This window comes from Antechinus flavipes, chromosome 3 (assembly GCF_016432865.1).
Source record: "Antechinus flavipes isolate AdamAnt ecotype Samford, QLD, Australia chromosome 3, AdamAnt_v2, whole genome shotgun sequence".
Classification (NCBI taxonomy): Eukaryota; Metazoa; Chordata; class Mammalia; order Dasyuromorphia; family Dasyuridae; genus Antechinus; species Antechinus flavipes.
The window spans coordinates 576,718,370-576,862,548 of NC_067400.1; the positions used below are offsets into that span (position 1 = coordinate 576,718,370).

The 144,179-nt window shown below is 41.9% G+C and overlaps 3 protein-coding genes across 8 annotated transcripts in view; all 3 read right to left on the reverse strand.

Annotated features, from left to right (window-relative positions):
- SYTL1 (synaptotagmin like 1) overlaps positions 1-5,432 on the reverse strand; it is a 12,382-nt gene extending 6,950 nt beyond the window's left edge. For 2 of the 4 annotated variants that reach the window (XM_051988082.1, XM_051988080.1), the window contains exons 1-3: positions 5,322-5,432; positions 2,411-2,660; positions 1-98 (exon numbers count right to left, since the gene is read on the reverse strand). The exon at positions 1-98 is cut by the window's left edge and continues 51 nt beyond it. In XM_051988082.1, the coding sequence (XP_051844042.1) occupies positions 1-98; positions 2,411-2,538 (226 nt within the window). In that variant the 5' untranslated portion in view covers positions 2,539-2,660; positions 5,322-5,432. Of the gene's footprint in view, positions 99-2,410; positions 2,661-5,321 lie in introns of those variants that run through there. The other 2 variants (XM_051988081.1, XM_051988083.1) reach the window with 2 other exon arrangements.
- Positions 5,433-9,993: 4,561 nt separating this feature from the next.
- On the reverse strand, positions 9,994-21,122 carry TMEM222 (transmembrane protein 222). Its single transcript, XM_051988084.1, has 6 exons — positions 20,307-21,122; positions 16,966-17,050; positions 13,792-13,823; positions 12,818-12,914; positions 12,607-12,737; positions 9,994-11,225 (listed from the first exon to the last, which is right to left on the reverse strand). Exons 1-6 carry the CDS (start codon positions 20,507-20,509, stop codon positions 11,138-11,140), a joined length of 636 nt encoding a protein of 211 aa, XP_051844044.1. The 5' UTR covers positions 20,510-21,122; the 3' UTR covers positions 9,994-11,137.
- Positions 21,123-32,608: 11,486 nt separating this feature from the next.
- Positions 32,609-98,986, reverse strand: WDTC1 (WD and tetratricopeptide repeats 1). 3 transcript variants are annotated; one of them, XM_051988088.1, is made up of 17 exons: positions 98,311-98,624; positions 95,135-95,197; positions 89,363-89,510; positions 82,887-82,970; positions 60,561-60,607; positions 59,614-59,725; positions 57,649-57,836; positions 54,517-54,699; positions 53,353-53,447; positions 48,324-48,439; positions 46,820-46,895; positions 46,369-46,465; positions 43,897-44,070; positions 37,718-37,953; positions 36,570-36,735; positions 35,481-35,673; positions 32,609-34,575 (listed from the first exon to the last, which is right to left on the reverse strand). In XM_051988088.1, exons 3-17 carry the CDS (start codon positions 89,468-89,470, stop codon positions 34,378-34,380), a joined length of 2,073 nt encoding a protein of 690 aa, XP_051844048.1. In that variant the 5' UTR covers positions 89,471-89,510; positions 95,135-95,197; positions 98,311-98,624; the 3' UTR covers positions 32,609-34,377. The 3 variants fall into 3 exon arrangements, with proteins under 3 accessions (XP_051844048.1, XP_051844049.1, XP_051844045.1); XM_051988089.1 differs by lacking the exons at positions 95,135-95,197; positions 98,311-98,624 and adding an exon at positions 98,905-98,986; XM_051988085.1 differs by lacking the exon at positions 95,135-95,197.
- Between the last annotated feature and the right edge of the window lie 45,193 nt (positions 98,987-144,179).

Consider the following 144,179-nt stretch of genomic DNA (forward strand, 5'->3'; position numbering starts at 1 on the left):
GGCGGGCATGGCGGTGCCGCTGGGAGCGGGCATCTCTGAACCAGTCTCCTGTCAGGATCTTTAGCTGCCCAGGGTCCACCAGTGATGCTCGAAGCTTGCTGAGGAGATGGCAATGTGAGCATTGATTGATGCTGTCCCTGATAAATTCTTGGCAACTCTCCCTTAATCAGCTGTAATCCCCCATGCCCTTCGCCCTCAGCCTGCTCTCCCCTTTCCCAAGCCTTCTCTCCTCAGTCACACTCATTAGAGTCTTACAGAATTATAGACCCTAAGAGTCCTCTACAACCCATATCCAGTGAGGGATCGTCCTATCTCTGCCTGACGACCTCCAGTAATGGAAGATCTCCTCCTGCCAAGGCAGCACCTTGGATAGCTCCCAGGGCAGCTTCCATGGGCCTCTCTGCAGCTTGTGTTTCTTCTCCCCTCTGGACTTCAATGGGACAAGCTCAGCCCCTCTTCTAAAGACCCGCAGGAGACTGGGAAAGTGGCTAGAGAGCTGGCTGCAGGAAATCCTGGCTTGGGAGCCGGGGAAATTGCTTGTACCTCTCAGAGTTATCTAAGACTCACGGGGGCCCCAAATATCCCTCTTCTCCTACTCACTCATCAGACCCATCTTCCTAAAGCTCAAGTCTGACTGTGTCACCTCCCTATATAATACACTCCAGTGGCTCCCTGTTGCCTCCGGTATCAGATAAAACATCACAGAAAGTTCTCCGCATGATAACAACCAGTGGCACTATGTGCCACTGTGCTAAGTGCTAAGTTATGCTCTCATTGGTTCTCACAACACCCGGGTGGGTAAATGCTGTTATTATCCCCATTTTATGGCCTTTAAAACCCTTACTAAGCTAATCCCCTCCTACCTTTCCAGTGTTCTTACACTTACTCCCCGACATGGACTCTGAGATCTGGGAACCCCAGTCCCCTGCCTGGTCCTGGCCTGAGGTATTCCAGCTGCCAACTCCCTGAGACCCTCGTGCCTGGAACTCTCTCCCTTCGCATCTTTGCCTCCCTGACTTCCTTCAAGCCTCACCTTGTAAAAGAAGAAAGCTGCCTCCCCTTAAAGTTACTGCCTTCCCTTTATCACACCTGTACTGGAGTACACTTACAGCGATCTCATTTAGACTGGAACTCACTATTTGTGCCTTTCACTATTTCCCCCAGTGCTTAGGTGGGTGTCCGGCATATAGTTGGCACTCAATAAATGCTTGTTGACTGACTTACTGTAGCAGGTAGTTCCCCTATACCAAGGAAATTCCGAATCCAGGACCTGCCCCTTATCTGCATGACTATTTATCACGTCCTCTCTTCTCTAGGTCCTTCAGTCTCCTGGATTCTCATTACCCTCTTCTGGGCAAGTTCTGTCTTGTTAAGGTTCTTCCTCAAACATAGCATCCACAATTAGATCCAATACTCCACATGTCTTCAGATCAGGGCCAAAGAAACCTTTCTGAATGCAGCATCGGATTAGCTGCCATGTCACACTGTTGTGTTTGAGGTCCACTAAGGCCCCTGGCTCTCTTTCTTTCCATAGGAACTAATCTCTGGATATATCTCCCCCATGCAATGCTTACAGAGTTGATGGTTGGAACCTGAGCAGAACTTGGTTTTTATCCATATGAAATTTTACATTATTAGGTTCGGGTCATTGTTGCTGCCCGCTGGGTCCTTTTGGTATCCTGACTCTGTCATCTGATATATTACCCATCTCTCCCAGCTTCATATCATTCACCAGTCTGACAAATTAATCAATTTAAAACTTCATCCAAGTCATTGATAAGAATGTTGAGTAGCCCTGGACAACCAAGGACAGATCCCGGAGGATATTCCTCTACAGATTTTTCTCCAAGTTGACATTAGTATACTAATGACTACTATTGTGGAATCCCAAATCCTCATAACTGAGTGATCATTGATCTCACATCTCTCCATCTTGTCCACAAGGATAACATAATGTTCTGGAATCCTTCACTGAATTCTAGATATACTCTGACCTCTGAGATGCTTTGCTACTGGATGTTTTAAGACTCTCAGATTCCATCTCTGACATTCCCTGTTTTAAGGGCTCTCCCAGCTCTGACCTCCTGGGTTCTAAGGGCCCTCTCAGCTCTGACATTCTGGGTTCTAAGGGCCCTCCCAGCTCTGACATTCTGGGTTCTAAGGGCCCTCCCAGCTCTGACATTCTGGGTTCTAAGGACTCTCCCAGCTCTGACATCTGGGTTCTAAGACTCCTCCCAGCTCTGATACTCTGTGTTCTGAGGTTTTTTTTTAGGCTCACATTCTAGGTTCTAAGTTCCTTTAACATCTTGCACTCTAAGGTTCCTTTGCAACCCTTTAATTCTCCTAAGCTACAGTTCTATTGCATCTATCTCAGGGCCCTGCCTGCTTTATTCCTTGCTTCCACCCTCACCTGATTCTTCCCTCCTCCAACTGGCGCAGACGGGCATCCCTGCTCAGGACGCTGGCGATGGCATCCTGCTCCTCCTCGGTAAGGAAGCTGAGATCCAGCAATGTGTCTGCCTCCACTTCATGCGCCATGGGATGGCAGGGCTGAGCAGCCCCCAGGACCACCGGTAGGAGAGGGATCCTTCTGACGTCCTAGGCGCCCTCGGTGACATCAGTTGGTAGCGACGTCCGGGCTGCCTGCGGACAGCTTTTCCCTAAGGAGATTGCCCCAAGATCAGTCCCCTGGGTCCAGCCCCAGCCTTGCCCACCCCCTGGCAGTACTTCTCCCTGAGAACTTGCCCTGCTGATTCCCCGCCCCCGAGTCTGTGCCTCTGCAGGAGGGGGGCTGAGAGGCTCAGTACAGAGGGTCCGTTGGGTGGCCTGAGAGCCAGAGGCCGGAACTCAGAGGACAGACTGCACGCCTGCACGCAGCATGTACAGAGACACGGATGAGCAGAGATGCCCGTCTGGGCGGGAGGGCACAAGCCCCCTCGGACAAAGGCCTGGGCCATGGAGGGAGCCCGCGAGCCCCCCATGTCAGGGCCGGCCCGCACAGAGGCCGGCGGGCAGCACGGATGCCCACCCTCCTGGCCGTGGGTTGTACACACACGCGTACAGTGGGCCCACACGTCGATTCGCTTTCCCACATCCGCTGCCCCCACCCTGGAAGGCTCTCGCCGGCCCCCCACTTCTACCCTGATCTGGCCTCTGCCTTCCTGTATGAGGCAACCTCCCCAACTTCCTCCCCACCCTTCTTCCACACCCGCTGCGTACCTTCACCCCAGCCCTGGCCCAGGGCTCAGCTCCAAGCCTGCTCCCTCTCCTCCCTCCTGGGCCCCTGGCTTGGGGTGTCTCTGGAGCCCACCTGGGGCTGGCAGGGCCCAGAGGCCACCCGTGGCGGCTCTTGGCCCGGGCAGAACATGGCCCTGAGACTTCCTTCAGAGTGGGTGGGTGGGCACCAAGGCAGCCCCCCAACCCAGAAGAAAATGTTGAGTGGGGGAGGGGGGAGAGGAGGAATGAGCCTCAGGGACAGGCAGGAGAATTGGGAGCCAAAGGGGGTCTCAGGATCCACCAAATCCTCCCAAGGCTTCCTGGCCTTCCCTTCCCTGCCCAGGGGGTTCGGGGCTGTGCTGGAGCCTGCAGGGAGGCCTTGTCCTGCGTCCTCAGCCACCCACACCCCTCCAGCCTGAATCAGCTCCCACTACAGAGGCTCTAGGGGCCCTCCCCCTTGCTGGCTCTTCTGGGGAGGGAGTCTCAGCCCCGGCTCCCTACCTCAGACCCAGCACAACTCCTGGTGGGGGCCCGGATGATGAAGCTGGGGGATCAGTAACTAAAGAAGAGGATGAAGGGAGAATTTCTTTAAAAAGAAGAAAAGAGTTTCTTTTACAAATAGGGGTAGGGGTGAGGGGTAAGGGATGATCACACGCTCCGAGGGAATGGGGTAGGAACGCTTAGGAAATTCAGACAAGCTCAGGTGCTATTTACCGTGCCCGGGGTGAGAGAGATAAACATATGGAGACATTGGGGTTGGGGCCGGAGGGAGGGAACCCCCACGGCACCAGGCAGAATGGGGAGCTCGGAAGGGCCTGTGGGCCCGGGTAGGCCTGGGCTGGGTACGTAGCGGATCGTACTGTTTGTTGTAGGACTGTCTGCTTGTTCGTGTCAGCTGTTGTTGTGTAGCTGTGTGTGTGTGTGAGTCAGTTCCGGGGGTCTTCTGTGTCTCTCCGAGATGTCCCTCCCTCCTGGGTGGGGTCCCCGGTGTGGCCCTCTGTGGAGGGGCCACTTGTGCAGAGACACGGCCATGTCTGTCCCTGTGTGTGGCCCGGCCTGGGCTGCATTGTACACCTTGGCTTGTGACACCCCCCGGCTCGGGTGGGCCAGACGGGGCTTCTTAAACGTTTTCCACTTGCGACCCCTTTGTGCTTGAGAAATTGTTAGGTGACTCCAGGCACACGGATATATTAAACAGGTGTGCAGATCAAACGCTGGCTGATAAATCATAAATCCCTCGTATTCAGTTAGAAACCCCGATGGGGTTAGAACTCACACTCTGAGAAGCTGGGGGCCAGAGCGGCAGGGGGAGCATTGGTGCCTGGCTGTACGAGTGTCTTGGGGGGATTCTGTGGCCCTAAGCCTGCCCGGCTTCTCCATCCCCAGCTCCGTCTCCTCTGGCTCAGAGAAGGTGAGATAAACAAAGCAGCCGCTCCCACCCTTCCTGCCCAGGCATTGCAGACGTATGTGTCCCGAGCAGTCCCGGGCCCCAGACGCTCTCCGGGCCCCGGCGCTCTCCCGGCCCCAGATGCTCTCCGGGCCCCAGACGCTCTCCGGGCCCCAGACGCTCTCCGGGCCCCAGACGCTCTCCGGGCCCCAGACGCTCTCCCGGCCCCCTGACGCTCTCCGGGCCCCAGATGCTCTCCAGGCCCCAGACGCTCTCCGGCCCCGGACGCTCTCCCGGCCCCAGATGCTCTCCAGGCCCCAGACGCTCTCCGGGCCCCAGGCGCTCTCCCGGCCCCAGGCGCTCTCCGGGCCCCAGGCGCTCTCCCGGCCCCAGGCGCTCTCCCGGCCCCGGACGCTCTCCGGGCCCCGGACGCTCTCCCGGCCCCGGACGCTCTCCCGGCCCCGGACGCTCTCCGGGCCCCGGACGCTCTCCCGGCCCCGGACGCTCTCCGGGCCCCGGACGCTCTCCGGCCCCGGACGCTCTCCGGGCCCCGGACGCTCTCCGGACCCCAGACCAGACGGAGCGCTCTGCTTGCTCCGGAGGAAAGGGGTAACCCAAAGTTTGTGGGCGGCCTGGGGTGGCCACGGGGAAGCGCCCACCCGTCCCCTGCCTGAGCCCAGTCCCTCGGGTGGAGGGCCCCGCGCCCTGGGGGCGTTACCTGTCGGGATCCAGGCTGGGAGCTCCGAGCTGAGGTGGCCCCAACTTCTCTGAGCCCGGCGGGCAGAGCAGCCAGATCTGTGAAAGGGAGAAGAAGCAACTGAGTTCTAAGGCTGACTCAACCTGGGGAGGAGGAAACACCTACAGAGTCTGCTGCAAAACCGGGCCTGGAGCCTGCTCCCGCCCAGCCTGGACTCCCCGAGAGCTGCCCCGCCAGGTGGGGCCCAGACCCAGACCCATGGGTCCCACGTCCAATCCTCCCTCCGACTTACTGAGGGGCTTTGAGGAAATGATTTCATTCTTCTGGGACTCCATGGCTTGGGCTGGAACCTCGTCCCGCCTGCTCCATTGATAGCACAATCAGAAACTTGTGGCTAAGTGTTCGTATCCCCTCTCTTTTTTTCCCAACAAATGCTCAAAACCTTTTATTCATTAATTTTTAATTAAAGCTTTTTATTTACAAAGCATATCATGGGTAATCTTACAGCACTGACCCTTGCCAAGCCTTGTCTCCCCTTTTAAGTGATTATTCCTAGATGTGCCCCCCAGAAATTGGAGAAGGGGACAGAACATGAAGCGAAACAACTCCTTCCTCCCCCTCCAAATTCCCTGATCACCTCCCTGAAATTGTGATTTACAGGAGAACTGAGAGGCTGGACCTCACACCAGGGCGCCCAGAGATGTTCCCACGAGATGGAGTCTCTGCTGTTAGGGGATAAGGGGTGAAGATACTGCCGGGGGAGCAGCAGACAAGAGCACTGGCTCTGGAGTTAGGAAGATTAATTTCCTGAGTTCGAATCCGGTCTCAGGCGCTTCCTGTGTCGCTTCACCTTGTTTGCTTCAGTTTCCCCATCTGTAAAATGGGCTGGAGAGGGAAATGTATCTTTCCCAAGAAAACCCCAACGGGCCACACAGAGTGGGATGGGGCTGAACAAGCGGGAGGTCACAGAAAGAACAGTAATTTGGAGCAATAGGACTTGGGGGAGGTCTAGTTACTGCCTTGCGACATTGAGAAAATCACCATTTTTATCTAGGCTCAGTTTCCTTATTTGAAAAACGAGGGAGTCAGTAAACGATCTTACAATCCATGATCTCAGCGGGCCCCCTCCTTGCAGTTCCCGCCCTCGCCACAAGAGGCCCCCGAAAGCTGCCTGGCTCCTCTGGGACCAGCTCGGAGCGGCGCTACCCCGACCCATAAGGCCTCTTATCGCAGTGGGCACAGGGTGACCTGCCCCCGCCTCCTGACGCGCTCCGTTTCCTTCTGGAGGGGCCCGACTGACGTCATTTCCCTCTCACAGGCAGTAGGAGGCAGGGAAAGGAACACAGGTGTGATGGGCTTTCCCTTCCTAGTGCTCGTTAATGCTGGAAAGACCAGTCAACTGAAGCCAAAAAAACGATCTGTCCTTTACTTTTACTGCTATTACTTGACTGCGAAATAAACATTTCCATCTGCTCCTTATTTCCTTTGTCTTGTGGATCTGAAAAACACACAGAGTCAATAGCAGCAGCTCGGTGCTTCAAGGTATTCCTATATTCAGGTCCTGCGAGCTGGAGCCGGATGGCCGTTTGTCAGGGGGAAGGGAACCTTTTTTCTGGACTTGGTTGGAATAGATGGCTTCTGACGGCCCCGCTAACCCTGAAGTTCCCGCTCCTTGCTGGGTAGCCCTGGAGATTCCAGCCGCTCCTGTTGCTCATCGCAGAGTCGGGGGCTTGGAGTGATGGCCAATTTAGCTCTGAATTGCAGAATTCCCTGGCCTCCTTTCTACATCATCTCTCCTGCAGACATCTTAGTCCCTTCCATGGGTAAAATGAGGTGGACCAGATGATCCCTAAGGAACCTTTACCTCAAGCTCTCTCCTGTTTAGGCAGCTCTCCAGACAGACAGCTTTTCACCACCAGGATAACTGTGGAGGCGATACCTAACAGTCCCTGGGGGCAGCCCCAGCCCTGAAGTCAGGAGACCTGAGTTCAAATCTGGCCTCAGACACTTAACACTTCCTGGCTGTGTGACCCTGGGCAAGTCACTTAACCCCAATTGCCTCAGAAAACAAAAAACCGCGCCTGTGTCTATTGTGCCCATGTAGTCTCCTACCCAGCTTAATATCTCACACCACTGCTCTCACTAAAGTCCTTGGATAAAGCCTAGAGATCCTGGTCAGTGGGAAGGGGCCCCTTTGCTCTTCCCTTATCCTAGCCCAGGGTAATTATCTAAGAAAAACATTTTGCTTTTCATACACACACCCCCTTCTCACCTCCTCAAAAAACCTTCCTGAAGGGGGTAAAGAGTTGATCTTTTCCTCCCATCCATTCAGCCAGTCCAACTCTTAGATTCCCATGGATGCGGCCCACTTGTCCCTGGGTTACACCCTCTGCCTCCGCTCTCCACCCAGACTCTATCCAAACCCATCCATGACCTCAATACTGGCTATCCTTGTTTCCAATCTCCTTCTCACCCAGCTTGCGAGCAAATGGATATCACCTTCTTGACCTCTGCTCCTTCCATTTCCTGATGCAGAATGTTGGGGTTAGAAGGGACTTTGGAGGCTTCCAGGTTGATGTATATCTGAGCAGGAATTATAACAGCAAATGGCCCTTACACCTCCCCTTGAAGACCTCCAGTGATGGAGAGGCTTTTTGGACAGCTCTGTGAGAAGGGAAAGATGGGTGGTGGGATGTATAGGGTGTCCAGTCTGGGCTCGGGAAAACTCATCTTCTTGAATTCAAATTCAGCCTCAGTCACTTCCTAGCTATGTAACCCTGCAAAAGTCACTTAACCCTGTTTGCCTCAGTTTCCACATCTATCAAATTAACTGGAGAAGGAAATGGCAAACCACTCCTGGATCTCTGCCAAGAAAACCCCAAATGGACTCATGAAGAGTCAGACTGAACAAACACAAAAGTATTTTTTTTCCCTGAGGCAATTGGAATTAAGTGACTTGTCTAGGGTCACACAGCTAGGAAGGTCAGATTTGAACTCAGGTCCTGGTATTTGAACATATTTGAACTTCAGGCTGGTGCTCTATCCACCGCACCACTTAGCTGCTCCCACAAAATCATTCTTAAGAAACTCCCCCACCCCACAGTGAACTCTCATTTATTTCCCTTTAACTTTTCCTCTAGTTCTCCTCCCAGAACATAAATCAGAATAAATCTGATCCTTCTCCCCGGAACAACCACCCTCCAAATATTTTACAGCAGGGATCACATCCCTCAGGACACCATGTCTTCTCCAGGATAAACATCCCAGGGGCCGCTGATCAATTGTCTCCTGGGCTTGTCCACCAGTACTGCTGCCCTCCTTCCAACATGCTTAACCGTGCTAATGCCGCACTCTCCATCTGTGGGGCACTATTCCTCCCTCATCTGGACTATTTCAACAGCTTCCTCACCATTTCTGCTAGAGCTCACCTCCTTCAATCCCTCTGTACACAAGGCAGGAGTAATTAATCCTCCTTAAACACAGGGCTGGTTAATCACTTCCTGGTTGATGGCAGCCTATTACTATAAATTAACCGTAACATTTTTAGGGACAAAGGGACCCGGACCACTACCATACACATCCCTCACCCCACCCCCACCCCTCAACCACTCCAGCATTAGTTTCTGTTCAAATCATTCCAGGGACGGGGAGCTTCCTGCCTTGTAAGGCAGCTGGCTCATGGATTCTTAGAACTTATTACTGGAGGAGACCGCAAAGGTCACCTGGTGCAATCCCTCCATTTTCCGGATGAGGGAACTGTGTCGGTGAGAAATGAAGTAATTGACTCAAGGTCAGTCAGGTATATTTTCAAGTGAATTGACAATTTAAATAGAGTTGAGCTCATCGCTAGCTCTAACCTGCTTTTCTGGCCTCTGGCTCCAGCCAAACTAGCTCCGACATGTCCTTGAGTAGTCCGCCCCACATGCTCCTGCCTCCCCCATTTTGCTCTCCCTGGGATCCCGGATGTCCTCCCCTTCACCTTTACTGGCCTAGATCACAGCCTCCATCCAGCCATAAGACCCAGCTAAGGTATCTACTCCCCTCCTCCTGAACCGTGACAGCTATCTTCAAAGATTCAAAGGGGTGTCATACCCAAGAGTAAGCTTGGGGGCTCCTAACAAGGAAGGAGAGGGGCTGAGCCGTCTTTGCCACAGTACAGGGAGCTCCCTCCCTCCCAGCCCCGGCAGCCCCTTCCAAGTTGTCGGGGCCACTGGGAGGTGACAGGACTAGGCCTGGGTCTCACAGTCCAGTTCTTCCAGCTCTCTCAAAGCCCCGTCTGGCTCGGGGCTCAACAAGACCAATCTAAGTGGGGAGGCCTGAATTCAGGAGGTAACGAACTCCCTGGTGTGGGAGGTCAGAGGACCCCTGGGCAGAGATGTTAGAGAGAAGATTCAGTCGTCGACCCGGGAACACAAGCCGCAGGCCTTTACCAGGAGCCAAGGCTCCTTCCTTCCTCAGACTGTACTTCAGCTCCCAGTCAGGGCTGGGCTAAGAGCATATATCATCGGGGTATTTTGGGGGGAACATCCTATTTTTAAGAACGAGTGCAAGGTGCCCCAGGAGTCCTTTGCAAGCCTCACCCATCCAGGCCTCTGGCTCATCTAGGAGAGGAGGGCTCAGGCTCCTGAGGAACCTTGGAGAGACCCAGGGGTCGTGGGCTTGGGAGCAAGGAAGGGCAAAAGACTGGGCAGACTGGAGTCAAGGCTCTTTATTGGCCCTGCCTGGCGAGCCCCCTTTCCTTCCAAGGGTCAGGGACACAGCAGGCTAGATCTGCTTGGCAGGGGACTGGAGGGGCCAGGCCCCAATCACATAACATAAAAAAGGGGGGACTAGAGGTGCCCCAGGAAGTGCCCCCGGAGCACCCCTTCGAGAGGCGAGGCTCAGGGCTGGTCAGTGTGGCACTGGGCGTAGTGATCCATATCCCTTTGGAGTTCCCACTGTGGTTCAGTCCTCCCGCCCTCACACCGGGGTTACTGGAAGAACTATAAGCCTGCACAAGTGGGGCTTCCTGCTTGGGCCAGGAATTGCTGACACGTCTCCCTCCATAGTAGAGCAGACAGGGGAGAAATAGGGGCAGCCGACCATCTTCTGCCCTAAACTAGAGGACAAGGCCCTGAGCAAGGGGAGGGACCTGAGCGGGGCCCATGCCTCTGAGGAGGGGTGAAGGCCGGACATCTGCTGCCCCCCTTCTGGGCGATTGTAGCAGTTATTAGCCCAACCCTCCCAATTCATTACCTATTCCAGGCAGAGAAGGGAACCAGAGATTAGCCTGGGGGAGACCAGGGCACCTCATTCCCCAAGACAGGCCCTGACCCACTGCCTTTGCTGGGGCATCTTGGCTAACACTGGGCCTCCGCTAGGCTAGAGTGACTCAATCTGTGCCAGACCCTCTGTCCCTCCCCAGACAGGGATGAGAAGGAAAGGCCTGGGGAGCCTGGGATGGGAGCCGAGGCGGGCTGGGCCAGGCTACAGGGCTCAGTGGGAAGGGGAGGGAAGGATTCTGGCCTCGGGAGGAGAGCCAGCCCCCTTCCCTGACAGACCCCACAAGGTGAGGACCACAGCTGCTCCACCCAGGGGTAGGGAGAAGATGAAGGGCCTGGGCTGAAACAGGACTAGGAGGCCCTGGGCCTTCCAGGGTCAGCATCTGTCTCGAGTTTTGGCTGTTAAGGACCCTGGCTCCAGGCTCAGGGGCAGCTCTGCTACTTTTGGGAGGGAGGAGTATCTGCGTGCGTCTCGGCCCTGCGTCGCTCGGGACAGCGGGGCAGGGAGTGTGCGCCAGGCCCGGCCTCCTTCCGGCCGGGGCCTCCGGACTCCCGCCACAGCTGGAGGTGCAGCCATCACCGCAGGTTGAAGACGAAGGCAGTGGTGACGATGATGCCCAAGAGGAGGACGAAGGGGAGCCAGGTCTTCACAAACGCCCCAACGCTGTGGGAGAGATGGGGAAGGGAACAAGAATGAGTGAGCAGGGTGGGGCCAGGCCCCCATCTTGGGCTCCTGCCAAGCCCCCTCAGCCTGCGATGAAGGCCGACTGCAGTGCAGGGTGTCGACAAACGAGACTCCCTGAGCCCCCACTCACTCACGACTGTCCCGCGCTAGCCTGGCCGGAGTCTGCGGACTGCCCTGGGCTCTAGCTTCCCCAGGCAGGGCCGGTGTGCCAGCAGAGCGGGCTGGGGTGCGGGTAGGGCCCAGGTTCTGGCCCTAGGATGAGCTGGGGAGAAGCGGCGGCCCTCAGTGGGCCTTCAGCCTCCTGCTGTCGTGATGGGGGCTCTGAGAAGGGTCTCCAACAAAGGCACCGGGAAGCAGACAGCCCAGGAGTGGGGAGCGGCAAGGGCGTGGGCATGTGTGACTGCGTGTTCAGGGGCTGGCTGGGCCGGGCTCTGGAGGGAGGGCCGTGTCTTAGATTTCCCTAGTAGCGGGAACAAGGCTAGGCTTGCCCAGGCCGACATTCATGGGGAGCCCCACCTTCTCCAGCCCAGATCCCAATGCCAGGGGGCAGGGACGGCCATCAGAGACATCATCCAGGAGTGGATCTGGCCTCTGCCAGCCTCCCACCTTCTGGGGCAGTTCCGGGAGCCACGTGAGTCCAGTCTCTGCCCTCTGGCCTGGGCCTGACTCCGGACAAGGTCCTTGCTCTCCCTGACCCTCCCTGGGCCAGAGAGCACTTTCCCTGGCGGTGAGGTGCCATACAAGCGGGGGCTCTCGCCGTCAGGACTGCCTCTGTGCAGCCATCCCCCATGCTCCCTGGCTGCTCCTGCTCAGCTCTCTAAGGCCCCCTCGGAGCTCCAGGCTCGCAGACAGCCAAATAAGCCCCTCTGGGCTGCCTCCGGAGGGGCTGCATCTCGGGAGCACTTCTGGGGGCCTGGAAATCCTGGGGCTAACTGCTCTCTTGTCCAGTCAGGCCCAGACTAGGGAGGGCGGGAGCAGGGTTCACACCCAGCTCCTGGAACTGCCCCAGGAGGTGGGAGGCTGGCAGAGGCCAGATCCACTCCTGGATGAGGGGCCTGATGGTCTCTGAGGGAGCTCGGGGGCCGTCCCTGGCCTCCGAGCTAGGACAGCACCCCCTGGTGTCGGCACCGGAGACAGCACCTGTCCCCTGACAGCCCAGAGAAGGCGACTGCCCTAGTTTTCTTGACAAGGACCCAGAGAGGAAGTGATTTCCCGAGGTCATTCAGCCAATCTCAATAACACTAATGGCTCCCCACAGCTCCCTGCAGCGAACCCAAGCTGAGGGCAGAAGCCGCCGCAGAGGCTCCCCCCTCTGTGACCCCCCTCTCCCCAGGGGGCGGGGGCAGAGGCCTGGTCTCACCTCACATACTTCCCGTAGATCAGGCAGAAGAAGCAGACTTTGACCATGTTCCAGTGGGAGCTGTTGTTGTAGCGCATCAGGTTCAGGGCCAGGGCCACGTGGGAGTGACAATTGTCACAGCAGAGGTTGTGCTGCAGGAAGGAGGGGCACAGGCGTCAGGGCGGCCCTGGAGACGTGGGGAGCCCGGCCGCCCCCACTCCCGCCCACCTACCATGCGATGTTTATATTCCTCCGATGCCTCATGGACCGCCGTGTCCCAGGCGTTGGGCCGGCCGGCGTGCACTTTGGAGGGGTCCAGCTTCCAGTACCTGCGGGGAGAAGGACCCATGGGGCGCCAGCGTCTCCGAGGCTGCCCAGGCAGTCAGTCACCCTGCCCAGCTCAAGGCTGGCACCTGCCAGCGGGTTTCCGATAGAGTGGAATCCCTGCCTTCACCTGCCCCTCCCAAGGCCAGTATGAATCAGGGCAGACCCAAAGCCATGATCTTGGCCTGAAGGAGAGAGATGGTGGCCTAGGGCCCCTGCCCACCCTTTATGACTAGGGCTGGGCGGGGGACGCATCCTGCTCTCTCCTGAGGAGCCCCAGAACCTCTATTCTAAGTCCGTAGTTCATCCCAATAAGCTTTCAAAGCAAAGACAGCTTTACTTGGGGGCAGTAAGCCACCCTGGGCCCTGGCAGCAGGGAAAGGACAAGCTATGGCTTCCACCGTCAGGAATAGGGCCCTATCTGTGACTAGGATGCATTTGCACTGAATCAACCACAAAGGAGATCAGCAATGGAGACACGAAGCCGCAAACACAAATCCCCAGGGGCCCTGAAGCTGCTCTGGCCCCCTCTGGGCAGCTCCTCTCTGCCGTGGGTCCCAGGCTCCCCCAGGAGCCCGGAGAGCGAAGCCCCCTCGGCCCGCTGGCCTCTTGTACCACTTCTAGCCCTTCCTCTGTGTAGTCCCTTCCTCTCAGACTTAAAGCCAAGGGAAGAAACAGCGCCTCCTCTGATGAATAAGGGAGGTGAAGGTTGTCTCAGGGACCAAACTCCAGGCCTCTAGCATGGCGGCGAGGGGGGCCCGCAAGTCGCTGCCGCTGAGACTGCCCCGCTCTGGGAAGGAGGCGCACTCTGGGCCCACTTCCCTGCTGGGGCATGTGGGGCTTGCCCAGCTTCCAAACGCCCAGCCGTTTTTAATAACTTACTTCACAGGCTTTCCAAAGGCCATATTGTCTTCCTGTGGGGAGAGAAGAGAAAATCCTGTGTTTAAATGTCACATACGGCCAAGAGGGAACAAACAACAGCTCCCGTTCTGGCCTGTGGATCAGGAAGGGAGACAGCCCAGCCCCAGTGCTGCAGGGCTAGGTCAGGGCCTAAGGGGAAGGGAAGAAATCCCCGAGGACAAATGGGGCAGGCCCGTGGGCACTGAATGCACCATAGTTCCCTAAGTCACCTACTGTCACTGGCTGGAGAAAGAGTATAAAGACAGGAGGGGCGGCCTAGGCCTCCTAACTTGGAGAACAGAGCTGAGGGGAGGAGGGGAAGGCGGCCCACTATCCCCTCCTCCAAGGAAAGGAGAAGGGGGCTGGGGTCCTGGGGACGAGGAGGCTAGAGTGGAGAATGCCTGCAAGGAGCAGCAGCTAGAGGAACTCCTCTGTAATGCACGGCAGAAGACTCAAGGACAGAAGCCCTCTTGGTCTCTGGGAGAAGCCCTCTTGAGGTCTAATTTTTCTTCCTGTGGCCTTGTCTTTGTTGGCGGCCAAAATCCTTCCAAAATTCAAAGATGGACGTTAGTGGGAGAGAAATTCCAGCTCAAAAAGGAGAACACCTTTCTGACAGTGGAATGTTCTGTCCTGCAAAGTGGTGAGCCTCCATTCCTGGAAGCGTCTGGGTAGACACAGATGGACACCTGCTGGGTGGCCTGTGGAGGAAGTTTTTTGCAAAATGCACAAAGTACTAAATAAATCTGAGATCTCTTCTAGGTCTAAGGAGGGGAAGGGGGGAATCCTGTCATTCTGGTCAGTGACTGCAGGCTAGATCTCTGGGGAGAGCGAGGTGGGGCTCATGAAATAGTAAAAATGAAAGCATTTTTAAGAGTGCTAAAGAAGCAAGGAAGAGACCAGTATCTGTGTCCCCAAGAGAAAAAAAAGGGCGTCTGTGTCAAAGGGACCAGTTACTAGAGATGCAAAGATGTACTGAGAGGAGTTCCTACCATCACATGTAGCCACAGACACCACTACTCTATGGCAGAGCCATTGCTGAGGAAGGAGGAGGACAAGGCTCTTTCCCAGGCTACTCCCACGCCCATTCCCTCACCACTGCCCGACTGAAGTTCCCTGGCTTCTAGGACCAAGGGCCAATGCATATGATGCCATCTGATCTTCATAATTAACTAAACCCATGCTAGTAAGTGTGCCTCCTCCTGGTGAGAGATAAGACCATCACCCTCAGGAGCCCTGAGACTCCTGTTCTTTTGGAGACACACTAGTCTTCTTCTCATACCTGCATCAAAAGGGTGATTCTCTAAGTTCCCTACTATTGGAATCTTAGTCTTCTTCTCATACCTGCATCTAAAGGGTGATTCTCTAAGTTCCCTACTATTGGAATCTTTACAAACTGTTAAGTCATTAGAGTTGAAAGAGACAATAATTATCTAATTTAGCATGGTTCAGTATCACTGATCTGATCTTACAAGAAGATGTTTTGGGCCAGAACCTGAAACAAGGTACTAAGTAGAACTAATTGATACAATGCTTGTGTTCACACCTTTACTCATTGGAGTTCACACGTTTGGGAGATTTCAGGGTTTAGTATGAGATATTCGAATTCACACCTCCCTTGAAGTTCTTAGGGCCAGAGAGCACTAGGGGAGAAAACTTATAATCCCATTCTCTGATATATAAGAAGAAAGCAGAGGCCCAGTTAAGAGAGTTCAGCTGAATTTAGATTGAGAGGGGAACGTCAAATGAGTTCAGCCAGAAGCCCTCTCTGAGTGAGGAGTTTTACTTCGGAACATTGCAAGGGGTCGGAGAGGAGCCAGGGGCTGGGAGATCGAGAGCCAGAAGCCCTCTCTCAGAGGCAAGACAGATTCAACTTGGTGCTGGTTGGAGGCTGAAGAAAGCAGAGGCAGAAGCAAAGGACAAAGCTGCAAGAGCTCTTAGAATCAAGCAGAGAGAAGAAAATCACTATACCCTACGATACCCACCACTCCATGATCTTATCACCTCCATTTTTCAGTGAGATATGAGGGAGTGATTACATAGAACTCTAAATTTGCAAGTGGGGAAGGGCAGGGAGAGATCATTATGTGGTCCAGATACACTTAACATTTTTCTCCACACCTTCATTTAATATTTGGAATCAAATGTCTTGTAAGTGATTTTTCATGCTTTCCTATCCTGCCTTTGCAATCTCTGCTGTGAAGGGAGCCCTAAGGGGATGGAAATGACTGCTCAGAGAAAAGTGGGTCCAGAGAAGAGAAAGAGGAAGAGCTGCTTGTTGGAATCCTTACAAACTGCTAACTAATTAGAGTTGATCTAATCTTACAAGAAGATTTTGGCCAGAACCTGAAACAAGGTACTAAGTAGAACTAATTAGTACAATGCTTGTGTTTACACCTTTGTGTTCACACCTCCCTTAAAGCTCTTTGGGCCAGAGAGCACTATGGGAGAAAACCCATAATCCCATTCTCTCAGAAGATTCACATATAAGGCCAATGAAGAGAGAGCTATTCCAGAATATATTTTCCACTTGGCTGGCTGGTTGCAGAAGAGAGTTCAGCTGGACTACCAGATTCATCTTCATCTCACACCACTGTAGTTGGTGGCTGGGCTCCTGCACTTCCCCCACTGAGACCAAGCTGGTCTGAAAGACTCACCAGAAAGCTAGCCGAGCCCCAAGTGAAGGAGACAAGAGATTCATTCCATCTCTGTGCTGGCTCTGGAGACTGACAAAGAGGCAAGAGCTCTTGGAACCAAGCAGAGAGATAGGCCTCTAAGCTAACCGGGCTATATTGGAGATAATAAAAGATCTGAACTTTTATCACCTGGCTGCGTTTTGAGAAGAAGAAGCTCACCACATTTTGGCGCCCGAACAGGGACTGACAAAATCCTGATTCCAGGGAAGGCACCCAGAGAAAACTTTTATAATATTTTATAGAAGAACAAGAACCCAACATTTGAACTCCAACAGCTGCTGAAATGACCACTGACCACCCTGACTCCCTGGACGACACCCTTGGGACAAGAGGTGCTGGTACTAGGATCAAAATAATGGAGGGCAAAGAAACAGGGCTTGCTAATTGCAGGTTCATCTTTGTGACATGATGCAAGCACAGAGATCAGCTGATTTAGAAGTGGATGGAGGTCTGGGGAACTCACCGAGACATAGTAGGGGCCTGCGAAGTCCCGAATGATGCCCGTGGAAGTACAGATGCCCATGTGGCCAATGATGGGGAAAACCCACCTGCAAGACAAAAGTGCAGTTTAATTCAACAGACATTCATTAAGGGTCCATGGGGTACAGGACATGGTGTTGGGACAAGAGATACAAGGTCAAAAGCATATGATCTTCCAAGAGCCTAAGCTCTGTGCAGGGGTGGGGAGATGCAGTGTGTCTACAGAGAGCAACATACAAGGTATAGTGAGGGGAAGAGTGGACCAGCCACAAAAGGGAGTTAGGGAAAGCTTGGAGCAAGATGTGGTGCTTGTGCTGGGCCTGAAAGGGCCGGAGGAAGATCACGGATCCGGTTCTTTAAAGATTTCTTAGCTTATCTCTCCTCTCCACTATCAGAACAAGGAGGGACACAAGGTATGGGAAAGAGCAATTAATTCAACACAGGGCCATACAGATTCCAGTCCAGGCCCCACCTAACTGTGGGATCTTAGAAGTCCCTTCCCCCAAGAGTCTGTTTTCTTATCTGTAAAATGAGGGCACTACTTGTGCTCTCTAACTCACCAGCCTCTAGGGAGGAAACATCCCTGATGTGCCTCCCGTGGGCCAGGTCTTGTGCCAAGTGCTAGGGACAGAAAGGCAAAGGGAACAGTCCCTGCCCTAAAGGGGAAGGCAACTTGCGTATCCATACATATATGGAGAAGATATATGGGGAAGGAAGCTGGAGATCAGGAAGGCTCCCAGGAGAAGGCGAAGGGGAGGAGATGAATTCCAGAGCTGGGGCAGCCAGCGTAAAGGCACAGAGACAAGAAAGCGGCGCCCTGTGGCCACGGTGTGGGAGGCTGCGCCATGTGGGGCAAGATAAGCAGAGCAGAGCGCGATGGTTGTTCCCACAGGGGATGCAGGCGGCAAGGCGGAGGAAGGGCCGCGTGGCAGAGAACTCCCAGGGGGAGCGCTGGCCCCGTGACACGAGGACACGCGCAGCTCTCGCTCCAGGACTTTACAGTCCACTGCAGACGTGGGAGACCTGGCCCAGGACCCCGGGCTGGCGTGCCCTCAGCAGAGAAGGCGCGCTCGAGGAGCCCGGCAGGAGCAGCCCAGGCCACAACACGCAGAGTTGGAGGCTTCATCCCGAGCGCTCCCAGCTCCTGCGCCACATCAGCCGCTCGCTCTAACACAGGGATGTTGTTTGGTCCTCTTCCAGAACCAACCAACAGGCCGCTAGGGGGCGCCCCAGTGCACAGAGAGCTGGGTCCTCTTCAGTACAAATCCAGCTTCAGACCCTTCCCAGCTGGGCGACCCTGGGCCAGTCACTTTACCCTGTGTGCCTCAGTTTCCTCGTCTGTAACAATGAGCTGGAGCAGGAAGTATTTCTGCCAAGAAAACCCCAAATGGGGATCACAGAGCCTGGGACAGGACGAGACAAGTGAACACCAAAGAGATGATGCAGGTGTCGGCTTCAGAAGGGGCTGAGAAGGGCCTGGGGGTGGGGGATCAGACAGGAGGTGACTGCAATGATCCAGAAGAGAGGTCTGAGGCTGGGGGGGCCGGGGTGAGAGGTGATGCAGAGACAGTGCAGGGGAGTAGATGAGCTGGGGCTGGAGCCCAGCGAAGTGAGGGGCTTGTGTCCTTGAGAGCACTGGCAAGGGCTGGTGGGAGCAGAGGTGGGCTGCTCTGAACATGCGGGAATATGCTGAGATGTCCAAGGGCCACTCCATCCAGGAGGCTGTTCACGGTGGGGGCCCAAAGCCCCAGAGAGCAGATTCGATAGTGATCTGGAAGTCATTGGTCACTGAGGCCATGGGAGCATGACTGTGGGCTTTAAAGCCCTCTGACCCTGAGTTATTACTCCCGTGGCGTTTTCCTTACATCATTCCCTTGCCCAAACACCTCCCAAGGCTTCCCTCTTCCTGCATTCAGGAAGGCCCAAACACTCTGTACCTTGCGGGCCTCAGGTCCCCTTCCAGGCTGCTCCTCTGGCCAGACTGGTCAATGCGTGGTTCCCACCTATCCACCTTTGTCAAGGTGACATTCCCAGAGAGCCATCCCACCCCTAGCATCCATGCCCTGCCACGTGGGGGGAATCTCTGGCTTAGGAGGAACCTTAGAGACAGGTCAGACCATGGACCTCTTTAGGATGCTGAGGATCCCTGGCCATGTCATCGCCCCAGGGCCAGCTTATTCCACTCTCGGTTCCTTAGGCAGGAAGCATAGGCCTGCCTCAGGCTGGGGAGCTGGAAAGGTCCTAAAGATTTCAAAACCTCCTCCTGCTCTGGGAAGCAAGGAGACTGGAGCTGGGGCTGCTGTGGAGATCGGGACAGAGGTCCCCAAAGAGCTGCGGATGCCCACAAGACTTCTCCTCCTGGGGAGGGTGGCGAGGGCAGAGGCGCCTTCCTGTGTCCAGGCTGGGATTCTCCCCAAAGGCCTCAAGGCAGGTTAGTCCTAAATGGGGATGGGGCCGCAGAGGGGAGGCCCCACAGAGTGCCAGGGCAGAGGAAAGGAAGGAACACTCCGAAGGCGGGGCACGTTGGACAGGAACAGGAGCCCAAGAGCCAGGTGGGGCGGCCCCGGGAGCCAGGGTGGTCCTTCAACCCCCTCCTCCCCCCAACGCCATTTCGCAGGGAACCCAGTGCGCCGGACATCGCACCCCCATTTCAGTTAGGAGACCTTTCCAAAGTCACCCAGCCCCTAAGTGTCACAAGCCCCACTCCAGCTCTTTCTCCAGTCCAATTTCCACCTAGGAGGGCGGCCTCAGACAAGGGCGGGGCCCAGAAGGCCCAGGACTGCCCCTCCTTCAAGGACTATGGGGGGGCGGAGCCACAGATGCTTGGAGACTCCTGGGGTCAGAGCTAGGCCTGGGGACCCGAGAAGGGCGGGGCTGCTGGTGAGCAGCCCGGGGGAAGAGGAGGCAGGACTGAAGCTCGGAGGGCGGGTGAAGGGGTGGGAGCAGCTTTCACTAATGGCTGAGGGAGGCAAAGGGCGGAGCTCTGAGAACGGGTGGGGCGGGGGGACGGAGCCGGGCTCGCGGACAGCTCAGAGGGCGGGGCCAGCTTCGCACCAGAGAGCTGGCAGGGGCGGAGCTGTTACGTTGGGGGCGGGGAACGGGCGCACGAGCTTCAGGAAGGCAAAGCTTTCACTCAGGGCTAAAGGCTGGCGGAGGCGGAGCTGGAGAACTGGAAAGGGCGGGGCCGGGCTCGTGAGGCGCTCGGGGACTAACAGCGGGGCCGGGTTAGTGACGGGGGCGGGACCGACAGCTCTCACTCCAGACTTCGGAGGCTGAGCCGGAATATAGCTGGGGGCGGGGAGGCAGGATCTGAGGGTTACTCACGTGAGCAAGGGAATGGGCGTCCACACCACGCAGTAGGGGAAGCGACTCCGCTCCACGTCCATGCCTACGACCCCGCTGCTGCCGCCAGCGCCGCTTCCACGGAACTGCTTCATCGCCGCTTCGTCGGCCGCCTCCACTTCCGCCATCCCCTGAGGGGGCATTGGTGGCAGCAGGGAGCATCCTTCCGCTTCCGCCTCTGCCATGGCTCTTGCTACCTCCGGCCGCCGGGAGCCGCTCTGCTCTGCGTCACTTCCTGGAGATGATGTTCCCTTCTTCACCGTCCCCCCCTTCCCCCGGAACAGGAGCCTCGCCTCTTGGGGCCTATGCCAGCCCTCCTCTTCCCTCGTGCGGTATCCACCGAGGATCCTGCAAAGGAGAACTAACGTGGAGCCCACGACAGCGAGGCAGGGCAGCCAAGAGAACAAGCTCCGCTCTCCACGCCCAACCAAGGAACTCCCGTGGCTCCCTGTCGCTTCTGGGGTGAAATAAACCTCCTCTTAGGCGGCCAGTCTTGCTTAGGCCCGGATCCGGGCCTGCGTGCCTCTGATACCTCGTCATTTCCTTCCTCCTACCCCGAGGCAGCGCAGTGGTTAGAGTGCCGGGCCTCAAGGCCGGAAGACCTGAGCTTGAACTGCAGACGCTTTCCCCACCTTCCCCGGGCTGGGGGCAAGACCAAGGGAGAACGCTGCCCATCCTGCCCCCTCAGGTTCCTCTCGGTGTAGGCCTCGTGCCAACCTTGTTTCCTTCCCGGCAAGGACCCTGGGTTGGTTTGTTTAATAAATGTTTACTGACTGACTCTCTGGCTGCCCAGAAAGCCTTCTCTCCTTTGCCTTTTGGAACTCCTTTCGCAATCGGCCATCCAGCGTTACTACTAATTAGGTGCCGGCCCTGGGCGTGCAAAAGCAAGAATGAAAGGGTCCTTGCCCCTTCGGAGCTTACATTCTCGAAAGGGAGACAATCAGAACATAGATAAGTGTAAGAAGAGAACTGTGAGACGAGGAAGGTGGAGAAAATCACCCAACTGTTCTGGGTCCTCACTGCTTCGAAGCAACCCTACCAAACCTCCCTCTCTCCACTGCGGCTCTTGTAAACTTCGTCATTCCTCACACTCATTCCTCCTACCTCCAACACTGAGAATTTTGCCTCCTATTTTACAGAAAATATTCAGGCCATTTGCTGTAAACTCCCTCATCCTCATCTGTCACTCAGGTGCCTTCTGACTCTCTCCTCCCTCACCCAGGCTCACATAAAGTGGCTTTACTGTAAATTTTAGTAGCTACTGAATTTTATCAGGTAGGGAAATGATATGGTCAGATCTAAGCTTAAGAATAAATTCTTTAGAACTTGTGGAAGATGGACTGAAGTAAGGAGGGATTTGAGACAAAAAGACCAAGTAGGAGGCCCTTGAAATCATTTAAATGACCTTGAGCTAAGGGAGTAGTTATGGGAATAGAGTGGAAAGCTAATTCCCAAATCCTAGACCAAGAGATCTTTCTGAATTGCTCCTTACCCTCAATTCTTCATTTCTCCTCAGCCCACAAGTTCAAAATCATTAAAAAAAAATGACATTTTCCATCCAAAGTTTATTAGAATTGCCTTGAATCACCAAATTACTGAGATGAGCTAAGTCTATCGTAGTTGATCAATCCACAATCTTGCTGTTACTATGCACAATATTCTCCTGGTTCTGTTCATTTAATTTAGTATCAATTCATGTAAGTCTTTCCAGGCTTTTCTGAAAGCATCCTCATTTCTTATAGAACAATAATATTCCATTACATTCATATACCTAAATTTGTTCAGCATTTCCCAATGGGATCTACTTAAAAAGTCATTTTCCAATTCTTTGCCATCACAAAAAGAGCTGCCACAAACATTTTTGCACAGTGGTGCCTTTTCCCTTTCTTATGATCTCTTTGGGATACAGACACAGTAATGGCACTGCTGGGTCAAAGGTATGCAGAGTTTGATAGTCCTTTGAGCATAGTTCCAAATTTCTCTCCAGAATGGTTGGATCCATTCACAACTCCACCAACAATGCATCAGGGTCTCAATTTTCCCACATCCCCTCCAACATTAGTCCTTGTCTTTTCCTGTCATCTTAGCCAATCTGAGAGATGTGTAGTGTTATCTCAGAGTTTGTCTTAATTTGTGCAAAACCTTTTTAATTTAATGTATTTAAAACATCTCATTTTATACTTCATAATGTTCTCTATTTCTTGTTTGGTCATAAATTCCTCCCTTCTCCAAAGATCTGATAAGTAAACTATCCCTTGCTCTCCTAATTTGCTTATAGTATCTTCCTGTATGTCTAAGTCATGTACCCATTTTGACTTTATCTTGGTATAGGGGATCATTTTTCATTTACTTTTTAAATTATTAGCTGTATATATACTGTATTTCTAACCCCAGCTTCCCCTCCCCCTATATTGTAAGCCACAGTATGGTGCCTTATACATAAGCCACTTAATATTCATTGAATTGAATTTTTTTCCTTTTGGAAGCAATCAAGGTTAATTGTCAAGTATCAAATAGCTAGTGAGTGTCTTAAGGCCAAGATATAAACTCATGTTCTACTCACTCCACCTAATTGCTTCCATTGAATTAGATCTAAACTGCATTTAAGAGAGGCCTAAAATCCAAAATGAGGAAGCCCTAGAGAAACCATATTCTGAATACTGTTCAGTTTTGAACATTCCATTTTGGAAAGGATAATGAGAAGGGAAAAACAAGCATTTATTAAGCACCTATTATGTGCCAGGCACTGAGCTGAGTGCTTTTCACAGATATTATCTCATTTGATCAGCATGATGATCCTGGGAGGTAAATGTTATCTTCCTTTTCACAGATGAGGAAACTGAGGCAAGAAATCAAAACCGTGTCCAGGGTTTCACAGCTAGTCTGAGGCCAGGCCCAAATCTCTATCTACTGCACCACCTTGCTGGTGACTAGGAAGACTAGGAAGATAAAAGGCTTACAGTTCATGTCATATGAAAAAAATTGGAAGGAACTAGGACTTTTTAGCCTGGAGAAGATAGGACTTCAGGGAAGAAACAGTGAACAGAATTAGAAATCAAAGATTAGATATGATGAGTAGGCATATTGCTGAGATGAAGATTTAGGCTCGATATCAGGAATATTTTTCTAGTAATTAAAGGTTATCCATGGCAGAATAGTCTGCTTGGAGGTGAGACAGGGAAAAAGGAGGGAGGAATATTTTCCTTCTCACTAAAGATTACTTTCCATTTACAGGATATGTATCTTATATGTATATAGTGATTTGTCTTCTTCATTAGATGGTGAGGGCAACTAAATAGTGCAGGGTGTAGAGCACCTAGGTTCGAGAATCTGGCCTCAGACATTTCCTAGCTTGTGATCCTGGACAAGTCACTTCACTCTGCCTCAGTTTCCTCATTTGTAAAATGAGCTGGAGAAGGAAATGCAAACAGTTCCAGTATCCTTACCAACAAGAAAAATGATTATATCTTTTCTTTTATTAATAAACAATTATTAAGATTAAGGTTTTCTTTATTTCCTCATTCAGAAACCAATCTCGGTAGGTTTTTCAGCCAGCCCTGAAGGACATAAAGGAGATTGCCCAAACTCTCTGGACACATGCAATCTTGGGTGGGACCCCATCCAACTAGAAAATCTTATGAATAACATCCAGTAGAGCTCCAAAGAGATCTTGTACTTAGGAAATAAGCTCCTGTCCTTGGAACCTTTCATTAGTATTCAGGATGACCCAGCTTATGAAGGAGAAAATCAATCAGAGTAGCATGGGTAGAGATGGATTCTTTCCTCCAGATTGCTGAAGGCAGCTGTCTCTCAATGAGGTCACATTCTCAACAGGAGGAGCGGAAGACTTTTTGCAGAGCTCTTCATTAATATGTCCATCCCCTCATTGTCAGCCAATCAGAGTTGATTTCCATCCTCAGGTACATTCCCTTTCCCAAAGGCTTGTTAAGCATTCAGTGTTACAAGAGAAACTGATTTAGACTTGTGATGCAAAGAGCCAATCCCGTCCAAAAGAGATCTATGGAGACTGAATGTGGATCACAACATAGTATTTTCACATTTGTTGTTGTTTGCTTATTTTTAATCTGATTTTTCTTGCACAGCATGATATATGTAGAAATATATTTAGAAAAATTTCACAGGTGTAACCTATATTGGATTACTTGCTGTCTAGGGGAGGGAAGAGGAGAGAAGGGGGAAAATATGGAACACAAGGTTTTTCTAAAGTGAATGTTAAAAACTATCTTTGCATGTATTTGAAAAAGCTATCATTTTAAAAAGAGAAAAGTGATTACCATAATTTTATTAATTATTTGCTAGCTATAATTAATAAATTGATATTATCCAGAAACTAGGTCGCTCAGACTTTTCATATGGCACACTAAGAAAATGCCAAAAGGAGTCACAAAGAGTGGGACCCTTTGCCATGATATGTAACCTTTTTCCCTAGAGGCAATGGGGTTGAGGGACTTGCCCAGGGTCACACAGCTAGTCATTGTCTGAGACTGGATTTAAACTGAGGTTCTTCTGATTCCAGGACTGGTGTTCTATGCATTGTACCATCTAGCTGCCCCCTCCCCCACTCTCCCACCCTTTCTGATGTATAGAAAAATCCCCTTGCAATCCTCCAGGCAAAGGTATCCAAACTCCCAGACTGTTAGTGGGGTTAATTGTCTCTGCAATCACTGGCAATGCTCATTTCTATGGATCCTATCCTTAAAGGCAAGCCCAAGAGGATTTTAACTTTGGTGCTGTTCTTTCTTAGCCTTTTAATTAGACCATATCCAAAGCAATCCCAATAGACTTTGGACAGAAAATGCCATCTGCAGCCAGAAAAAGAATTAAGGAGACTAAATGTAAATCAACACATGCGATGTTCACTTCTTTTTTCTTTTCTTCTTCTTCTTTTTTTTTTTTTATCTCTCCCATGGTTTTTCCCTTTTGCTCTGATTTTTCTCTCCCAGCGTGATTCATAAAGTAATGGGTATTAAAAGTAAATAAGTTTACTAGGAAAAAATTGATTAGATCATACTATTTTCCAGAAAAACCTAAATTTGGAGGGGAATTTGTGGATTATCCCATTGGGATCAGGGCTAGTAAAGACAATCAGATCATGTATTCAGATGAAGAAACGAGATCCTTGTCTCATAGGGAGAGAAATAGATTCACAGAGGGAGAAGAGTAGTAGAAATAAGTTAGGCTTGGGAAAATGCAGGAGGCCCTCCAAAAAAGTTTGAAGTTACCTAGAACGTGTTTCTTTCCTTTCCACCATTCTCTAAGGAATAAGTTACATGATGTTGTATATTAAACAACAATATATCTCACTGCTACTGACTTAATTCAAGGCCTCTTCACTTCTTACCTGACCTATTTCAGTAGCTTCCCTGCCTTAAGTGTTTCTCTTCCCTAATACATCCTCCACACAGCTGCCGGTTATTTTCCTTAGAGTGCAGGTCTGACTCTCAATAAACTCTAATGGTTCTCTATTAATACAATAGTATATGTTTACAATTTGTAAATTAATAAATATGCATATGTAGTGGGTATGCTCTAATATGTTTTCCCAAAGTCAGGCACCTTCATTTTCCTCAAAGTTTCAAAGAACCATAAGTGGATGGGGCTTTTCTTTTCTCTACTATCATTGATTTGGGGTCTACATTGCCTATATTCCCCCTTGTTAGGGAGACCATAAGTTAGGATCCCAGTTCCATTTAACCACTTAACACCAATTGGCTTTTACAAAAAAGCCTTTTTTTTTTTTTTTTTTTTTACAAAAAACTATTCAAAGCAAGAATAAGCATACAAATATTTTCCCTAATACCTCTAGAGTATATTCTTCTCTAGTCTATACCATTTTGGTCTTTGGAGGAATAGGCTCAAAACTTAGTTCAGTTTATCCAAAGTATTGGGTCTTATCAAGGTCACATTCAGAGCCATTTTAACTGAGTGAGGCCTTCTGTAGGGCTGGAATCCCAAGTATTAATCTTGGAAAGATGCCTTTTGTTCCTTGAAGCAATTATACTGTACTAGCTGCAATACTCAACCTAAAATCTCCAGGCTTTATAGGGGTGGGGAACCTTTTTTTTTTTTTCCTGCCAAGGGTCTTTTAGATATTTATCACATCATTTGCAGACTATACAAAATTATATAGAACTCAAGCAATGGGAGGTTGTTGGCTCTAGTTTTCAGCTCATCATCGCCTACAGTCGCCTTAGCTATATATAATCTTTTAATAAATTTTATGTAATACATATACATGTTTTAATATAGATTTTAAATATTAAATTAAATATATAACATTAAATATATCAACTACATGTTATATAAATAATATATCCACATATTAATATATAGAGAACATATATTTATATAAATATATTCCTGATCTATATTGTGAGGATGGGGGCGCTCCATTCTTTTTACTTAGAACAGAGAAAGAACAAAAGGACAAGGTCTGAGGTTTTCAGGGGCTATGGACTTGGGGAAGGCCCTCAGATCTTTGTCTTGACTACATGGTCTTTCACTGGATGCAGAGGCAGAGAGAGCCCCTGAGCTCCCCGAATATGAATGAAACAAAAAGCATGCCATGAAATTTCATCCTTCACCATATAGTGAGTCTGCTGGAACCAGCTCCAGACCATCTGCACATGCTCCCGTCTTTCCAAGGCATTTCCCATTATGCTTCTGGAAGCCATCTCCACCACTGAGGAGTCTATACATGCTCCAGACCTCTATTAAAAATGCATATTAGGGGTTTGTGCTCAAACCTTTTTTTTTGATAGAGGTGTATGATCCCCCCCAAAATATGGAGACTACTTTCCTTCACTTGACCCTGCCCTTCCCTAAAGCTATTATATATTCTACAATCAGTTGTGACATAGAGCAAAGAGCACTGAATTTGAAACCATAGCAACTGAGTTCAAAGCCTATCTCTGCCCTTTATTGCAGATGTGGACTTGGGTAAGTCATTAAAAACAACAGCAACATTACCACCCTCTCTTTGCCTCAGTTTCCTGAAATGTAAAATGTAAGATGGGATATCTTTAATACGAATTTATGTAATCTATATATAATTATTATATAAGATTATATAATATGTAATCTATATATAATCTTTTAATAAAATAATAAAATCTACCTCCCAGTGTTGCTACAAGGATCAAGTGAAATAACATATGGTGCTTATCACTACGTCTGAAATATTAATGCTATTATATAAATATATACATATATATATATGCTCATTCCCTTCTCTTCTTTTCCTAGTCACTTAATAGTGACTAAGGGGAAACATTCTCTCAACTATTTTCAAGTATTACTTTGAGGTGATACCAGCAGGGAAAATATTTCTCTCCTCTTTTCTCCATCAGCAGCAATGATAGCTACTAACATGATGATGAGAATGTGCTTGCCTAACTAATTGCCTGTTTTTCATTTGTATTTTTTCTCTGAGAGCACATCTGCAAACAGTAACCAGCCATCCTGAGAATGGGAGATTTGGGGCTTTGGTGACCACCAAGAGGTGAAGAAATCCTGATCAGGTATTGACTGCCCAATGGGAGATGATCAAGGACAGCCTTTATCTGCCTGGCCCAAAGATCTAGATGTTGGGAATTGCTTAGACAGGGCAGGTGTGAGGTGAAGGTTGAAGGTGAAGTCTGTCCAGCAGCTTTATATTTTGGGGAGGTCACAATGATCTGGCGTGGAAACACACTAAAACTTTCTAGTTCAACTGAAAATACTTAGAATACTTCCTTCAAGTGTTTTCCCTTTAGGAAAATAAAACAGAGACTTTCCATTTACTTCTGATAACCAAGTTTAGCTCTCATCTTATTTAGATCCTTCCCACACCCTAAGGGATTGATCTTTGATCAACCCAAGACTTCTCTTATGTAGAAAGATTATATTTGTTCTAAAGAGGTCCTTTTAATCCTTAAAGAGAATGATCAATGGAAGTAAATTATTGTTCTGGAATATTAACTCAAAATTAATATGTAATCAATCTTTTAATAAATTTTATGTAGTATATATACATACTTTAAATATTAAATTATAATTAAATATCAAGATAATGAATAAAATTAAATATATTATAGGTTTTTTTAAAGTATTTTTTCTTGTGCAAGATTCCTATGAATAGGAATACTCCAATTGTCTTGGGGTAGAGATATGTTCAAGCACATGTGGAGATAGGAGGTAGGGTTAGAAAGAAAACTATGTGAGTTTGTATAATTTCTCTCTAGGCTAGAAATGCTTGGATTTTGAATAAATGCTAAGGTAAATAAAATTGTCTCTGATGTTCTTGTGCCTAAAAAATGTAGTAATATTTTTTTTGTTATTGAATTATTTTAAAATATTAATGCCCACTTAATATCCTTTTGTGTTTTGAGGCATATATGTGTGGTTATAGAGAAAACAGCTGGCCTGTGATATCTATTTTATACAGAGTGCAATTTTTTTTTTAGAATTTTCTGTCAGCCCACTCTTGGGAAGACTCTTGAAATGAGCTACACCACAGCTTTTTTTGGTAAAGTTTTCCCTGGAGCTCCAGTGTCGAAGCAATATATAAAAGAGAATTGGAGAAAAGTCTCATTTTTCAGAATACTGTATAGTCTCCTCAGAGAGATTTGTAACGACTCAAGGCTTGACCATCCACACAAGGAAGACCAAGTGGATATAAACTATCTACTACCCGGATTCAGACATTAGTATCTACATCTAGGATAGGCGATACAGGTTACGAGTTAAGCCCTGGGTTGAATAGGAGAGAGAGCTGGATACATTTGGGGAGTTGCAAAGCTTTTTAATACCAACATTGTATCATTGCTCTATAGCAATGGAAACATGGAATAACACTCTTTGAGGAATTCAAAACTACTACTCTGAGGGTCATGAAGAGGTATGGTGGCTGTGACTGCAATTTATAACCATGGAGAACTGGAGTTAATTATATGACAGGAAAAGTTGCCCCAAGATTGAGACCACAGTTCCATTTGAGCTGAATAATTCCAAGGATGGACAAGGAAACCAATGGCTCTCTCGGGTAGGATTTGATTCACATGAAGTTAGTATCTTGGCAGAATCAGGGAAACATCAATCATGGGCAACATTCATGGCAACTAAAATTGAACTTGCATCAATGATGTTTCCAGACAATTCTGGAGATTATAATGTCACTGTATATGACATGATTCCTAAATTGTGAAGATTTACCCGGTACAACTTTGCAGAGTTGCATGAAGTTAGGGCAGGGGCCCCCAAAGATTCTGCCCCGTCTCATACTAAGGTTGAAGTCAACAATTAAGGTAATCTTCTGAGGCATTTAGCCAATTGTCACAGGTTAACATTTTTCACCATCTCATTTGCAAAATGAAATTTTTGGGTTTAGCCGCTTCTAAGCTCTATCAGGTGAGATAGCCTCTTTAATTTACAGAATCAAAGGTGTGAACCAGGTCTTCAAGCCAGACGATATACATGTATTACAATTGGCTGAATTAGGCACCCTGGGTATGGTGCTATGTGTATCAGAAAAGGAGATTTGGGCAACTGGTTCTTTGGAAACTCTTTGCCAGATCCTTGCACTTACACAGATTGAGCCCCAGGAGGATTGCGACACTCCTTCCACAGACCATGTCACCAGGAACAAGACAAATTAGAAGTGTTAAGGAAAAGGCATTTCAGGGATGAAGATCTCTGTGACAGAGTTTGGCAAGAAGTGCAGCATTACCTGGCCCAGTAAACAGCCGTGTACACCTTAGGGGAACTTTGTGGGGGGGAGGGGGTTTAGGGAGTAAGATTCATCCAATCAAGAGCTGCTACTCTTTTGACTTGCTTTTGAGCCCACTTTTTGCCAGGACTCTGTATATAGTTATGGGAAAGCATGTCAGATTTTTTGGAGGGAAGGTTTCATTCCAACTGTTCCCTAGAGGTTTAATAAGCTAGTTAACTTTGTCTAATTGATTTCAATTGGATAACCAATAGGGAGCCTATCAGCAGGAGGTCACGAACATGAGAAACTTGTGTCCTGTAGGAAGCAGGGGTCAGACATCCTGAGGATCCAGGCTTCTAGTTCAAGGTGTTGGAAAAGTCCTAGAAGGGTTCTATACCCTGAACATCCTGCTTCTGGCCTTTATCCTTTTTGCACAGGTGAGCTCCAACTCCCTACTTACAGATCTCATGGACTCCTTAAAAGCATAACCTGTCATCTCCTTACCTCCCCAGATATTAGCATTTTTCCTCCTTTAAAGTTAGTTTGTGTTAACATTTATGCTGTCTTTATAGTAAACCACTTAAGGGTAGGGGCTTTAAATTTTTGTACGTGTATCCTTTGCACATATTAGGTGCCTAATGTTTACTATATATTTGTTTAATGAGTAACATTTATGTAGCAGGTTAAGGTTTACAAAATGTTCCCCCCATTTCAAGATGGATTGTGTATTTCTATAGATAAGCTGGGCTGTGTTGGCCCAAGGTTAGAGCAGCCAGTGCTTCACTTAAGGCCTGGCCTATGATACAAGGGCAGAGGCACTACTATTGGCAGCAGGGAGCTCCTGGTGCTCCAATGAACTTCTCCCATCCCCACCTACTTCTCATCTATAGGAGCAGCAGGAACTTTAGCTTCATGTACCCTTCCTGCTGGATGGGACCTGAGAGCTCATCTCACCAACCTCTCATTTGAGGAGATGAGGATGGAGGTCACCCAGAAAGCGAGCAGCAAAACCAAGAGTCGAACTCAGATCTTTTGATGCCAGTGCTCTTTATATTCCACACTAAAGGGCTCCTTGGCAGTGGGACAGGTCAGGAGCAGCAGGCTAGCTATGACCAGAAGGACTCTATACTTCTGGGGCTCAATCAGGCAACGTATCCTCTATTTTGTTTGAACTAGATGCTGTGTTTATTTAGTGACATATATGCTAGTGTCTCCTATTAAAACACTCTGGAGGGTTTTGTCTTTTTATTATACCCAGCAGTATCTAGCACACTTTAGGTACTTAATGCAAACCTCATATTGGACTGAAGGCAGCTGAATAACGGACGTCATCTGAGGGGGGGGGGGAACAGGCTGCCCAATCTAGGGACACTGGTCCTAGTACCCCCAGGACAAAAAATTAACTCCCCAGCTTGTCATCTAAGGCCTTAAGAATTAGAAGCTCTGGGCCACTGCAAAGGTGCCAGGGCAGAATCTTAAAACCCCACTGAAGTGCTGATTTCTATTTTTGGTTGCAGCTGCAGCTGCTCACCTTTAGAGAGGAAGTAGTCAAGCTAAAACAAGTTCCACGTTGTCCTTAGTGCTAGGGCAGCACTGTTTTGGCGCAGCACTGTCCCCTGCCCCAAAGTGCCAGGCTCTGAAATATTATATGTCCATCAAGGCTAGTACCCAGGCCATAGAAGTGATCGCATAGCTCATAGCCGCTCCCCTAGCACAAGAGCAACATCTACCTGACAACGTATAGAAATAAGTCTTGTGAATCTTAAAGCCCCGTTTCAGCTATGCATTCGTCAATAGGATCAGTGCAGCGCCAGGAGCCCGAGGACTAGGGTCTGGCTGTGCCACTCATCATGGGGCACTAGTGCTGGCCCAGCCTCCACCAGAAGCGCGAGCTCTCCACTGGGAAGTCTCTAGACTTGAATCACACGGCACAATGCAGCAAAAGGACTGGCCTGGCAGTTGGGGAACCAGAACTCTGCTCTTGCCTTGGCCAGATTCACTGGCTGCTCTTGGGACAATTTCTTCCACTGCAAAAAGTGTCAAGTGAATTCTCGGCCCCCTCCGGCTCTGGAGTTCTATGTTCTAAGGACATCCCAAGCCGGCCTCCTCTCCTTTTTCTTGGATAGGTAGAAAACGTCCCATGCGCAGGCCCTAGAATCATAGTTCTCTCCACTTTCTATGTGGCCTGGGGCTGGACAAGGCCTCAGACTCCCATTGTGAGCACTCTACTCCTTTGAGCGGCTGTGGGCATCTCTGGAAGGAGCATGGCTGTGGGTGTGGGGCCATTCGCCTAATGCCAACCAGGCTCCCTCCAGCCCTGCCCACCTCCAGCACTCCTGTCAGTCTCTGAAATATGACAGATGTGGATAAGGCTGGTACAGAACTGGAGGTGTCCTCTGCCAAGTGCAAACCCCGTGGGCACTCGTGTATGGGGAGCCGAGCAGGGCGAGGGGGTGCGGTTTGGCCCTTAGTAGGGCCCGGATGGACAACCGCTGGTGTCAGCAGGTTCACGGCAAGCCCGTGGGGGACCAGAGTCAGCCCCCCCCTCCCCTTCCACAAATTCCACATCCACACCTAGAACAAAATGTTTTTAATCAATTGCATCATCACCCTCACTCTGCTGGGGGTGGGGAGGGAGGGGGGGGCAGAGGAACAAAAATATTCTGCTCCTGCCCAAGTGGACAGTAAGGCTTTTGTGTTTCTTCCACACTGTGGGGGAAGGGGCCCTGGGCTGGAGCAGAGTGAGTGTGGTCTTAAGAGGCAGGAAAGCTAAGGGGCTATGCCAGGCCTTCCCTCCCCTCCCAGGGGGTCCTGCTTGCCCCCCTCTCACTCTCTGGGCTAGAGAAGTGAGGGAACACAGAGGGGAGAGGGAGTCCCAGCAGCAGCTGTCTCCTTCACCAATAAATATACTTCATTACCAAGCGAGGGCAGGATGGAGGGAAGAGAGGGATGGTGAGGGAAAGTTGGGGAAAAGCCATCCCTGCCTTGCCGGGAGTGAAGCAGCAGAAAGATGCCCCGAGACCTTCAGTGTCCGTCTTCCCTCCCCCAATTTTGCTTTTAAAACAATGAAATGGATTTTAAAATGATACCCAGCCTGGATACCCAGCAGAGGCAGGGAAGTGCTCAGAGGTGCCCCCCTTCTGACTGGAAGGTGGGGAGAATGGCATCTACCTTTCCCAAGTGTCCTTGGCTTGGAGGGGGGAGGGCAGGACCTGAGGAGCAAGGAGCAGGGTGGGGTGAGGGGGGAGTCTGGGCCAGGTGGCCCTCTACAGGTAGAGAAGAATGTGGGGGAGGGTGAATGAGCCCCTGCCTCCACCAGCAGGTGCAGATGTCCATACAGGGTGAGGGGCCCCTACAGAGCAGGAGACAAAAAAGCTGTCCCGTCCTTGGTGTCCAGAGGCTCAGCACAAGAGGGAACATAAAATGGACAGAATAGGGGAGGGGAGAGCTCCCCGGCCGGGGCGGGTGGTACCAAGGAGCCCTCATTATCTCGGCCTTGACGCTGGAAGAGACGGGGCGGTGGCGGGGCGGAGGCTCCGGGACAGAGGTCACAGTGAGTCCAAGCAGAGTTGGAGAGGGGGCATTAGCGTAGTGAAAGGCTATTCTCTGCCAGGGCCAGTGGCTCTAGGCCCCAACCACTTTCCCAGGAAGATCAAGGGAATGAGTTATTTGAGGCTGCTGAGAGGGTGGAGGGCCGGGACACCCGGGAAGGCCACGGAGCCCCCTCCTACTAGGCTGGGCCGGCCTCTGCAGTCTAGCCGGGCTGGGGGTGGGGGATCTGCTTTCCCTCCATCTGCTCGCACACTTCGGGACCCTCCCTCCAGGAAAGAAGTGGCAGGAACATCAAGTGGACGCCAGGCTCTGTAAAGGCCTCGACCTGACCACCCCAGAGGACGGGGAGGCAGGCCAGTTCTCTAGAGACTCGGGACAGGTGCTCAGCACAGCCAAGGGCACCTGCAAACCGAGATTCCTCCTTCCCCCCGTGATCCCCTCTGTAGTCACCGAGGGGCTCCAGGAACGGGGGCTCTGTTCTTGCCCTCACACACGCCTAAGCCCCTTTCCCAGCAGCCTGATTCCAGAGGACTTGCAGTTAGGGGCAGGAGGAGGGAGACTGCTGGGAGAAGCTTCTGCTCTGGATCTGGGGCCATCACCCCCGAGAGTCTGGAAGCCAAGGAGTTGTACCGTCCCCCGCCCGCCACCCCCAAACAAACAAACAAAACGGGGGAGGGGGTCTGGAGGGGAATAAAAAAACCCAAAAACAAAAAGAAAAACCAAAACTAAACCCCTCCTCCTCCTCTTCCTCCTCTCCTCGTCTGTGAGGAGACAGGAGGCCTGGGCTGAGCCTTAGCTGGGCCGGCACTGGACCTGCCCCTCCGAGCTGTCCTCGTCATCAGAAGCCCCGGCGCCTCCACTGCTCAGGCCAGTGATCCGATAGCCCATGTTGAGCAGCATCACCTCCAGCGGGTCGGCATTCATGCGGCGCTGATTGGCCTGAGAAGCTCCCTCCATGTCCTCCACCACTCGGCCGGTGAGGTCTTCACTCTGAGAGGCGAGGAAGGACAGAAAGGGGAGAACATGAGTCGAGAGGGAAGCAAGTTCCCCTGTCCCCCAACTGGGAGAATTATGTCCCAAGTAAGCTGAGTCCTGAAGGCAAAGGCCTGAGCTGAGACTCGCTGCCATGACAATGGGCTCTCCTGCTGCCATGCTGCCATTTTTAATCTCAAAGACTCAGCACGAATCATCCTGACTGCCTCATGGAGCCTGCTGGGTTTCCCCATTGAAGTGGGAGCAAATTCTTTTTGCTTTCTGAGAAGAGGGGAAGAAATGGAGGGGGCAGGCTAAAAAGGACACTCCAATGGGTAAGGGTCCCCCACAAAGAATCCAAACACCAGCCTTCTTCAGGGCTAGAGTCAATCCCACACTTTTTCCTTGGCTTCCCAGGTGTGTGACTGTGCAGAAGAACATCTTTCTCACATTCCAGTTCCCCATCTTTAAAATGGGGATAACACCATTATAATGCTAGAGTTGTACTGGAAAGGAATAGGAACTCTGAGGCTTTCCTCCCCCTCTAATCTTCCTGGCTCTCTCCTCCCGGTCTTCCTTCAGCCCTCCTTTTAAGGGACCCTTCCCCCTGTATCTGTGTCAGCCTCCTGGGCTGGAGGCTCTCCCAGGAAAGGGTATATGTCTTGGTTTCCTTGCTGATCTCCAAGGATTAGGCAGTGGGAGCACCACCCACTGCAGGCCTTGATTCAAGGACCCTAATTCCACTGAGGAGACGGCAAAAACGGGGATAAGAAGCCATCAGCTGTGATTCAGGCCATAGTGCTTTACGGTTTGTCAAAGGTTTCCCTTCAGAGCTCAGAGAGGCGGATGGCCGAGAATGCTTAGCACGGCACAGGGCCGGGAGCTGGTCCCCAAACACCCTTTCCACTCCCGCCGTCTCTCACCTCGGGCCGAGGATTCCAGAGCCTCACGACGGGGTCGATGCCGCTGGTGGCCAGGAAGCAGTAGCTGGGATGGGGCTGCAGGCAGTTGACAATGGACTCATCCCCCTGCAGCACGCGCACCAGGTTGGTGGTCTCTTTCTCCCAGATGAAGAAGGAGCCATCGTCTGAGCCACTGACGATGTATTGTGCATTGCTGCGGAGGGAAAGGAGGAGGTGGTTCGTTTTGGGGGGAGTCACAGCCAGCATTCACAACACATCCCACTCCTCTCTCCCCCAACCTAGTCCCTTCAATTCCAGAAGCTGTGGGGACCTGGACTGGAGGAGCAGAGAAGAGGGTACTCTAAGTAGTAGAGGAAAGAGCCGGAGAAGAAAAAGATACTTGAGCCCCAGAGTCTCCCCTTATTCTCCAGCACTATTTTGGTAATGAGTACTAAGGCTAGCCCATTTTGTGTAGCTGAGTGCCCCGAGTACTGCTGGCCCCATTTTGCTGACCCAGAGATGGAAGAGCATGAAGCCATATCCCTTAATTCCAATTCCCTCTCTGCTGAAGTGCTCCCCTCCACCAGCAACGCTCTCTCCCTCTCCCCACCTCTGTATCTATGCCTGAAATGTCCTCCCTGTACTTTACCTGATGAATTCTTACCCATTTTAAAAAAGCCAATTCAAATGCCGCCTCCTCCCAAAAAAGGTCGGCATGGCCAAATGCAAAAGGCTTCACTAATGTTCAAGGATTACACAACGAGGCTTCCCTGTCTCTGCGCTTGACCAGAACTTACTGTGCCCCTGGGAGCACCGCACAATAGGATCTCATGGGACAGCTGTTCGTGGGTCTTCCCTCCCTACTAGACTGAAGCTCCACCAGCCCCGAGCACAGGATTCCTGCCCAGGAGCAGCTATTAGTAAATGAGACCATCTCGCTACAGGGAGGCTCTTCTCCTCCCTACCATGGGCCCCACTCGGATCTGCCCAGCTGCCAGGCCCTAGGAATGCTCCCTGGTGCTCCTTCAGGGGAAGGAAATAGCCCAGTGCATTGGAGGCTTCTGCTCTCCTGTCGCCTGCTCAGAGTGGAAGAAACCGTGACTCACAGACCTGCCGAAGAAGTTTGCTTCCTTGATGTCGGTGGTGGTGTTGCAGTGCCCACAGTACCGGAACTGGTAGTCGTAGCTGCGCTCCCGGAGCACCATCTCGTCCTCTGAGATGGAGTCCTTCCGGCTGGTGCTCCTCAGGCGTACGGGGCCGCCTCCCTTCTTCTCCTCTGCGGGCAGAAGGGGCCAGAGCCAGTGAGCAGCCTATTCCCACCCCTCTGCCTTGAGCCTGGGTGTTCTGGACAAGACTGGGACTCAGTGCCGGGACAGAGCTCAACAAGAGCGGGCACAGAGGAACATTTCTGGATGGGGCGGACACAGGGGACAAGAGCTGGCTGACAGCAGGCCTGACTCACTGGAGACAGTCACAGGGATGACAGTAGGGAGAAGCCTCTTTTCTAGAGGCTGCCAGGATCAGGGCTTGGATGTTCAAAAGTCACTATCAATACTCTTGTCAGACTCAGAGATCATTTGTATTTTCCAGGGATGAGAGAAAGGACGAAAAGCACTGAACAAGTATATTTTTCTAGATCAATCAAAGAATGTCTAACACCCAGATATCTCCAGCCCCAAGACTTTAGGCAAGGCTGGTCTGACCAAAGAATGTAAGCAACCTGAGAAGTGGTCAAAGTTTTTATTTTATCTTTATATCCTTAGTGCCTTATACATGCTAGACACTTGTCACTCCAAACGGAACTGCCACTTGTATTTTACAGATCAGACAAGTTCCAGGAGAGACCAAACACTTTGCTAAGATCACGCAGAAAGTGGGCCAAGGCTCCCTCCTCCACAGCAACACAGGTACCAGCATAGAACAAGATGTGTAGTGGGGGACTCACATACAAGATCTGTGCTTGCAGCTGAGGACTGTGTGATCTTGGCAACATTTGGGATCCCTCCTGTAGGGCTTAGGCCTCAAGGCCCAACCTGACTCTACCCTCATTTGGTTTCCATGGGGGCAGCTGTGTTTGGGGATACCTGGCTCAGACCAGGAAGAGGAGTGGGGGCTGGCGGAGCCAGGAAGCAACCCAACCTGGAGCTCATCATACCTCACTGGGTTTAGTTCGGAACCTGGTCAGGAAAGGGAGACCCAGACCCTTGTCCCTCAGCACCAGCCCCCTGCTCTGGCCTTTGGTCGGCCAGCTCACTCACCACTATCACTCTTGGAGAAGAGAGCAGCCGTGATGTCTCGGCCTAGAGCGTCACAGGCACTGCTGTGGGCCTGCTCTGGGAACTTCCCTTTGAAGTCATCCAAACACTCCAGGGCCTCAGCCACGTACTTGAGCTCGAAGAGGCAACGGGCTAGGCGGAAATGGGCCTTCAAGTGGCATGGGTTCAGGGAGATGGCTCGGAGGCAATCCCTTAGGGCATCGTAGTGGTCCCCATCCCTGAGGAGACAGGAGAGCACAAGCAGTTGAAAGGAGGCAGGGGAAAGAACAGAGCCCCCTGGCAGTGATCCCCCTACAGTCATCTTTTCTTCCCCCTCCCTGCCCTGGACCACCTCTTCCCAATGTTATTTACGGTCCCCACTGAAACATGACAGCTCTTAGGCTCTCATAAGATCTCAGGAGGCACAAGCCACCGTTCCTCCAAAAGCTCCACAGCACCAAAGCAAGCCAAGAGATGCAGACTTGGGCGGTGGCTCTGGGGCTAATCTGTGTGATCCCGAACAACTCATTTAGCCCCTCCAGGTCTTAGTTCCCTCCTCTGTAAAATGAAAGAGATAGCTCACCAAGAGCGCAGTGTAACAGAACATCCTGCTGGAAGAGAGCCCTGTTTGAACTCTGGCTCAGACACTGGCTGGGTAACCATGGGCCAATCACTCCTGAGACTAAAATTTCTCCCCTGAAGGACTCTCTCTCCTTGGGTGACTGGGAGGATCAAATGAGAGGACTCAAGCCTGGGGTTTTGCACAAATCAGCTATCACTGACTGCTCTCTAAAGAGCCCAAAGGCTGCTTTCCTTGGCTAATCTAAGGTTCTCTATTCCCGTTTTCCTCTCCAGTGAGTGAACAGAGGGCAGTAGAAGGAGTGCCTGGCTTAGAGACAGAAAAGACTCATCCTCCCAAGTTCAAATTCTGCCTCAGAAACTTCCTAGCAGTGTGATCCTGGGCAAGCCACTTAACCCAGTTTCCTCATCTGTAAAAATGAGCTGAAGAAGGAAATGGAAAACCACTGCAGCTATCTCTGCAAAGAAAACCCCGAGTGGGGTCACCAAGAGTTTGACATTATTAAAAATGCCAGAACAGCCAAGAAACTTTAAAACCAAATGACTCCCAGTTTGTAAGCAAGGACTCTTGACAAGTACAGGGTAAGACTGCCCCCCAGTGGGCAAACAACCTAACTGCCTGCTGCCATCCAGCACCCACCTCAGCAGTCCCCCCCATGCATCCTGGCTCCTTTCCCAAAGTCCCCCCCACCACCATCCTCCTCAGAGGGAGGCTCGGAATTCAAAATTCCAGGGGCAGCTTCTCTCCTAGGATTTACCAGCTGGTCTGTATGCTTGACAAAGTCTGACTTGGAGACTGGGGGGAGGGAGGGAAGGAGGCCTGCAGGTGGTCATAAAAGCCCACTAACATTCTAGCCCTCTGCTCCACCCTGTCCTGTGCTGACTCCATCACTACCCCTGAGGTCTAGAGGCCACACGCTGATCACCGACTCCAGGCCCTGGATCTATTCTAGGAATAAGACTCATTAGAAGCCCAGGGTGTTAATCTGATAACGCATAACACCCACCGTCTCCCCGCCTTGATAATCTTCAGTCTCTCCTCCTCTACTGGTTTCTTCTCCAATAGCTATAAACATATCTCTGCCCCCTCCCTCAGTCTTTTTTTTTTTTTTTTCCAGTCAGCAAGTCTGCATTTGTTGTTCTCCTATCTTCTCCCTCCCTTCACTGAGGAAAGCAAAAAACCGCAAACCAAAACAAAATCCACGTTAGACCTGCATAGTCAAACAAAACAGTTCCCTCATTGGACATGTCCAAAAAATATGCTCCAACCTGTACTCCCTCAATTCTCTGTCAGAAAAGTGGGCAGCCTCTAGAATTGTGTTTGGTCATTACAATGACCAGTCCCCAAGTCTTTCAAAGTTCTTTTGTCTTTACAATATAATTATCATTGTATAAATTGTTCTCCGGATTATGTTCACTCTGCATCAGCTACACAAGTCTTCCCAGGTTTCTCTGAGATCATTAGCATCTCTTACAGCACAATGGTAATCCATCATATTAACATAGCATAATTTGTTCAGCCATTCTCTGATGGGCATCCTCTATTTCCAATTCTTTGTTAGCACAAAAAGAGCTATTACAAGAATTTCCATACGTATGGGTTGGTTTCTTTGGCATAGACCTAATAATGGTGAACCCATACCCCCCTCTAGTATTTGTCATTCATCCCCCAAATTTGTCAATCTGAATCTTTCTCCACTTTTAAAAAACATTTGCTTGATCTGATCTTATCTTTCTCTCTAGCTATCATCCAATCCATTTTTCGCCCTTCTTGGCTAAACTTAAGAACACCATGTACACCTGATGCCTATAATTATTATTTTTTTACTTCCACCATCCAGTTGAATTTGCCTTCTTCAATGATACCAATGATCTCTTTATTGCCAAATCTAATGATATTGCCTCAAAATCCTTTCTGACTTCTCCAAAGTTTCTGACACTATTGGTCATTATTTCTCCCCTTGGCCATTTTTCTTTCAGTTTTTGATATTGGTTGCTCTGATATCACAACGAGCACTCATCATCCTTCTTTGCTGGCTATTCATCCATTAATCAAGATTCTGTCCTGTGCCCTTTCCAATTTCTCCCTCTATACTAAATTTTCCTGAGCTACAGTTTTTGTTTTTGTCTTTGACACAACTCAAATTTACTGTGTCCAAAAGAGAACTTATTCCCCCCAAACCCTTTCCTCTTCTAAACTTTCCTATTACGGTACCCCCAGTCAGTCAAGTTCACAATATCAGTATTATTCTCTGCTCCTGATTTTCACCACGCAAACTATTGCCAAGTCTTGTCCTTTCTATCTTCATATCTCTTATGTATCCGTTCCCTCTATTCATTTCTCATTCTGCTTCATCTTCCACTTGGTTGCCAAAGTAATCCCCTAAAAAAGCGTGATCAGGTCATCTCCTTCCTTATTTCAATAAACTCCAAATGCCTTCAGGATCAAAAAAGTCCTCTGGAATTTAAAGATCTTCACAATCTAAATCCTTTTGTGTACTCTATGATTCAGGCAGGCTGTGTTCCCCAATGGACTGTGAGCTCCTTAAGGGCAGGAACAATGTTTTTTGTTTTCTTTTTAAATCCCCAGCCATTAATGTAGTGTCTGGCACATAGTAAGTGCTTAATAAATACATGCTCATTGATTGCTCATTTATTAAGAATACAATTAGGCATAGTTGTAATTGGTACAAATAATGAATCCCCTGAAGTGGTGGCATGTTTTTGACATCACACTATTTGAAATTATAATTCTGTAAAACACACGGTCAGTTCTTGCTTTATGTAAATTTGCATTGTGCAATTTTACATAAAGAATTCTGGAAAAAATGTGCATTCCAAAAAAACTCTATGCTAACTTTACTGTATACTACTGTGTACTACGCTCACTCTTGAGCATGCACTCTTTTTCTTTCCTCTCTGTGGTTTTCTGAACTCCCCCCCTCCCCCCAAAAAAAACAAACTAAAAAAAAAAGTTAAAGTAGAGCTCATACACAGAGAGACCGCACCAATTCCACTCCATCAGTGGCTTATCTTGAGATCTCTAGAGAGAGATAGGAGATCTTTCCCTTGTACTAGCCACCTGCCTGCTCACCTTCCGTGCATTCTTGCTCAGGTACTATGAGAAAGTCCCTGGTCCCTGGTTTTCTCCTGTCTGTGGCAGTGTCCAACCCCACGAGTCTGTCTCCTGTGTGTTCTTCCTCTCAGTTTCAGCCAGGCCCCCACATAGCTATCCCGCATCCCACATGTCCCTCCCCTCCTGCTCTCACTTCTCTGTCCACAGTCCCTACATGTCCTTGAACTGTGTGCCAGCCCCCTCCCTCTATGGGCACAGGGTCTCCTTCCTGCCTTACTCCCTTACTCCCTCTCTTCTCCACATCTGCAGGCAAATTCACTTGATATAAAAAGATTACTTTATGTAGAGGTCTGCAGAACAGTCTGCTTATGTAAAGTGAGAGCTATCTGTAATTGGTTCTAGCCAAATGGAAATGTGCAGTGCAAATTTGAATAAATTTCCTCTCCACTTCAGGGGATTTCTTATTCACACTAATTGGGGTTTACTTGGCTAATACCAACCAGGACAATTTAGGCTAGGCTCCAGAATATTCAGAGACTTGAGGCAGCAGTGACTGGCACAGGCATAGATCACCAAAGAGGCTTTTGGCCAAGACACACACTAGGTCAATGGCTGATAATGGTACCTATGGAACTTTTCAGCCTCAAGACTCAGCACCTAAAGCAGGAGGAAAGGGTGGACTAGTAGACTCTGTGACAAGTAGAGATTGAAGAGGGAAGGGGAGAGGGGTGCAGTCACACAGAAGCAGAATGCATCATGCTGCAACAGACACCAGAACAGGGGGCACTGACTCAGGAATCACTGCAGCACTGAAATCCAATTACTGTCTGCAAGGCACCTCTCTAAAAGGTGCAATGGACAGAGAGAAAGGCTCTTCAAGAGTCACCCAAAAACCAAGCCAGGAGCACTGTAAGCCATGGGGCCTGAGGGGTATGCAAGGTGGAGTAGCAACCATGGAGTAAATCTGTATTTTAAAGAAATGAGTGCTGGGAGGGTGACATTCAAGGACCCAGTTCTCTCCCTCCAAGAACTACAAACTCAGTAAGTCTATGTCATAATCTAGTAAACAAAAGATAAAGGCTAATGCAACCTTAAGCTGTATTACTAGAGACACAGTGCTCAGAACAGGGATCATCCTGCTCTTCTTGCTCTAGTGTTCTGTGTCAGGTCTGCAGGTCACATTTGAGGAAGGTCTTAGACAAGATGGAAGATAGTAATATAGAGAGTGAGGGGACTAGAAACTAACCACCAGCTTCTTTTGACCAGAGCTACAAGGCACAACATTAGCAGCAGGAAGGACAAAACAATTTAGACAGACCCCAAAGATCCCAGTGAAAATACTTTCCCATTCCAGGTGACCTAACAACTAGGAAAAACACTACAATGCATCAGAGGTAGATAAGAAGTTGGACTGAGAACCATAGGGAAGGACTTTTGGGCAGAAGAGCACCTCATATCAGGCATTTACTGGGTTTTTCCAATGGTATTCTCTGGCCCAGGTAGCTGTCAGAAAGAATAGACACAGATGCCTAGCTAAGTTACCCATTCCCAGGAAAATGTCCCAGGCCTGTCAGCCCCCAAGGATGTGATAGAAGGGTTCAAATGAATAAGCATTCATATATAATACTACCATGTGCTCCATGTGCTGTGCCAGGCACTGCCCTAAGCACTCATACAAATAGTATTTCATCTGAAGGGCAGAGGGATAGAGAGGCCTTTCCAAAGTCCAACTGTTATCTCTTTAGGAACAGTTCAGGCTCACACAAGACCCACCATCTCTAGGGATCCCTGTTTTGGATGAAGAACATTGGCAGTCAAAAAAGCTGGAGGATCTCTAGATGGGCACTAAAGAGCTTCTCCAAATTTCTTTGCTTAGTATCTGTAGAACACTTTTTGTAATTATTCTGCCTTGTCTCCCTGAACTCTTCTGCTGAGTCAGTGACACTGGAGGTGGCTAAGCAGTAATGTAGAGCTTGGGTGACATGGCTACAGGCTCTACATGACAGGAGGAGTCTTTCACTACTTCTTCCTGAGAAAAGCCAGTTTCCAGGGACAGGGTACAACCTCCAGCCCTGACTTGTGAAGCCTCAACATCTGTGGTTCCCACCAGCCACGTGGGCCATATTCCCTCTGTAACTTAGAAAAGCTTCAGGAGTTGCTGGAAAATTCAGGCCCTGGTGGTCAAATTGGGAAGGATTATGAATTTTACTAAGTTGTTCCATGGAAAAGTGAGAAAGTCCTACCAACAGCAGCTGCCATGGGAGTGTTTTACAGTCCCTTTTCTCAGTGACAATGGAAGTAAGCTAATACCAATAATATTATCCCTGCTTTACAAATGAGGTAACTGAGGTTCAGAAAGGGAACTGATGCAGATCCAGGCTGGAAGAAACTTCAGAAATCCTCTAGCCCCAGAAGTGGAGTCTCCGAGAAGGGCAGTGACTTGTCCAACACAGCCCAGAGAGGAATTCAGCTTGGTGAGACACCACCCCTGTGCCCAAAGATGCCGATGCCCGTGGGGCTCACTTACCACTTGCGCTTCATGTAGGCAGCAGCTCGGTTCCCGTAGAGCATGGCGTTGTGGGGGGCCTTCTGCACAGCTTTGCTGTAGAGCTGGATGGCCTGAGTCCACTGCTGACAGGCAAAAGCCTCATTGGCCTGCTGCTTTACTCGCTCTAGGGATGGAGGCAGCTCGGCTTGGGGACTACGGAGAAGAGGTAAAATAGAGGAGAAAATCAAGGCAAGGGAGCAAGGGACAAGACACCTGGGCCAGGCCAGAGGAGCAGAGCCAACTTGGTGCTAGCAAGCTACCTATTCCTTTAATCTCCTGAGAAGGGCAATCCCTCAGCTCCTGTTCCAGAGCAACACAGAGGAGACAGCAGACAGAGGAATAGAATGAGCAGTGGCAGCAAAGCTCCAGCTAATTCCCTCCCCTGTGTTCCAGACTCATGTTTCACACTGCCCACTATCATCTTCCTCTCTAAAACTCGCCTCTTGCGCTAGCTTGTCTTTTGAGGAGATGTCCCTGAGAAGCCAGACCCAGAACCGCCTCTTTTGTCTCCTACCTTCCACATCAAGTTAAGTCTTGTGGATGTTACTTCTCACTCCCCTCCTGCCAGCTCCTCCCTATTTCTTCCCAATGTTCCCAGTCCCCTAGCTCTTGCTCGGATTAGTGAACAGCTTCCTTGCCTCTAGGTTTTGGCTGCTCCCTTCAATTCCGCACTATCAGGTTCCTCCTCCTAACCCAGAGCTCTCATTCCGCCAGCCCTTCATGGCTCTACTATCTAGAACAAAGTCCAGACCTCTTTGCTTGGCATTTCACGGCCTTCCTGTCCAAACTTAGCCCCTCCTCCCCCTTTAGTAACAACTGACTCTCCACTGTTGCTCCCCTACCTGTCCCTACCGTTCCACTTCTGTTCACCAGCATGTAACTGAGATGCTACAGCCTTCAAGGAGCCTTATTTGATGTATCCAGATAAAGGTGGTATTTCTCAACTTGATTCTCTCTGACCAAACTCTTCTTGTGTACACCATCACTTCTGGAACTGTATACATCTTATCCCTCAACTAGATCATCAGCAACTCTTTTCTCCTGCCATCTAGATGTTTACCACAGGGCCCTGAACATCAAAGAAGCCTATGATCAGACTGAAAGATACCTCAGCAGCCATCTAGTTCAACCTAAATGGAATCTCCATTCTAAAAGACCGGATAAGTGGTCATCAAACCCTCCAAATAAGGAGGAAGTCACTGTTTCCCAAGGCAGTCCATCCATTCCACTATTAGATGGTGTCCTCTTAGAAAGGCTTACCACATCCAGCCTAAACTTGCCTCTATGAAGCTTCCTCCCATTGCTCTGAGAAGAAACACATCTAATTTCTCTTTCCACATAAAAGAAAAAACTTCCTGCTCCCAAGTCTTTTTTCCAGGCTAACTATTCCTATTTCCTTCACCTGGTCTTCACTGCTACTCCTCTGGACACTTCCCAGATACTAAGTATTCTTAAGCCATAGCAGCTGGAAAGCATATCTGATTTGTTCTGATGGGGGTAGGGGACACAGGGATTTATCAATGCTCTGTCCCTGAAATTAATACTTCTCTCCATGTAGGCCCATGTAGCATGAGAATGGCTGGCTGTCATATCACACTGCTGATTCATATGGAGAGTGCAGGCCACTAAAATTGCCAGCTCTTTTTCAAACTGTTTTCTAATCCAGCCTTCCTTGAAACTAATTTTTGGAACCCACAGGTAAACTTCTCATTTATCACTATTGAATTTCATCTACTTAGATCCAGCCCAACACATATCAAAATCTTTAGGGACCTTGACATAATAGTGGGTGCTTAATAATGTCTGTTGGATTGAACTGAATTTCTTGACCTTAGATTTAATGGAGGTGAAAGGAAGCTCCCTGCCTCTAGAACACAAAGACATCTAGTCATACTTATCAAAGCTATGTAAAGAGAGTCATAGACTCAGAACACATCGTGAGTCATAAAGTTCTAACTCTAGTCAAGATATCTTGCCCTCCAGGTCCTAAGGAGCTACAAAATGACAATACCTACTTCCCAAGAGAACTCCCAAATGACAGTTTCTCCCCCTATTACATTATCTTTCCCATCTACTTCCTGTGTATTGGAAATGGTTCTTATTCATCTTATCCTTACTGAAACTTGGAGACTACAGGGAAGAAAGCAAAGAAGAGGGAAAATCAAAACAGTATAGAGTGAGGATAAGGTAAACTCTGGGACCTCAGCTCTTGCTGTTGCAATCCTGGGACACATGATGACATATTCCCCATCCCAAAGGTCTGACTAGGGATAAAGAATAAAGCATCTTCTCCATCCACAAACCAAATGGCTTTGCTGGTCCTTTTTTGCTTATGTAGGCAGATCCATATCCTTTCCTCCCTCTTTGGGAAGATCACAAAAGGTACTAAGTCATTTCATGGGACACATCACAATTAAGGAGAGGTACCACAGCCTAAAAACTGGATATTACCTAACGTGTGCTCTGCCCTCCGACAATCGAAAACCGTTGCTGTGCAGGTGGAGCCCGTTGGACATGCCATTGGTGGACATCTTGCCATTCTGGACCTCTGATGGGTTTAGTGGAAAGAACAAAGAACGGGACAACTTAAATTCTGGGTATGGATAATAATGCTCTTATTCTCACCCAAACTCAGGTGATGATACTGGGTACTTAAAGGAAAAGTTTATGGGGTACTGGACAAAATAGGCTACACCTCCCACCTATACCAGAAGAAAAGGGAGAGGTTCCATAATGGGGAAAAGTTGAAGGAAAAGGCTCTTACTGACTAACCATCCTTTCAATAGCCAAGAAAGGGATCAGCCTGACAGTAAAGGTTGTCTGTCAGTCTTTGGTGCCTCCATTCTGACTTGGTGGAGAAAAGTAGTGCCAGAAACTTGGGCCTTCCCATTCCCACACTCACCTGCTGATGAATGACATTTCCTTGGCAGGAGAAAGGTATATGGTCGCTGCTTGTATGTCAGGTCAAACAAATAGACCTAAAGACAAATTGAGAGAGAGAGCGAGAGAGAGAGAAAGAGAAGACAGACACAGAGGCCATAAAACAGCCTCACTGTCATTAGTATTTAGCAAAGATCTATCCCCTTTGGGGATGTATCCTAAAAAAGCCAGTATATAGTGGGTACCAAATAGATGGCAGGGAGAATTCACAACAAAGTGCCAAATGAGGATCTATCAAGGCAGCAAGCAGTTCCAGGGCAAGAACTCCCTAGAGCAATATTTGGCCAATTCATATTAAAATACATGAGTTATCAACAACTGAAATACATAGTTTAAGTTCATTACAAATTACTTCTCTAATTTTTTCATGTGATTTTCATGATAAACCTAATCTGAGAAGACATTACTACAGAAACTTTCTCCTCATTTCACAGTTGAGGGAAATGTGGTTCTGTGGACTCCACACCCACTATTTTCCTATTGCATACTACTAACTTTCAAAAAGAACCCATCTTACCTACTACTCTAGGTGAGATGCTACAATGATCCTCTGCCATACCTCCTTTGAGGACCTAAACTCTTTCTATATTGTCTCACTCAGGATCACAGTAGCAAGGACTTTAAAGTCCATCAATACAACTTTACCATTTTAGAAAAGATGAAATTAGGTCCAGAATGGGAAAATGATATGTCCTCACAGGACAGAGTGAGGGATTAAATGATATTATAAGGCAATAAATAAGGAAATACTTCATGTCCATTAAAAGGTTAGAAAAGGCTTGCCTAACATTAAATAAATTCAACAGGAAGGCAGTATAAGAACTGGTATCACCATTTTTACAGTTAAATAGAGTTCTAATAGGAAGCAAATGTTCAATAAGCATACGATAACTTGGCCCAAAGCTCTTTAGAGGTCCTAATAACATTTATTCAACCAGCTCTTTATTATGTCCCTGTGCAAGAAGCACAGTGTTTGGTTCTACAGGGCATACAAAGATATAGAAGATTAGATTCTTGCCATCAAGGCATGGGGGTTAAAGGTACATCACCTCTTTGAAGGCTTATTTCTTCTGATACCCATCTAACCAAGTGACAGGAAGTTACCACCTGTTCATTTTGGGTAATTGCCCTATTTTCCCTTCAGATTTCCCTGTCTGGACAGGACTACTATGGCAGCTGAAGAAGGCTCTGGCACTAACACGACAATATTATGCCCATTCTCCTTGCCCTTTTGCTGGGTTCAGCAAGCAAATCCTGTTTCTCACTTAATCTCTGAAGGTCTGCTCTGACCTTTTATAAAAAACAAACTAAATGAGGGATAGAACCACCATTCCTTAAGGACCTCTGGCTATAAAATCAAAACTGTTTTCATCATTCTATCTTAACTTCCTTTGTGGCAACCACATACAACTAGCTGGACACAGGGTTACTTGCAAGGCTCAGCTTTTTCCCCGTGAAGTGCCTACCTGTTCCCCTCCCATGTTGACCAACAGCTCGGTGCCGTTGGGACTGAAGGTGACGTAGGTAGCAACCAGCACACGAAGGCGGTTATTGTAGTCTGGCAGCTTCACTGGTAAGTGCCCTGTGGGGGACAGGCCAAAAACTGAGATGTAAGATTTCTGCTCCAAGTCATCAACTAATCTTCTCTTATACCCACTACTCCAGAATCAGATATTGTGAATTAAGAAGTAGAGACTGCTCCATGGCAGAGATGACTCCTACTCAACCCTATAGCATTCATTCTTTTTCACCAAAATCACAGGTAGGAAGATTGACTAGAGAAAGAAAGACAAGGGAAAGTCCCTTTACCCAATTCTCTTTCCTACAGATGCTGGGGATCCTCCCTAAAAGCCCAGAAGATGAGCTTTCTGTGCTTACCCTCCTAATGCTTTTAACATGAAGTGCTTTTCTTTTTTCAAATTTTATTTTATAATAATTTTTTATTGACAGAATCCATGCCAGGGTAATTTTTTTTACAACATTATACCTTGCACTTGCTTCTGTTCCGATTTTTCCCCTTCCTCCCTTCACCCCCTCCCCTAGATGGCAAGCAGTCCTATATATATTAAATATGTTGCAGTATATCCTAGATACAATATAAGTTTGCAGAACCGAACAGTTCTCTTGTTGCACAGGGAGAATTGGATTCAGAAGGTAAAAATAACCCGGGAAGAAAAACAAAAATGCAAATAGTCCACATTCATTTCCCAGTGTTCTTTCTTTGGATGTAGCTGCTTCTGTCCATCATTTATCAATTGAAACTGAGTTAGGTCTCTTTGTCAATGAAATCCACTTCCATCAGAATACATCCTCATACAATATCGTTGTCTAAGTGTATAATGATCTCCTGGTTCTGCTCATTTCACTTAGCATCAGTTCATGTAAGTCTCTCCAAGCCTTTCTGTATTCATCCTGCTGGTCATTTCTTACAGAACAATAATATTCCATCACATTCATATACCACAATTTACCCAGCCATTCTCCAATTGATGGGCATCCATTCAATTTCCAGTTTCTAGCCACTACAAACAGGGCAGCCACAAACATTTTGGCATATATAAGTCCCTTTCCCTTGTTTAGTATCTCTTTGGGGTATAAGTCCAGTAGTAGCACTGCTGGATCAAAGGGTATGCACAGTTTGATAACTTTTGGGGCATAATTCCAGATTGCTCTCCAGAATGGTTGGATTTGTTCACAACTCCACCAACAATGCATCAGTGTCCCAGTTTTCCCGCATCCCCTCCAACATTCATCATTATTTTTTCCTGTCATCTTAACCAATCTGAAAGGTGTGTAGTGGTATCTCAGAGTTGTCTTAATTTGCATTTCTCTGATCAATAGTGATTTGGAACACTCTTTCATATGAGTGGTAATAGTTTCAATTTCATCCTCTGAAAATTGTCTGTTCATATCCTTTGGCCATTTATCAATTGGAGAATGGCTTGATTTCTCATAAATTTGAGTCAGTTTTCTATATATTTTGGAAATGAGGCCTTTATCAGAAACTTTAACTGTGAAGATGTTTTCCACTATCCTATGTTCCTCTAATTTATTTATAATCTCATTCTTTATGCTTAAGTCATGGACCCATTTTGATCTTATCTTGGTATATGGTGTTAAGTGTGGGTCCATGCCTAATTTCTGCCATACTAATTTCCAGTTATCCCAGCAGTTTTTATCAAATAATGAATTTTTATCCCAAAAGTTAGGATCTTTGGGTTTGTCAAACACTAGATTGCTATAGTTGACTATTCTGTCTTGTGAACCTAACCTTTTCCACTGATAAACTAATCTATTTCTTAGCCAATACCAAATGGTTTTGGTGACTGCTACTTTATAATATAATTTTAGATCAGGTACAGCTAGGCCACCTTCATTTGATTTTTTTTTCATTAATTCCCTTAAGATTCTAGACTTTTTATTGTTCCATATGAATTTTGTTGTTATTTTTTCTAGATCATTAAAATATTTTCTTGGAAGTCTGATCACTATAGCACTAAATAAATAGATTAGTTTAGGGAGTACTGTCATTTTTATTATAGTCGCTCGGCCTATCCAAGAGCACTTAATATTTTTCCAATTATTTAAGTCTGACTTTATTTGTGTGGAAAGTTTTTTGTAATTTTGCTCATATAATTTCTGACTTTCCTTTGGTAGATAGATTCCCAAATATTTTATGCTATCAACAGTTATTTTGAATAGAATTTCTCTTTGTATCTCTTGTTGTTGGATTTTGTTGGTGATGTATAAAAATGCTGAGGATTTATGGGGATTTATTTTGTATCCTGCTACTTTGCTAAAATTATGAATTATTTCTAATAGCTTTTAGTAGAATCTCTGGGGTTTTCTAGGTATACCATCATTATCATCTGCAAAGAGTGATAGTTTGGTTTCCTCATTGCCTACTCTAATTCCTTTAATCTCTTTCTCGACTCTTATTGCAGAGCCTAATGTTTCTAATACGATATTGAATAATAATGGTAATAGTAGGCAACCTTGCTTCCCTCCAGATCTTACTGGGAAAGGTTCCGTTTTTCCCCATTGCATATGATGCTTACTGAAGGTTTTAAATATATGCTCCTGACTATTTTAAGGAAAAGTCCATTTATTCCTATGCTCTCAAGTGTTTTTATTAGGAATGGACGTTGGATTTTATCAAATGCTTTTTCTGCATCTATTGAGATGATCATATGGTTTTTGTTTGTTTGGTTATTGATATAGTCAATTATGCTAATAGTTTTCCTAATATTGAACCAGCCCTGCATTCCTGGTATAAATCCTACGTAGTCATAGTGTATTATCCTGGGGATGATTTTCTGTAATCTTTTTGCTAATATTTTATTTAAGATTTTAGCATCAATATTCATTAGGGAGATTGGTCTATAATTTTCTTTCCCTGTTTTCAACCTACCTGGTTTAGATATCAGTACCATGTCTGAGTTTGGTAGGACTCCTTCATAAAAGGAGTTTGGTAGGACTCCTTCAATCCCTATTTTTTCAAATAGTTTATTTAGCATTGGAGTTAATTGTTCTTTAAATGTTTGATAGAATTCACATGTAAATCCATCTGGTCCTGGGGATTTTTTCCTAAGGAGTTGGTTGATAGTTTGTTCTATTTCTTTTTCTGAGACGGGACTGTTTAGGATATTTACTTCTTCCTGTTAGTTTGGGCAAGCTATATTTTTGGAGGTATTCTTCTATTTCATTTAAGTTGTCGAATTTATTGGCATAAAGTTGGGCAAAGTAACTCCTAATTATTGCTCTAATTTCCTTTTCGTTAGTGGTGAGTTCTCCCTTTTCCTTTTTAAGACTAACAATTTGATTTTCCTCTTTCCTTTTTTTAATCAGATTTACTAAGGGTTTGTCTATTTTGTTGGTTTTTTCATAGAACCAACTCTTAGTTTTATTAATTAATTCAATAGTTTTTTTACTTTCAATTTTATTGATCTCTCCTTTTATTTTTAGAATTTCAAGTTTAGTGTTTGACTGGGGGTTTTTAATTTGTTCCTTTTCTAGCATTTTTAGTTGCAAGCCCAATTCATTGACCTTCTCTTTCTCTATTTTATGCAAATAGGCCTCTAGAGATATGAAATTTCCCCTTATTACCGCTTTGGCTGCATCCCATATATTTTGGTATAATGTCTCATTGTTATCATTTTCTTGGGTGAAGTTATTAATTATGTCTATGATTTGCTGTTTCACCCAATCGTTCTTTAGTATGAGATTATTTAGTTTCCAATTATTTTTTGGTCTACTTTCCCCTGGCTTTTTGGTGAATGTAATTTTCATTTTATCGTGGTCTAAAAAGGATGCATTTACTATTTCTGCCTTACTGCATTTGAGTTTGAGGTTTTTATGTCCTAATACATGGTCAGTTTTTGTATAGGTTCCATGAACTGCTGAAAAGAAAGTGTACTCCTTTCTGTCTCCATTACATTTTCTCCAGAGATCTATCATATCTAATTTTTCTAGTATTCTATTTACCTCTTTGACTTCTTTCTTATTTATTTTGTGGTTTGATTTATCTAATTCTGAGAGTGCAAGGTTGAGATCTCCCACTATTATAGTTTTGCTGTCTATTTCTTCTTGCAGCTCTCTTAATTTCTCTTTTAAGAATTTAGATGCTACACTACTTGGTGCATATATGTTTAATATCGATATTGCTTCATTATCCATGTTACCCTTTAGCAAGATATAGTGCCCTTCCTTATCTCTTTTAATTAGATCAATTTTTGCTTTAGCTTGATCTGAGATCAGGATGGTACCCCTGCTTTTTTGACTTCACCTGAAGCATAGTAGATTTTGCTCCAACCTTTTACCTTTAACCTGCATGTATCCAGAGTGGCTTTTCAAACCACTCTGACCATATCACCTTGTTTGATCCCAACAACACATTTGTAGGTTAAGAAGGGGGATTATGATCTCCCACTCAGCCCCATCACTAACCAATAAGCAGGCTCTCTCCCAAATTGTTTCCTTAAAGTCATTCAACCAATTAATGGCTGAATTCTCAACCTAACCTGCCCAGCCTCCCCCTTCTTACTGTCAGTTCTCCCTACAGCTGCTTCATCACTGGACTGGCAGCTTTTCTGGCAACAGGGTCCTTGGTACCCCACATTGCCCATACTGGTATAGACAGATAAGTGAGGCCACCGAAGAGTAAACTCTCCAGGACACTGACTGTTCACTTTGAAAGGGAGAAACCTAGGATGAAACAGCTTGCTTCTTCAGTCAGCTAAATATAGGAAGTAGTGTCCAAAGATGAGGCAACTCCAGGAGATGACAAGTCCCATGGAACTGGTTGTCGAGGAACAGGGCTGAAGTCCAGAAGACCTGAGGCTCTTTCCCTCCAAAAAAGTGCCAAAGGACCAAGAGTTCTCTGTCCCCAGAGGGCAGTGCTATTTCCCGAGGTCAGTCACATGTGCACCCTTCCCAAGAAGTTGCCTTAACCTGCTGAGGAGCTTCTCCAGGGGCTGTGGCTGGACAGACTCCTACCTGCTACGTAGTACTGGGCAGCACCATCGGGGAGCGGCTTCCGTCGGTCACAGAACGTGTGCACACCAGCGGAGGGGCCTTGTTTCATGCTTTTTCTGTCAGGAGAAAGAACCATAAAACCCTTAAGAACTGCTAACTAAAGGTGACGCTATGAGGCAAAACCAGACAATCCTTGGCATCAAGAAATGATTTTTTACTTTATCTGTGTCTCTAGTACTTAGTACAGTGCTTTGGGGCAGCTGGGTAGTGCAGTGGATAGAGCATCAGCTCTGAAGTAAAGAGGACCTAAGTTCAAATCTGATCTCAGACACCTAACACTTCCTGGCTGTGTGACCCTGGGCAAGTCACTTAGCCCCAGATGCCTCAGGGAAAAAAGTACAGTGCTTTGTATATGGTGCTTTAAAATACCTAATTGCATGATATGGCAAGTGGAATCTTTCAGTTTCTCCCTTATCTTACAGAAGGGTAAGGGGCCCTCAGGGGCCAGTGCATGGTCCTTGTCTACCCAGTGAGGGAGACTATTCCATGAGGCACTGAAAATATCATGCGAAATTCTTCCCTCCTCCCAAGCAATCCTAGGGTATTTCCACTGATACTTTGAATCACAGATCACGACAACATTGCAGGCGATTCAAAGGACAATGCAAAGGCTAATAATAGAGCCCGTAGACAGGCTGCAGCATGTTGTCCATGATTTGCATTCAGGAAGTGATATAAAGACACCATTCAAGGGTGCAGATAGCTGGAAAACAAAGTCAGGTCATAGATGGGAAGTGGGACACTGGATGGCCAGATAGCAAGTACTACCTTGGTATCCTCCAAGGCATGAAAAGAACACAAAGAGCCCTCATAGAGACTTATTAAGCAGCCTGGAGGAGTGCAGCTCAGGAGGGGAAAGGACACAGAGGTTTTAATCTATACCAGTAGAGCAGGCCAACTACCCTGAGAAACTGGAACTCCCTAAGTAAGCATGCAAGGAAAGCACAGGAAATCACTTTTTTTTTTTTTTTTTTTTTTTTTTTTTTTTTTTATGGCAAATCTCCAATAGATTCTGGAGTGAACCTGTTTAGGAATTCTGTTTTAGAGCTCCTGAGCGAGTTCAGGTCTCACCAGGGATCCTTTCTGGGACCTCCAGACATTGGTTGGTGGACCAGAGGGTCATACCTGTGATTATGGATCATTCGGATATCATAGAGTCGCACAAAGGGTCCACTGGCTCCTACTGCCAGGCAGTTGTTGTCTTGGGGATTGACTGTGAGGCATTTGGCCTCCACCAGCTGGCCACAATACTCAGTCAGGTCGATCAGCACCTCTGAGTGTTTACTATTCTCTCGAAGGTCATACTGACTGCAAGACAGAAGGGTTGGGAAAATGTAAGCCATTGTAGAGAACAGCAGAGAGACCAAGCTTTCTGTGGACTCCAGGTAGTATCTCAATATAGAAGCTCACAGCAGGAAAGTTCAAAGAGAGAAGAGTTATACCAAAAATTGGAATAAGTGGGGATTTTTACATGAAATTAAGTAAATATTGACCATTTTTAACCAATCCTAAAAATCAACCAAGCTTAAAAATCCTTGGGTCAACTTTGACCCTTCCCTTTTTCTCCATATTTAATAGCCAAGTCTTGATAAACTTTCTTTCATGGCCCCAACCCTCAGGTCAAGGTCTCCAAAGTACGCTTTTCTCAACAATTCTATTCCCACCTCACAAGTTTTCTGTTATCTTTACTTGTCTTCTTTCTTTCCTCCTGTGAATTTTCACCAAAACTAACCTTGTACCTATGTCCTAAAATCTCTTTTTTCCAATAACATCTGGAACTTTATACTCCTCTCTCTGAGACATATCTTTACATTTACCTGCTTTATAATTCATCTCCCTACACATATAGACCCGTTATCTCCTCTACCACAACCTCTCAAACCTTCTCTCTTTCCTCTGTCATCACTAAACTCTAATACATTTGTTACCTTTATTTCATTAGTTGAAATTTGATTGCATACACATTACTCTTCCTAAGGTCCACAAAGATGTCCAATCATCACATCCATTGAACAGTGTTCTCAATGATCAGGACCTCTCTGCAGCCAACTGTCAACTATTGATCAGATCTTCCTTAGGGAAATTTTCTTCCAAGGATATTTGATCTATACAGGTGTTCTTTCTTTCTCTGATCTAATTCATTCACAGGACTTCAACCACTATCTTTGTAGCTATTCTTAAACATGTATTTTCCACTCCAATCTCTCTGAAGCTTAAGAATCCAAGTTCTGTCTGCCTACTAAATGTATCTAACTGCAAATATCCACATCAGTATTTTAACTCCATACCTCCATGACTGAACTAACTTTAAATCCTTTCAAAGAGGCTCTTGTTCTCGATTTCCCCCCTTCTATGAATGGTATAGATCAGCCTTATAATAAAGCTAAAAAAAAAAGTCAATTCTGATTCTTCCCTTTTTTGTCATATCCATTGGCCAATTGGCCAAATCTTGCCAATTCAATCTCTATAAATTCTCTTACTCTTCCTTTGTATTTCCATTATTTCTGCTAGAGTTTAGACCTTCATTACTTTTTGCCTGGACTATAATAGACTTCAAATTTGTTTTCCTGCTTCCAACCTCTCTGTGCTTCAGTTCCTCCAATTTAAATTGCCAAAGAAATTTTTCTAATGCATTACTAATCTTGATAGCTGAGGTGCTTTCAGTATTATGTTCTATTATCCCATGTATAGGAGGAATAATCCCTCCTCCCAAACCTCCAATTATCTGCTGCTAGTGGAACAAGTAAAAATCTGTTTGTCCAGCATCTGAGGCCCACCTTAACTTGTTTCCAGGCTCCCTTTATAGTATTATCTCACAATTCCCTTTCTTATGCCCTGTTCTGTTCATACTCTCTGAACATGCCTCTGTGTGTTTCTAGTTGCCCTACTAAAGTCTTTCCTTGTTTATCTTTCCTGTTTCCCACCTATAGACTTCCAAATCCCTTTCTATACAAAATTTGTGCTTATTCAATTTTGCAGTTCATTTGTGCCCACTACCAAGTACCGCTACCAACATTGAGACAATCTTTGTGGTTTTATCTCCTGAAATGCTCTGTATGTGCTTCATAATCAATTGATGTTTATGGAATGACTGAATTATGCTTCAATTTAATTAGTTAATTAATTTATTATTTTTCATTTATTAAGTGCCTGTGGAACTGACAGGACTGGATTATGTACCAAGAGATATGAAAAACATAGATAAACCAGTCCCTATCCTTATGGAACATGCAGGCTAGTATTTTTTTTTAATTTTTATTTAATAATTACTTTATATTGACAGAATCCATGCCAGGGTAATTTTTTTACAACATTATCCCTTGCACTCGTTTCTGTTCCGATTTTTCCCCTCCCTCCCTTCTCCCCCTCCCCTAGATGGCAAGCAGTTTTATATATGTTAGATATGTCATACAGGCTAGTATTAACACACACATGTAACTAACATACAAAATGTTACATATCTAAGTACACAAATGAGGAAGAAAACCAAGTATTACTGTGAAATTCAAGGAGGGTTAAAAGTCAGGAAAGGCTTCACAGAGGAGGTAACATTCAAAAAACTTCAAAAGAGGATGATAAGAATTTAATAGACGTGGCATAGGGAAGAGAAAAAAGTTTTTTTGATAAAGAAGGGAACAACATAAGAAAAATCACAGGGGGTGAGGGTGGGGTAGGTAGAGGAAGCGGGAAGAAAGTGTAGACACAAAGGGTGGCGAGTAGACCAGACTGGATGGAAGGCAGAACTATATTCAAAAGGAATCATGGATCAAGATTTCTGAGTGGGAACAGCAGATCTATAAATTAGATCTATAAAATAGCAGATTATCCTGGCATTGGTGTGAATGATGTATTGGAAAAAGGAGGAGAACCTCTTAGGAAATTGTAAGAATGCAAGTGAGCCACAAGAACCTGTGTTAGGAAGGTTTGTCTTTTATCATTTGCTAATTGGTTCACATGTCTTCACATCTTGTATTCTTTCTGAGTAAGGGTTAAAGTCTTATATTCTTCTTGGACAACCTTTCCTTCCTCCCTTGGCCATAGCCCCTCAGATAGGTGTAAGCACAGAATAAATATTAGTAATTAGTTGGCCATTTTAGGAACCCTTACCGACACATCTTGCTGTTCCACATTTAGACAACCCTATTTTAGAAAAGAAGCAGATTTCTGCAATGGGCAGCACAATGGGGCCTGATTTGCACCAAAAAGGACTGGTCAGGCACTCTAGAACCTGGCATAGAGACTGGCTGGGGCGCTTACCGGATAAGCCCATCCTCGGCCGCGCTCCAGAACGTGTTGGGCCACATCGGGGCCGTGGCGATGCGCTTCACTCGGTTTGTGTGGTCTCCAAACATATGGATCGTCTCTTTCACAGTCAGGTCGTGCACATGCACTTTAGAATCAGCTGCTCCCGTGATCAAGATCCGGTCCCCAGCATGAGGCAGAAACTAGTGTGGGTAAATATTGTTGTGGATGGTGGTGGAGAAGGGGAAAAGTCAGTTCCATTCTGATAGCCACTCGACTTCTCAACTTCAGTCAATCAAAAAGCATCTATCAAGCACCTACTGTATACCAGCCAACTGGGCTAAGTGTTGTGGGAGGTACAAAAAGCAGAACAAAACAGCCTTTGCCTTCAAGGGACTTCTTTCTATTCCCCAGATGCCAACCCCAGAAGCTTCATCAGAAAAAGGAGTTTTCCTCTTTGTTCATCTGTAAGAGTTTGATCTTCCTGATTAAGCGTATGGGAATTATCCTGAATCCATGGGTCAAGGAAATATTCTTGAAGTGAAGCTCACACCTCAAATTCTTTCACTCAGATAGGTTCTTTTCTCCAAATAAGAGCTTCGTAGACAACCATACAAGCACTAAGCTAAAGTCTGCATGCTATGGTAGAAAGAACTGGACTTGGAATCGAAAGAGCTCCCCATTGGAGACCAGATTAGCCATTTACTGGCAGGGCTGCTGAGGCAAGGCCTTAACCTGGAGGCTCTGTTTCCTCTTTAGTAAGATAAAGATACTACTTGTAATAATCCCTCACAGGACTTTGAGGGAAGTACTTTATAAATTGTAGGGTCCTATAGATATGGGAGCTATGGTACTATGACTTAATCCATGGAGTTGTGGTGAGGAAAGCCCTTGATTGGCCAACTACAGAAGTACTACAGAAATGTGAGCTAGCTAGAAACAAGGATGGAGTTCAGGGATTTTTTTGTAGGCTACCTGTGTACCATTCTGCTCTCACCCATATAAAGCCAAATAACTAAAAAGAAGCCATTTGTGCACTAATGATCCCTCTTTCTCCATCTGCCCTTCCCAAAGTAGGCACTAAATAAATAAAGGCTGACTGGATAATAGCCATCCAAAACCAATTTATTGGTATTTAGGGATTATTAGAGGTTTTAGTAAAAAGGATTCAACATATTCTGAAGTGGGAAACAGCGATCCATAGCTGAACTAAGCTAGAAATAAGCCCTGGCACTGCATACAACTGTGGTCTTGCCCTCTGGGATGTAGAAGGCAAAGCTTGTCTAGAACCTTTTTTCAGAGAGCAGAGCCTGAGAAATGGCTTTCAACCTGCCAGGACTTGCCTTCTATCATCCAACCATTAAGATAATTCTGAAATGCTGTTGTCTTAACTCAAAGCAAGCTACAAAATAAAAGCTCACTGTGAAAACTCTTTCTCTTGTTTTTAAAAAGAGTTTAGACTCAAGAGGCATTAGAGAAGTCAGATCCCAGCTTGGTCATGCCAGCTGACCAAGGCCCAGGAAAGCAGACACGAATGCATCCTGGCTGGCATTTGTAGCACAAACTGTGTGACCTTGGGCAAGCCTCTATACTCTGGGTCTCAGTCACTCATGTACAGATGAGGTTGGCCTCTGTGGCTATGGTTCTTTCTATCTCTAAAATTACACATAAGGCCAGCACCACAGAGGAAAAAGAATACTGAAGTTAATGTCAGAAGACTTGGGTTTGACTCCCAGCTCCAATATCTAGTAGCTAACCATGACAGCAAACCTCTTCCCATCATTATGCTTCAATTTGAAATACTGAAATCTATGAGCCCCTTTCAAGCTCGGCCAGTCTAGAATCTTTGGGTCTGACCTGAGCTCTCCAATCTAGAGGCATCTGATACCTTAGCGATGGCCTCAAACCAAACACTGCATTGGGCTCAGTCCCCAACCATCTTCCTTCCTCTTCTTCCCAATGTCTCTAACTTCCACTCACCTTGACAGAAAAGATGTTAGCCGTATGTCCTGTGTGCATGGAAAGGAGTTTCTTGTGGTGCAAGGGATCCCACACGATGGTGTGCTGGTCATCAGAGCCAGAGGCTAGCAAGCTGAAGAACAAAGCAGGAGATGTCCTGAATCCCTCTTCCTACTTAGCCCCAGAAAGCAAAGAGTCCTGACATTTCTCTCAGAGATGAAGAGCTAAGTCTAGGGCTTGTCTCTGAGAGTTCACTAAGATTACCGGCTTCTGGGTAGGTTTTCTCTTCTCATGACACCCTAGTTTTTCTTTGCCTGGAAGTAAGGGCATACCAGAGAGCCCATCCTGTTAAAAGGACTGTTGGTCTGACATCATGACATCCCATATAAACATCAAACATTTGCTATAAATTTTTATTATCTTATGTTTTTGCTTCCCTGAAGTCCTCTTTCAATGTCTTATCATAAAAAGAATCATAATTTTTTTTTTACCTTGCTATCAAAACAAAATTTTAAAGGATATACAATAAGCTAGAAAGACTTCTGAAACTAGAGGGCTAGGTACCAGATGATATTTTCTTGAACCACAAAGTTAAGTATAGAGATTTCATGCTAGTTTTTAAAATAAAATGATACAAAGGAAGGCTCAATCTTGAAAGTGGAAATTTGGCCCCCTCTCCCCCCAGAAATGATTGATGTTAATGAAAAAATGCATCAAAAACATGCTGTCAAAAAATCTGGGTTAAATAATCACTGGTTTAGGAGACTAAAGATTAAAGGAGACTATCAGGTGGCTAGAACACAAGAGAAAATAATACTTTCAAGTAAGAGAAAGAGCTCTAGCTCCAATTCCTGATGCCTCTTCAGTCTGCTGAGGGTCTCTAGAAAGAAGCCTCTCCAGCTCTGACTAGACCTGCCTCTGCCAAGCCTCAGAGCCATCCCCCAGATAATGCGAAGTTTGATACTTACTCTCCTTTCTCATTCCATTCCAGGCAGTTTACACATCCTGAGTGACCCTGATGGAGGGAGGCAAAGAGGAAGAAAAGAGAAGAAGAGTTAGTGACACAAGTTCTTGTTGAATGCTCTCACACACAATTAGAAGGATTGGGCTCTCGAAGGAGTGTGGGTCAAGGAGAATGCAACACAGATGGTTTCTGCCCAAGAGTGGCTCCACAAAGACTTATTCAAGTGCCTCCTATAGGCTAGACATTTAGAAGGAAACCATCCTAATTCTCATAGGAAGGTGCATTCATCTATAAATATGTATTTGGCACAAATAAATTAAATATTAAAAACAAAGATCCACAAATTAGATAAAAATTAGTTTGAGAGAAAGGGCAGGAGCTGTGAGGAGACTAAGAAAGACTTCCTGCAGAAGAGCGGCATGTTAAAGAAAGTGAGCAACTTTTTAAGGAGGAATGGCACTCCAAGCACGGGAGACAGCCAGTGAAAAAGCATGGAGAGTAGAAAGTGTCATGTGAAGAACTGAGAAAGTAAATTTGGCTGGATAGCAGAGAGTGAGATGGGGAATAATGTTCAGTGAGGCTAGATTGATAAGTTGAGGCTAAGGGTTTTAAATACTAAACTGAGCAGCTCACATTTGATTCTAGAAGTAAAAGGAAACCATTGAAATAGACCGATATATACAGGTATACAAAGTGAATTTGGTAGCAGTATGTAACAGGGACTATAATAGAGACCAAGTAAAAAACTGTTGCAATAATCCAAAAAGCAGGTGATGGAAGGCCTAGTACTAAAGGAGTAGTTGTGTGAACAGAAAAAAGTGGGCAAATGTGAGAGGTGCTATGAAGATAGAAATGATAAAACTTGGAAACTTTTCATACATAGGATGAGGGAAAATGAGTTGTTCAGGCTAATTTAACAGAGGTTATGAACCTGGAAAATTCAAAGGATGGTGAAGCTTTCAACAAAAATAGGCACGTTTAGAAGAGAATAGAGTTTGGAAGGAAAAATAATGACTTCAGTTTTTTTTTTCAATTGGAGATATCCAATTTGAAATATCCAATAAGTACCTGGTGATGTGGGCTGAAGTTCCAAGGAGAAAACTGGAATTGGAAGTCAGAAAAATGACAAAAAAAATTTCTTAGAGCTAGCAAAAAACCAAAATTTATCTGGAAGAACAAAAGGCCAAAAATATCAAAGGAATTAATTGGAAAAAAATTGCAAAGTAAGGTAGCCTCGTTGTACCAAGCTTAAAACTGTATTATAAAGTAGCAGTCATTTATATACCATTTGGTATAGAAATGGAATGGTAGATCAGTAAAATAAGAAAGTACACAAGACACAAAAGTTAATGACTATGATAATAAACCCAAAGATTCAAGCTTCTGGTATAAGAACTCACTATCTGACAAAAATTTCCAGGAAAATTAGAAAATAGTAGCACAGAAATTAGACATAGACAAACACTTTAATCCCCATATCAAGATAAAATTGAAGTAGACTCATGATTTAGACATAAAGGATGATACTATAAGCAAATCTGGAGAGCCAGGCATAGTATACCTGTCAGATTTTTGGAGAAGGATTTTCTGACCAAAGAAGAAAAGAGAACAATAAGAAATGCAAAATGGATAAATGATTACATTAGATTAAAAAGTTTTTGCATAACAACAATATTATGTGATGATCAATTCTTATGGACATGGCTCTTTTCAACAATGAGGTGACTCAGGCCAATTCCAATACACTTGTGATGGAAAGAGCCATCTGCATCTAGAAAATGGATTGTCGGGAACTAAATGTACAACAGTTTTTTCCCCCTTTTTTATTTGCTTGTTTTTTGTTCTCATTTTTTTCCCTTTATGATCTGATTTTTCTTGTGCAGCATGATAAATATGGAAATATGTTTAGAAGAATTGAATATGTTTAACATATACTGGTTTACTTGATGTCTAAGGGAGAGAGTGGGGGAAGAGAGAAAAATATGAAATATAAAACACCAGGTTTTACAAGGGTGAATATTAAAAACTAACTTTGCATGTATTTTGAAAATAAAAAGCTATTATTAAAAAAAAAGTTTTTGTATAAACAAAACCAGTGCAGTCAAGATTAGAAGGGAAGTAGAAAACTGGGAAACAATTTTTATAGCCAGTATTTCTGATAAAGACCTCATTTCTAAAATATAGAGAATTGAGTTAAATTTATAAGAATACAAATCATTCCCCAAATGATAACTGATAGTCAAAAGATATGAACAGACAATTTTCGCATGAAGAAATTAAAGCCATCTATAGTCATATAAAAAATGCTCTAAATCACCATTGATTAGAAAAATGCAAACTAAAGACAACTCTGAGTTACCATCTCACCCCTCTCAGATTAGCTAAGGTGACAAGAAAATAGAATGATAAATGTTGAAGATGGGGAAAACTGGGACACTGATGCATTACTGGTGGAATTGTGAATTAATCCAACCATTCTGGAGAGCAATCTGGAACTATGTCCAAAGGGCTATAAAACTACGCATAATCTTTGATATCCAGCAGTGCTACTACTGGGTCTGTATTCCAAAGAGATCATAAAAAAGGGAAAGAGATGCACACACTCAAATATGTTGACAGTAGCTCTTTTTGTGGTAGGAAGGAATTGGAAATTGAGTGCATACCTATCAATTGGGGAATGGCTGAATAAGTTATGGTATATGAATGTAATGGAATACTATTGTTTTATAAGGATGTGTAGGCTAATTTCAAAAAAGCCTGTTAAGACTTACATGAACTGATGCTGAATGAAGTGAGCAGAACCAAGGGAACTTAGCCCTTTCTCAGCAATACACTGATCCACGACAATATCAAAAGACTTGGGTTGGAATATGCTTCTGCCTCCAGAAAAAGAACTATGAAAGTGAATGTGGATCAAAGCATACTATTTTTTAACATTTTTGGTTTGTTTTGTCTTTTTCTTTCTCTTGGTTTCTCCCTTTTGTTCAGATTTCTTCCCCCAACATGACTTACATGGAAATATGTTAAAAATGATTGTATGTGTATAAGGGAAATAGGAAGAAAAAATTTTGTAACTCCAAATCTTACAAAAATTAATGTTGAACATTATCTTTACATGTAATTTTTGGAAAAATAAAATACTATTAATTTTTTTTTAAGTCAGTAGATAAGGAAAGGAAGAAGATTCAAGAATAGAGATGGGATGATTGACAACATTTTCTGGAGAAGATGGTAGGGAGAAGACATGGAATCAAGTGCATATATGTAAAGGGACTGGCTTTGACACAGGGAAGAGTCACTTCTTTGTTGGAGACAGGGAGAAAGAGTAGGAGAAGATGTCAAGGAATCTTGAGATAAAAGAGAATGGGAAAGAGGGGAGGTCATATCAAATAGTCTTTTCTGAGTAAAATAAGAGTCCTCACCTGAAAAAGAGGTGAAAGGTAGGGTATAGAAGGCTTGAAGAGGGAAAAGAATTTCTGTGGGAATGAGATAAAGAATTAGTTAAGGAGGATAAAACGTCTACCACAATGCAATGAGGGTCTGACCCATGAGTAAGAGCATTTAAGATGGATAATAATACTGAGCTGAGATTTGACAAGAGAAGATTAGTGATAAAAACAAGGGAGCCGAGGAGTCAAAAGCAGAGGACACTGGCTATTATTGGCTATTTAGTTTAGGTGGGAAATGTTACGTCAGAAGAATTAGAGGTCTTGTTGAGGATAAAAGCAGATTTAAGAGGGGTGAAACATAAGAAGTATAAGGATAGGAAGTTAATTTAAGACAGGGGAGTATCAGTTTCTAATTAGATAATTGGAACATTTATGAGTAATGCTGTAAACTAGTGTGTGACCAACCCTAAGGTAATGTGATGGAGTATATCATGAGATTAAGAAGACTGAAGAATTGGAGGTTAAGAAGTTAAGGAGATGAGGATGGCAGATCATTTACTGAAATATTTGATTTGAGAAAAGGGAGAATGACCTGAGCATCAGCATTATTATAGTTGTGATTAAGTGGATTTCAAAAGAAAAAAGGCTGGTTAAGTGAAAGAGACAAAGGGAAGATTGGATCACAGTGTTGAACACTGCCAAGAAAGCTGGGAATGCATTTGCCTGAGAACCAGGTCTCACTAAGGTCTAATGGGTGGAAAGAATGTGATAAAAAGAGGTCTGAGTCTGTTCACTAAGGAAAATGAATTCCAGAGGTGCATGGTGAAAGAGGGTAGGTTCAGTGGAAAATACCCAAAAATCTTATTATGATTAGGATAAAATTTTTTAAAATCGCTAATATTTACAAACATCATATAAAACTTTCTATGTACCAAACGTTGTGTTAAGCATTTTATAATCATTACCTCATCTGATCCTCACAACAATCACAGAAATACTTAATCTCCAATTTACAAATGAGGAAATCGACTCAAACAGAGTCATACAGATACTAAGTATCTAAGGTTGGATTTGAACTCAGGTCTTTCTGACAAGAAACTCAGTGATCCATCTACTCTACCATCTGGCTATCCCAATAAATATAATAATTTAGGTATGTAATGCCCTTTACATTCTTGTTTCTTTTTTGGTCTTATTTCACATTATTCTTCACATATATTTTCCATTTTAGTCAAATTGATTTTCCAATTTGGGAAATGTTCTCCTTTAGCACCTGTCTCTTAGAATTCCTAAATGTCTATAGAGTGAAGCTCAGGTATCACTAACCACAGAATACCTTTCTTGTTCCACTTCCTCAATATCTGCCTAAGGTATTATCTCCCCCTTGAAATTACATTTTAACAGAGTCAAGATGACAGAGTAGAGAAAGCATTTAGCTGAGATCTCTCAACATTTCCCTCTAAATAATTTTTAAAATGCCTCCAATAGAATTGTGGAGTGGCAGAGCTAATCACAGATTAGAGGAAGACATTCTTCCAGTCCAAGACATACTTAAGAGGTCAGAAAGAGAGATCTATGACAAAGGAGAGGAGGCTGGTCCAGAGCCTATGTAGATAAAACACCATTAGTGGGAGTAGGTGATGGTGACTGAAGCAAAAGCAGCTTTGAAAACCCTTAAGCCAGTAGTAAAGGGACTTGGCAACTGGTCAAAAAAACAGGGTACTCCTATGCTAAAACTGGATATAGGACCTGACGCTGGCAATTCCATTGCCTAAATCAACTTCTGGGTCATGATTCAAGGGAGGAAAGGAGCACTTTTGGTCAAGATGGACAGGAAACCCTGAAGGGCAGTATCATTCATGGTCCCAAAGTATTAAGGACCTTGAGGAACTGCCTATCAATTGCAATCCTAAGAGATCAGGAGCCTTTCCTAGGTTAAGCAAGAGAGTTCAGACCAAGAGAACAGTGATCCTAGATCACACCACCTTGGAAGGACTAAAAACTTCAAACCCCCTAAAATTACTTTTGAAAACAGCAGTGTAAAAAAGTCTGAGGCAGTGGCCCTCCCAAACCTCAAACTCCAGAAAGAAAGTCCAACCTTAACATAAAGTTAAAAATCAAGAAACAGATCAGAAAAATGAACAAATAACAAAAAAAGTAACAGGCAAGATCAGGACACAAACTCAGAAGACAAGTCAGAACAGTTACAAGGAAACTATTAAAATGAAAACTGATTTTGACACAAACTCAACAAGAATTCCTGGAATTCTTTTCAAATTGTTTTCAAATCAATAGGTGAGAAAGAGAAAATTAAGCAAAGAAATAAAAACAAAAGAAGGAAATATAAAAATAATTAACAGTTTGTTAAAATATGCAGAAAAAAAATAACAGCTGAAAAAATAGAAATGGCCAAATGGACTTTTAAGGATTCCTAAAGAAAAGACCAGAGCTGAAAAGAAAATATGACTTTCAAATAAAAGATTCAAAAGAATAAAAAAGGAAATAGGAAAGAGAAATCATAAGGGACTAAATAAAGTTAAATTATTTGCTTTTCTAAATGGGATGTATTTTTGGGGGAAGAGAGTTTTAATATTTCTATGAGGTTTCAGATTTGGGGTATCCTTTTTCCCAGAGTTTTAACATTTTTATTTAAAATTTTTGAGTTTCAAATTCTATCCTTCCCTCCCTTAGTCCCCTTCCCATTCCCTGAGACAGTAAGCAATCAAATATAGGTTTACTTATGAAAATAACATTTTCATATTACTTATTTTGTACAAGATGATGAATAAAAAAATGAAATAAAGTAAAAAATAGCATGCATTAATCTATATTCAATATCAATTCTTTCATAGCCTAAGAGTATGTTTCATTATTAGATCTTTGAGATCATCTTGAATCAATGTATTGCTAAGAGCAATTAAGTCATTCACAATTTCTCATAGAACAATGCTGCTGCTGGTTCTGTTCACTTCACTATGCATCAGTTCATTTAAGTTTTTCCAAGTTTTTCTGAAATCATTCTGCTAATCATTTCTTATAGCACAATAATATTTCATTACAACATACACTACAACTTGTTTAGCCATTTCCCAACTGATGGGTATCCCTTTGATTTCCAGGTCTTCTGATGAACTCTGAAAGCAGACTAAAGCAGACTTTTATCTTTATTTTTATTGTTTTGTTTTTTATGTTTTCCAACATGACATCATACACATAATCAATATCAAATTACTTGCCTTTGAGGATGGAGTAGAAGACAAAGAATTTAGAACCAAAAATGTTAAAAATGATTATAATTTTTAAATGCAATTGTGAAATTAATAAGATTTTATTGTTATTAAATAAGATAATTGATAATAAAATGAAAATTTTTTTTAAAAAAATCACTTTGTACATACTGTCTTTACTCATGTGAATGTATGTAAAGCACCCCTGTCCTCAAACTAGAGTGCAACTCCTTGAGGACAGGAACTATTTTATTTTCATTTCCATATTTTCAGGGCCCTTCATATGGAAGGCACTTTAACAAGTCTGTTGATTCAAATTGGTACATTAGATTTGACAAATATATGACAAATAGATGTCAAACAGATATGACAAATGACATCAATTATATATTCAAATGACATCAACTAGATATATGTGATCAATCAACTATTATATGGCAAGTCACTATGAAACTCAGTTCTTTCAGTTGTAAAAAATGATGCCAGAATTTGAAACTATGTTCAAAAAGTTATCAAACTGTGCATATCCATTGATCTAGTAGTGTTTCTACTGGGCTTATATATCCCAAAGAGATCAAGGAGGAAAAGGGACCCACATGTGCAAAAATGTTTCTGGCAGCCCTCTTTATAGTGGCAAGGAACTAGAAACTGAGTGGATGCCCATCAACTGGAGAATGGCTGAATAAACTGTAGTATATAAATGTTATGAAATATTGTTTTAAAAGAATGACCAGCAGGATGATTTCAGAGAGACCTGGAGAAACTTACATGAACTAATACTGAGTGAAACGAGCAGAACCAGATCATTATACACAGCAACAATAAGATTATATGAAGATCAATTCTGATGGACGTGGCTCTCTTCAACACTGAGATGATTCAAACCAATTCCAATTATTCAGTGATGAAGAGAGCCATTCACATCCAGAGAGGATGTGGGAAGTAAATGTGATTCACAACATAGCATTTTCACTCTTTTCATCGTTGTTTGCTTGAATTTTATACTGATGCTTCTTCGTTTTTTTTTAAATTGGTTTATATGATTTTTTTGGGTGCAGCACAATAATTGTATAAATATGTATGCATATATTGGATTCAACATTTTTCTACCATGTTTATTATATATTGGACTACTTCCCATCTAAGGGAGGGCATGAGGGAAGGGAGGGAAAACTGGAACACAAGGTTTGGCAAGGGCTAATGTTAAAGAATTGTCCATGCATATGTTTTGAAAAATAAAAAGCTTTAATAAAAAAATTTTTTTAAATGATGTCAGCATTTGCCGTACCCACCCTACTATTTTGAAGAAGTCACTGCTTAAGCCCATTATGCTATTTTTATTCTTACTTCCTAATCTGGATCATAATAATAGTGTAGTGTTGTTTATACTGAGAGACAAGGAGAAGAGACACAGACTATGCTACATACACATCAGATCAGTAAAAAAAAAAAAAATTCAGTCAAAATTTTTTGCCAACTAGTTGACTAAAACTTCTATGAAAAACTTATGGAAAAATATTTTTCTAATTCATTTGATGTAGTTTTTTATAACAATTTTATTCAAGGGATTTCATAGTACTTGAAACAAAAGATAACATTAAAAAAAAAAAAAAGTCAGGAATCACTGGCCAAAGGGAACAGCATGAAAAAAAGCACAAAAAGTGAGAAAGCTTGGATGGGCTGAATTCTGCCAGGGGCCAGAGCATCTCCTACCTCAGCACTTTGGACCCATCAAAGGAAAATCAAAACTCCTAACACTTTTACAGACAGCATATAGTAGATACCATTAGAATTTGGGACCCGAAGACCTGGGTTCCAATTTTCTCCCAAATTGGCAAAAGTCAAAAAGTCAAAAAGCCTTCTGGGCTTCATCTTCAGGTGTCCCAGCTGATATGTCTAGTCCTTGTGGGCTCTGAATTTATGCTAGTAGGATCCTTCCTTCCTGTCCCACCCAGTTATGCTTCCATTCCTGGCTGGATTCCACAATGAGCTGACAAAGTTAGAGAGGAAGGGGAGGAGACTCCTGGTGAGGAGTCACAACCTGGATACAATTTAAAGATCATTTAAATACAGATTAAAATTATTGACAGAAATGCAGCTAAGTGCATGCTTTGTAAGAGGAAAGGTACTAGAAAGTTGAATCTAACTGCTCTTCTTTAAGTCCTAGAAGAAACTGAGGCAAAGGTCTTATCCGGTACACTAGATCTTTTTTCAGCCTCCACTATATTATGAGGCAGAGACATCTATTTTTATCTATTTCAAATAGTGGTAAAGGTGGTTTTTATAACAAATATGTTTGAAGGATTTCACCATTTCCCTTAAAACAATAGCTCACAAATTGTTTAAAAAAAAAAAAGTCAGGAATCAGTGGGCTGAGATTAGCAGATTAAGGGAAACAAAAGCAAAAAATTCCAGCAATTATACCAAAAGAAATCCTTTTCTTTTCTTCCCTCCTGCTCTTATGTTTAAAGGTTTTTCCATCTCTTTATTTTAATAATTACTGAACTCTATATTGCTCTGAAGTTTGCCAATGTTTTCCTCAGAGGTGGGTGTAAAGACAATCATTCTATAAATAAGGAAATGAAAGCTTTAGAAATTAAACAAATTGTACAGAACCACAGTGTTCATACAACCCCGACTCCAAAACCTAGGGTTCTGTCTCCCATAATACCATTCGCTAAAGGACAGCCCCAAAGATCCCCAGAAAGATTCATCCAATATGGGTTCTCCTGGCACAGAGCCTTATTTATGAATCCAATTCCATTTTTTCCTAGAAATCCTTTATTCTCACACTTCCTACTTAAACTATAGGATGCATGAACAACATCCGCTGAAAGCATCTGCTTTCTGGGCTCCTTTCATCAGAAAGCAAAACTACCAAGATCATGTTCCCGCTTTCCTTGGACTTCAATCTCTGTACCTGGACAAGAGCATCTTTAGCTAAGGACCATCACGGACCTTCATATCAGAGTTAATTTTGGCCAGGAAATAGGGAGCAAAGAGAAGGAGGGGAAGTGTTGGAAGGATGAAGATGTCAGAACTGGAAAAAGCACAGAAAGTCCAGAATAGCTTTACTACAATAGAAACACTCTTCTGAAGAATGCCAATAAAGGAGTTTATGACTTTGAGCACATGCCCAAGAATCTGCTTTATGAGAGAACAGTGCATCTGACACAAATTATCTTGGTCTTGATAAACAGGACTGGCTCTGGTACAGGCATACAATATGTAATTAAATTTTAAAAACTCAAGAGAAGCAAATGTGTTCACTACATATAAGAGTACAAATAAACTGGTAAAAGGCGAGAAGTATCTCACAATGGTCCCTTTTCAGAGGGTCAGGAGGAGTAGGTCAGAGGTGGTTGTTACTGAGGGATGAGAAGGGGTTCCTTTAGGCTATGCCTGCCAAATGAATTCTAGGATTTCTCTCTATTGACACTGAGTACCAGGGAGCACAGCAGAGACAAGAACATAGATAAAACTAAAGTTCCAACTCCTACTTAAGCCTAAAGTTCCTATTTCCTTAGCTTCTTCCATAAGATTTTTCACAGGATGCTAAACAAGCAAAGGAATCCTTATCCTAAATGCATGGCTTTTTTTCCCATGGGTTTCTAGGTTTAAAAAGGGCTTTTCCTCCTATTTGTCATCCTTATATCTATTTTAGATATAAAGAAACAGAAGCTATTTGCCCATAGCTGGTAAAAATACCAAATTTAATGTACTTTCTACTATATACATACACATGTTCTGTGATAGAGGAAAAGCTTGGATGAGCCACAAAATTAAAAAGAAACACAAAAGTGAGTGTCAGAACTAGAAGGTCACTTATCATCTCAATCAATTCATATCTGCTAAATAAGTTAATTTAAAGAAAAAAAGAAAAGAAAACTAAGCTCAGGGAAGAGAAATTATTTGCCCAAACTCATACAGCACTTCACATGTCCAAAGCTGGGCATTGTTCGACTAGTCCCAGCTTGCCTCTCAAAGTAACTTTCATGAACAGGAAAATTTGGGCAGCCAGATTCCTTTATTTGGCTTAATCTAGCTGAAACTGTGCCCAAATAAAGAGACCAAATTTACAGGGAAATTTCAATCCTCTTCTCATAGGAGGTGAAACAAAATGTAAGTGGACAAATGAACAGGGCTGAGCCCATTTGTATTAGGGAAAGGTCCATACCCAGAGAATTGGGGCCTTTCCCTTTAGAAGCAGAGACAAAAGGATGTTATAGACCAAAATCTAAAGAGTGAGAAGGATTGATTAGAGAAATGCAAATCAAGACAACTCTGAGGTACCACTATATACATACCTCTCAGATTAACTAAGATAACAGGAAAAGATAATAATGTTGAATGGGATGTGGAAAAACTGGGACACTGATACATTGTTGGTGGAAAGTATGAACGGATCCAGCCATTCTGGAGAGCAATTTGGAACCATGCCCAAAAGCTTATCAAACTGTGCATATCCTTCGACCCAGCAGTGTTACTACTGGGCTTATATCCCAAAGAGATCTTAGAGAAGGGAAAGGGGCCTGTATGTGCATGAATGTTTGTGGCAGCCTTCTTTGTAGTGGCCAGAAATTGGAAATTGAATGGATGCTCATCAACTGGAGAATGAAATTGTGGTATATGAATGTTATGGAATATTATTGTTCTATAAGAAATGATCAATAGAATGATTTCAAAGAGGCCTGGTAAGTGAAATGTGCAGAACAAAGAAAACATTACACACAGCAATAGCAAAATTATACAGTGATCAATTCTGATGGACATTGCTTATTTTCAACAATGAGATGATTCAGGCCAGTTCCAATGATCTTGTGATGAAGAGAGCCATCTGCAAGCAGAGAGAGGGGACAGTGGGGATTGAGTTTGGATCACAGCATAGCATTTTCACTCTTTGTTATGGTTTGCTTGAATTTATTTTTTTCTCATTTTTTTTCCTTTTTGATATGATTTTTCTTGTGCAAAAAAATAATTATATAAATATGTATGCGTATATTGGATTTAACATCCTTACTATGTTTAACATATGTTGAATTACTTACCATCTAGGGGAGGGGAAGGAAAGGGAGGGAAAAATTGGAACAAAGTTTTTCAAGGGTCAATGTTGAAAAATCATCCTTATATATGTTTTGAAAATAAAAACTTCAATAAAAAAAATAAAAAGTGGCATAATGTAACTGATAGGCATCCCCTTAGTTTCTTACTCTTTGCTACCACACAAATATTTTTGAATCCATGAATCCTTTTCCTCTTTCCTTGATTTCTTTGGGGCATAGACTAGTTGTGGTATTACTGGGACAAAGGGTAGACACAACTGAATTTTGGGGAACAGTTCATTTCTTCGATGCTCCTTATCACCTTGTATCTAAATCTCAATGTGAGATACTAGTTTATACCTAGTTTCTGCTAGGTGCTATTTGTTTCCTCAAGTAGTGTGTCAAATAATGAATTCTTGCCCTAGTTGCTAGGATTTCTGAATTTATCAAACACTAAGTTACTCTGCTGATTTATTTCTGTGTGTTATATAGCTAATCCATTCCATAGATCACAAACTGTATTGACAACTATAGCTCTGAAGTCATACTTTAAAATCAGGTACTGCTAGGTGCTCTTCCTTTATATTTCTTTAAGGGGTTTCTTTGAAATTCCTAACCATTTATTTCACCAGATGAATTTTTCTATTTTTCTTCTACCTTTCTAAAGCAATTCTTTGGTAGTTTGATTGGTATCACATTGGATATTTAGATAATATTTTCATTTTTGTTATATTAGCTCACTTATCCAACCATAATTAATATTTATCCAATTATTTATATTTGTTTTAATTTGTATAAAGAGTGTAATATAATTGTACTCATAAAGTTTTTGTATGTGACTTGGCAGGCAGACTCTTAAGTACTTTATATTGTCTGTGGTTAATTTAAATAGAATTTCTATCCTTTGAATTCTGTTAGTATATAAGGAACTATGGATAATTTATATAGGTTTATTTTGTATCCTAAAATTGTTAAAAATTTTTATTTTATTTTTAATTTTTAGATTAATTTTTAGTTGACTCTGGGATATCTTGTATAATTAATATATTATTTGCAAAAATAATGTTTCCTCTTTGTTTATGCTTGTTCTTTTAATTTTTTATCATCTTATAGTTGTAGCTAACATTTTAAGATAATATTGAACAGTAATGGTGATAACAGACATCCTTAGTTCAGCCCTGAACACTATTGTTCCCATTATAGAAAAGGATTGCTCTTGGTTTTAGATAGATAATACTTACCATTTTAAGGAAAGCTTCACTTATTCCTAAGCGTTCTAGAACTTTTAAAAAGAATGGGTATTCTATTTTGTCAAAAACCTTTTCTACATCTATGGAATTCATATAATTTTTGTTGTTTTTGTTATTAATGTGATTATGTTTTCCTAATATTGAACCAATCCTGATTTCCCTGTATAAACTCAGTCTAGTTATCGTATATGATCTTTGTGATGTCATGACCTATTCTTTTTTAAAAAGTGTTTTGTTAAATATTTCCTAACTACATGTAAAATTTTAAACAATCATTTTAATAATTTTGAATTCCAAGTTTCTTTCTTCCCTTTCCCCCTTCCTTAGGAAGGAAATAATTTGATATCAATTGTACATAAGAAGTCATCCAAAACATATTTCTACATCAGCCATACTGCAAAAGAAAACACAAACATAAAACAATAATAATTTTTTTAAAAATGCTTCAATCTACATTCAGAGTTCATTAATTCTCTCTCTGGAAGTAGATATTTCATCATGGATTCTTTAGAATTATCTTCGATCACTGTCTTGTTACGAGGAACTAAATCTTTCATAGTTGATCATCTTGACAATATGACTGTTATTGTGTACAATGTTATTCCTGGTTCTATTCAACTTTGTTGTAAATCAGTTCCTATGAGTCTTCCATGATTTTTATGAAACTATTCCCCTCATTATTTCTTATGGCTCAATGGTATTATGTGACAGTCATACACAATTTGTTGAGCCATTCCTTATCTGATGGGCATCTCCTCAATTTCCAATTTTTTGCCCTTTGAACTAGTTCACAATTAAACCAATAGCTCATTAGTGTCCCCATTTTTCCACATCCCCTCCAGCTTTGTCCTTTTCCTTTTCTGTCACATTAGCCAACCTGAGATGTGTCAGATGGTATTTCAAAGTTATTTTAATTTGCATTTCTCTATCAGTGGTGATTTAAAGAATTTTTTCATGTGACTATTGATAGTTGTGATTTCTTCTGTACATTGCTCATATCCTTTGACCATTTATTAATTGATGGATGGCTGATTTTTGTCATGACTACTCTGAATGAAGTCATGTTAGCACTTTGCCATTACCTTTTCCATTTCCAGATGTTCACTAGCCAGCCTTTTACTAAAAAAAATTCTAGAATTTTTCCCGGAATTCAACTACATATCTTCTTCCCTGTCCCTTTCCTTTCTTTAATTGGGAGAATAGCTATCCTTCTCCTGTTCTTTAGTAAACTCCTATTTGCCTTGGTCTTTCATATTATTACTGACAGGGCCTCAGCAATCAAAACTAGTAGTTTTTTTCCCTGAAGAAAAACTCCTTCCTTTCCCCATATCCTCTACAATATAATTAAAAACAAATCCTTTCAATTTTCCTTGACTCTTCTTATAAGCCTCAATTCATTCTGAGGCTTTAACACTCAAGATTAACCTTACAGTTATAGGCTATACTTTTATATTAATTACATGTTAATTGCCCTTGGTTTCTTTTTCTGTGATTTTTATTTTAAATTTATTTTTTCTCTGTCTTTTAAAAAATTAAGTTAGTTAAATTCCTTGTACATCCACATGGGTCTTTCTATACAGTTATTCATTTTACCCTTTCCAGTGTTGTCTTCAACATTTTTATCTTGAAAGTTTCCTGGTCTGACTTTTTATAAAAAGAATTTTTTTCTATGGAATGATGCTTAGTTTTCTTCTAACACCTTCTGTAATATTCTAGTTCAAAAGCTAATGCACATGTAAGACCATTCCCAACTTTCCTGTCCTCCTTTCCTAAGAGGGAATGGTCACTTGTCCCCAAGTTTCCCAATATTTTTACCCTAACAATCAGGTTCTCCTTTTACTGAGAATCAGATACAGAGAGAATGGTCATCCTAACTTTTAAATGGTGAAATTATCTTGAGAAAATTAAAATATGATTGGCTCCTCTGCTTTTGGCAGCTTGAGTACTACAGAAGGTGGATAATTGAAGTCTTCTGAAGTAACCTGTGTCAAGTTCTAGCTCTGTGGCTGTCAGATTGGAGGGCAGTCATTCTTTTGGATCTCAATTTCTCCCCTTCTCCCCTTGTTTTATAAAATGATGGAATTGGACTATATACACAATACCGGGTCCCTCCCCAACCTAATACCTATTATGATGTTACAGTATAAATAGTATATAGTAATCCTACAACATCAATCTTCAGGGCACTGGGAGGTAAAGAGAAGAAGTGACAGAAGGCAATGTCATGCTGAGATTCATGTCGTGTTACTCCAATACATAAATGGTTCAAAAAATATGTGTTAGATTTCAGGAAATCCCCAACAAAATAGAAAGCTCTTAAGGAAAGGAATAAAGTTATGTGGCTTTTACATGGGGATATTCTACTTCTATAGAAGGATCCCTTAAACGATCATTTAGTTTAAAAGCCTCATTTTAAAAATGAGACAATTGAGGTCTAATGCCTATCTTAATCCAGAATATAACAAAGTGCTAGATATGATCCTGTCAGCACAAAATACAACAGGACCATGACTATGCTTTATTTGGATATGAAATGTCTATAATAAAGCCTAAGACTGAGTTAGCTTTTTTCAGCAATTGTATCACACTACCACAGAAACAATGTAGTCAACAAAAACAACTTTTTCACCAAAAAAAAACCCAAACAAACAAAAATCAATGCTAACCAGGCTTGCTGGCTCTACCCAAGTTCTACCTTTTAGTTTCCCTGATTTCCTTCAAAATTCAGCCCAAACCACACCTTCTGGACAAGACCTTTTTCCATTTCCACCCCAAACTGCTTCTATCTTCTCCTTTTATATTATTTTCATCTACCCTTCACATATTTTGTGTGTACTTAGTTATTCACATGGCCTCTCCTATTATATCAGATACTTCTTAAGGACAGAGGGGATCTTCTTCCCCCCTTTCTTCATATCCCCAGTTCTCATCAGTGTCTGGAATATGCTAATTGCTTAATAACTACTTGCTGATTAAATGACTCCATGATGCATTTGGGAAATTTCAAAATATAACACTTTACATTAATTCTCATTAAATCTCAAACTTTTGGATCTCAATTTCTCCCCTTCTCCCCTTGTTTTATAAAATGAGGGAACTGAACTACATACACAATACCGGGTCCCTCCCCAATCTAATACCTTCTTAGCATAACATTCTGTTAAGAGTACTTAAAATCTTGATATTGTCACTTTATCTGATTAGTGGCCACTTTGGATTCTGCTTTATCTAGAAATCTGACAACCATACCTGTCTTCATCCAAGTCATTGATAAAAATATTGAACATCAAGAACTATTGTCCTCCATATTCTTTCATTTTGACAGGGAAATAAGATACAGTACTCTGGGTACAACTGTTCAATCAGCTCCAAACTTGGCTAACAGTAATATCAGCCCACCATTTATTATTTATTTCCAGCGATGTCAGGGAAAATTTTCCTAAAATTCTAAAAAGCTAAAAATCATCCTTGTCTACAGCAGTCCTTTGTTCCATCAATCTAGAGGGGACAAAGACCAAGGATTTAGTGAATGAAAGGATTACCTTGCAAGTGCCTACAACTTCCACTAAATCATTATGTTTCTTATTAATTTAGTATCCTTATTCCAAAAAATTATCTTAAGTTGGGATAATTTTTCTTAATATTATTAATTTCTTAATATAATTTAATTATATACAATTTGTATAATTATATATAATATCTATTACATATTGTCTATTATGATATACTATTACTATTATTTTATTGTGATGTTAATATAATATTTCTTAATATAATTAGCTTCAAAAGATCACCATATTCTTTTCTAATAAGAACTATACAAAAAAAACTAAAAAGAAATGGAAAAAAATTAAAGTAACACAGTAGACATCAGAAGATCCGGAATCAGGAAGATCCGAGTTCAGTCACTTACTAACTGGATGAAGCTGGGCAAGTCACTTAACCTCTGCTGCTTGCTTCAATTTCTTCATTTGTAAAATGAAAGTACTTCCCAGAGTTTTGTTTACAATGTTTTTGTACTGTGCAAACCTTAAAGTATTATGTAAAGGCTAGCTATTATTTTTATTATTAGAAAGTAGATTAGTGGTTAAGATGCTATATGAAGATATATAAGCATAACTACTTAGGGATCAGAAGGAAAGCTAAAATCATTCAGTTATATATTATAAAACAGTGGTCATCAAAACCATTTGGGACTGGCTAAGAAATAAAATAGTGGATCAATGAAATAGATTAGGTTCATAAAAAACTATAGTCAATGACTAAAGTAATCTAGTGTTTGATAAATCCAAAGACTCCAGCTTCTGTCTTAAGAATTCACTATCTAACAAAAATTGGGGGGAAAATTGGAAAATAGTGTGGCAGAAACTAGACACTGACCAACACCTAACATCCTATACCAAGATAAGGTTAAAATAGATTCATGATTTAGACATAAGAATGATACTACCAGCAAATTAGGAGAACAAGAAGTAACCTCTTTCAAATCTGTGGAAAAGAAATAAATTTATGGCCAAAAAAGAACTAGATAACACTATGAAATGCAAAATGCATAATTTTGATTATATTAAATTTAAAAGGTTTTGTACAAACAAAACCCATGCAGTCAAGATTAGAAGGAAAGCAGAAAATTGGGGGGGGGGAATTTTATATTAAAGGTTTCTGATAAAGACCTTATTTCTAAAATATATAGAGAATTGACTCAAGTTTATAAGAATACAAATCATTCTCTAATTGATAAATGGCCAAAGGATACAAACAATTTCCAGATGAAAAAAATTAAAGAAAATGATGACTGTTGGAGGGGATGTGGGAAAACTGGGACATTAATGGGTTGTTGGTGGAGTTGTGAACTGATCCAACCATTTTGGAGAGTAATTTGAACTATGTCCAAAATGCTATTAAACTGTGTATACCTTTTAATCCAGCAGTATCTCTATTGGATCTGTATCCCAAAGAGATCATAAAAAAAAGGAAAAGGGTCTACACAAAGCAGCCCTTTTTGTATTGGCAAGGAAACTGAGAAAGCTGAGGAAACTAGAAACTGAGTGGATGCCTATCAGTTGGGAAACGGCTGAATAAGTTATGGTATATGAATGTCATAGAATATAGAGTGGTATAGATCTATAAGAAATGATCAGGAGGATAATTGCAGAGAGGCCTGGAGAGACTTACAGGAACTGATGCTAAGTGAAATAAACAGAACCAGGACATCATTACAACATGGCAACAACAAGATTAGGTGATGATCAACTGTGATAGACTTAATGTTTTCAACAATGAGGTGATCCCAATTAGACCTGTGATGTAGAGAGCCACCTATATCCAGAAAAGGACTAAATGTGGATCACAACACAGTATTTTCACCTTTGTTGTTGTTTGCTTGCTTTTTTCTTTCTCATTTTTTCCCCTTTAGATGTGATTTTTCTTGTGCAATATGATATACGTGGAAATGTTTAGAAAAATTGCACATGTTTAATCTATGTTGGACTACTTGCTGTCTAGAGGAAGGGGAAGATGGGGAGAGAAGGAGAAAATTTTGGAACACTAAGTTTTACAAGGGTGAGTGTTGAAAACTATCTTTGCATGTATTTTGAAAAAATGTTTATTTTTTAAAAAGCAAAATAAAATAATAAAAATCATTCAGTTATATTCTCATAGTAAGCGCTGAATAAATATTTATTGACTGATACAAAGTTTGGATAAGTCCTTAACCTCACATAAGATACAATGTAGCGGGAAGATGAAATACATATACATATATCTGTAATACAAAGTAACACAAATATATGATTGGGTACAGAATAATATGCAAGTCCAGAGAAGAGGAATGAGGGACAAATTGCTGTTGGATACAAGATTTAATTTGGGTTTTAAAGAACAGGGAGGAACTCAACAATAAAGAGAGATGTTGGTATTCCAAACATAAGAACTAGTAAGAGGCAGAAAAGTAGTTGGATGATGAAAACTCATTTGCCCATAGAATATGAACAGGTTTTCAGAAGAAATGAAAGCCATCTACAATCATTTAAAAATGCTCTAAATTACTAATGATTAGAGAAATGCAAATTAAGATAACTCAGATAATACCTCACACCTATCAGATTGGTTAATAGGACAGAAAAGGAAAACAAAAAGGATTTAATGACAAAAGTTAGAGGGCATGTCAGAAAATTTGGACACTAATGCACTGTTAGTGGAGTTGTGAACAAGTTTAACTTTTCAGAAACTATATTCAAAGAGCTATAAAACTGTGCATACCCTTTAATCCAGCAATAGCACTACTAGGTCTGTATCTCAAAAAGATTTTTTTAAAAGAAAAAGGAAAAGGACCTATAATTACAAAAATATAGGTTATTTTTGTAGAATTAGAAATTGAAGGGATGCAATCAACTAGGGAATGGTTGAAAAAATTGTGGTGTGTGATTGATGGAAGGCTATTGTGCTATAAGAAATGATACTTTCAGAAAATCCTGAAAAAGACAAAGTAAATGAGCAGAACCAGAAGAAAAACAGCAATATAGTAAGGATGTTTAACCATGAATGACTTGGTTATTCTCAGCAATAGTGTTATGTATTAAGAGTTCTCCGCATCACAAAAGATAGAGAAATCCTTCCTAAATTCAACTAAAAGCTTCATGGCAAGATGTGAAAAACAGCTAACAAAAGTCTTGGGAACAGATTCTATCCCAGTTATAAATACTTAACACTAATGGCTGTGTGAACATGGGCAAATCTCCTACTGCTAAGCCTGAGCTGTCTCTTCTGTTAAATAAGGAACTGGACTCAACCAGGTCTCATCTTCTTTGAATCTCAGGAATTGGTGATAATGGGGTAAATAACTACTAAGCTATGTGCCAAGTAAAAATTTCTTATTTAACAATAAGGGAATGACTAAGTTTTAAAGAGTGCTTGGGATAATTTTCTAGTTCAGATCTAGTAAAATTCTGCTTCAGTTTGCCTTGAAAAAAAAGGACTGAATTAAGGGGGAAAGGTAGATGAAAACATCTGGAGAACAGTCAAATGACCTTTATGACCTTTAAACTCCTAAAAAGAGGACAAAAATGGGCAAAGGAAAAAAAAAAAAAAGAAAGTGAATGTCAAGAGCAACAAAAATTTTCAAAAACTCAGAGCCTTGGAGTAGTACATGGAGGAAAAATGCCTAATAAGTAAATAATCCAAGTAAGACTTAGAAACTTTTCAAAACAAATAACCCTATGAACATAGAAACAAATTTTAGCAGTACATAGGCAGAATAACAAAATGCCCAACTGGCCAAACCTTGAATAACATAGAGACCTGAAGGCAAATAGTAAAGTCTCAGAAAGCAGACATTCAACTATATTATTTACTGTGTGGTATGTGCTGCCTGATGGAGATGAAATCAGAGCCAGGATGGCAGATTAAATAATAAATCACACAAACTCATGAAATCCTACTAAGTGCTCAGCACAAATCAATCTATTTCAAAATAATCTCCAATGTAGGAGGGAATCTCAGAAGGCCTCTGTGCTTAAACTTAACTGAGCAGAAGTTATCTCAAATTTACCCCTAAAAAGTGGTCATCCACTGTCTCAGAAACCTTTGCTTGAGGAGTTGGACATGGATGACCTCTCAAGGCAACCCATTCACCTTCTGTTTTCCCATAACATTCATTTCTGTACCACTCTAAGAACTTCCCATTCATCAGTGTTTGAAGATTTAGATAGCACTTTATGTAAATGACTGAATTTCACCCTCACAGCTACCTTGTAAGGTAGTCATAACCATGACTGTTCCTAATTTTCCATTTTTTAAAAAGGGACACAGTTTCAAAGACGAGAAACCAAGCTTCGGTCACATAACTGGAGAGCTGGAATCAGAAAGCAGGTCTCTTGGCCAAGTCAGAGAAGAGAAGGAGGTACATGCTGAGGCTGACATCTCTCTCAAGCTCCAGGAGAGCCAGAGCTGATCAGATATCAGCACTAAATCTGGCAATGATATGGTGAGCTCACCACAGCTAAGGCATTGGGGGCAAGAAAGGTTTCCAGGTTACCTAAGGAGGGACAGAATGGACCAGGTAGGAAAGAAGGCAGGTCAAAGCTCTGTGTTGAGCACAGTAGGATCCATCAACTGGTGAGCCACCACTGTCCTTCCAATCTTGGTGAGATAGGGAAGGAAGGAGGAAGGGAAGTAGACAGACAACAGGCAGTGAGATCTTCTGCCTCCAAGACTTCCTTCTGATAAAATGCAAACTGGCTCTCAACCAGTAAAAATGTTCATTAGGCCCTAAGGAAAGGAAATTGATGACAGCTAAGTGGAAAGAAATGGATGCTCTGAATAATCCTCACAATTCTCTTGATTTTAGGCAATGATAAGCTCCTACTAAGCACTCAGTTTTTAATCTATCTTCTTTAAACAATCCTACTGTTTGGAACTTTAAAGAAACTATGGATGGCAGAAACCTCTGAAACCTGAGAAAGAAAAAGGGAAATGGGAAGAGAAATATAGTGCCTGAATAATATTCCTTTCTGAGAGAAAACTAGCTTTTAAAATAATTGTAGCAGTGAAATATGTCATCATTTTTACATCCATGACCTCATTTGAGCCTCACAACCAAATCCTCAGATATAGGATGGGAAAGTGTAAGACTGCAGTCAGAAAAGTTAACTGATTCCTTGTCCAGTACAATTTTCACTACATTAGGCTACTTCGTGGCCAAGTGAGAGTAAATCTAAAATCACTTTATTTTCTTTTGGTCAATTCTAGCCTTTGGGACATCTCTGCATATGTTCCTTTCTCTCTTGTAATCCTGGTATTCACCCAATGCAGGCCCTCACTATCTCATGTCAAGCAGCAGATTGATGAGTCTGACTGCCTAAAGTCTCTCCCCACTCCAATCTGACCTTAGCTGCTGAATTAACCTAAAGCATAATCTAATCGTGTCATCCCCTTCTACCCCCATTCAATAAACTCCAGTGACTCCCTAAGACCTTTAGGATCAAAAATAAAATTTCTGTGAAATTAAAGAACTAGGCTGAATGTTCACTGAGGCCCTTCCCAACCCTGACATTCTGTATTCTTAACTTCTCTTCAACTTAAATGATTTATGATTCTAAACATGTAGAGCCAAATAAAGTCACAAAAGAGTCAAATCCAGGATTAGGTAGAAAAGAATGATATGTCCTTCATTCAAATAGTAGAGAAAGATGTGGAACGCAGATAATGTAGAAATAACTTCTATTTGTCTTCTACAATCATTTTGGATTTTTGTAGCAGCTTTACCTTTTTAGTTCCAAGTGTTAGGGGGAAGTGTGAGGTAAAAGTATAATTTGAAAAGAAGTTCAGTTCTGAAAAGGTGTTCTAAGCAAGCCACAGTGGGCTCCCTCCCATCCCCTGAGAGCAGAACATCTGTCAACTGGTTCACTCATACGAACACTTACCTGGAGTTCAGCTTCTAGGCCCAGCCGCCGGATGAATGGGTCTGTGACATGATAATGCCGCTCGAAGCTCAATGCACCCCGCTCCTAGAAAATGGAAATAAACCTAAAGTTTTCAATTCAGTTTAACAAGTCTTTCTTGGAGCATCTAGTAAATATCCAGCAATGTGCTAAGTAGTACAGGAAATACAAGAAGAAACTGAACTGCCCCTAAGGAGCTTACAATCTATGGGGGAAGAGGTCTATCACAAATTATTAAGTAGTAACAGATAGGAAAAAATTCTTAAAATAGTTTTAAGTAGCTTTAAAAACAATTCTGAGTATTTCTCTCTTTTCTTTGCAGAGGTGGAGAGCAAAGGTGCAGAATGCTATCTGCTTCAGTATCAGAATATGGTTGTACTTTTTCCCTCTCTTTCTTTTTATGCTTTGTTACCAAGAATGACCTGCTGGATTAGAGAATGGATATATTTGGAAACATGTAACAACTAAAGATATCAATAACAACTTTTTAAAAACTCCAAACATGCTAAATATTATTACTAAAAGGTCAAGTAACATATAATCACATAATCATTAAAACAAAACAAAAAACCTCTTTCTATTTCTGTAGCACCTTTGAGGTAAATATATATCCTCATTTTATACATTAGGAAACTGAGGCCCAAAAGAGAATATGGTGAATTGTTCATAGTCACACAATAAGGGTCAGAAGTAGGTGCTGACTATAAATTCTACAAATATTAGAAGAGACTCTCTGTAACTAAAATAATGCACACTTTCAAGACCCTCCTAATGTTCTTCCTCCTAATGTCCCAAAGTTTTGTGACTTATGGCCATCCTCCCACTCATTCAAACTAAAAGCTTCAAAGTCATTCTTGACTACTCTTACTTCTTCCTTGGATATAGCTAGTTAGCAGGGTCTGTCATGCGCCCTTTCAAAGACCTTCCTCCACTCCCACTTCCATCCTTTCTACTCCCATGGACACCACTCTTGTTCAGAACCTTATTTTTCACCAGAACTACTGTCTAATGGAAGACCTGCTTCTAGTCTCTTCCCTTTCTAATTCATCCTTCATACATGTTCCCTAATACACAGTTCTGGCCAAGTTATTCCTCTACTCACAAACTTTCAATGGCTGTTTTCCGCCAAGGCAAAATAAAATGCAAACTTCTTAGCTTCATATTCAAGGTCCCCAACTCTTCCACTCTTCCACAATACTGCCTTTTCTCTCCAATTTCACTATCTTTGTCCCCTAAGTGTTGTCTAAGATACTGTGTCCTCCACTAAGCATTCTCTCCTCTCTTTCTCCTGATACAAGTAATCTCTCCCACTTCCCCCCAACATCTTCTTTGCATTTAAATAATTTTATTTTTATAATTTGTATTTTTATTGATAGCTTTTGATGTTTTACCCCATCCACTTCCAAATATATCCTTTACTCTTCCCATCCTCTAGCAAATTATCCTTTGTTAAAAAGATGAAAAAAGAAATCAAATCACTGCAAGGAAAAATTTTGACTCCAGAGAACTTATGAAGAATCATTCTTCCTCCCTTTCAATGAGAAAAACAGGCCTAAATCTGGGGAAGGGTGTGCATTGTCAGGCAAATGGTTTGTTGTTTACTTAATTTTTTCTTTATTGAGCAGCTTGGTGGAACAATGGACAGAACTCTAGGCATGGACTCAGGAAAACCTGAGTGCAAATCTAGCCTTACACATTAATAGCTGTGTGACCTTGGGCAAGTCACTTTACCCTGTTTACCTCAGTTTTCTCATCTGTAAAATGAGCTGAAGAGGGAAAAGACAAACCACCTTCTGGATCTTTGCCCAAAAAACTCCAAATGGGAGTCACAACTGATAATGACTTAACAAACTTCTTTATTATAAGGGAGGTTTCTATTGAGGGAAATGTGGTTATTGGGAACCGACAGCAACGTTGTTTGGGTTTTTTGCATTTTTTTTTTTTTAAGGAAACAGAAAAGAATCAGTTTAGCAAAACCAAACACCACCTGCACTGTATCTGATAGCAAATAAAACATCTCATGCCCAATGTAGGCCCCATCCCCATTCTGCCATGAAGAAAGGAGGCACACTCTTTTAATTCTGTGGGGCTGCACTAGGTCACTCTGGATTGACTGCTCCATTTACACTATTATCCAGTACTCTTCTGCATTTGCTTACTTCCCCCGGAACTAGTTCTTCTGTCCTCCTATGCTTCTCCTCTCTTATGCACTTAAATGCTTTCTCATGTAAATGCTATCTCATACCTGAGTTTCAATTGATAAATGACGGACAAAAGCAGCTACACCCAAAGAAAGAACACTGGGAAACGAATGTGAACTATCTGCATTTTTGTTTTTCTTCCCGGGTTATTTATACCTTCTGAATCCAATTCTCCCTATGCAACAAGAGAACTGTTCGGTTCTGCAAACATATATTGTATCTAGGATATACTGCAACATATCCAACATATAAAGGACTGCTTGCCATCTAGGGGAGGGGGTGGAGGGAGGAAGGGAAAAAAAATTGGAACAGAAACGAGTGTCAATATAAAGTAATTATTAAATAAAAATTAAAAAAAAAATGCTATCTCATGTGTGACAGAATTGTTTTTGTATGTCTCACTCCCCTACACCCTGAAGATCCATGATAGCAAAGACTTCATTTTTCCTTTGGTTCCCCAGACCACACATCTCCACATCCTGCTTCCAGCAAATCTCCAGAACTGTCATCCCAGGCAGCAAGGCTACATGGTGATGAAGCCTGGCAATTGCTTAAAGAGTACAGTTAGGATACAGCCACAGCAATGAAGACCTAGAAAGGAACATTTTCACTATCACATGGTTCAACATCAGAAATGAATAGGATCTTATCAGCAGCAATGCCATTAAAGAAAAACAGGGGCTGTTTGATTTCTCTGCATGTCTCCCCAGTTCTTAGAACATAGTAAGTACTTCATAAATACTTTTTTCCTTCTTTCAACATCAATCACAGTGCCTAGACACATAAAAGAAACTTTTTTTTTAATGAAAAAAGAAACCTCATTGTGGGCTGAGTATTAGGAAAGAAAGAGATGAGGCTTGAACTAGGCTATGAGGATTTTTGACAGGTAGGAGTACACCTATGTATATTAACTTCACACCTCTGGGACTATGAGAAGTCAGGTTTTCAGAATCCTGAAGTCTAGACATTCAAAGATACCAAACCTCTTCAAATCAATTTATCTGCATGATTATATGTTTATAATAAATAAATAAATATATAATATAAATATATTTATCAGCATGATTATTTACCTAACAGAATACCTCTTTGGCATCTCTAAAACACCATCCCCAAGTCTCTTCAATTCAGCAGTACCACTTCCACCTTAGAGCCTTTCCCTAAAAAGGTCTCTTTCTCTTAGTATACCTAGCTAATCCTGTCCAGCCTAAACTCTCGTCTTTTTCACTAAAAGTACTCCTGACATTTTGCTTCTTTTAATACAATCTTCCTTGGATTAATCAACTAGAGATTTAATGAATTCCTATCATCCCAAACTGTATGGGCATAAAACTCATGGAGTCTCACCTTGGGATGGGTTTGCCCCCCCATCCCAAAATACATTCACATATCCATGCCCTGAATAGAATACAAATATAGTAGAGTCACAAATTTGACAATAGCACAGAACTCCATTTGACATGGGCCCATATCTGAACATTTAATTACTTTGTTATAATACAATCCTACAGCATAGATTGACTCTATATGGCAAAATACCAGTATAACCACTGCTGCCTATTCATCTCTAAGTTTCTAAGGTTTCTATTTGAGATAAGAGAGTTATTAGGAAATAGGGCTCCCACCAATTTCTGGCCACTGTAACTGTGTTACTGTGGGAACGAGACAGCCAATTCTCTGCTCAGTTTAGAATCTAATGGGAAAATGACCATCTTTAAAAGATGCCAAAGAACATACATGGGCCAAGTACCTGTGTGCGCATCTGAAGATGACTCATAACCTCTTTGGGTTTCAGCCTCTAAGGTCCCTTTCAACATCAAGATTCTAGGGCTATGCCTATGACCAGAAATCATAGAATCTTAGGGCTGGAAAAGGGCCTCCATCTACCAGCCTCATCCATAAGTGGTCAGCCAATCTCCATCCAAAAACCTGTAATGATGAGACTGTTCACTCACCACTTCCCTGAAGCTGCCCATTCCACCTCTGGACAATTTCAGTTAATTTCTCTTTATAGCCAGCCTGAATCTGCTTTTCTAAAGCTTTCACTAACTAGGCCCATACAAAAGGAAAAAAAAAACACATTTTAAATGTTAAATTTGAATGCAAATATTACAATTCTAACAATTATGCTAACCAATAGAACATAGACTGCTGTCCTTACTTGACAGATGAAGCTGAAGCTCAGAAAGGTAGAGGCGTGCTACCATATTGTATGTATGTGGCACATTAAGAGTTTTTCAAATGCTTTCTCATTTCATTCTCACGATCAGACAGTAACTTAACAATTACCAATATTTGACAGAGGAGGAAACAGATGAGCTCCAAGTGGATGAATGACGTTAGGAGCATAGCAACAAGAACAATGTCATGACAAAGCATACGGCCTGCTGAGAGGAGGAAGCAGACATTTACCCTGAAGAAGACAAGAGAAGTGTGTGTGTTTGGAGTGTGTCATGTGGCAGCTCATCCCTAAAAGACAGCTCCAGAGTCAGAGGGCAGAGCCAGGGTCAATAGCAACTGGGGAAGACTCTGACTTAGAAAAGTTTCCTAACAATGAGGGCTGTTCTAAAAGTGGAATAAAAACTCCTCATCATTGGAGTCAATAAACCTATAAATACATCCAAAATAAAGGCTACATGGTCAAAAGGGATCTCTGCTCAGATATAGGCGAGATTAACTCAGAGGAGCAAAATTAGAAGGCACCTTAAAGGACATTTGATCCATCTAGACCACCCCACCTTTTGTCTAAATTTACAGATAAGAAAACTGAGACCCCAAGATGTCACTGTCAGGAGAACCATTCTAAGTGGTAGACCCTGAATTTGTTCTAATTCTTGGGATAGGAAGGATGCTTGTCTGGTTTCTCTGCAACCTGCCTAAGTCACAAAGCTAATTAGTGGCAGGACTGGGACTAGAACCAAAGCCCCAAGTTCCTGTGCCTCCAGCTGAACCCCTCCCCAACAACTCTGGGACTATCCACAGCTGTCTCACACCCTATATGCTGCTTTATCACTGGGGCATCTGGGACCACTGACACTCACAAATGTCACAAGTACCATACTTGTGAGGAAGGGAAGAGAAGAAGCATTTATTAAGGTCCTACCTACAGACACCATGCTAAGCACTCTACAAATATTATTTCATTTGATCTTCCTCAAAATCCAAAGAGGTAGGTACTATTATGTTCTCCATTTTACAGTTGGAGAAACTAAGGCAGGCTCATCCTGCCAGGAAGTGTTTGAGGCTGGATATGAAGTAAGGTCTCCTTGATTCACCTCTCCAGAAACCTTGCCCAGCTCTAAATAAAGGCATTCACAATTCCACATTATATTCATTGATCCAGAGAAATGAAGTAATAGTTAATCAATGGAGCTGTGGACCCCAAGTTCCTTATCCCTCAGCCACAACACCCTGCCTCACCCCGTATACCTCCAATTTCAGAGGAGGTAATGGGGAGAGCGCTGAAGAAGATCCTCAAAGTCACCAACTTAAAGCTGAAGATCACTTGGTTAATCCCCTAACTTTTAGCGATATGGAAACTGAGTCTCAGAGAAGAAATATCAAGAGACTTATTAGAGGCCACAAAGTTATTAAAATTGGAGTTTCTATTCCATTCAATCTTAGCTATTTCTAAGAGAGCGGGCTCTAAAGAGAACTACCCAATCAAAAGTCACCTTCCTGAGGCTGACTAGGAACTGAAGTCTCCCACTAGTGTGACAGCCGGGTGAGGCAGTCACGTCTCCTCCTGCCTTCCAGCACTGCTCAGTCTCACATATACCCCCTGAGACCCTGTCTCACCAACCTGGCTGGTACCTTTATTTAGCAGCAAAGCCATAAGTAGTCAGGTGATGACAGGCTCCATAAAGCCCAACCACGAGGGAAGGGGTGAGGAACAGCACAAAGGAAAGAACAGTGAATAAAGAATGGTGGATCTGCATTTGACTTTGGCTTTGCTACCAACTCACTGTACAAACTTCTCTGGGCTTCAGATTCCTTATCAGTTTTGTTTCTTTTATTAAAGCTTTTTATTTTCAAAACATATGCATGGATGATTTTTCAACACTGACCCTTGCAAAAAACCTTGTCAGCCTCTTTATCTGTAAAAGAGGATAGTGGACTAAATAATCACTAAGGGCTCTCTCCTCTATAATATTCCATATACTGACATTTCTTTCAACTCCGGCATCTTATGATTCTTTGAGTGAGGAGCTGGATGCAGTCCCCCAGACTCAGACCCGATGATCCCAAGCTGCTTACCTTTATCTGCCTACGAATGAGGTCTCTAGTTATGTTGACTTTTGCCATCTTCTCAAAATGGGGTAGGAAAAGGGAGGTTCTAGAAGGATCTTCTGTACCCCCGAGCATTCCAGCCAAGCCCAGGACCAGGGAGCACACATGTAATAACCTGAAAAGAAAAAAAATCACCATCAAATATTGGCCAGGGGAAAGTGTGTGGATGTGGGTATGATCACGTGTCAGAATTCTTCTCTATCCCTCAAACAGCATACTCTAGCTAAGGATTTGAGCAGAACCTTGCTCTTCACATGCTAGAAGAGTCCCATCTCAGGTCCTGAAAAACCTCAGGAGTGGGGGTGGTAAACAATAACTCTACTAAGAAAGGGAATAAATGCTAAAGAAGCTATGCATATTTCACCAGAAATGTTTTTCATAGGGTGTTCCAAAAGTCTTAGTGCTGCTTCAAGGTATTAAAATTCAATTCCTAACTCTAGTTCTAGTTTTGTTTTGCTCTTTTTGAGAGGAGGGAAGAGGCACAGCTTTCAGCGTGTTTCTAATGCTTAGCATAATATCTAGTACATAGGGAATGTTTAATAAATTTTGGTCGATGGATAGTTCCAGCACTTGCCCCTTAGCTCATATCCTCCAAACTTCTTTAGGCAAATCAGCACGATGACTAGAACAGTCACCACCTTTCCATGGCTAAATTTCTTAGGCCAGTTTGAAGATTCCAGACGGCCACCATATATGCTATAGCATGCTACTTCTGTTTCAACAAACCCCTGTCTAAAGAAAGATTTTTCCCAGCTCTTCTCCCTTAGAAAAGACTATAAGAGTAGCCAAGATTTTCCCCCAATTATGAGCTACATGATCAGAAATCCATGGGTATATGTGAAAGCTACATGTATTTTTCACAATTAAATGATGAGTTGACCCAAGGTGATCTGCATAATATGGGGGCAGTCACTACTCAAAAGGGGCAGTGGATAGGTCTTACTGGTCTTCTAGTTCTTGTGTGTTAGGTAACTAGATAAGAGTATATGTGTTTGTGTATATGTATGTCTGTAAATCTCAGCATCTGTCCAGAAGGACTCCTATTGAATGCTTTAGCAATGAACCACAAACTTGGTATGACTTCTGGCCTTACAATCTAGATTTATTCTTAGTGCTAGGCATATAGGTGACAGTCACCTTTCCACATGCCATATAGTTCTTACTGGGTCCTATATTAATCAGCCTGTAAATCCACAAAAGGGCAGGGAGAACTGTCTGAATATTCAGAAAGGATACCAGGTGCAGCCTATTAGTCAATGAGCTAAGGTTTAACAGAAAAGATGAAGAGGATGGAAGCCAGAACAGCTGCATTTTCATCTTCCTGCTGTTGAAGGAATGACCTGGGGCCTTAGAAGTTGGACTAGATGCTTTCTTAAGGTCTTTTCCCTGGTTCCACTCTCATGAATTAATCAACATGCACTTATTACATAGTCACCATGTGTCAGGCATTGTGCAATGAAGATAAAAAAATCACTAACATGTTTAATGTTGCTCTCCCCTCTACCTACAAACACTGAAGGATAGGACAAAACAAAATCTCAAGAGTTTAAGCTTTCTAATTTCCTAGGGATGGACTGGAAGTTTCAAATGAAAACAGTAACTCAAAATGATTAGCAGGAACCAAGTGCTGTCTAAGTGCATCTACCATTTTGGCTTGTAATGCAAAAGCCAAAAGTCAATATCATCACCCAAATCAATGGAGAGATTTTCAGTCCCTGTTTCAGGAACAAGGTAACTTGAATTTCCTGCATCAATAGTTGCTAAGGTACCACACTAACAAGCTACCCCAGATCTCTATGCTGTGGAGGAAGTGGGAGAAATTTGTCCTCAAGGAGTTTATCTTAATGGTAGAGACAACATGCAAATAACTTATGTACAGTGTATGTTGCATAAAGGGAAGATAATCTAAGAAAAGGCCCTATCAGCAACAAAGATCAGGAAAGACCTGCTTTCTTGATGGAAGGTGGGATTTGAGTTGAGGCTTAAAGAAAACTAAGGAATATGATGAGAGCAAAGGAAAGGAATGGCATCAGGAGACAGTTATCACATGCTGAAATCAGGACAGAGGCCAAGCTGGATCATGGCACCTATGGAGAAAAGGTGAGTTCAAGGAGACTGAAAAGGTAGGAAAAAGGTCTGGCAGTGAAAAACTTTAAATACAAAACAGAAGATTTTTTTTTATTTGATACATGAAATAATATAGAACTGCTAGAGTTCTGGTGCTTTAGGAAAATCACTCTGGCAACCAAGTGGAGGATAGTCTGGCATAAAGTGAAGCAGAGACCAATGAGAAGCATCCCAAGGTGAGAGAGCATGAAGTCCTGAAAGAAGGCTGTGGCTATGTGCTCAGAGAGAAGCAGTCCTGCAGTCAGACATAACATTTGGCTACAGTCAGCTGAGCAAAGTTTCCACCTTCCCATCTAATTTCCCCACCATGTCTACAATCCTTAGTGAAGCTTCCCAGCAGGGCTTTTCATTTCCTGCCTTTTCTCACACCCAAACCCCATGATGTCTCCTGTCGTCTTCTTAATATCTTTCAAGACTTAACTCAACTCAGATGCTACTTTTTCCATGAAATCTTCAGTAATCCATAATCAGAAATTTTTGTTCTTGGTTCTCATATAGAAGTAACATAACCAGTTTCTTTTATTTAAGTTTCTCAAACTCAGGCATTACAGATCAATAAATCAACATTTAAATCGACTCATTAATTTTTAATCAAAGATTAATGCCTGCTTTCATACACAAAGTGCTTTCTACAAGAAGTCTGAGTACTTATTCTCCAACTTGTTAGCTTACAAACTTCAAAGTAATGGACTTATAGTGAGAAATTTGGGACAGGCTACAATTACTTGAAAGCAAGTGCAATTAACACACTTAAATATGTGACCAAGGGCAAACTTTTCTTTAAACAGTGATAGACAAGTACAATACAAAGGCATCTGCCTAGACACACGAGATTGATCTTTTGATCACTAAGGATCTGTGACTTCTAACAGAATACTCTCATTCTCTCAGGCTCAAGTCACCTTTCTATTATAGTTTTCAGTTTTTCCATCAACAAAATGAAAGACACGGACTATATAATCGCCACATTCCCTTCTAGCACTAAGATTTTCTAATCTAGTTTTAAATCACGCTTCACATAAAGTGAATTACTAAGGTGATTGAACCATATGGGCTAAGAATCCAATTCCAGCCAAGAGTTCTGGACAAGCTACAAGGAGATATAGTTGGACAACTAAGGGAGTGATGGGTGAGAGAGGGATGAACTGCAAGCTTAGACACATGAATGCCGTTTAGGCTATATTTACAAGCATTATGTCCAGGGGAAAATGGATAATAGCCCTCTTGCCCTGCTAGAACATCTCTGGAGGTCGGAATATTGGGAATGACTTGAACAAAATAGAGGCCCTTCAGATGAGATAAGCCTACAAATCATGCTATAGGAAAATTGGTTCAAGGAAGTGGTTATGTTTAACCTGGGAAGAGAATATACAAGGGGCATATGACAACTGTCTTACCAAGTATTTTGGGATGAGCTGTCATTAGGGGGAAAATATGATTTGTTCTGCTTGGCTCCAGGAAGCAAAAGGAGAAACAATGAGAAGACACTGGTAGATTTGGGTTTGACCTAAGAACTTTTCCAATGATCAGAAATTTTCCAAAGAGGAATATAACAGGCTGTTTAAGCAAAGGCAAGATAATCATCGGGAGGGAAGGGGTTATTTTAGAAACAATTATTTTTCAGATACAGGTTAGACTAAATGACTTGGAAGAGGTTCCTTCCAATTGTGAGATTATGTCATTTTATGTAAGAATGTCTTATTTAGGGGCAGCTAGGTGGCATAATGGATAGACCACCTGCCCTGAAGTCAGGAGAACTTGAGTTCAAATCTGACTTCAGACACACCTCCTAGCTGTGTGACCCTGGGCACGTCACCTAACCCCAACTGCCTCAGCAAAAAAAAAAAAAAAAAAATTACAGAAGATCTATAAAGAGTTTTCATGTCACCTTTAAGGCTACCAATCTATCTCAGTCAATGATAAGTTACACAAGCTTTTCTCTTGTTTGGAACTATTCCAAAAAATACTTTATTTTCCAAAGAACTTTTGATGAAAACTAATTCATATTGTCTCAGCCCTGAAATTTTTCTTTGTGATTATTTGTTAAGATGATTTTTTTCTTTCTAAGTGTTCCTTCTCAGCATTTTGATTTTTGAATTATTACTGCAGTTTTTCTATCCTCCTCATTTCCTTCACCTCTTAATTTCCTTAAGGTAAGAGAAAGCAATAGAGAGAAATGGATGTTTATTTAATAAGTATCTTTTCTTCCCACATTTAAGACTATCTGCTTTTAGATCTTGCCTTATACTGTGGAGGGATTTGGAATGGTCCTGGTTATGGTGCCACTTATAGGTTTTGAAACAAGTGATTGGGAAGTTCCAGAGAATAAGTTTTATCCACTAAACATAATCACAATGGCCGGAGGACTTGGGAAAACCAAGGAGGCCAGACAAAAACCCATTCCTTTGTATTGGGGTTGGTTTCAAATGCAGCCCTGCCATACACAGCAAAAGAGAACCACTAGCACCTAAATATGTTAGCATAAATCAGAAACGCAATTCAATAACTAACATGCATTTTCTCATGCTTTTCTACAAGCTACAAGCAATTCCTTGGCAGTCCAGCAGATTTAAATGTTATCTCAGAAAAGGAAGGACAGAAAAGCAAAGGAAGACAGAAACCTCAGCAAAGTCCTTATCCAGCCCATTGCTGCCTTCAGGCTCCCTCTCTCACTTCCCATGGAAACTGGGGTAACGGATCTCCAGGGTGGATATATCCATAGTGTCTATGGTCCTCTGCTGTACTTTTTGCACTAGCATGCTCCTGTCAGGGCTCCAGAAGAGGTGCCCTCAATCTTGAGATAACGAGAAACTGCCTCTCATCTAATGAGAGGCCTTGTAATCCAAACTCTCATGAACTTTCTTAAGTTTCAGAGGTTATTACTTCAAACAGAATTCTCACCTCAGATCATCTGACTTTCCTTTTGGGAAAACTGCACCAATTTGCTAAATTCCACTCTTTTGTAAAGAGAAAGAGCAGGAGGGAATCCATTGCAGCTGCCCTTCCAAGACAGTGGGATAAGGATTTCCTTTGCATAGGTCCTCCTACACACATTTGGGACACTCCCACTTACTTGACATGTTCTAGGGCTATATTCAGAACTCAAGTTTTTGAGCTATTAGTCACTAATGCCACAAAGCCCAATGTAGAGTTTACAGCTATTACTAATACCACAAAATGGGCTCTGAAACCCAAGAACATGAGACAAATCAGGAGTGGTCCCCCACCCCACTCACTTCCCTGACATATAGTGTGAACCAATACATACTCGTCTCTCTGGAACTTGCCAGCCTGCCTGCCTTAAAGGAGTCTTCATTTTATAACATCTTTCAAGCACACTTAAATATCCATAGCTTAGTCAAAGGTAGCAAATATGCTGTTAATAATTTTAAAATTCAGCAGCTAGCTATCTTATAGCAGCAGGAACTAAGCTTCTAGACTGGACAGAAATGATAATTAAGAATAACACATTCTAATCAGATCTCAAGTGTCAAAAGCAAAAGCTTAAAGAAGCAAGGATGATTTGAGGAAGCCAGAGAATGAAATTGAGAGGAATGGAGACAAATTATTCAACTGGTCAGCATTAAAGTCAGACATCAAGACTCTTCCTACCTGGGCCCCACTGAGGATGCACAATGTTCCTGTTCTCCAAGACTCTACTCAACAACAGAGTCACTTTTAAGTTTAGAAAGAAAGGGAAAACATTGGTTAGAGTTTAAACACCAATCCTTAACTTTGAACTTGCTTCTGCGGATGAGCACCCAAAGTCCTAATCACCCTCAACAGCCAGAGGGACTCAAGCATGACTACCAGTTGCCTCTGTTTGCAATGGCCCCACACAAAAGCAATCCAACTTTTAATGAATACTTGCTGAGTTTCCTCTAGCAATAAAAATGGTGTCTTCTGACAGGCTTAGGATCAAGGTTAGAAAAGCAGAGGATCTAAAAGTCATCATAATCAACAATAAGATTATCACTAATCAAGAGTTTATGTAATGCTTTACTGTTTGAAAAGTGCTTTCTTCAAAACAGCCTGAGGAAGTAGGTAATCGAGTAGATGAGTTAATTGATGCTGGAAAGTGTTCAATGATTTGCCCATGATCAATGAGAGCAGGCAAGGGCTTGAGACAGAATTTGAATCCAAGACTCCTTTACTCTAAATCCACTATACGTCTCAATAAACCATGCTGCTGATATACAATATGCTCTGTTAATCTGGATTACCCTAAAGTAGCCATATGCTACTAGACATAAGATAGCAACAAGGGAAGGTAAAAATGTAGTGATTTAGTTATTGAAGTTTCTATAGGTTCAGTTCTGTATAATACTGAATTTGGCTTACTGCACTTAGAGAAGTCAAAATAGTTTACATCTGAAAGAAGCCCAGAATCAAAATGCCCAGTACCAACAAGAGTGACTTTGTCATCACAAATCTTCTACAATGCTTAACACTAATAAAGGTCCAACATGAATGAGTTAATCCATAGTCAATTAAAGAGTCTAACTATTAAATTAAAAAATTATAGTTGTAATCTGAACTCTTTCAAACATGAGAGGCAGCCTGTTATCATGCAACTACCAATTGATCAGGAATTAGAAATCATGGGATTTAATCTTGATTTTCCTAACCCACTCTCCCCTCCTTGAATTTCACTTCTCTAAGATTCAAGAGTTGGGACTAGATGATCTCCAAAATCCTGATGAATTCTAACGGTGTGATTTTTAAGAATCTCACAGATTAGGAGATAACAAAGTTGGATTTGATGAAGTCACAAAGATTCCTCCCCTATCATCTTAATGACTTGCTGGATTAGCCAGCTAAAGAGGTAACAGAAGAGGAAAGAAAGGTGTGACTTGGTTAGGGTTCTACCTGTTTGAATTTGCTGATTCCCAGGAGATTTTCATAATGGTGGAGATCACTGACCAATGTTTTCCTTTGCTCTAGATTTCAGGCCTTGCATTCAATGTAGACCAATCTATTTCTCCAGTTTCACTATCAGATTATCCCATCGGATGAAGACATTTACCACTCCCAAAAGGTAAGTGCATTTCAAATTCCTGACACTGACAAAGTTGATTTTTTTTAAAAAATAAGTTGAACACAACCCCAATCACTGCAGTTAGTCAAAGACACAAAGATAGTCTAGAGAAAGCATTAGATTCCTTCAAATCAAGACCTAAGCTTTTTATGCAAAAGTTCTGGTAAGTTGCTAGAAGAAAAGTACAAATTTGTTAAATGAAATTGCAAGCTAGGCCCAGGGCCTAGTCCATCAATTTCCAAGTAGATTCAGGGTAATGGGCAAAAGGGTCCCATCAGTAAAAAGAACTGGAATTGGCTGACACTCCCTCTCTGAAGTAACATTCCCTCATACTATTTTAACTGATGGCTGAATAATGTCTTCACACAAAATGTGACTGTCACTGGCCAGCATCAGCTGAAGGCACACCTGGACAGAGTTTAGTTAAGGGTCACAGAAGTACAACTAAGGGGAACTTCTAGTGAACTTGGACGTGCGCACACGCGTGCATACATATACCACACACGGAAACAGAAGGGTCAGGTCAGTGTGGCAGCCCTCCCAGCATTTCCACCTGCCCCCTCTTCCTGTGTTCGATGCCAGATCAGATGTCAAACAAAAACTCTGCCCAAAGTCTCGTGATTGTGGGACTTCCACCAATCTCTCAGCTCTGTCTCCTTCAGACTCCAAAACTCCATGGCATAGGTACCCTCCTCCCCATTCCCAGGTCCTTTGCAGGTCTGTGTTCAGCCAACCCAGGGAAAAAATAATTTTAAAAAATTTCCCCTTCAACCTTCTCAGGTCAATAAACTTTTATTGAGTGTTTAGAATGGGTAAGGCCTGTTCTCCTTTCAAAACTCCCTACTTGGAACCAATGTCCTCCCTACATCCCTTCTCAGTTCTAACATACCTTTTCCTTTTCTCACACACAAATCCTTTCTTCCTTACTCCAAATTCCCCCCTTTTCTCCATGGTTCCTATCTTGAGTTCCAATAACCCCTCCCCTCTCCCAAAGTCCCCACTCTGGGTCCCAAGGATCTCTTACTTCTTCCAGTCCTCTGTTTGCCAGGATCCTCTTTGCTCCCCCCAAATCTTCTCTCTACTCTCCAAAGTTCCCCCTTCCAGTTGCTAAGGTCCTCTCCACCCTCAAAGTTCCCCCTCTTGTTACCAGACTCTCTCTACTCCCCCAAAATCCTCTAGCTGGCTGCCAGAGTCCCTTGTGCTCCCACAAAGTCTCCCCTTCTAGTTGCTAAGATCCCCTCAGCTTCCCCAAAGTTCTCCTTTTCATTACCTGGCTCTCTTCTCCCCCAGAGTCCCCCTTCCAGTTGCTAAGGTTCCCTCAGCTCCCCCAAAGTTCTTCCTCTGTTTACCAAGTTCTCTCTGCTCCCCCAAGTCCCCACACTGGTTACCGAGTTCTCTGTTTCCCTAAAGTCTCCCCTCCATCCCCCAAATCCCCCTTCCAGTTGCCAAGGTACTTTATGCTCCCCCAAAGTTCTCCCTCTGTTTACCAGGCTCTCTCTGCTTCCTCCAAGTTCCCCCTCTGGTTACCAGGTTCTCTCTCTGCTCCCCCAAAATCCACCCCCTTCAGTTGCTAAGGTCCCCTCTGCTCCCCCAAAGTTCTGCCTCTGGTTACCAGGCTCTCTGTGATCCCCTAGGTCCCCCGCCCTCGCTCTCAGCTCGGACTCGGGGGTGTCCGGTGGGGCGGGGGCTGGGGGGTACCTCGCCCCCAGGCCTCCGTCCAGCCCGGGCCGGGGCAGCGGGCCGAGCTTACCTGTCAGGCCTCGTCCCGGGGCAGAGCAGCGAGCGGCCGGTGCAACTTCAAGATCCCATGTCGGCACGGCGGGGGGCAGCGGCCCGGCCGGCCCCGTCCGGCGGCAGCGGGCAGCCCGTGGTCCCGTCCGTCCGTCCGCCCGCCCGCCCGTCGCCCGCTCGCTCGGCCGGTCCGCCGCGTTAAGCCCTTCCCATGCTCCCCGCGGCCAGCCCGGCTGGGGCTGCGGGCCCCCGGCCCAGCACCCACTCCCACCGTCCGTCTCCCTCACACTCTCACACGCACACACGCGCGCACACACACACGCGAGCCCGCCCGCCCTCACCCCCTCACACACACGCACACACACGCACTCCCCTCCCTCTCCCTGTCTCCTTCCCTTCTCTTCTCTTCCCTTCCCTTCCCTCCTCCTCTGTTTATCTCCGCCAGCTGTCTGGGGACCCGGGCGAAGCCGCGCAGCGCGCCTGCGCCACGCCGTCTGCGCCCCCGCCCTGCGCTTCCCCGCCGGCGCCTACGCTACGCCGAGAGCGGGCGGCCGCTTGCAGAATGGCGGAGGCCCCCCGCCCCGGTCAACGTCTGCCGGGGGCGCCTACTAACCTGCTAGTAGGAGGGAGCGACCCTCGCCAGGCCACGGCCAATGGGCTTCGGCGCCCGCTGAGGGATATGGGCAGAGGGGAGGGGGAAGTGGGATGCGCCCGAAGAGCATGCCGGGATTTGTAGTTTTTCCGCCTCCTCTGGGCTCTTGGGACTCTCGCGGGCTGTCCCGCCACCTCCGTTTGTGTTAGCGACACCTAGGGGTCTACCCCTGCCGCCACTCAGAAAGGTCTCCGCCGGTCCCTCCCGCCGCCGAGGTCGGGAAGCTTCTAACGTGTTTGGTTTAGCGCAGCCTCCATTTCTTAAGCTCCTGCTCGGAGCTCTGCGTTCCCGGCTGGAAGAGATACAAAGTTTCAAGAAGAGCTATTCACCAAGTGGCACCCATCCCTCCTAAGTGTTTTCCAAGTGCCCTCAATGAACTGCTCTTAGCTGCAATTGCAACCTCTGTCCCTTTCACCAGCTTCACGCAGCCTTAGGTTCCCGGCCACCACCGTGGCTGCAGGAAAACTGTCCTCAAGGAGTCAGTTGCCAACATTTATTAAGCGCTACGATATGTTACTGAGCTAAACGCTAGGGATAAAGGTAAAAGTCCTTGTTCTTGAGGAGCTCACGATATGAGGGAACACAACATGCTAAAAACTAGGTACAAGCAAACTATAAACGGGAGAATTGGAGATGATTCCCAGAGGGAAGGCATTAGAATTAAAGAGCCTCGACAAAGACTTCCTGTAGAAGGTGGAATTTTAGTTGGGAAGCTAAAGAAGTTGGGTGGAAATGAGAGAGAGTTCCAAGCATGGAGGACAGCGGTGAAAATGCCGGAGTCGGAAGGTGAAATGTTTTGTTCAAGAAACAGCAAGATCAGTTTCGCAGATGTGGGGAGACTATAAAGACAAAGTAGACTGCAAAGGTAGGAAGGGACAAGGTTATGCACAAAGGTAGGAAGGGACAAGGTTATGCAAGACTTTTAAAAACCAAACGGAAGGTTTTTCAGTTGAAGAGCTGTAACCTGCAAGAAGCTGTAGATGCGTTCTGCTCCAGAGGGCAAGAATCAGGAGAGATGAGTGGAAATTGCATAGACGATTTTAATGATTAGAGTGATCCCAAAGCGGAATAGGCAGCCTAGAGAAGTAAGGTGTCTCCCTCCCCCCCACCCTCCCAGATCTCTAAACTAGGGCCAAATAACTGATTGTGACCCACAATAAGGTAGATGGAATCATCTTTCAAAAATGGGTTGGGTTAAAAGCCATCTGAAATCCCTTCCAATGTGAGAATCTAAGATTCCTTTTTTAGGTGGCTGCTAAGATAACATTTTTCATCCCATTACAAGAAGAATGAAAAGAGTGGGGCAAAAAAGATGGACCCCAACTTTGGTTGGGCTCCCCACCCCTCCACATTATTCTATAAATTTAGTCAAAAATTGAGTCCTAGGTGAGCTTTGAGCGAATCATTTTAAAGTGTCTTCATTTGTTTAAAAAAAAAAAGTGGGGAGAGGAGACAGTTGGATTAGATAATTTCTGAAGTTCCATTCCTAAATCCTAGAATGAGGCTAATGATAAAGATATCGTCCTTTAACGTTTGGGAAATGTACATCCATAATCTTCTTTATGAGCCAGGTGCGTAGGGAGTGATGGGGAGGGGGAAGGAATAATAAGACAGCACCTCAATGCGACAAGTACTGCATTTGGAGTCAGAGGAATCAGTTTGAGCCTTCTACTACTTAATTACCAACCTCTATAACTTTCCAAAACTTGGTTAAAATTTTCTGGGCTCTGGATTCCTTGCTCTGGATAGAATATAAGCCACTTGAAAGCCGGGATTGTCAAAATCTTTTTTTTTGGGGGGGTGGGGGCAGCTATGTGGCGCAGTGGATAGAGCCCCAGCCCTGAAGTCAGGAGGACCAGAGTACAAATCTGATCTCAGACATTTAACACTTCTTATCTGTGTGACTCTGGGCAAATCATTAAACCCCAATTGTCTCACTATAAATGAATAAACAAATAAAATCTTTTCTATGTATCTCTGGCACCTGAAATATAGCAGAAATAAATAAATGCTTATAATTGATTGATTGTAAAATGAGGAGATGAACTATCCCAGCTTCTTAAACCCCACCTGAGGTCTCATAAATGAACGTGAGAGGTCATGAAGTTATAATTTATTAAAAGTAAGTGTTTGATTTGTATACCTATTTTATATAGGGGGGGTCATGTAACTGGGGTCACCTAAAAGTTGGGGGGAGAGGATAATAAGTGGAAAAAATTTAACAAGACCTAATCTAAATCCCTTTCAGTTACTTAAATTGTAATGCTATGAGTCTGCCCCTTGAGAGAGACTTAAGTCTGCTAGGAAGACTTGTCCCTTGTATTTGGGAGAAACTCAATCCAAGCCCCTCAATATAGGAAATATTTCTTCAATCAATATACATTTGTTATTGTTGAATTGGGTCCCACTCTTCATGACCTTGTGGAACCAAGCCTCTATTATCTTTTGAAGTCTGTCAAAGTTCATGTTCTATGATTCCTCCTATGAGACTATATATTTCATCTTCTTTTGTTCTCTTTTCCTTTTGTTTTCAGTCTTTTTCAATAAAATCCTGTCTTCTCATTATGTGGCCAATGTATTTAAACTCATTTTCAATATTTGACCTTCCAGTGAATAGTCTGAATTAAATTCCTTAAGTATTGACTGATTTGATCTCTTTTCTGTCTAAGGGACTCTCAAAAGTCTGCTTTAGCATTGCACTTTGAAAGCACTCAGCTTTCCTTAGTTTTCTTTTCTCACAGCCATATAGTGTTGCTGGAAATATTAAACTTTGATTAGATTATATGTAGGAAACTGTTCTTGGTGTTAGGAATACAAATATGAAAAAGAAAGAGTTGCTGCCCTTAAGGAGCTTACAGTCTAATTGGGAAAAACAGCGCATGAAAGAAAGTTGAGAAAAGGAAAAGAGACAACACAGGGAAGAGTAAAAAGTCAAAGGAGTCCAAAAGGAGTCCAAAATGAGTACAGCCAAGTGGGAAATGGGTTGATATCTGTTCTGTGCTTTCTCCTTAAAGGAGTTTATAGCTCCACCCTCCAATCACAGGGGTACAGAGTATTTATGAATAGAAGAGGAATAAGCATTCACACCGACAATATGCCAGATATTGAGCAGGGTGCTTTTTTATAAATATTATCTCATTTAATCCTCACAACAACCTAGAAGATAAGGTGCTACTAATATCCCCATTTCACAGTTTAGGAAACTGAAACTCGGGTCTTCCAAACCTAGTCATCTCTTGACTGTAACACCAGCCTCAATGATGAGATTGGAGTTACAAGACTGGTTAGATTTTGCAAAATGATTAGATTTCCCAATGATGCATTTACTGATTGTTTGGTTGTTGTCCTTCCTTCTCAAAGCAGACCAAAATGACATCACTATGTTAGTGTTAGTTTACAATGTGTCCGACTTGGCTGATCAGACCACAATGAATTCAAATGCTCTGCCACAGGTTGGACATAAAAAGTCCCTACAGCATTTGGAATGGCTTCTCTAACTTTATCCATCTCCAGTTTTTTTCTGAGTTAATTCAAGTCTGCTTTTCAAAGTAGCCCAAATTGAATTCAGCTGGATGAGAAATTATTAAATGGTTTTAAAAAGAAAGACTGCATCTAAACCAAAATACTTATGATAGCATTCTTTGTAGTAGCAAAGAATTGGAAATAAAGTAGATATGCTCAAGTTGTGGGGTGAATAAGTTGTGGTGCCTGAATGTAATGGGTCATTGTTGTGTTATGAGAAACAACAACTATGATGAATACAGTGAAGCTTGGGAAGACATCTAACTTGATAGAAAGTGAAATAAGCAGATCAGGAAAACAATATGACTAAATAAAAAGAACAAAAAGGAAACAGGCTATGAAGTTAGAATACCTAAGACAACATCACTGAGATCAATTACCTCCCATTGGCACTGGATATTTTTTGTTATATACAGAATTCTTTACATGGTGTCTTCTTCATTAGACTGTAAGGTTCCACGGGCAGGGACCATGATTTTAACTTTTCTTGACATGTTCAGTTGGAGAAGGAAATGGCAAAACACCCCATTTCTTTTGTCAAGAAAATCCCAAATATTGGACAAGATTCAGTGAAAAGTCAAAATCTTTCAACCTAAACACAGTAGGTACTAAGTAAATGCTTGTTGATTGAGTTATTGTTACTTTTTAGGCAGTGGGGATGCAAATATAATGAATAAAAGGATCCCTATTAGCCAGGAGCTAAAAAAAGCACCTCCTTCCCTTCTTGGCAGGCATTTGAGACTATGGAAATTCTAGATAATGTAGGACTTTTTTTTGGTATATTAGTTTGGCTGAAGTGGGTTTCTTTTCCTAGTTTTTATTCTTTGTGATAAGGGAGGGCAAGGGAGAACAGATACATTAAATTATGTGATATAAAAACAAAAAATTTAATAAAAAGAAAATAGTTATCCAATAGTCCACTTATTTTTTAATATGCCTCTGCTCTTTTCAGAGTATCTGCCATTAGTTTACTCAGAAACCTAGGGTTTACAAATTTTTATGGGGTTGTTATGACCTGTTGTTTGTTTCAACTGCTGTAAAGAATCAATTTGTATGTTTTTCTCCTGAGGATCATGGGATTATGCATTGATGAAAAAAGTTGAAGCAGTTAGGTAACTCAGTGGAAAGAGCTATAGCTGTGGAGTGAGGAAGACCTCAGTTCAAATCTGTTCTTAAATACTTAGTAGCTATGTGACTCTGGGCAAGTCATTTAACCTTATTAACCTCAGTTTCATCATCTGTAAAAATGAACTAGAGGACGAAATGACAATTCACTCCAGTATCATGGCCAAGAAAACCTCAGCGGTCTCACAAAGAGCCAGACACTACCAAAATGATTGAACAATAAGAAGTGAGTACCCACAGTAAGTGAGCTCACAAATCCACTGAAACAAGAAAAAGACAGATTGGTAGAATGGCAGAAATTGACTCCAGAGTCAAAGGACCTAGTTCAAATCTTGCCTCTGACAACAAGTAGCTGTATAATCTTGAGCAAGTCAATTAACAACCTCCTTGGGCCCTAATTTTCTGTGTACCAAAGCTGTGTACCATCTCCACCATATGTAGGGATGTACCCATGCTCTTGGCTAAAGAACTAACATGATTGTCCATATGCTCCTGATTGGTCTGTCTTGGATTCCTATGACTGGAGAGACTAAGTTGAAGATATTTGGCAACTGAGTCAGAAGCCAAACCCCACTTGTGATACAGAAGCCACCTGCCAGTGGCTGCTGGAGGTCTAATTCAGATTTGTAGAATAGATCTCTTCATGTGAGAGGGTGTTGATGATACAAGGAGACTGAAGGGCAATTTCATTCTCTGATCTCTCTACTGAGAGGCAGTTGCACATAATCAGTGTGATTGATTAGATAATGTTTCTCTAGTTCGCACATACTTAGTGCGCTGTAATGATGTAATCATATAGAGGCATTTAAGGGCTGAGAGGACTGGAAATACGCACTCTCCATCTTTGACCATCTTAGTGACTCTCCCGCCTCTATTAAGACCACAGTGGGTGGAGATTCTCCAGAGAGCTAGTCCAGGTACTACATTTTGGCTCCCAATGTGGGGCCTAGACAAGAGGTTCTGGATGTAAGGCCTTACACTCAGCAGCTCAACTGACGTGATCATAAACTCAGTGGAGAAGTCCCTGTGACCTGAAAATAGGGCGAGTACAAAAATAGACAAGAGGGAAACTTTGGTAAGGGCTAAACTAGTCACTTTCATTTTTCAGCTGAAATGGGGCAAATACAAGAAAAGAGCCTCCCCCACCCCGAGGGGAGTATGTAGCATGCATAATTAGGTTAATAGAGAAGCCAGGTTTGTTGGTAACTCAAAAGCAAATCACTGGGCTCTTAAATATATTACAATGCAAGTATCCTTGGCTCTCTAAGGAAGAAAAATGAGAGCCAGGTATGTGGAAAATAGTGGGAGAACAACAATATTACAAAGCTATGGGTCCTGAGTCAATTCCTGAGGAAATACTCCTTATGTTTAATATAATACAATTGGCTTAAAAGAATCCCACAAGTTTTAAAATAAGGAAAGATTTTAATGTGGATGGCCAGACAAGGAAGTGTGAGGAGAAAGAGCAGGAGGGAGATGGTACTGACAACACAGCTGGAAGGCATGAATAGTGGGGGAGAGGGGAAAGAGTTAAGTACCTTAGGGAAGGTACTGTTGAGCTTAAGGAGTGTGATGCTTCTCACTTTCACAGCTCAGCTTCACTTCCGCCTATACCAGAGCATGTGCCCTTCGGGCATTCCCCATCTCCTGACCATCCTCCCTCAATTCCTTCTTCATGGGCAGAGGGAGAAAGAGGAGGAGGAGTGGGAGGGGCAGTGACACCATCAGCACCACCCTGCAGCAGTTTTGCCTACCCCCCACATCACCATTACAGGAGGCATTAATTAAAGCAAAGAAGGAATGACAGGATAGCTCTAGTTTGAGAATAAAACCATTATCCTGTGATTGAAAAGCCTAACTCTTTAGGTCAAGTCAAGAGAAGAAACACTTTTTTTAATCTGGAAATTATCAAAGATCTGAAAGAGGCTTGCACTCTTTATGGGTCCACATCATCTTATGTTAAGATGCTATTAGAGAATTTGGCTAATGAAATTTTAACCCCTAATGAGTAGAAATCTATAGCAAAAACATGTTTAGAACCTGGGCAAACTCTGTTGTAGCTTTCTGAGTATAGTGAACTTTGTAGAACACAAACCCAACAAAATAGGCAACCTGGAATTAATATACCAGGTACCTTTGACCAACTAGCAGGTATAGGTCCTTATGCAGACACTTTAGCTCAGATTAATTACCTTTTGGCAACATATGAGAAAATTGCTTCTGCTGCTATGAAAGCATGGGGCACTCTCCCAGGAAGACAAAATAGAGGAGAAACCTTCACAAAAATAGTGCAAAATCCAAATGAACCCTTTGCTGATTTCGTGGGATGTCTGCAGACAGCTGTTATACAAACTATTGGTGAAAAGGAAGCAATAGAAATTGTGATAAAACAACTGACTAAGGAAAATACTAATGAGTTTGTAGAAGAATTATACTAGGACTAAAAAAGGATGCTCCTTTAGATGAGATCATAAGTGCCATAATGGGCACAAATACCTTTTTTGCCCAGATTATGATTCAGCCTTTTCAAGATCTGAATGTGGGAAGACAGGGTCCCTTTTGGCAAGGGACTTCCAGAGAGCCTCATCAGTGCTTTCAATGTGGTGATGCAGGGCATCTGAAAGCTCAATGTTGGCAAAAAGATAAAGTAAAAGAACAGGGTGGGAGAACAAGACCCAAAACCCCATGTCCAAAATGCAACAGGGGCTTCCACTGGGCATCAGAATGTAGAGTGGCTCAGGGAAAAGGAAAGCAGGGTTTAGCTCCAGGGCCCCAGGCAAAAAACACTTTGGGCACTGGAAACTGAGTGGATGCCCATTAATTGGAGAATGGCTGAACAAATTGTGTATATGAATGTTATGGAATATTATTGTTCTGTAAGAAATGACCAGCAAGATGATTTCAGAAAAGCCTGGAGAGACTTACATGAACTGATACTAAGTGAAATGAGCAGAACCAGGAGATCATTATATACTTCAACAACAATACTATATGATGATCAAGTCTGATGGATGTGGCTCTCTTTGACAATGAGATGAACCAAATCAGTTCCATTTGTTCAATAATGAATAGAACCAGCTACACCCAGCGAAAGAATTCTGGGAAATGAGTGTGAACCACTACATAGTATTTCCAATCCCTCTATTTTTGTCTACCTGCATTTTTGATTTCCTTCACAGGTTAAGTGTACATAATTTCAAAGTCCAATTCTTTTTGTGCAGCAAAATAATTGTATGGATATGTATACATATATTGTATTTAACATATACTTTAACATATTTAACATGTATTGGTCTACCTGCCATGTGGGGGAGGGGGTGAGGGGAAAGAAGGGAAAAATTGTAACAAAAGATTTTGCAATTGTCAATGCTGATTATATGTATATATATATATATATATATAAACACTTCAGGCATGATGGCAGCTGCTGTTATACCCAGAGAATCCTTAAAAGTTCAGAACTCCAAGATAATCAGTTAGCCGAGAAGCATCTGATTACAATTGGGGAGAATAGAGCTGTATGCCACTGGGACTACTGAGATATCCCCTGGAGAGCTAAAATCTGTCCCTGTCCAGCCTATGGATCCCTTGCCTTCACATACAGTCAGCTTGATCATTTCACCTCCTGAGAGCTACAAAACAGTGTCCATCCATACACGATTTGGGAAACTGGGGAATGTGTAGCTAATGTGCCAGTCACTAATACAGGTAGATAATGAATGACTTATCAACCAGGAGAAGTAGTAGCATCAGGTTACTGATACAGACTCCTAATAGGCAATCTGGTGATAGTCGCCCAGATTCTGACTCCCAGCAACAGAATCCAGGAATATTCTGTTGCAGTTGAGCATCCTATGCTCACTATCTATGTAAATGGCACACCATTGAAAGGGTTGATAGATACTGGTGCAGATCATACAGTCATTCAGGTGCCAGCTGTTCCAGTCATTGGCCAAAGATTAAGGCAGATACCCATATGTCTGGCACAGGAGGAGGATCAATAGCAGCTGAAATTAGTGCTTCCCCTTTGAGATGGAAATTTGAAGATAAAACAGGAGTTTTTACTCCTTCTGTAGTAAATAAAATCCCCATCAATCTGTGGGAAGAGACATCTTACAACAGTTAGGATTACAATTGAGTAATTTGGCTTTTTAGACAGGGCTGCGGTTGTAGACCTGCCTGCACTCTCACCTGTTCCCATTCAATGGAAAACTGACACACCAGTGTGGGTAGAACAGTGGCCTTTAACAAGTGAAGAAATTTAGGCCTTATTAGATATAGTACAGGAGCAACTTGACCAAGGACACTTACAACCTTCTGTCTAAGTCCTTGGAATTCCCCTGTATTTGTTGTAAAAAAGAAATCTGGAAAATGGATGATGTTGACTGATCTGAGAAAAGTAAATGAACAGAAGAAAACTATGGGAACTCTTCAGCCTGGACTTTCATCTCCTACTCAGTTGCCCAGAGAATGGCCTCTTTGGGTTATAGACATTAAGGATTGTTTCTATTCTATCCCTCTAAATAAGGAGGATATGAAAAGATTTGCCTTTTCAGTGCCCAGCGGTAACTTAGCTGAGCCCTACAAAAGATATGAATGGACAATTTTGCCACAGGAAATGAAAAACAGCCCTACTATGTGTCAAATGTATGTGGCTGCTGCTCTTACTCCAGTAAGAAAAGAATTTCCAAAAGTTATGTTATTACATTACATGAGTGATATCTTGGGGTGTGCACCTGAAAAAAAACGTTAGAAGCATGTCTACAAAAGACCATAGAAACACTAAGGAACTACAAATTGCATATAGCTCCAGAAAAAATCAGAAGCATGCTCCTTTTCAATATTTAGGATATGAAGTATACCCAAAGATGCTTATGGTACAAAAACTTTCTTTAAGAACAGAGAAGTTAAACACCATAAATGACTTTCAGAAATTGATAGGAGATATCCAATGAATGTGTCCAGTGTTAGGCTTAACTACCTATAAATTACAACCATTATATGACATTTTAAGGGAAGATACTGCTTTAGATTCACCACGCCAGCTTACAAAAGAAGCTCAAGAGGCTTTGAGAGAAGTTGAACTGGCTTTATCCAATGTGGTTAAAAGAGTTGCTCAAAAATCCCTGGAAATATTAGTTTTTGCTGCAAAAGAAGCACCCACAGCAGTCTTTCATCAAGGACATAGTATGATAAAGTGGGTGACTCTCCCAGTACAACCAGATCAAAGCCTTATTCCTTACCCAGTGCTTATGGCTAGGATCTTATTAAAGACTATTAAGCAGGTAGTACAATTATATGGGATAAGATCTGACAAGATATATACCTTTTATACCAAAGCACAAATTAATTGAACTGTGAAATCATACCAGAGTGACAAATATTATTGGTCACAGCTCCAAGTTTTACACACGGGTTTCCTTTAAAGATAACCAGACTATTACATAATTGGCCATGGATTTTTGAAGAAAAGGTTTGTAAAGTTCCTCTTAAAGGACCAACTATCTTTACAGATGCATCCAAACATAACCTTTGTGCTGTGTACTCTCATGAGTTTAATATAAAGAGAGTAGTCAGAACTTCCTTTCAGTCCACTCAGCAGAATGAATTGTACACAGTCATGCTAGCTCTTACTTTTCATCCAGGAGATCCAGCCTATTCAGTAGGTGTGGAAGGGACCAGATAGGTTAACTGCTTAGGGGAGAGGGTTTGCTTGTATCTCTACAGTTGGAGAAGAAATCAGATGGGTGCCAATGAGCTATATCTGCCTTGTCCATCAGAGAGAGATGGAAAAAGAGAAGACCCTCAAAACAAAGGAGAAGACCCAAGAAACATCTGGTGATTCCATCTCTGACTACACATGCCACTGAAAGAGCATGGTTGTTAACCCGATGTTATGGCAATTGACTCATGAACATCAAAAATTGTTGATAAGACTATTGAAGGACTTTAAAACCTACAGGAATCATTGGATTCCCTTACACATGAAATGATGGATAATAGATTGGTTTTGGACTGTCTCTTGGCTGCTGAAGGAGGTATACGTGTGATTGTTATTATCTACCCTTCTTCTAGGACTTATGCAAATCTTTTATAATCTCATGCTGATTCATATTGTTTGTTACATCATTACTTGCATGTATAATTCCTCATGTTGATTCGTGTTGTTTGTTACATGACTACATCTTGTTATATTATTGCTTGCTTGTGTAATACTTCTCATGCTGATGGATTTATGTATACCTGTTTCAACTAAAACAAAAGAAAGCAGGAGATGTAGAGGGCCACAGATAGTGGGGAAACTCTTGGTAAGGCATAAGACCCTTCATCCCAGAGGAAACCTGCTAACAAAATCTGATTTGGCTTCCCATTTTCCTCTGGTGCCCACATCCCTTCCTGAGAAGTCAGGGAGAGTGTTATCACCTCCTTTTATTATTCTTACCTCCCTGAGAAGTCAAGGATGGTGTGACCATTTGTGTTCTACTTGAAGCAAGGGATACTGCTGTAGTAGGGTGCTTAAAGTTAGCACATACTCAGTGTGATTGATGATATAATGGTTCTCTAGTTCACACAGACTTAATGTGCTATAATGATGTAATCATACTGAGGTATTTAAGGGCTGAGAGGACTGGAAATAGACACTCCATCTTTGAACATCCTCCTGAGTCTCCTACCTCTTTCACTCTACTAAGACCAAGACTGGTCCTGAGATCCTCCAGAGAGCTAGTCCAAATGGTATATTTTGGCACCCCAATTTGGGGGCTCTATAAAACATATTACATTTTGAAGCCTGAACAGGGATCTCCAGAAAGACAATCCACTACAGTAGAAGTGAAAAAATTCTGTCTTTCACTCTTGATGAACTGACATTTCTGTGGGTCACATTCAGGCCTCCTCAACCTTAGACTAGAAGCAAACAGAAAAAAGAATTTCTTTCCCTCCCTCCCATTACTCTTTACCAACAGCCATAGTAGCCTGCAGTAAGCAGAAAGCAATGTCAATCAACAGCAGTTGCTTTCCTAAGTGAACCTGAGATAGGGGCTCAATCCCTAGTTGCCTCTTCTGCTTTGTATTGCTTTCTTTGAGCATAAGTCACCAAAAAGTAAAGCTGAGAGATGGATGTGTTGAATCTTAGTTGAGAGGGCTAGGCTTCCCAATACAGGTCCAATTGCCGAGAAAAAAGTTTTCCTCCTGCAACTACACGCTTCTCAGAGAAGAGGATGATCTCTTTAAGGAGGATAGTGTAGTTGAAAGAACTAAGAAAATACACATCATATCTGAATAATTTAAATATAAGGAATTGGTCAGTTTCCCATATAGTACTATCCTATAACAAATATGAAATATTCCACGAGGCTCCTAGGATTTTTTACCTCCTGATGAGAGTATGATAAAGGTGCTAGGTTATTGGTTTGTGTTTTAAGTATTTTCTTCTGAGAACTTTTGGATGTCCAGGGTATTAAGCATTTTTTAAAAGAGGAAATAGATAACTATCCCATACATAATATTTGCAACTTTGTAGAGTGAATAATTTTCAAGAAAAGAACAATTCTTTTGGATGACCCTATGCTACTTTCTTCTGTCTAATGGTGCTCCTTTTCATTATACTTCCTGTGTGGTTATTGGGATTGTAGGGAGTGAATTGTGCTTTTCCCAGAACCTATGACTACTCCCACATGAAGTATGGACCCAATTAGTTGAACTTGTGGCTGGATTCCTAGCTGTCTTTTTTGCCTTGTGTTTCCTATCCTAAGTGACTGAACATAATTTTCTAGTTCAGATGGACATATCTATACTTGAACATATTCTTATACATTTAAAAGGCTTAGATGTCAATGAGCTCTATTGAGTGGAGCAACAAAAGGAATTTCTATATCTAAGAAAATAACCATTTGCTGAAGAGTTATTTAAGCAGTGCAAAATCAAGGTCAAATGTGAAATTCCTATTGGCTAGGACTATAGTAAATTGTTTTATGTTCTGATAAGATTCAATTATCAGCCTCCCAAGAGTTTTCAAGTTAAATTACTGAAACCTTATTCAAGTTCTGACAATGCATGCTATGTATTTTTGTATCATTTCTTTTTGTGCATAGGAAATAAATACTACTTCTATGCTTGATTTACCTTGTATAATTATTACATTTTTACTGTCTTCCCTCTTTGAGGAAAACTACATGTAAACCAAAAATGAAGTCAGGTGGGATTTTAACAAATTGCATTGTGTGAGAACAGAGAACCTAAACCTTTCAGACTCCCCTAAACTGAATTCGGTTGTACCTCATTCAAAAGAAGAGACCTCTAGGGAAAAGGAATGGTGCAATGTCCCCAGCCCAGGGGTACAACAGTGCTTGTTTAAAATCATTAGATTGTGAGTTCCTTGACAACAGGGACTTTCTTTTCCCTCTCTTTGTAGCACAAAGTCTGGCATATAGTAGGCAATGAATGCTTATTGCCTGCCTGCCTTCTTATTGTTACATTCAGGTAACAAAACCTGTGATTTAGAATTGTATCAAAAAGTTAGAATGCCCCAAGACGATTCCAATAGACTTGTGACAGAAAGTGATATATGCACATTCAGAGAAAGAACTTTTCTTTTTCTTCTTGTTGTTTGTTTGCTTCCCGCTCCCCCTCTTCTCTTGCTTTTTTTCCCCCCTTTTGATCTGCTTTTTCTTATGCAGGATGATGAATATGGAAATAGGTTTAGAAGAATTGTATGTATTTAACCTATATCAGATTGCTTGCTGTCTTGAGGAAGGGGGAAAGAGGGGAAAAAGGAGAAAAAATTGGAACACAAGATTTTTCAAAGGTGAATGTTGGTTTTAATTAATTAATTAATCATATATATACATTGCTTTACGAATTATGTTGGGAGAGGAAAATCAGAAGAAAAGGGAAAACCATGGAAGAGAAAAAATAGAAAAAAAGAAGTGAACATAGCATGTATTGATTTACATTCAATCTCCTTAGTTCTCTCTCTGCTTGCAGATGGCATTTAGTATCCAGTCTATTGGGATTGCCTTGGATTACTAAATCACTGAAAAGAACTAAGTCTTTCATAGTTGATCATCGTACATTCTTGCTATTATTGTATATATTGTCTTCCTGGTTCTGCTTTTCTGTTCAGCATCAGCTCATGTAAATCTTTCCAGGCCTTTCTAAAATCAGCTTGTCCATCATTTTTTATAGAACAATAATATCTCATTAACTTCATGTACCACAACTTGTATGGCCATTCCCCAACTGATGGGCATCCCTTCCTTTTTCAATTCTTTGCTATCACAAAAACAGCTGCTACAAACATTTTTGCACGTGTAGGTCCTTTTCCCTCCTTTATGATTTCCTTGGGAGGCACACCCAGTAGTGGCGCTGCTGGGTCAAAAGATATGTACAGTTTTATAGTCCTTTGGACATAGTTCCAAATTGCTCTTCGGAATGGTTGGATCACTTTGAAGTGGGATGGGGTCCCTTTAAGAAACTGTATTTCCTATTGATCTGTGATTCCTTTCAGCTTCCAGTTCCTCCTGGCTGACACATATCCTCCCCAGACAAAGTTGTCTTTCCAGGAAGCCTTTGATTGGCCTAGTCAAAAAGCATCCCTTTGAATTCCAATAGGAGATCTGGGCTTGTCCCAGCTTCCACTGGATCTGAGCCAACTTAGGCTCTCCCAGTCCCCACGGGTTCTGATCTGCACCAGTTGTCCCAGCCCCCATTCTGACTTGCTTGGGCTGCCCAGCTTGGGCTTCCCAACCTCCACCAAAACAATCAATATAATAATGGTCCATCAATTAAAGTCTTTGCAGATGGACCTCTGTAGCTTACTCAGCTGCCAGGCCTTTCTGTCCACTGAGAACTGCATTCTCAGTGCAAAACTCCATTTTCCATAGATCTGCCACTATAGAAGTCAGTCTCTGGTTAAACTGATTTCTATCAATAAACTTTCATTTTGCAACTAATATTCGGGAATGAGTGAATTCTTTCACTCCTAGAACCTGCAGCCAATTTAATGGGGAAACTCTCTCATAGCCACTAACTTCTAGACTACCAGGGATCTAGACCACTCAAATAGCATCAACTTCACAAATCCACCAACAATGCATTAGTGTCCCAGTTTTCCCGCATCCCCTCCAACATTCATCATTATTTTTTCCTGTCATCTAAGCTCATCTGAGAGATATGAGGTAGTACCTCAGAATTATCTTAATTTGTATTTCTCTAGTCAATAGTGATTTAGAGCATTTTTATATGACTATAAATAGCTTTAATTTCTTCACCTGAAAATTGTCCATTCATATCCTTTGACCATTTATCAATTGGGGAATGTCTTCTTGTAAATTTGCCTCAATTCTTTATATATTTTAGAAAGAATACCTTTATTAGAAACACTGACTGTAAATTTTTCACCTAACTTTGTACTTCCCTTTTAATCTTGTTTCTCTTAGTTTTGTTTGTGCAAAGACTTTTTAATCAAATGTAATATAATGTAATCAAAGTTGTTTACTTGTAAAGGTGAATGTTGAAAACTATCTTTGATGTATTTGGAAAATAAAATACTATTTTCATCTTCATTGTTGTTGTTTGCTTGCTTGCTTGCTTGTTCCCCCTTTGATATGATTTTTCTTGTGCAGCATGATAATTAAAAGTTTAAAAAATATATGGTTAGAAGAATTGCACATGTTTAACTTATATTGGATTACTTGCTATCTAGGGAAGGGTGATGGGGAGAAGGGGAAGAAAGAAATTTGGAATGTAAAGTTTTGCAAGGGTAAACGTTGAAAACTATCTTTGCATGTATCTTGAAAAATAAAAAGCTATTAAATATAAAAGAGTGTGGTGTTTTTCTTTTTTAGAATAATAATAATTCTCTCTGGGAGAAAGCAGGTTTCTCGGGGAGGTTTTCTGGAGGCAGCCTTAGTTTCAATTGAAAATAATAATCACCCAAATGTAACCAGGTGATAAAAGTTCAAACGTTTATTTTCTCCTTCCAAAATAGCCCAGTTAGTTTTTCTTAGAGGCCTCTCTATCTCCTTGGTTCTAAGAGCTCTTGCAGCTTGTCCTTTACCTCTGCTTTCTTCTGCCTCCAGCCAGCACAAAGGTGGAATGAATCTCTTGTCTCCTTCCCTTGGGGCTCGGCTAGCTTTCTGGAGAGCCTTTCAGACCAGCTTGGTCTCAGTGGGGAAATGCAGGAGCCCAGCCAGCACAGTGGTGTGAGATGAAGATGAATCTGGTTGCACCTCTGAGAGAGGGCTTCTCCTCAACTGAACTGATGCTCCCTTCTCCATATAATTCAGCTGAACTCTCTTAACTGGGCCTCTGCTTTCATCTTATATATGAGAGAGTGGGATTATGGGTTTTCTCCCATAGTGCTCTCTGCCCTAAAAGCTTCAAGGGAGGTGTGAATTCACAAAGTTACATAGTTTACTTTGTGAATCTCCCATATTTGTGAACTCCTGATGAGTACTTATATATTTCTTGCTTATATGAGCTCTCTAAAGGTGTGAACACAAACATTGTTTCTATTAGTTCTACTTAGTACCTTGTTTCAGGTTCTGGCCCAAAACATCTCCTTGTAAGATCAGATCAATCATAAAGAGTCCAACAAAAGAGAAAGAAACAATAAAACAAAAACAAAAGAAAATGCTATTTAAAAAAAAATGTAGTTAGAATCCATTCTAGAAAAGAAGAATAGCTTGACAAAGGTCCCATAAGCAGAAAATGATTGGAATTTGAACCCAAATCCTCTGGTCTTTCCTTCCTCCTTATTCTCCTTTGATTTTACTATATATGTCTTTTGCTTTTTCAATTCTTTAACCAGTCAGTGCTCTCTTTGCCTTCTCAATGTTTCTCAGATAAAGTACATCTAGAGAAACTTTGTTTAAAAAGACTCCTCTTCACATTCAGAACTTTGTTGTAGAAAAGGGATTTAATTTCTAAGCCTTTCATTACTGTTGGAAAATATTTAATTTTGATCTCTTGGGTTAGTTTGCATACTAAATACTTAGCTTACCTTTCTGTTCTTAAGAAAGAATAGCTCAAATTCTTTCCTTTTGTTGAATATTCATTTATTTTCCTTTGATGCTTAGATTTTAGCTTTGTAGGATCCATTGCTTTTTGGGGTACCAATTGGTCTTCTTGCTTTTCAGAAGATTACTTTTAATTTCTCCTTTGGTTTCTTAAAAAACAAAGAGTAATCCTGTATTCTTGGAACATGAAAAGGGTTGTTTGCTTGTTTATTTGTTTATTAACTTCTTTGGTGTTACAGTTTTGATGTCTGACTATATTATTTCTTGGTGAGTAAAAGTTGTTCTTCTGTTTGAGGTGTGTGGCATTCTGTGGTTTACCTTGATCTTTCTTTGCTTTTTGCTTCCAAGAATTTGTGAAAATTTTCCATGTGAACTTTGCCCAACTTTATGCCAATAAATTTGACAATTTAAATTAAATAGAAGAATACCTCCAAAAATGTAGCTTGCCCAAACTGAGGAAGAAGTAAATATCCTAAACAGTCCCATCTCAGAAAAAGAAATAGAACAAACTATCAATCAACTCCCTAAGAAAAAATCCCCAGGACCAGATGGATTTACATGTGAATTCTACCAAACATTTAAAGAACAATTAACTCCAATGCTAAATAAACTATTTGAAAAAATAGGGATTGAAGGAGTCCTACCAAACTCCTTTTATGACACAGACATGGTACTGATACCTAAACCAGGTAGGCTGAAAACAGAGAAAGAAAATTATAGACCAATCTCCCTAATGAATATTGATGCTAAAATTTTAAATAAAATATTAGCAAAAAGATTACAGAAAATCATCCCCAGGATAATACACTATGACCAAGTAGGATTTATACCAGGAATGCAGGGCTGGTTCAATATTAGGAAAACTATTAGCATAATTGACTATATTAATAACCAAACAAACAAAAACCATATGATCATCTCAATAGATGCAGAAAAAGCATTTGATAAAATCCAACATCCATTCCTAATAAAAACACTTGAGAGCATAGGAATAAATGGACTTTTCCTTAAAATAGTCAGGAGCATATATTTAAAACCATCAGTAAGCATCATATGCAATGGGGAAAAACTGGAACCTTTCCCAGTAAGATCTGGAGTGAAGCAAGGTTGCCCACTATCACCATTATTATTTAATATCGTATTAGAAACACTAGCCTCGGCAATAAGAGTCGAGAAAGATATTAAAGGAATTAGAGTAGGCAATGAGGAAACCAAACTATCACTCTTTGCAGATGATATGATGGTATACCTAGAGAACCCCAGAGATTCTACTAAAAGCTATTAGAAATAATTCATAATTTTAGCAAAGTAGCTGGCTACAAAATAAATCCCCATAAATCCTTAGCATTTTTATACATCACCAACAAAACCCAACAGCAAGAGATACAAAGAGAAATTCCATTCAGAATAACTGTTGATACCATAAAATATTTGGGAATCTATCTACCAAAGGAAAGTCAGGAATTATATGAGCAAAATTATAAAAAAAGTCTCCACACAAATAAAGTCAGACTTAAATAATTGGAAAAATATTAAGTGCTCTTGGATCGGCCGAGCGAACATAATAAAAATGACAATACTCCCTAAACTAATCTATTTATTTAGTGCTATACCAATCAGACTTCCAAGAAAATATTTTAATAATCTAGAAAAAATAACAACAAAATTCATATGGAACAATAAAAAGTCGAGAATCTCAAGGGAATTAATGAAAAAAAAATCAAATGAAGGTGGCCTAGCTGTACCTGATCTAAAATTATATTATAAAACAGCAGTCACCAAAACCATTTGGTATTGGCTAAGAAATAGATTAGTGGATCAGTGGAAAAGGTTAGGTTCACAAGACAGAATAGTCAACTATAGCAATCTAGTGTTTGACAAACCCAAAGACCCTAACTTTTGAGATAAGAATTCATTATTTGATAAAAACTGCTGGGATAATTGGAAATTAGTATGGCAGAAATTAGGCATGGACCCACACTTAACACCATATACCAAGATAAGATCAAAATGGGTCCATGACCTAGGCATAAAGAACGAGATTATAAATAAATTAGAGGAACATAGGATAGTTTATCTCTCAGACTTGTGTAGGAGAAAGAAATTTGTGACCAAAGATGAACTAGAGACCATTACTGATCACAAAATAGAAAATTTTGATTACATCAAATTAAAAAGCCTTTGTACAAATAAAACTAATGCAAACAAGATTAGAAGGGAAGCAACAAACTGGGAAAACATCTTCACAGTTAAAGGTTCTGATAAAGGCCTCATTTCCAAAATATATAGAGAACTGACTCAAATTTATAAGAAATCAAGCCATTCTCCAATTGATAAATGGTCAAAGGATATGAACAGACAATTTTCAGAGGATGAAATTGAAACTATTACCACTCATATGAAAGAGTGTTCCAAATCATTATTGATCAGAGAAATGCAAATTAAGACAACTCTGAGATACCACTACACACCTGTCAGATTGGCTAAGATGACAGGAAAAAATAATGATGAATGTTGGAGGGGATGCGGGAAAACTGGGACACTAATGCATTGTTGGTGGAGTTGTGAACGAATCCAACCATTCTGGAGAGCAATCTGGAATTATGCCCAAAAAGTTATCAAATTGTGCATACCCTTTGATCCAGCAGTGTTTCTATTGGGCTTATATCCCAAAGAAATACTAAAGAAGGGAAAGGGACCTGTATGTGCCAAAATGTTTGTAGCAGCCCTGTTTGTAGTGGCTAGAAACTGGAAAATGAATGGATGCCCATCAATTGGAGAATGGCTGGGTAAATTGTGGTATATGAATGTTATGGAATATTATTGTTCTGTAAGAAATGACCAGCAGGATGAATATAGAGAGGACTGGCAAGACTTACATGAACTGATGCTAAGTGAAATGAGCAGAAACAGGAGATCATTATACACTTTGACAACGATATTGTATGAGGACATATTTTGATGGAAGTAGATTTCTTTGACAAAGAGACCTAACTGAGTTTCAATTGATAAATGATGGACAGAAGCAGCTACACCCAAAGAAAGAACACTGGGAAACGAATGTGAACTATCTGCATTTTTGTTTTTCTTCCCGGGTTATTTTTACCTTCTGAATCCAATTCTCCCTGTGCAACAAGAGAACTGTTTGGTTCTGCAAACATATATTGTATCTAGGATATACTGCAACATATCTAACATATATAAAACTGCTTGCCATCTAGGGGAGGGGGTGGAGGGAGGGAGGGGAAAAATCGGAACAGAAACGAGTGCAAGGTATAATGTTTTAAAAAAAATTACCCTGGCATGGATTCTGTCAATATAAAGTAATTATTAAATAAAAATAAAAAAAAGAAAAAAGAAAATTTTCCATGTGATTTCCTGACATTATTTGAAGCTATAGTTCTTCATGTTACTAAAACTTTGGTAAGTTTTGAAATCATGTCTTCTTTTTTGGATTTCATTTCCTGTGAACTAATGGGTGTCTCAAGTATTGTTCTTCCAGTATTGTAGCTATAGTCTATTGTATTTAGTTTGGGAAATAAATGCATTTTTTCTTCTTTAAAAAATAATTCTAGCTGTACCAGATCTAAAATTATATTATAAAGCAGCAGTTACTAAAACCATCTGGTATTGGCTAAGAAATAGACTAGCTGATCAATGGAATAGGTTAGGTTCAAAGGACAAAACAGCCAATAACTTTAATAACATAGTGTTTGACAAACCCAAAGACCCCAGTTTCTGGGATAAGAATGCACTATTTGACAAAAATTGCTGGGAAAATTGGAAATTAGTATGGCAGAAACTAGGCATTGACCCACACTTAACACTGTACACCAAGATAAGGTCAAAATGGGTTCATGACCTAGACATAAAGAATGAGATTATAAATAAATTGGAAGAGCATAGGATAGTTTACCTCGCAGACCTGTGGAAAAGGGAGGAATTTATGACCAAAGAAGAATTAGAGATCACTATTGACCACAAAATAGAAAATTTTGATTATATCAAATTGAAAAGTTTTTGTACAAACAAAACAAATGCAGACAAGATTAGAAGGGAAACAATAAACTGGGAAAACATTTTTACAATCAAAGGTTCTGATAAAGGCCTCATTTCCAAAATATATAGAGAATTGACTCTAATTTATAAGAAATCAAACCATTCTCCAATTGATAAATGGTCAAAGGCTATGAACAGACAATTCTCAGACGAAGAAATTGAAACTATTTATAGACATATGAAAATACGCTCCAAATCATTATTAATCAGAGAAATGCAAATTAAGACAACTCTGAGATACCACTACACACCTGTCAGATTGGCTAGAGTGACAGGGAAAGATAATGTGGAATGTTGGAGGGGATGTGGGAAAACAGGGACACTGATACATTGTTGGTGGAATTGTGAACACATCCAGCCATTCTGGAGAGCAATTTGGAACTATGCTCAAAAAGTTATCAAACTGTGCATACCCTTTGATCCAGCAGTGTTTCTACTGGGCTTATACCCCAAAGAGATACTAAAAAAGGGAAAGGGACCTGTATATGCCAAAATGTTTGTGGCAGCCCTGTTTGTAGTGGCTAGAAGCTGGAAAATGAATGGATGCCCATCAATTGGAGAATGGTTGAGTAAATTGTGGTATATGAATGTTGTGGAATATTATTGTTCTGTAAGGAATGACCCGCAGGATGAATACAGAGAGGACTGGCGAGATTTACATGAACTGATGCTAAGTGAAATGAGCAGAACCAGGAGATCATTATATACCTCAACAATGATACTGTTTGAGGATGTATTCTGATGGAAGTGGATCTCTTCGATAAAGAGAGCTAATTCAGTTTCAATTGATCAAAGATGAGCAGAAGCAGCTACAATCAAAGAAAGAACACTGGGAAATGAATATAAACTGCTTGCATTTTTGTTTTTCTTCCCGGATTATTTATACCTTCTGAATTCAATTCTCCCTGTGCAACAAGAAAACTGTTCGGTTCTGCATACATATATTGTATCCAGGATATACTGTAACCTATTCAACATGTAAAGGATTGCTTGCCATCTGGGGGAGGGGGTGGAGGAAGGGAGGGGAAAAATCGGAACAGAAGTAAATGCAAGGGATAATGTTGTAAAAAATTACTCTAGCATGAGTTCTATCAATAAAAAGCTATTTAAAAATAATAATTCTACTAAATTTTAATATTTATTAATTTTTTTGAGTTTCCATTTCTCTTCCTCCCTCCAACCCCAAACCCCATTAAGAAGGCAAACAATATATCAATTATACATGTGAAGTCATGAAAAACATATTTTCATATTATTCTTGTTACCAAAAAAAAAAGCAAGAAAAAGTATGTGAAAACAAGTATACTTCAATCTGTACTTAGAATTCAATCAGTTCTTTCAGAGATAAATCTTATGCCCTTCAAGGTTAATTCACACTGTCAGTTGCTTAGATCTAGCTTCTGCAAGAATCCCCTGGCCCTCTTTAATCTTAGTGATTTCTCTCATAGATGATATCTTGTTTATACACAGTTGTTTGGATGTTGTGTCCCTCATTAAGCTGAGAGTTCCTTGACAGCAGAAAGTTTTTGTTTGGGGGGAGGTGTCTTTCTTTGTATACCCTGCTCTTAGTGTAGTGCCTGGCACATAAATAAGTGCTGAATAAATACTTATTGACTTTACTTGGCAGTAGCAGCTACCAGGACAAGCAGACCACTCAGATGGGTTTTGTATATCTGCTAGATGGCCTATCTAATAGGCAATGGCCCCAACAAGGGATACTTTATTCTCTTCAACAAGTAGATTGGCATATTTTCTTTAACTGGTGTATTTATTTATTTAATTTTATTAAAGCTTTTTATTCACAAAGCATATGCATGGGTAATTTTTCCAACATTGACCCCTGCATAACCACTCCCGCAATTTTCTCGGCAGGCAGTCCAGTACAGGCCAAATATGCCAAAATACATGCCAGATCCAATATGTGTATACATATTCACACAGGCAGAAAATCAGATCAAGAAGGAAGAAAAAGAAAAACAGAAAAAAGAAGCAAAATGCAAGCAAATAATAACAGAGTGAGAATGCTATGCTGTGTAGATAGTTCCCTTCATCGCAGCACAATGGAATTGGTCCGAATCATCTCATTGTTGAAGAGAGCCATATCCATCAAAATTGATCACTGTATGGTCTTGTTGTTGAAGTATATAATGATCTCCTGATCCTGCTCATTTCACTCAACATCAGTTTGTGTAAATCTCTCCAAACCTCTCTGAAACCATCCTGCTAGTCATTTCTTACAGAACAATAATATTCCATAACATTCATATACCATAACTTATTCAGCCATTCTCCAATTGATGGGCATCCATTAAGTTTCCAGTTTCTGGCCACTACAGACAGGGCTGCCACAAACATTCGTGCACATTTCTCCTTTCCCATCTTTAAGATCTCTTTGGGATATAAACCCAGTAGTAGCACTGCTGGATCAACGGGTATGCACAGTTTGATAACTTTTTGAGCATAGTTCCAGATTGCTCTCCAGAATGGTTGGATCCATTCACAACTCCATCAACAATGCATCAGAGTCCCATTAACTGGTATATTTAAAAAATTATTTTAGCTAAGGTAATTAACGTGGGATTTGGCACCAAACGGTGGTAGACACCAAAAGTTGGGGATCGGTCATGTGAAGAATTCACAATGGTCATTTTTTGGACAAAAGGTAAATTTCTTTAGGCAAGAGGTTACAGACAAAACAAAGAGATACAAATAGAAGAGATACAAATAGACACCGGGAATGGTAAATATGGAATAGAGTTGGGAGAACATTGGAAAGGTTTTCCTGAAAGGGACATAGCACCCCAAAAGAGTTACATTGGAAAGGCTGGATGTGTGGAAGTGACCCTTATCCAAATTAAAATCGACTCTTAAGGTAAAAAACAAAGGATTTATTTTAATCTCGGAAGAAAAGGCAACTCCCAACAGATAAGGTATTAGCACAAACTGCAGAACACAAGATTTATAGACCGTAAATGCAGAAGCCCCCAGCCCCTTAACCTTTTCTCCCATTGTCTGGGGAAGGGGAGGCCAGATTTACACCATAAACACAGAAATCTATCTCAGAAACAAAAAATACTAGTAATAATAAACCCATTACCCATTAAGTAGTTAAATACTAATTAAGAGGTGGTGGGAACCAAGGGGAAATGTTCAACCAAGACAATTGAATATCTGCCACTTTTTAGCTACAGCTCAACTTGTTATAGCAAAGTCTCAAGTCACAATAAGGCCATTTCCATGACAGGTCTTTACTCAGTTTATCCCATTCACTGAACATAATCACAAATTTCAGAGATATCTAATCAGGACAGTCTTGGACCTCAAATCTCTTCTCCTAGGATAGAAGCTTAATTTAGGAAAAAGTTCAGGTTAGTTTGAATTGCAAAGACAAGATAAACTGTCTAGAACTGGTAAAAAAAAAAAATGCAAACACAGAGATAGTAACAATACAGAGAAAAGCATGCTTCTTAAATCTTAGATATTATACTTGTTCTCTCTGTAATATTGGGGACTCAAAAACTTCTAAAAGCCCAAATCCTACTCTTAAGCATAGAGAAATGGAGACATGCATTACCCCTCCCCCCCATTTTCAAGACCATCTACTCAATACCCAGTGAGCAAAGTGGTTCCCGGCTGTGACACCACCCCCCCCCCACCTTTAGATGAGGAGTAGGAAAAAAAAATTTGGGTTCTCATAGCTTACCTTTCTTTTAATTAAAGCTTTATATTTTCAAAATATATACATGGATAATTTTCTTTTTTTATTATAGCTTTTTATTTATAGAACATATGCTCGGGTAAATTTTCAACATTGACCCTTGCAAAACCTTCTGTTCCAGATTTTCCCCTCCTTACCCCCACCCCCTCCTCTAGCTGAGACTCCTGGAGACCTCTAGAGAGGGTGGGTTTCAGCATTTTGACATAGCTTGTATTTCAGACTGGACTACCTCCCCAGAGGATGGGACCAGAGAGCTAAACTGATTTCTATCAGTAGTTTCTGTGTGCTTGCCTCAGGGATCAGTTCTTTAGTTTCTCTTGGTCCAAAGCACCATTCAGGACCTCATCAATAGCGACTATTTAAAAGCTTCTTTTTGGTCAAATCTAAGGTGGGAGAAGGTATTCTTCTTTTGACAAACTCATCCTGGCTTAAACACTTCTTCCCTTTCTAAAGTATTTCATGTTGCTTTAGGGCGATTGGTTTCTGTTCAGCCCTTTCAACTTCCCATAACCCTTTGGGGTGGGGTGTATGAGGTGTTCAGAGAAGACTAACACTTATGGGGTAGAGAATTAGCCAAGCCCTCTTCAAGGCTGCTCATCCACCTTAAGTGTCTAACTGGTCACTCAACTCTCACCTGTGGTTCCAGGAAACTGTTGCAAGAGCAGCTGCCACACCCTGGTAAACTCTATCTTGGCAGATAGGCTAAACCAGACGGCAAACCCGTTTGGTGAGTTAGGGGATGTCTGTCCCAAGCATGTAAAGACTCCTCACCCCCTCTCCCAGCAGAATGGACAGATGAGAACAATTTGTTCCAACAGCCATAAAGGTGACTGAAGCAGGTGCCTTGGAGCACTTAGTGCTTATCAGACATTGAGGATGCTAAGGTCACCCGCTGCCTCCTGGGCCATTCCCAGAAGTCTGACTTCTGTCTTGCCACTGGATTTTGATGATTGGAAGAGAATGAACTTTATTCTGAAACTTTATGCAACTTTGCTTCACTTAAATGTTACTCTTCTTTGTATGGTCACAACATGATGTCATTGGTCCTCTTTGACAAAGGACCAGAACTTAAAGCCCTTAGGGGATCTCGAGATGAGAGATAAGTGGCTTGGGACAAAGGTGTGAATGAAGTCTGTGCCCTCCAGCTGGCTTCTTCAAATGCAATTAAGGTATTCATGTCTTTTTCACTTTCTAGGGTTGAGTGTCCATTTTTCTTTGGAAAGCTTTCCTCTATACTTTTCTGTGTCTTTTAGCCTCCACAGACTTTCAATTCTTGCTGAAATCTTACTGGGGCCCCTATTCTAACTATATTTGTGTTGGCAACCCTCTCTCTCTTCCATCTTTTATTGTGTACAATGTATTCCTGGTTCTGTTTATTTCACTCAGCATCAGTTTGTATAGATCTAATTTTCAAAAAAAATTAAATACACAAGTAAGCATTTTCATACACACCCCAGAACACAAAAAGGGATTTTTACATTGAAGTGGTAAAATAGCCACAGGAGTGGTTTTGAGAGAGCAATAGATTTGGGAGAGCATAATTATAAAAGAATATATTATAAAAGTTCACAATATGGATCTAGATTTCTCAATGATAGACTTATTGGTGGGTTGTTGTCCTTCATTCTCAAAGAGGGCCAAAATGACATCACCATGTTAGAGTCCAGTTACAGTGTGTCTGCTTATGGCTGATCAGACCAATATAAGCTTGGAAGGCTTTGTCACAGCTTGGACCCAAATACTATGAACATTTGGGGTGAGCTCTCTAACTTTGCACAATGCGCATTTCTTCCGAGCTAATTCACTTCCGCTTTGTTCACAGAGCACAGCACTTCCTCTGATGAGGAGATGCCTTGCTGGGTGATCCTGTGCCAATATCATGTCATATAATCATTTCTAAAATTCTTAAGAGAAACCTTGAGAGTGTCCTTGTATTGCTTTTTCAGACCACCTTGTAAGCACTTACCCAGTGTGAAATCTCCACAAAATAATCTCTTTGGCAAGTGTACATTTGGCATTCAGACAATGTGGCCAGCCCAACAGAGTTGTGCCCTCTGCTTGGCAGTTCAGTTGGAGAAAGGACTTCAGTGTCAGATGCCTTATCCTACTAGGTGATCTTCAGAATCTTCCTAATGATTTGGTGCAGACTATTCAAATGGAAGCGGTTCAGTTTCCTGCTATGGTCCAGGTATCATAGGCTTACAACAATGAGGTCAGCACAAAGGCTCTATAGACCTTCAGTTTGGAAGTCATCAGATTACCTTCAAAAGGGATTTAGCAGGGGAAGGGGATTACACCATTGACTGGTGAGCTAACCCTAAAAGGGATTTAGTATCTTAAAAGAGTTAGTTACAATAAGGAAAAAGACACAATTATCCAGGAAAAAATCATTAAAAGGAAGAAGCTATGAGGTGTGAGAGAGTACCCTATTGTAGGGTAGTCCTTAAAAGGAGTTAGCAAAGATCTCCACCAAGAGCAGGTCTTTTATAGGAGAAATATAACCTGGGGGGGGGGGCGGTTTGACATCATAATCTGGCTTTCTGATTGAATAAGTAGAGGTGGGGTTTCTAAAGACTTCACCTGGGGTGGGACTCTAATGGAAAATCCACCTGCACAAAAGATTCACATAAGAACAAAAAATTCCCTTTTTGTCTCAGAGAATAGTATAATCCTAGCTGTACTTCAGGCTTTCTCTGCTAGTGCTCACCTAGGTAACCAGAACCTCATCAACATGAGATCATGAGTTTCCATCTTATATCTCTTGCTTTTTGAAAAAGTATTACAATAAATTCCTATTTTGCTTTCAAATTATCTTGCTTATCTATGCTTCTTTCTGAACTTCTGCTCTATTTTTGATGTAATATAACCTCTAAGGGGGATAGCAATAATTTTAAGGTCCCCTTACCTTACCAGGCTTCTGTTCTAACAATCTGTCAGTGATTCTAAATTGTTTGGCTTTGAAACCTGTGATACTGAGGCCCTCTGATCTAAGAATGCAATTGTTCTATAAATGATTATAAAAGTCTTCTGGCATAGAAATATAATAATATTTCTTCCCTTAAACGCTAGGGAAAATATATAGTGATCCTGAGACTCTATTATTCTGACAGTCTTGTCTGTCAATGATTCTAAAGTCTTCTAGCTTTAGGATAGTCCTAGGTCTGCTGGTCAGTGATAACCAAATTCCTGAAACCACTCTTCCATTCTCCCTCTAGCATAAAATTAACATATCAGTGACAAGAACTGGATAAATTTGTCTCCTTGCTCCATGTTCTTTGCTAAAATCTTTGGACTTTAGCCTGCTTCAATTGGCGTTACAATTTCAATAAACTTTACCCTTTAACTTGGAGAGGGGTTCAAGCCTGCAAATTCTTTTGAGACACCTCATGACACCAGTCTGTGACTCCCAACCTTTTGGGGTTCCTTTGCAATCTCAACAGAAGGAAGGGACAAGTCTGTAAAAGCCAACTGCCACTGTATTCTTTTTGCATATCCTTGCTGTGTTAGGATAGAGTCAACCTCCCTTTTTAAACTGTTGAATAAATGTACCTCATTTAATCCTCCAAATAAATCTAACAAGGTGCCGGCATTAGTTCTATCCCTAACATTTGCTTCTTTGCATAAATTCTCCAATGTGGCAGGAATGGGAATGGTTTTCCTTTAATTCTTTAAATATTTTGTGAATGCTAATGTAACATCTGGACTTTCCATAATTTATAACTTACTCTTACTGCGATTTCCATCTCCTTGCTTCATGATGTCCCTTTTGGCACACAAGTCACTGTTGCAGGCAAACCAACAGTAACTTCTTTCTCCTCCCATGGAGAGGATTTACAATGGAAATTATGGAATTTTATGATTTTTAAACAAATAACATCTCCAGGAGAATCATATTCTTTAAAAAAAATTTTTTTTTGGCTGTAAGGACCAACATAACATTCAATGAAAATGTTATGTAAAGTTCCATATGTGATTGAGCCAGCTCTCTTCTTCTATTCAGTTCTGGGTGTAGCTTTATTGTTCTCTTGCACTACCCATCCATAGATTCAGGAACTGATGGACTAATTCAATGGGATGCTCATTCGACTTAATGCTATGGTCTGGATAGTTTCCTTTTTTCATTCACTTTTTTTCCTCTTTGATGTGGATATTTAGTACTCTCTTTTGCAATATTAGTGATGTACCAGACAGATTTTAGTGTTCCAGCATTCAATGCAATCAGCACAATATGCTCTAGAAAGAGTAGCATCTGGAAGATACCACCTCCTTTTTGAACTTTATGTATCCTTTTTGATCTTGCTTAGTGTTGGTTCTCAGAAGATTCTTGAACAAAGCAGTCATTGTCACAATTTTGTTGAGGTTGAGAAAGGGGAACCCCAAAAGTTTGGGGTCACAGATCGGTGCAAAAAAAGAATTTGCGGGCTTGAACCCATTTCCTAGTCAAGGGACAAAGTTTATTGAAAGTAATTGTAACGCTATTACCAAAGCAGGCTGGAATTCTAAGGGAATAAATATATCAGTGAAACAGAAGCAAGGTGACACATTTATCCAGCTTTTTAGCATTGATATGCTAATTCTATGGCTCATAAATACGAAGGAACTTTGTTCTCATTGACCAGATTATCAGATTATATTATTTTGTTCTGGCCAGAAACTCTGAGGGTCTTCCCTTTCTAGATTGATATCTTTGGGATGGTAAATTGAGCCAGCTTTTATCTCATTTTTTACCGAGTCCTTAGTCACTGAATGGAAAACCTGGGAAAGATCTTAGTTTAAAAAGGCCATCATCAGCCTTCTTAATCTTTGATTTGGCTATCTTGATTCCAATGACTTTGGAGGACAAAACTAGGCTCTGAGCAACTGCACCTCACTCAAATGCAATTCAGATGTAAGGCAAGACATCACATTCACTGGTTTTTGATGTCTTGTTCCTTAGATGATGAAAGACAAACAACTACAATACCAACAACAACTGACCTGACTTCCTTTTTTAAGTCCCAACTAAAAGCCCACCTTCTCCTGGAAACCTTCCCCAACTCTTCTTGAGTACCTTCCCTATTAATGGCCTATTTAGTCTGCATATAGCTTGCTTTGTATATATTTGTTTATACATTGTCTCTCTACATTGTAAGATTCTTGAGGGAAGGATTATCTTTTGTCTCTTTATAAATCACCCGTGTTTGGCACCTAATAGGAATTTAATAAATGTTTATTGATTGATGGATTGATTGGGGAGGCAATGACAGAAACAGATGAAAGTTACTCTTTGTTAAGAGGTTACATACCACCTTAATCCATTTCTCTTAAGAAAAGCCTTTTTGTCCTTGACAATAGCCCAACTTTCCATGGGGCTTTTTCCCAGGAGCTTGGAAAAAGCTTTAAAAAAAAAAATTTTTTTTAAGTATTATATTATGTCTTAAGATTTTCTGTTTTATTAAAAAGAAAGGTTTTTCTAAACACTATAAAGTTGTGGTCTGCTATAGAAACTCATTTCTGGAAAGCTGCCTGGTCCCTTTTCATATTTTAATCAGACTTATTATCCTCAACATGCATAAAGACTATTCTCATAAATCTTTTACAAAGATGAGAAATGCCATATGAATCAATTGTTTGTTTTCTCAGTTACCTTTTTCACTCTGAATTTAATCAAATCCAAAAAAGAAAACATTTCGACATACAAAGTAGAATAGAAAAAAAGAGGATTGTATGTGGTTACCAATCTCTTATCTTCAACTCATTTTATTTTTTAAAAATTATGTGTGTATATATATTTATTTATATGTATTTTTGCCAAAATATATCTTCAAAGATGTTTTCTCCTCTTCCTCTTCCTCTTCCTCCTCCTTCTCTACTACCACTACCACTGATGTAATGGACTCTGTGGTCCCCTGATCTTTGTGGGGCTCAGAAAACCCTGAATCTGACAACCTCTCCCCACATTGTTTTCACCTAGCCTTGGGAAACTCTTAAAATAATCCTCACCTTCAATAAACTTGGAGATCCTGATTTAGAGAATAATCACCACCCATTATTGACCTGGAGATTATTCCTTCAATTCATTTTGAGATCATCCCTAGCACTGGCCACAAGAGACTAAATAAGATTGAACTCTGTCTCCCCAATCTTTGCTACCTTCCTAATCAGGAGTCCACTGAGAACTGCTCAGTGTCAATAAATCCTTTTTTTTTTTTTTTTTTTTTTTTTTTTTGCCAACATCAACTGGGAAACTGGGACTGTGAATTCTTTTGCAAAACCTGTGACACTGGCCTGGGGATCCCAAATGCTGTAAGGGTGTCTCTCCCCTCAACACCACTACCATCAGACCTTTTGATGTGATCTATGATGTGGGGTTTTCATCAAATGATAGCAGGTACCAAAAATTGGAAAGAATTCACAATGGCCATTCCCCTTGGCAAAAAGTAGATTTATTTACAGGAATAGGTTACAGACAAAATGGAGGGAATGGTAAATATGAAAGAGTGGGAGATCATATGAAAGACAAGTTCCTCAGTGGAACTCACAATTACCCAATAGAAAGGGAATTCCCTATGAGGTTGGGGCATGTTCTTAGCGGGCAGGCTAAATCCTGAAAGGATTAGTTACCTGTAAGAAGGAAAAATGAGGTTGGGAAATAGTGGAGTTAAGGGAGATATCACATGGCATGGAGGAGGGATAAGGAGAAAGATACCAAGAGACAGATTGCTGTAGTGGGCTGACCAAGGAAGGCAGCAGCAAAGCCATGGCCCATCCAAGTGTTTTATAGGGAAATTTTAGCTTCAGAGTCTTGACATAACTTGGATTTCTGACTGGATTAACTTTAGAAGATGGGACTAAGGAACTAAACTGATCTCCATTATCAGAACCTTCTTCCTGCTTGCCTAAGGGCTTAATTTTTATCAATTCGTAATATCAAATTCCTAATATCAAAGACCTCATCACTTAGAGGGTTATCTCATTTGGAATCCATTGAATTCTCTCCAATGACTTCTACCTACTGGAGACTTGACTTCCCTGCCTACTTCTCTTTTATAGAGTTCTAGAATGGGACTTACTAAACTTTTTCTACTTGTGACCCCTTTTCACCTGAGAAGTTTTTACAGAAGACCAGGTATATAGGTATATAAGATAAATATACAAATCAAACATTAACTGATAATAAATCATAAAGAAGTTTACTTTAAAACAATTCTTTGGTATACATACCATTTATTAAAAACGAAAGTAAATTTGCCTACTAATGAGATGGTTTACGTATTTATTTTTACATAAAAAATTAAATCTTGGCAGATTATTTGATATTTTTTACTGTTGTCAATGTTTTTTGACCCCTCCACAGTTATTCAACAACCCATAATTTAGGAAGTTTTGTTCTAGAGAGTGGGCCTAAGGGTGTTTGTTTCTGTTCTGTGTTGTCTGTCCTCAGTTTTCAGGTACATGAGGTGATTTTCATGGAACATGGAGACCTTGGAGCTAGCATTGCAGCCAGAGTGGTACAGCCAGCAGCCTGGCAAAAAAAGTCTTGAGATGTCAGAATGCTGGGTACTCAAACCCTGGGGGTATTTTAGACTTGGAACTTCAACTATGCTCTATAGGAACTGAGCTAAGTTATGAGTTAACCCCTTTCTCTTGCTTAGAGTGGTAGTAGTTTGGAAGTGGAGACAAGGATTACATTTTGCAGATATTAGGGGTAACTAGTTTGTTTATTTGTGATTTTATCTTTTAGTAAATATCCCTTTGTAAAAAGTTCCTGTGTTACAAAGAAAAAGATATTCCTCATAATCAACAAATAGAATCAAACAAAACAAAGCCTTCCATTTGTCATGGCTAAAAATGTATGTGTGTATACATTGAGTTCATCACCTCTTTATTTCCAAGTAAACATTATACTTCATCAACAATCCTCTGGAATTGTCATTAATCATTGCATGATCAAAGTTAAGTCATTAAAAACAAAAAAGTTGCTTTTCTTCACATGTTTACTATGTAAACTATTCTCCTGGTTTTGCTCATTTCCCTTTGCTCAGTCCATATAAGACTTATCAGGATTCTTTTAAAGTGTTCCTTTTGTGATTTCTTACAGCACAATATTTCAGTTGCCTTTTAAAAATATATAAAAGCATATTTGATCATCTTTCCTGTTCTTTTAAAATCTTTTCCTTTTTAGGGATATTTTGAAAAATGGACTCTTGAGTACTTTCAAAATTGTGTTGCCTCTAATACTGATTTCTTCGATTTGATTTGGCTATATGTGTCTAAAAAATTCAGCCTCTTTCTGACCTGATTTTTTTTTAACTTCCATGGACATTGCTTTTTCTTTTTTGAAAATTAAAACTCTCACTGAAAACTTAATATTGATAATTCTACTTTATCATTTAATATATTGTTTTCCTAAGTCATAGATTCCTAATCTAGTGGTTCTACTTTCAATATGAATAAGACTATAGAGATGGTGGCAGATTTGTTCTATTGTTTTCCTTCCACATTTGTGTTTAAATTCTCATCTTTCAGGCATGAGGGTGTGGATAATATATCTCTCCCAACTCTAAATTCTATGACTCTTTTTATCTGGCTTGGTTGTATTACATCAAGATCAATGTAAGCAATTTTTATGGCTTCTTATCCATGCTTTTTTTGCTTTTATGTCTATGTGACACAATATTGCTCAGAACTACCCACGCTCCTCCATATTAACGCTTTGCAAATGACATTATATTCTAAACCAATATTGCTTACAGTTTCATGTTTTGAAGGGACTGCAGAGGGCTCCCTAAGTCCTCTGAGTTTAAACAAGAATTCCCTTTAGTTACATATTCAAGTGGTCATTCAGTTTTCCTTGTGTGAGCTTTTTTGTTGTGACTCATTTCTGCCCTTTTTTTAAACACACAGAAAGGCACTACATCAACATGCTAAGCATCCAGCAAGGGAGCTTTATTAGAAGAGTAAAATATCCAAATCTGCCACCAAGTTGTACAGTATTTGAACTACTAGCTGAGATCTCCCCTTCCCTCTTTGGTAGATATGTACATTTTTTTCAAATAGGCTATAGCAGTGGTGTCAGACTCAAATAGAAATAGATTCAAGACTACATATTGACTTAGAGAATCACAAATTAAATTTGTGATTTATTTATTTTGTTAAATATTTTCCATTTACATTTTAATCTGGATCTGCAGTATGAAACCTGGTGGACAGTGAATTTGATACCCCTGGGCTACACTATTTCCTCTGGCCAATAAAAATTTTTCAAGTTTTTTAAACTTCTAGGTGATTCTCTCCACTACCTTGCCCTCTTTTGTTAACTGAGTTAGGTGTTAAATTTAAGAGATGAATTGAAATATTACTCCAAATATTAAAAAATAAATTTTGCCATTCACACCCTTACCCCATGAAATATTATAATTTCTCAGGTCACTTCCCAAAGTATTCACAGATACAAAGACTTAGTATGCATTAATCAAATAATTTATTGTACAATGAATAAAATAAAAAGGAAACTAAAATTAAACACTCCAGGATAAAGTCACCATCCATTCTCTCAATCTTCTATTTGAGAATTTGATTCTTTAAACTCAAATGCTAGAACTTACAATTTCATCTTACTAAATTTGGCTTAAGTGTTCTAGCCTCTCAAGGTATTTTTTTGATCCTATGTCATCCAATATGTTGCCTACACCTCCTACTTTTGTATCATCTTCAAATCTTTTAGCTGTACATCTTTCTGCTGGACCAAGTGATCAAGAGTCTACTTACTGGCACAGTTTATAGGTTTTTCCAACGTCCAAAACTGTGGCAATCAATCAGCAAGCATTTGCTAAGCACTTTGTACATGGGGCAGCCAGTTGATGCAGTATTTAGAGAGAGTACTGTACTTGGAACCAAAAAGATGTATCATCATGTCAAATCTTGTCTTAGACAATTACTAGCTGTATGACTCTGGGTGAGTCACCTAACCTATTTGCCTCACTTCCTCATCTGTAAAAATGAACTGGAAAAAGAAATGGCAAACCGCCCCAGTATATCTGCCCAGAAAACACCAAATGGGGTCATAGCGAGTCAGATATGATTGAACAACAGTGATTCCTTTCCAAAATTGACTTCAGGATGAGTGAACCAAGAGAACGTTGTACACAGCAACGACAAGATTATATAATAATCAATTTTGATAGATGTGGTTCTTTTCAACAGCAAGGTGATTCAGGCCAGTTCCAATGGTCTTGTGATGAAGAGAGCCATCTGTCTCCAGAGAGAAGACTATGAGGACTGATTGTGGATCACAACAAAGTATTTTCACCTTTTTTGTTGTTTGTTTGCATTTTGTTTTCTTTCTCAGTTTTCTTTTCCTTTTTGATCTGATTTTTCTTGTTGCAGCATGATAATTGTGGAAATATATATAAGAATTGCTCATGTTTAACATATTTTGGATTACTTGTCATTTAGGGGAGGGGGTGTGAAAGAAGGAAGGAATTAAAAATTGGAACACAAGGTTTTGCAAGGGTGAACGTTGAAAACTATGCATAAGTTCTGAAAATAAAAAGCTTTACTTAAAAAAAAATCAAAATTGACTTTGGGAGAGGATAAGGTTGAAAGGCATTTTCTCCCTCTACATCAAATAAAATTAAAGAATGAAAGAATAAGGAAGTAGAGAAACGGAACTGAAAGCACAGACCTAACATTACCGAGGATTTCTCTCTTTAGTTGACTCACAGAAGTTACCAACAGTGGAGAGGTGAGATAGCTCTGGGGATTGGATACCAAAGAACTGGGAAACTCTTCCCACTAGTGAAGAAATTCCATTGTAGAGAATGAACAGCAAGTGGCAGCAGAGAGTAACTGCAGTAGAAAAACTGCCTTGCAAGCGACTACCAGCAGGTGGTACAATAAATTAGAAATGCCCAAGAAGGAGCGGAAATAGCTCGGAGCTCGGGGAGTCACCTCGCAGAGACCTCCCCGGAGGACCTCCGCGGCTCTGCAGCTGTGCGTGTTCTCTGGCCGCGTGGGCTGCTTACAGATGCGCCCTTCATCCGGGTTCTCTGATCACCCCTTACTATTATCGGCGTGCATCTATCTCCCCTTTCCCCAGCTGAGTAGTGAGTAAGTGATGGAAGTGGGTCCCCATGTCAAGTCAGTCAGCAAGCATTTATTAAGCGCCTGCTGTGTGTCCGACCCTGTGATGAGTGCTGAGAATACAGGAAAGGAGAAACTCCTCATGCAGTTTACATTCAAAAGGGGGAACATAACTAAAAGGGACGTGGAGGGGGGTGCAGAAGGTACTCTGCCTGGGGGTGATGGAGAAAGTCCTGCGGATAAGCCAGCAGTTCATCCCGGGGAGAAACGAGGATTCCTTCTTAAATTAGAGGCGCTGTCTGTATTGGGGAATCTCTCTTGTCACTTATATTTCTCCGCTCTCCTATTAAATATCTTTTGCTTTGAATCAATGTGTTCTCTGTTTAGGTTTAGGTTTAGAAGTACAAGTACAAACTTGCTGAAGGAGTTCCAAGCTGTTAGCGTCTACATTTCAGCTCTCTTGGGTGAGCCCTGGTTGCTCCTCCAAGGTTATGGTTCTTCAGAGGGAAAGATCATTATTGATTGGGGTAATCAGGAAGTGTTTCCTAGAACAGCCAGCGTCTATGAAGCACCTACTAGGTGCCGGGCTTTGTGCTAAGCTCTGGCAATGCAGTAATGCAGTGGCTGATTCTGGCTTCTTTAATGTCGATCAAGCTCTAAGCACTTCTACAGCACCTGCTTCAGTCACCTTCATGGCAGTTGGAGAAAACTGTCCTCATCCATCCATTCCACTGGAGGGGGAAGTCTTCACATGCTTGGGGTAGGCAGCCCCCTTACTCACAATGGCTTTGAAGCCTTTCGGTCCCCCCCCCCCCCAACCTGGTTTGTATGGCCGCTGCACGTGTTACAGCTTCTTGGAGTCACAGGTGAGAGTTGGGGGAGAGAGGTGGATACCAAAGAGCAGCCCTCATGCCAGAGGTGCGGGTCCTCCCCGTACACACCAACTGCAATACTTAGGGAGGGCTGAGATGTAATAACCCATCCCTTCTTGTAGATTTGTACCTTTCAGAACTGTGTTTCTCTTAATATGAAAAGTTGTCTTTAAAAGTGGAATTCTGAGATCTTCCATGATGACTTCTTGGTCATCCCATCAATGCTTTTCTTTCCTGGTGTTTTTTTGTTTTGTTTTTTAAATAAACTTCTCTTAAGTTTCTCCTCTTGAGTTTTGTTTCTTTTGTCAGAACAAAGGTGCAAACAGAATTTTCCTTTTAACAACAACATGCAAACTATGGACAAACTATATATAGAATAAATGGGAAATCGTCTCAGAAGGAAGGTATTTAAACAGAACATTAGGGACATTCTTTATATACGTTAGCTAAAACTAAATTTCTATTTTAAAATAAGCAAGTTGAAGTTCAGGGGTTACAGTGGAAAAAACATGAGTTTAGTTGTGGCTTCATTGGCAGGCTCCCAGATTGACCTCTGAGAGACAAATAAATAAGGAGTTGGCAGAGCTATTTTTCTCATGTGTCCCAAAGCAAGAAAAACACTATTTCAGGAGGCACTTGGTCAAGAGCTCTCAATACTATTTGTAAATGTTCCATGGCAAAAATAATAGTAGCCTGTGTGCTAATGTTCTGTAGCAGAGGATTAGGGCACAGAGAAATTCCATGAAGTTGAACAGATCATTTAAATTAAATCAACCTTTATTTTTACCTTCTGAATCCAATTCTCCCTGGGCAACAAGAGAACTGTTCAGTTCTGCAAACATATATTGTATCTAGGATATACTGCAACATATTTAACATATATAGGACTGCTTGCCATCTAGGGAAGGGGGTGGAGGGAGGGAGGGGAAAAATCGGAACAGAAGCAAGTGCAAGAGATAATGTAAAAAAAATTACCCTGGCATAGATTCTGTCAATAAAAAGTTATATATAAAATTTAAAAAAAATCTTAATAATAAGGATACTCTGGGTAGGAGAGTAGTAGAATCATAATATAAAAAAAAATGGAATAAAACTTTAAAGATATGAAAGTCAAGGCAAATTAAAGACAAAGTAATAATAACCACCAGAAAAAAATTAATTAATTAAATCAACCTTGATATGGGCAGTCAGGTAACCAGCTCAGTGGACAGAATGCAGGGCTTGGAGTCAGGAGGATCTAAACTCAAAATCTGGCCCCAGACATGTGACCCTAGGCAGGTCACTTATTTTCATTCTCAATTTTTCTATCTGTAAAATAGGAATCTATCTGTAAAATATCTCAGAGTTATTGGTGAGGATCATATGAAAAATACAAGGTGTCCGAAAAATCTCAGCATAGATTAAAACTAATAAAAATGCACTGAGACTTTTGGGACTCTATGTAAAGCAGTTTGCAAACTTAATAAATATTTATTATTATTATTATTATTATTAGGTAGACCAGAGCACAGCCAAGTGCCTGCCTGCATCCTTCACTTTCACTAGGGAGTCAAATCTCTCTTCCTCTCTCTCTCTCTCATCGTGCATTTTTTATCCCACCTCTACTGACTAATTAGTCATTTGTACTAGTTCACATCCTGCTCCCGCCCACTGCTACCCTTTGGGTGCTCATCATCCTCAGTCCTTCAGAGATTGTAGTATACCATGACTCACAGCCTTCCAGCTCACTCAGTATTAAGGAGGGAAAGAAAGGACCTTTGTTTCAGGGAGAAGTTTGGGGTCACTTAAAGGACACCAGAGTTTCTGAAAGGCAATCCAGCCTTGTCGATCTCCTTTTAGTTAATTGTGAACGTGCTATGTTGTCTATTTGCTATGTCCATTGAGACCACCAGGTGGGGCTGATGCAGATGGACCAAGAGTCAGACCTAAATTCAGTTTCCTGCTAGGTCTGAGAACCAGGTCAATTTGTAAACTGTAAAATGGGGATAATGGTAGCACCTGCTTTCCAGGATTGTTGTGAGGATCAAATGAAATGATATTTGGAAATTGCTTAACACAGCATCTTGGCACATAATAGGCATTTAAAAATGTGTTTTCTCTCCCTGTCTATCTCAAGTTTGGGTAACTGATGAATTAATTTAGAAGGTCATCCATTCAATTGACTTTCTTTGCCCACTTGGTGTTTCTTGTGTGGTTTTTAATTTTAAAAATTTTAAATTTCAATATTATTTTCCTTCCTTCCCTTTCTCTCTCTCTCTTTCTCTCTCTCTTTCTTTCTCTCCTTTTCTTCTCTCTCTCTCTCTCTCTCTCTCTCTCTTTCCCTCTCTTTTCTCTCTCTCTTTCTTTCTTTCTTATAGTTGATTAATCTTTGTTTGTTTGTTTGTTTCTCTTTTTCTTTCTTGCAAGGCAATTGGGGTTAAATGACTTACCCAAGATCACACAGTTAGAAAGTGTTAACTGAGCCAAGATGGCAGAGTAAAGTCGGGAAGCTGCTTGAGCTTTCCCAGTTTCCCTCAAAAATCATATGAAACCAAGTCTCTGAACAGTGTGATAGAATGAAATCCCTCTCCACTTCAAGATAGATGGAAAAAACTTCAAGAAAGATCAATCTCACTGGGATGAAAAGGTCAGCCCAGTGAGATAGACTAGGAGAGTCAGTGAGAGGGTCTTAATCACAGCAAATCAGCAACTAAGATCCTCAGTCCTGGCTCAGTAGAAGAGCAAATTAATGGGATAGCCTCTGGTACCAGTTCAGAAGGCAAATGCTGGGAAACCAGGGTGTTTCCTGGAAAGAGCAACCTACAACCACAGGGGGGCCCCTGTGCTCAATGCTAGGGCTCAGGACTTCAAAAGAAGCTGGGGACAGCACCACCTCTACCCCAGGAGCAGAGTTCCACCTTATAAGTAAAAAAAAGGGGAAGTGCCAAAAGAAAATGAAAGAAAATGAGCAAAAAACAGAAAAGAACCTTGACCATACAAAGCTACTATGGTGACGGCAGACAAACTCAGAGGAGGACAGAATGCCCACAGAAGAAATCTGAAAGAGATAAACTCATTCTCAAGCCCAAAGAGGCTTCTTGGAAATGCTCATAAAAGACTTCAAAAGGCAAATAAGAGAGGCAGAAGAAAATATGAGAGGTATGTGTGAGAGTCAACAATTTGGAAAAGGAAGGAAAAACATTGTCTGAACAAAACAATTATTTAAATAGTAGAATAAACCAAATGGAAAAAGATATAAAAGATAACTGAAGAAAATCACACATTAAAAACTAGAATAGGGCAAATGAAAGCTAACAACTTTGTGAGACAGCAAGAATCAGTCAAACAAACTAAAAAGAATGAAAAAAAGGAAGAAAATGTGAAATACATCGTTGGCAAAACAGCCAACCTGGAAAACAGATCCAGAAGAGACAATTTAAAAATTATTGTCTCACCTGAAGGCCATGACCAAAAAAAGAGCCTGGATAGCATTCTACAAGAAGTCATTAAGGAAAACTGCTTCAATATTCTAGAAACAGCTGGAGAAATACTCATTGAAAGAATCTAGCGATCACCTCTGGAAAGCGATCCCATAAGGAAAACCCCAAGGAACATTGTTGCAAAACTCCCAAACTATAATCTCAAGGAAAAAATGCTGCAAGCTTTTAGAAAAAAACAATTCAAATGTCAAGGAGCAACAGTCAAGATTACCCAGGATCTGGCAGCTTCTGCAGTAAAGGATCAGAGAGACTAGAATACCATATTCCAGAAGGCAAAGGACCTGGGGTTACAACCAAGAATTAACTAGCAAAACTCAGCATCATCTTTCAGGGGAAGAGGTGGAATTTCAGTGAAGTAAGAGACTTTCAATCATTTCTACTGAAAAAAAAAAATTAAACAGAAAATTTAATCTATATATACAGGACTCAAGAGAATCATAAAATGGTAAGCAGGGGGAAATATATATTTAAAGGTTAAACTGTTTACATTCCTAGATAGGAAAACAATATCTGTAACTCAAAAAAAAAATAAATAAAAAGAGTTAACTGTCTGAATTCAGATTTGAACTCAGGCACTCCTGACTCCAGAGCTGGTACTCTTTACTATTTTGTTTTTCTAATTACATATAAAGATATTTTCAACATTCATTTTTGTAAGATTTTGTCTTCTAAATTTTTTTCCTCTTTCCCTTATCTCTGCCTTCCCCAAGATAGCAAGCAATCTGATATTGGTTATATATGTACAATTATTTTAAACATATTTCCATATTAGTCATGTGGAAAATTTGTGTGTATATATATGATTTTTTTAAAATAACTTTTTATTGACAGAACCCATGCCAGGGTAATTTTTTACAACATTATCCCTTTCACTCGCTTCTGTTCTGATTTTTCCCCTCCCTCCCTCCACTCCCTCCCCCAGATGGAAAGCAGTCCTATACATGTTAAATAGGTTACAGTATATCCCAGATACAATATATGTGTACAGAACCGAACAGTTCTCTTGTTGCACAGGGAGAATTGGATTCAGAAGGTATAAATAACCCGGGAAGAAAAACAAAAATGCAAGCAGTTTATATTCATTTCCCAATGTTCTTTCTTTGGGTGTGGCTGCTTCTGTCCATCCTTGCTCAATTAAAACTGAATTAGATCTCTTTATCGAAGAGATCCACTTCCATCAGAATACATCCTCAAACAGTATCGTTGTTGAGGTATATAATGATCTCCTGGTTCTGCTCATTTCACTTAGCATCAGTTCATGTAAGTCTCACCAGTCCTCTCTGTATTCGTCCTGCTGGTCATTTCTTACAGAACAATAATATTCCATAACATTCATATACCACAATTTACTCAACCATTCTCCAATTGATGGGCATCCATTCATTTTCCAGTTTCTGGCCACTACAAACAGGGCTGCCACAAACATTTTGGCACATACAGGTACCTTTCCCTTCTTTAGTATCTCTTTGGGGTAGAAGTGTGTGTATATATGATTAAAAATCTTAATTAAGAAATGTCTTCATGATCCCAGGCTTGAGGCAATCATTGTAATGTCATTGGTACACAGGGATGTACACATAGGGATGTACACATTCATCCACAGTGAACCCCTGTTTGATTTGGGCCCTATGTTGTTTGTCTTCCATGACAATGATGAACAAATCCCTCTAATGAGCATTCCCTGGCATATGTTTCACTTGGTTTGAATAATCAAACTCTTCTCAAACAGGTATTTCTCGACATTTTAGTCATAGATTTTATTTATTTTTTTAAAAAATATTTTTATTGATATTTGCATTTTCCCATTGCCTAGATTTCCCCTCTCCTTATTATAAGAAATACAAATTTCAAAGAAAAAAGGGGGAAAAGAAAAAAATCATCACAATTCATTTAAAAAATATTATTCATAGATTTAGAGCTGGAAGGATCCTTGGAGCACATCAAATACAATTCCCTTATTTTACTCTGATGATGAAACTTTTTTTTAACTAATAAGGATTTTATTTGACCACATGGTATAGGGAGGTATAGGGAGATAGCACAGATCCAAAGTAGAAGAGCCAGGTTTCTAATCCAGGTTTCTCCATCAGTGTACATTTTACTATATCACCAGGTTTTCCCCATAATTTTGCATATAAGCAAACAGGGTCCCCAAAGGGTTTTTCCTGAAATCATACAGCCAATAAGAAGCAGATTCAAATCAATAATTCAATAAGTAGGAGATTCAAACTCAGATCTTTGTATTATTAATCTTCTTCTCTTTCCACTGTATCATAGTTCCTTTTCTTGAAATCTACCAATTATATTCATCTCATTTTCAGATGAATTTAGGGTCCTGTTAGGATTCTTACAAGGTGCTAAGTAAGTGGAATTGAGGAGATAGTAGTTAAATCTAGTTTAGCACTGATTTAATCCTACAACAAATAATGGTTTCCTAGTGATATGATGAGCGTATACTCAGTGTGGAACATATAAGGAGGAGCTGTCAGGGCCGAAAGGACAAGCCCACTAGAAGCTCTTGGGGGAGGAGACAGATTCATTCTGTCTTTTATCTTTGTGCTGGCTGGAGGCTGAAGCTGGCAGAGGCAAAGGACTAGCGGCAGGAGCCTTCAGAACCAAGAAGAGAGATAGGCCTCTAAGAAAGCTAACCAGGCCCCAGGAAAAATCACAAGACTTTGAAGGAGACAATAAAGGATTTGGACTTTAGTCCCTGGCTGCACTTTTGATTAGTGAACTGAAAAGAAACCTGCTCCAGGGAACATTACATTTTAGAGAAGAATATTACATTTTAGCATCCAAACATAGGGCAGATATGATCCTGATTTCAGTGGGAAAATCTCCTCAACCCAGAAATTAGGGTGAGTACAAAAACAGACAAAGAAACTTTGTTAAAGGGCTAAAGTAGTACTTCAGCTAAAATGAGACAGATGTTTAGAAAGCAGCCTTCTTTTCCAATTCAAGGAAAATGTGTAGCGAGATTGTCAGACTTATGAAAAGCCAAGGTTTGATTATAATTTGGGAGCAGATCACTGAACTTTTAGAAACTGTAAGGTACACAGTTCCTTGGTTCTTTATGGAAAAAGAATTGGATCTAGAGGAATGGAAATTAGTAGGAGAGCAATTATGTCAATTCTACCATGAAAATGGATCTGACTCAATTTCCAAAGACACACTTAATACATATAATTTAATACAACTGGCTTTAACAAATTATATAAGTGTTAGAATAAGGAAAAAGAAGAAAGAGCAGGAGGGGGAGGTGCCAACTAAACTAGGTGAAAAGGATGAAGAATCAGATAAGAATGGAGTTAAGTAAAATTCTGAGTGTGGCACTTCACAGCAGGAGCATTTCCCATATCCTGACCTACCTCCCTCAATTAAACCTTCATGGGTGAAGGGAGGAGGAAGGGGAGAGGAAGTGACACAATCAGCACCACCTATGAAGCCTGTGATGATTAGAAAAAGCATTGGTTAAGGCAAAAAATGAAAGACAGGATGTATCTGATTTTATAAATGCACACCCTGTAATTGAAGAGCTTGACTCTTCAGGTCACCAAAGGAGAAGATATACTTTTTTTGATCTGAAAAAAATTAAGGATTTGAAAAAAGGTTGCACTCTTTATGAGGCTACATCATCTTATGTTAAAATGTTACTAGATAATTTGGCTTATGAAATCCTAATCCCCTAGTGACTGAAAATCATAGCAAGGACATGTTTAGAACCTGGACTAAACTTGTTGTGGCTTTCAGAATATAGTGAATTATGTAGAATACAAGCCCAATGAAATAGGCAAACAGGAGTTAATATACAAGTCACTTTTGACCAACTAGCAGGTGAAGGTCAGTATGCAGAAAATTCAGAACAGATAAATTACGGTATAGGAGTGTATGAGCAAATTGCTACTGTTGCTATAAAAGCTTGGGGTTCCCTCCCAGGGAAAGATGGAGGGGAAGCTTTCACAAAAATAGAGCAAGTTCCCAGAACCCTTTGTGGATTTTGTAAGACGTTTGCAAGCAGCTGCCACAAGAACCAATGGAGAAAATGCAGCTACAAAAATTATGATAAGACAACTGGCTAAGGAAAATGCTAATGGGGTTTGCAGAAGAATTATATGGGGACTACACTAAGATGCTCCTTTAGAGGAGATCATAAGACGCTGTGCCACAGTGGGCACAAGTACTTATTATACTCAGACTATGATGAACATGGAAAGACAGGGTCCCTCTTGGAAGGGACTTCTAGAGAAACTTCAATGCTTTCAGTGTGGAAAAATAGGACATCTAAGAGCTCAGTGTAGAAATGAAGACAGAGTGAGAAGACAGGGTGAGAGAATAAAACCCCAAACTCCATGTCCAAAATGCAACCAAGGTTTCCATTGGATCTCAGAATGTAGATTGACCCAGGGAAATGAGAAGCAGGGCCCAGCCCCAAGATATCATACAAAAGACAGGTAGGGCATGATGGCAGCCAAGGTCATACCTTTAGAAGTTCAGAGCTCTGATGTGATCAATCAGCAGAGAAGCAATCAGATGGCAGATAGGGATTACAATTGCAGAAAATACAGGCTTTTTAATCCAACAGAAGGGCAGTGTCCATTGCGAACAGCCTCAATGTAATTGCCAGATGAGGAGGAGAGATCTAGAAAGTAGTGAATGGAAGGGACCAGATAGGTTAACTGCTTGGGGAAGAGGGTTTGCTTATATACCTACAGATGGAGAAGGAAACAGATGGGTGCCAACGAGTCGTATTCGCCTTGTCCATCAGAGAGAGACCGAAAAAGAGAAAAATCTGGAAACAAAAGAGAAGATTTAAGAACAAAATCTGCAGGAATCATTGGATTCCCTAACACAAGATGAGACTGTTGCAGGACTTAAAAACCAGCACAAATCACTGGATTCCCTAACACAAGATGAAACTGTTGCAGGACTTGAAAACCAGCACGAATCACTGGATTCCCTAACACAAGATGAGACTGTTGCAGGACTTGAAAACCAGCAAGAATCACTGGATTTCCTAACACAAGATGAGACTGTTGCAGGACTTGAAAACCAGCAGGAATCACTGGATTCCTTGAGATGAAAAATTGTTGATGAGACTATTGCAGGACTTCAAAACTTGCAGAATTATTGGATTCCTGGCACATGAACTAATGGATAATAGATTCCTTTTGGACTATTTCTAGAACTTATGGACATGTATAATTCCTCATGTTGATTCATGTTATTTGTTACATCTCTACTAACCTGTTATGTTACTATGTGCTTATGTAATTTATGTAATTATGTGTAATACCTCCCATATTGATGGATTTATGTATACCTGTTTCTTTTTTTAAAAAAAATTTATTTTTTAAGGATTCTTTTTTTAAAAAAATAA

Bases quoted from the DNA above. Each gene is read 5' to 3' on its own strand.
- TMEM222 (XM_051988084.1), bottom strand. From the start codon at position 20,509: ATGGCAGAGGCGGAAGCGGAAGGATGCTCCCTGCTGCCACCAATGCCC. The intron at 13,824-16,965 runs GTGAGTTCCCCA...CTCTCCCCACAG, and splicing joins CAGGCCCCTACTATGTCTCG to GAAGACAATATGGCCTTTGG. The intron at 12,915-13,791 runs GTAAGTTATTAA...TTCTCCCCGCAG, and splicing joins GCCTTTGGAAAGCCTGTGAA to GTACTGGAAGCTGGACCCCT.
- WDTC1 (XM_051988089.1), bottom strand. From the start codon at position 89,470: ATGCTCGGGGGTACAGAAGATCCTTCTAGAACCTCCCTTTTCCTACCC. The intron at 53,448-54,516 runs GTATGACCCTCT...TTCTCCTGACAG, and splicing joins CGAATGATCCATAATCACAG to AAAAAGCATGAAACAAGGCC. The intron at 36,736-37,717 runs GTGAGTGAGCTG...TTCTGCCCGCAG, and splicing joins CTTCTCCAAGAGTGATAGTG to AGGAGAAGAAGGGAGGCGGC.